This window comes from Zootoca vivipara, chromosome 4, assembly GCF_963506605.1.
Source record: "Zootoca vivipara chromosome 4, rZooViv1.1, whole genome shotgun sequence".
Classification (NCBI taxonomy): Eukaryota; Metazoa; Chordata; class Lepidosauria; order Squamata; family Lacertidae; genus Zootoca; species Zootoca vivipara.
In genome coordinates, this window is record NC_083279.1 from 28,466,159 (window position 1) to 28,567,946 (window position 101,788).

Sequence of the window (101,788 nt, forward strand, 5' to 3'; positions counted from 1 at the left end):
CCAGGGTTGGGATGGAGGAGGAGGAGGCGGTGGTGGCCGCCGATGCTGCTGGCTCCACCTCCGGAGGACAGGGAGTGGGAAGCAAGCCTGGGGGCTGCTATGGGTGCAAAAGGGTCCACGGCTGCTTGCTCTGCGAGGCCGCTCCGCCCCCACAGGTGCCTCACGTGGAGGAGGAGGAGTGATGGTGGGGGAAGGTGCCCATGCCTGCTGCCTTTGGTGCCAGAACCTCTTTGGCTGAGGGGCGCGTGCCTCTTGAGGGGTGCAGAGTGGAGGTGCCCACCATGTGGGCGGTGAGAAATTGCTGCAATTATAGTAGTGGGTGGGATGAAAGGGGCCAGAGGAGCCACTCCACTGCGAGGAAAATTTTGGGGCTCTTTTGGTTTGGGGAAAAGGCGCAGGAAAAGTGACACGATCATGGCAATCATGAGGAAAGTGGGTAGAGGAAAGTGTTTTACTCCCTCTCTCACCTAACACTCGAAGTCGCGGCCATCCCGCGAAGCTGAATATTGGGAGATTCAAGACAGAGATAAGTGGAAAAGGCCCTTCTTCATGCAGCACAAAGGTCAGCAACTCTGGGAAATGGGGGGGGGCACCAGAGGGATCTTTGAACCCGGCGCTGGATAGGCTTAAGACGGCCCTGGATGCAGACAACAGCTGGGCAGCGAGGCAGTCAATGGGAAGCCTCAATCTACATGGCTTGTGGTCAGAGGCACTGGGGGTTGTAGTCTGGTGGCAGACATAGCAAAAAAACAGAAAACTTCTCAACAAGCTTAAGCTGAAATGGGGATTGGCTGGGCTCACATTATGGCCTTCAGTAGCAGCATGAATTTTCTCTAAGGGTAGGAAGTTTTGTTGCTTAAAAACTCCAGTTGAAAGTGGAAGCAATAGCAACGAAGAGCAATTGCTTGGTAATAAAGACATTTCACCCATGTTGTTTTTATTTATAATAATGTTTATTTTTATTACATTGTATTAATTGTTAACGTTGTGTATGTGTACACACCGTTAGTGGTATTTATTCATTTGGGGTTTTATTTTCCCCCTTAGGCTTCCTTAAATGCAAAACAAAAAAATCAAAGATTTCTGTGCTTAAATACCGTACTACAGTTTTGTGTGTTTCCTCTAATAACACTTGTACTTGACTAGGAGAAAATGCTCAAGCAACGATAATGATGGAGAATGGACAGTTCCCATTTTCATATGAGGAATGTTGGAGGAAATGATATCTCCCTCCTAGGACTGTTGTAGCTGGTACACCAACCAAAGTTCGTAATGGTCACCCCAGAGATCACCTGGGCCTCTAATGACAATGATGGATCTTCATACCTTGTCCTTCAAAGAAGGGTGCATAACCTATCCAGAGGTATTACACAGCTCAAACCCCAGAACTGGGAGCTGCCCGTTTATAGTCAAAAACCTTTCATGTCAAAACAAGTTCAATAAACTTCAGGCTTTCCACAGCTATTTGATCTTCCACAGAGATGATGTATCACTCAATATACATAGCAATTTTAAATTCAGATTAACATAAGCAAAGACTGGTCCCTATCCAAAATGGCATAAACTGACTGGGAGAGGCAATATTGGAATGCTTCTAAGCAGTGCTATTATTCTAGAAAAAGAGGTGCCGGAACTCGCACTGAACACCTCCCTTGTTCTCTTATAATGGCGACTGGCCCATCTGAGAGGTCCTGGAGTTCCAGCTGAAAAAAAGTCCTGCTTCCAAACTACCCTGAATCAAACAAAACCATTCAAGGGAGTATCTTACTGCAAGAGATATTACAATTTGTGAAATAAATACTGTACTGCTGTGTCATATTTTTTTATTTTGAAATAAACTGGTGTTTAGAACAGTAGGCTGAGAAAATGAATTATTATTCCAGTTTCCTTTTGAATTGAAGAAGAATGAAGTACGTGTTTCGCAAAATACGCACCAACCGAGTGGCAACAGTGGCAGGGTCGACGAAATAACAAAGTCGTCTTCAGTATCTTTGCTTGCTTTTATTTACAATATACACCACACACCTCTACTCCATTCCTCTCATTTCACAATACATCACCACCACACCCATGAACCATTTGGGTAGCTTAAATACAGAATTCAAAATAGTCAATTGCCCAATCACATGACAGTAAGCAAACTCTACCTTCAATTATTCAAATTAGCAAAAGCTCACAGGTGTTTTAATATTCAGATCAAGGTTACAAACACACATCTCTGTGTAGCACCATTGACCACATCAGGCTTAAAGGAAAAACCTAACAGTACGGTCGATATTATTTTCTTGCTAAAATGGCATCATAGAAGCTCATTTTCTTTTGTTGAATCTCTTTGAATCCAGCTGCACTAAGCAGTACATTGTACTCTGATGAGGTTCGTTCTTGGCCTTCGGTAAGGAGTAGCATCAACACAGAGTGTAGTTGGCACCTTACCGGCCCCTTTCTATCTTCGCTGAGGACCATTTCCACTACTAACACTCCACCACCTGTTTCAAAATACGTTTCACCAAGTTAGTAAAAGATATATATCATTAGCTGAAAATGCCTGACACTGTCCAGGAATTCAAATAAACCAACAAATATTATGATTTTCAAATGGATAGTGTAATTTTTGAATTTCAGGATTGCACACAGACACATGCACACACATACCAAATCAGTGCTTCAACCTGACCTGGACCCGATTCAATGAGGCGGGCCGGGCGGAGAACATGCCAAAGTCATGTTTCAGTCTGCCATCTTGATTCAAAATGGCTCCCATTGGCCAAACATCATCAAAGACCGCTGCCTCGCCTCAGGAACCCCCATGCCAAGTTGGGTGATGATATCTCGAGAGGTGGGTGAAGCTATGCCAACAAATGGGTGGTTTTTCAATTCACCATCTTGATTCAAAATGGCACCAGACACCCAAACATCAGCTAAGTCCGCCAACCTCAGTTCGGTAACCCTTGTGCCACATTTGGCAATGATCTCGAGAGGCAGCTGAACCCATAGAATATAGATGGACAGAAAGACATACCACTTTCCAAAATATGCAGATTACTTATTTCAAAACTGAAATAAGGAAAGAGTTCATCTTAATTCACCCAAGCATTCTGGGATCAGAAGCTATGCAGTTGAACCCGGGTGGCATGGGCAAATGAGGGGCAGTGCAGCAAGGCTTTGAGTAACAAGGGCCCAATTTGCATGGTACCTTTAGCTCTTCTGTCTCCCTGCCTTCTCTGAAGAAAGGCCTGAGCTTCCCATTATTGTAGTGAGCAGGCTAGGATTAGTCCAGTTTTAGAGTCACAGAGCTCGGGTTTATTTTGTATTCCGTTTTGACATTCTGCCTGCTTTCCCTCCACCTTTTCCTCTTAATAAAGTTTCTCAATTTCTCTGCTGAAGTGTGTGTTATTGCCTATAGCCCCACTTGCCATATGTCCGGGTTTTCACAGACACTTTGCCTATTCAGTGAAAAACGGACGCAATTTTGCTACTCGATTCCCAGACTTGTCCGGGAAAACCCGGATATATGGCAGCCCTACACATGCCTAGATGCTTGGCACTTAGGAATGGAGTTGTAAGTGACCAGCAGAGTCTGCAGAGTCAAGAGGGAGTGTTGACTACCTTTACGCTGTAAGTAACATAAGGAGCATTTGAAATGCAGTTACTTTAGTGCAGGCATCCCCAAACCACGGCCCTCTAGATATTTTGGCCTACAACTCCCATGATCCCTAGCTAACAGGGCCAGTGGTCGGGGAGGATGGGAATTGTAGTCCAAAACATCTGGAGGGCCGGAGTTTGGGGGTGCCTACTTTAGTGCATCCCAGGTCCCCTCCCACCTGGGGATGCAGGAGTAAGTGGAAGGGTGGTGGCAGTAACCCACTGGCAGCACTGAGGGGCTGTTGTGTTGCATTTGGGCAACGAAGGGTATGTGAGAGGCTCTCTTGGGCTTCCACCCTTGGTTGCTCCTGCTCCCCCTTTGCGCTGTTCATTGATCTGTTCACTGTATAAATACACATACCAGGTTTGCAGGCCTTGTGCAGTCTGGTTAGTAGCTGCACACACTTCTCATCAGCCCAGTCGTGCAGGACCCTAGCCAAAATATAGAGGTCAGCTTCTGGAATTGGGTCTTTAAAAAAGTCCCCTGTAATAGAATAGGTAGAAAATAAGTATAATTTCTTAAAGGAAGAATAATTCACTGTATCTTTCAGAAATCAACAGTTATTAAGGCCCAGCTGCTGTCTGCTGTTTCTTCTAGTGCAGGCATCCCCAAACTTCGACCCTCCAGATGTTTTGGACTACAATTCCCATCATCCCTGACCACTGGTCCTCTTAGCTAGGGATCATGGGAGTTGTAGGCCAAAATATCTGGAGGGCCGCAGTTTGGGGATGCCTGTTCTAGTGCATGGATAAGGAATCGGTGGACTTCAGATGATGTTGGACTCCAACTCCCATCAGTCCCAATCAGAATGGCCAATTGTCAGGGATGCTGGGAGCCATAGTTCAACAGCCTTTGGAGGAGCACAGATCCCAATTCCTACCCTAGAGTTTTGCTATCTTGCTTGTTAAAAGAAGAGTGATCTAACCAATGTAAGCTCTTGGAAAACCACAGTTTACCTTTATAGAAAGTAATCTGGTGATCTTGCGGGGACACATAATGGTTATTTGCTTGTTCCACCACTTCAGGTAGGTCTAAAATTGTCACTGTAGAATTTGGATAAAATGAAATATATTCCTTGGCACATGCTCCAGTACATCCTTGAAGGGAAAACAAAGAAAAAATGAAAATGTTGTGCATCGCAAAGCTTTATCCAAACAACCCTGTGCAAAAATGTAAGAGTAGCACCATCAGATAGGTGGCTGGCAACTAGGGTTGAATGATGTCTGGTTTTCAACAGCATTATCATCACCAGCTAAACATCACAACATACTGATATATCATGATGTCTGAAATAAGGAAAGAACTATGTAGAAGGCATTTGCTTGTGTGCTTCTCCCACTTTCTAATTTGTCAATTCTATTATGCCAATTAAGTACCAAATTTCCAGGAGGAAAGCATGTAGATTGCTGCTGTTAGAGCATTTCATCTGTTGTTAGACCATTTCATCATGTGGGCTACACAAATTAAATGAGAATGCCGGTATGTGGCCTTGAAGGCAAAACTCTGGCTATGGCTCAAGCTATGCTTTAACCCGGTGGGCATGGCACCCTTGATATTGAGAGATGCTTTCCAATCATCGTGGGAAAAGGAGATCATAAAGGAAGTGCAGGTCTGCGGATTGTCACACCTCTATCTGGAATCTATGACATATAGCCAAGCCAGAGCTGTGATCTCGCAAAGATTGAGTGACATTGCTAGATAAGAGGACATAGCCCTGGTGAAACCAGGGATGTTCTTGGGGAATCAGATCAGATTACACCAGCCCCTTATCTCACAGAAATCCACTACGTGGAATACCATAGACTTCTCACAGCTGCCAGATTAAATGTCCTCGAATTGGCGGTTATGTTGGGAAGGTACAGGAGAGTCCCATATGACCAGAGAACTTGTCATTGTTCCCTGGGAGTGATTGAGTCAACTGAAAATATTCTTTTGACCTGCCCTTTTTGTGCAGACCTTAGACAAAAATTTATAGACCCACTCCTATGCCAACTTAGCCCTGTAGTAGCCAGAGAAAGAAAGGTTTTGTTTTTACTGAATAATGTTACTGGAACAACAGCCTCCTTGGTGGCCAATTTTCTTTTTTTGGCCCTTAAGCGTCGTTAGGTTAAAATTGACAGCGCCGACGTGGGTCTAAATGTATAGCCTAATTTATTGTCGGTTTCAGTTGTAAGTTTTTTAGATGTTTAGATGTTAAATGTCTAGATGTTTTAAATTTTGTATGGATAAATGTTTATTTCTGACTGACGGTCGAATAAAATTGAATTGAATGAGAATGCAAACAGCAGCATATGCACAGTAATCTCCAGTGTGGACAAACCCTGTTTCTCCCATTGCTCTTGATACTGCAGGACTAAACAGAAGTAGCATCAAAGTACTGTAGTTTGAAAGATGTTAATGAGTTTCTATTTGTCTAATTCATTCTCTTGTTTTGCAGCGTTCTTCCTGCTTGGCTTTCTCCATCACTCATAGTCATGGATCCTTTCACTCTGTTATCCACTCTACCCATTTTTGCCTTCCCTTCACAAATCAGAAACACACCTGTAGCACTTTCCTCCTTTTTATTCTTCCTGCTTTACGATTTTGAGCTAGTAGTAAAGGACGATATCGTGGAATTTACAGCACTTACCTCCCACATCACAAACAAGCGGGAAATGCGAAAGATCAAATGCAGCCATCATTTCTCGGCCAAACAGATGCCAGTTTGCATGCATAGCATCCATGAAGGTTTTTTGCAGCCCACTCTTGGATCTAGTAATTCAAAATCGCATTGGCATATAAAAGACACAAAAGTTTCATACAAAAATTGCTTCCAGACTAGAGCGGTATTCCACAAAATGCTCTTGCTTTCCCATTGTTAGCTGCATGTAGACGTTTAGCAACTCTAAAAATGTTCACCCTGTTGGTAGATTTTATTTTCTTTGGTCCGATCCTGTTATTCCCCACTTATACCAAGGGGCAGATTGTAAGCATATCATACTGATCCTGGCCTGACTGCACTGGCTGCCAATTAGTTTCTGGACCCAATTTTAAAGTGCTGATTTTACATATAAAATCTTAACAGCTCAGGACTGCAATACCTCTCCCCATACAAACCAACCCAGACCCTGTGATCATCACCTGAGCCCTTTCTCCAGGAGATGCCTGGAGGGCAGCAACATGAGAACAGGCCTTTTCTGTGTTGGCTCCCTGCTCTCCCTAGGGAAGCTCACCCACTGCCTGCATTACTAAAGCTTTACGCACTGGGCAAAAGCATTTCTCAAACCAGGCGGATTAAACATTCCATGGCATTTTAAATGTGTTTATGGGAAGGGGATTATTGGCTTGTTTTTGTTTTGTTTTATTATGCATTTTGTGTTCTCATTTTGTACTTTTATGTTGTGAACCACTCTGATCTTTGGAAGATCTTTGATTATAGCTCGGCTTTTAATACCATCCTTCCAGACATTCTTATAAAAAAGCTGATGGAACTAGACCTTTCTTCTACCATCTGTGACTGGATTAAAGACTTTGAGGGATCGGACACAAACAGTGAGGATTGGGCCTGTTACATCTACCTCCCTGAAGCTCAGCACTGGCACCCCATAGGGATGTGTGCTGAGTCCCTACCTGTACTCGTTGTATACATATGACTATTTCATGTGATCCATCTACTGCAATTATTAAGTTTGCAGATGATACTACCATAATGGGTCTAATTACAGGTGGAGATGAATCAGCATACAGGTTCAAAAAGTATCTACATGGTGCCTAGAGAATAAAGGTAAAGGTAAAGGAACCCCTGACCATTAGGTCCAGTCGTGACCGACTCTGGGGTTGTGGCGCTCATCTTGCGTTATTGGCCGAGGGAGCTGGCGTACAGCTTCCAGGTCATGTGGCCAGTATGACAAAGCCACTTCTGGCGAACCAGAGCAGTGCAGGGAAATGCTGTTTACCTTCCCGTCGGAGTGGTACCTTTTTATCTACTTGTACTTTGACGTGCTTTCGAACTGCTAGGTTAGCAGGAGCTGGGACCGAGCAACGGGAGCTCACCCCGTCGCGGGGATTCGAACCGTCGACCTTCTGATCGGGAAGCCCTAGGCTCTGTGGTTTAACCCGCGTCCCTATGCCTATAGAATAACTTGCACCTAAATATTAGCAAGACAAAGGAGATGGTGTTGGACTTTCAGAGGAAGAGAGGGGAACTAGCCCCGTTGTATATCGGGGGGGGGGTTATGTGGAGAGAGTCTATTCCTTTAATTTCCTGGGAGTTTACCTTAGTGAAGACCTCACTTGGAAAAAACAATATAATTATGGTTAGGAAGGCCCAACAGAGCCTCCATTTCCTCAGGGTCTTGCGAAAGAACAACGTTAAACAACAATTGATGACATCCTTCTACCAGTCCACAATAGAAAGTGTCCTCTCATATTGTATCACATGTTGGCTTGACAGCCACAGACAGAAAGTCTTTACAGAGGGTGGTGAACACAGCACATGGGCTGTCCCCTGAGCCCGCTAGATGACATCACAAGGGATCGATGCCTTAGGAGAACGAGAAAAATTCTCAGGGATGGTTCACACCCTGGCCAACACCTCTTTAATCTTCTACCCTTGGGCAGAAGATATAGAAGTGTAATCAGTTGTACCAACAGCCTAAAAAAATAGTTTCTATCCGTGGGCTGTTAGGCTGCTGAATGGAAAATAATATAGTTCAACTGACTTTCAGGGTTGGTGTGTTGTGCGACAAGCACACAGAGTGCAATGAGATTGAGTGGGGGGGAGGCTCGGTTAATTAAGGGCAGCATACAAAATTAATTAATGATGTTCCTATAATTCAATGTATCTATACCTCTCATAGACAAACAGAATAGTTTGTTTTCTCAGCATTTGCACAGCTGTTCCATGCACCTAGATCATATATCTGAATGTTTTCCTTTTTATGTTTTATGTGTGTGTGCTGGTCGTTGGTTGGTTGGTTGATTGATTGTTTTCTCAGCATTTGCACAGCTGTTCACAGCTGTTCCATGCACCTCCATAACCTGCTTCTTTGGTTAAACCCCGCTTCCCAATTTAGAGCATGTCAAAACTTCAACATTCTTCTGATTACACTTCGCAATAGTCTCATCTCTCTTTTATTTTTTACAGTCTTTAAAAAACAACAACCACAAAGCAAAGTGAGACAGTCATCGTGTCACATGCAGGTTTACAATGCAAGAGCTGTGAGCTATGGCACAATGAAATGAAAACTTTCACCCATCAGGAAGACACAACTGAAGCTAGTGAATGAAGCGCTTTGTCTCTTGCATTAATGTAACAAATTAAAATCAAAGTTCTGAGAACGTATCTGTATCTGTCTGAATTACCGGCACTTCCCTAAACATGTTGCATCGCTGGTTGCATTCTGCACAATATCTTTGAGTATTTGGCTCCTTAATTATATCTGAATAAATATTGTATGTGCATTTTTAGTCTATATTTTAGTTAAGTTGTATACAAATACCGATAAATGATATTGCCTGTTAAGGATTTAACACAGAGAAAGAGGGAGGAGAGAGGGGGGATATCCTCTCTAATGAATCCTTAACTCTGTCCATTCAGGACCCCTGAACACAACGAAGGGCTGAAATGGAGTCTTTTTATCTTCCTCATCAGCAACCCTTGAATTTTTTTGACACATGCTTTCAGATTCTCTTTCCCAACCAGCCACAACATTCCAACTTCAGGAATTGTTAATTGGCACAGGACCTCCATTCTCCACCAGTAACGAGAGCTTGCAGATCTTATTCCAATGCAGTATCCTGATCCACGTACCCAAAATGAGGTGTAGATGCATCTGGCCTGAGCATAGACTGATCTCTGGATACAGTAATGGCAAACTGCATTGTACCCATGAAAAGACTCTGAAAAAGCCATTTGTGAAGACCAGATGCAATTCTGCTTCAATATTGGAGCATAGTGGAGGCAAACCAGGATATTCTGCACAACTAAGCTGCATAATATAAGCCCTGGTTGCAGACGTCACCCTCACACATGCATAAAACAGGAAGCCAAGTTTGGCATGTGGTAAGAAATTTCCCAATAATCTGATAACATTTGGAGAGGGGAAAGGCAACAATGAATAGAGAAAACACTGGAACTGTGAATACAAGCTAGCAATATGTTTCACACAAATTGCAACGGCAATGGTTACCTCGACAAGAAGCATCCCAGGTTTTCTCCATTCTTCCAAAAGCAAGATGTGGAAAACCTTCTCTTTTTTTACCTGTTAAGAGAGTCAATCCAATCTTTTCCGGAAATGCCATATACTCTATCAGTCTGACTCTTTCCTTCTCTGAAAAAGAATATTCATTTTAATTAAATGAAAATTGAGCGGAACACACACACACACATACAACAAACCCATAATGAATGCAATACATACCATTATCATGTTATCCATCTTTTTAATGAAATATTTATACTATTGTATAAACAGTTGAGGGTTTTTTTCATTAAGCAATATATAAATATTGCCGAATAAAGTACATTTAAAAAAATTATATGTGTTGTCAAGGTTGACTAACAATCACAGCTTTGTTTGTTCATGACAAGTATATACCACCGTATAACCAGAGTTTTCTGAGTAGCTTACACATCTCAGTGATTCCAAATCTATTTTTAAATCTCAAATTAGTCACTAGACAAGAATTGAACCAATTTCTCCTGGATGTATATATTCTTAGACTTCTAAGCACTTTACATAAAACAATATAAATTATTAATTCAAAGCAATAGAAAACCAAACATTAAACAGTGACCTAAATTTATCAATTTACAATTGAAACTAACAGTTTGAATATATACAAAATAAAATAGCTTATATTCGAAAAATATAAAGAAGAATGCTATACTACAAAAGAAAACCCCTTTCACTTCCATTTTAGCAACATGCCTAATTGCAGTGTTGCTCTTTCCAATCGCCGTTTAAAATAAAATCGTAGTATTTTTCGTGATAGGGCACTATATGCCCCATTCACTGGTAAGTGGCTTAGCAGATATTAAGAGATTAATTTTGAGCCAATAAATGAGGGTCCTGAAAAGGCACTACCCATAAGGGCAATCGTGAATGTGCCTTGAGCTTCGAAAGGCTCCACCCACAACAATTATGTCAGGGCAGCTGCTGTAGACAGAAGACAGCAGCATGCAGACAGAGGAAAACCACAATGCTGGCCCAGCAGAGTCAAAAAGCAGTTGCAGTTCTGCCTGTATCTTTCAAGAGATGAGCAACAGAAAGGGAAGCACTAGGAACTGCTCACCTGGAGTCAGCCCTAGTGCGGAAGTGCCAATAGTTGCACCTGGGAAATTGAGCTAACCAGCCTCAGCACTGTGGCACGGCTTTAGGTGGCAGTTTCCTACTTTAGCGATATCCTTCTCCTCACCTCACAGAATCGGCTAAGTACTGCATACCCGGATAGACAAATTCAGAAGTGAACTTCATGGAATGATACTGAGACTTCAAGCTTGATTTGGCAAGGTAGAGATTGGCAATGTCTGTATTTCCATAAAGAGCTTAAAAAGAAAGGGGACAAAAGATTATTTTTTTTGCAATTATCGCCAAAGTCCAATTCCCTTAACCAATTATGCAGGAACAAAATGCATGAAATGGCAGGCATGGTGGCATGAAAAACCCTTCTCCCCCCCCCCCCAGCAAAAAAAAAAAACCACCACCTGTAACCTGTTTATACAACACAGCAGCTGCATAAAAGGGAAACAACTACAGCTCTGTGGGAAAGCTTTTATTTATTAATTATTATTATTATTATTGCTGAAGTGGGCTAAACCACTGAGCCTAGGGCTTGCTGATCAGAAGGTCGGTGGTTCGAATCCCTGTGACGGGGTGAGCTCCCGTTGCTTGGTCCCAGCTCCTGCCAACCTAGCAGTTCGAAAGCACGTCAAAGTGCAAGTAGATAAATAGGAACCGCTATAGCGGGAAGGTAAACGGCGTTTCCATGTGCTGCTCTGGTTTGCCAGAAGCGGCTTTGTCATGCTGGCCACATGACCTGGAAGCTGTACGCCGGCTCCCTCGGCCAATAATGCGAGATGAGCGCACAACCCCAGAGTCGGTCACGACTGGACCTAATGGTCAGGGGTCCCTTTACCTTTACCTTTAGGGTAACAATGCTTTAAATAAACAAGCATTTCCTCTTGAATACTCTCCAAAGTGATTTGGGAAGTTCTGTCTGCTGTGTGCCTCAGATGTGTCCTAAAAACTCATATGTTTCCACAGGCTTATTTGAATGCTACTCTGTTCAGTTTCTGGTTTGCTGGTATAAATTTATTTACTGTATTCCTGATCTCTTTCTTGGATTGTATTCATTAGATTTTGGTTTATACGATTTGGTTTGGTTTGATAATTTGGTTAACTGCTTAGGGATCTCCCCCCAGAGATGCTAAGATGGAAGTAGTAACTACCTTGGTTGTCCTTCCTCTCCATTTGCAGGAACTTCAAGCCCACACAGGCTTCCAGCAGCCTCTCCATCCCAAAGGGACTGGTACCCAGACGTTCAGCAATAGTCACTGAAGTTAACGGTGCCTTGGATTCCATAAGCAGATCAAATACACCAAGATCAGAGGCAGTGAACATAATCTGGATCCAAAAAGGAATGAGGGAGTACAAAAGGAAAGAGTTCAAAATAGTCTATAGTTCTAGAAGGATGCTCTTGAAACAAACAAAATATCACCATAAATTATTGTGGCCCTTCAGATGGCATGGGTTGTGACTCCCATTGTCCCCGATCATTGGCCATGCTGACCAGAGCTGAAGGGAACTGGACTTCAACAACATCTGAAGGGTCACTGGTTCTCCATCCCTGCTGTAGAAAATGCTGGCAAAAAGCACTGGGGGGGGGACAGAGTTCTTCAGATTTTTGTTTATGAGTGGTACAAGAGGTTCGGACAGAGATAGACACTTCCTCTAACAGGGAAGCATCTCCATGGCCTATGCTTACTAAGTGAGCACAGAAAAACTGGATTAGAAAAAGGAGGAATTTGAGAAGGAAGTGTTGAAAAGGTTTTCAGCAAATCCAAGAAAACCTGTTTTAGTTTAGATTTTTTTTAAACTTAAGATTTAAAAAGGCCATGTTCTTTGTAATTTGTTTACCGCATGAAATATACTCCCTGGTGTTGTTGTTTTTATTTTTTTAACTTCCTGGTTTTCAAATGACCGAAGATTATGACAGATTTTTTCTGAGCACTTGGGGTCAAAAGAAAGTAATTTTAAACAACTGTTGCTGATGAAGCCTAGGCGGGTTCCCACAAAACAAGACACAGCGATAACAGCAACTGAACTAACAGAATTGGACAACAGGGGCAAAGCAACTGCTTATATACATTTCTGAAGGCCTGGGCCACTCCCACTCTCATTGTGACGGGCTGTCTAAACTCCCAAGCTGTGAATTGTAACTCATACTTTAAGGGCCAATGGCAGTGGCCCAAATCCGGAAATGTTCTGTGATTGGATATCATGATTCGAATCAGAACACAGTGACTCAGAATCCTTAGTCCAGACTCAAGTTCGGGCAAACAGAGACCACTGAATACTTAACAGTTGAGACATTTCATTCCAAATCTGCTAGACAGAGCCAGGCAGAGGACGAGGACAGGAGTGTGTCCTGCAGCCCTCCCCCCCCCAAAAAAAAACAACAACACATAAATCCTGGCTAAGCCCATCATCCATTAACAAGCAGAAGGTTTGAAAGTCCCTGGAAGTTTTAAACTTTGCAGACTAAACCCACCACAGATCTTACCTTTGAGATCACAAATGCATACTGGTGCTGAAACAAGATCTCCACGGCGTCAGCTTGTTCTGGAGCACTCATTGTTCTTCACTGCGCTGCCCAATACCCGACAGCCTTCGTCCAAAGAAAAAGTTGCTTTTGACAGTACCAAGACCTCTCTGCTTGCAATGTTGCTATCCAGTCTTAACTGAAAGTGACCATAAATATTCAGGAAAAATCAAAGCGGGCTCAAGAGCCTTTGTAAAACGAGTGGTTTATGGGAAAGTCCCAATCTTATAAAAGGGCAGGCGGAGGTGGAAAATTTATTGCCTCCCATGAATACGAAAGGGATCTAATTGAAATGATAAGCAGCTTCCTCTAGAAATGCCTGCAGCTGCATTGGCCACGACGCTGCTAAAAAAAAAGTGAGTATTTGCGACTGGAGGGCAGTTGTTAAATACCAGCAGCTCTGGAGTGCTCCCCCCCCCCCCGGGGCCCAGGAGCAGCCATGCTATCGCCTCCTTCAAGGCTGTAGAGCTGTATTCACCACACTGCCTAAGATTTCAGATTAAAACTGCCACTGCTGAAAGGAAAGGAGAAACTTTTTCTGCCTCCCCACGTCCAGCCACCCTCTAAGGGACCCTCTTAAGAATATTAGGGGAAGTATGGCTTTGTTGTTGTTGTTTCTTGCAGTCTTCAGATGAGGACTAGACCATGTTAAAAAATGAACATAAGGTTTTAGCTGCAGATCATTCATTTTCAGCTTTGTATTCTTGTTATTAAAAAAAAAGTGTGCCTAGATATTCCGTTGCGGCACCCATAGCCTTGGTTTTTAAGGTGCCATTTAGCTCCTAGCTTTCATATCTCAGTTTCTAACACTGCCACACACAATAAAACACATTAATTGTGATATTCAGTAACTCACAGAACCAGAAGCTTCTTGGAATAGGACACAGGACTAGGTTTTTAATTCTCTACCTCTCCCTACTCCTCCAGGCTCACCTGCCTCCCACTCTGCTGCCTCTGACGTCCCCAACTTGTTTGGTTTATATCCTCTCCTTCCCCAGCACTAATGCTGGTTTGCTGGCTTGGGTGTGTCCTGGACTTATCAAGCAGATGGAACACACACAGCCTTAGCAGGGCCAAATCCTGCTATTCAGTGTCTCGCAGGAACTGCCACCTCTTGGCAGGCAGCTGCTTTTGTAAGAGGGTAGGGGGGCTGGGGAACCATTCCCCGCCCCTCCCCACTCCCTGCCTTCTGCTGCCAGAGCAAAAGTGATGCCTTTACCAGGATAGGTAAAGGAGAACATAGGAAGATAGGGAAGGAAAGAAAGACTGAAGTGTGAAAAATGGAGCGGGGGGACGGACGAGGAAGGGGTGAAGGGCATTTGGCTGCTCACCTGCAAAAGTGGAAGAAGCAAAAACAAAGCAGGACAGTAGGATGGTTCTGCACAATTTCAACCCCATTTTTATAGCCTCATCCTATGTGGGCAAAGGAATGTTGTTGTTGTCGTTTAGTCGTTTAGTCGTGTCCGACTCTTCGTGAAAGGAATGTTAGCCCTCCCTAATTCCTTTGCCCTCCCTTAGCTGTGCTGTCTCCTCTATTTTCTTGGCGTTAAAGGCCATAAATCTGAAAGAACCCTTGCTCAACATATAATAATTGTGCAACGATGTCAATCTCTGTCATCCATGTTCTTTATGGGAGTTTATCTTGTCCCAGTCTACAGATAATAAATACTTCATGGTGGATCTGCGTATATCATCCTACTGCTCACATTATCCTATTAAGACGTGCAGTTTTTCAGTTCTTGCAAGTTCCCCTTAGTTTGCAAAATCTATGAGCCAGATCAGGAATGTGGACTTGGGGGTATAAAATGGACCCCCGATTGAGTCTTTCTAGATACTGAAATCCAACTCTCTCATCATCTCCAGACAGCATGGTCATTGGTGGGATGAAAGGAACACTATTATGAAAGCTTTTCAACTAATACACTTTTCTTTAGATGGTCTGATGGGAGTTCCTAGGGAATCATTCTTTTCTCTTGGTGCCCCGGCATGCTCTTAATTAGGGGTCAGCAAACTTTTTCAGCAGGGGGCCAGTCCACTGTCCCTCAGACCTTGGGGGGGGGGGCGGACTATATTTTGGAAAAAAAATATGAACGAATTCCTATGCCCCACAAATAACCCAGAGATGCATTTTATATAAAAGGACATATTCTACTCATGTAAAAACATGCTGATTCTCGGCCCGTCTGCGGGCCAGATTTAGAAGGCTATTGGGCCGCATCCGGCCCCCGGGCCTTAGTTTGGGGACCCCTGCTGTTAATTGATTTTATTAAGTATTACAGATATTCCATTTGTTATTCAAAAAAAACTAAAATACAAAAAAGGGGGGAGGAAAAATCACGAGAAACTGGGCATATGGGTTACTATCCACTTTTCTCCGAAACTGCTTCACCGATTGCGTTCAAATTTGAACACAACGTCCAAAGCGAATGTCCAAAGGCTCTTATAAGGTTTTCAAAGACAGGTGCCACACCTCTGCCAGGGGAACCCCCCAAAAACCCTGTTCCAGAATGCACCACTCAGCCGAAAGCGCATGCTGGAAAAAGAACCAGGTTGCAAACCAGCGCCCTCTAGAGGCGGCTACACTGGTCCTGCACCTATAGAACCTTTCCTCTCAACAGCACCTCGGCTGCTGTTTACATACTAGGCCAAGGCCTTTAGAGACTAGGCCGAATGGAGGTAACTGACTCGCCTGGGTGGGGGTTGGGGGGAGGAGGGGACGGGATAGGTCAGGACACGGTGGGGCCAGTTACAGGGATGAGCCGGGGTGGGGGGAAGAGGGGGCGTGATACATCATGGGTCAGGACAGGGTGGTGGCAGTCACAGGCATTAGCCACAGCAACGCGTGGCAGGGCCAGCTAGTACATAATAAAAAGATTCAACATTATATGTTGCATGTACATTAATCACCAATAAATAACCTTTACTCTTTAAATGTGACTTCCATCTACCTCACTGTGGGTCCTTTCTTCCTTTTTTAACTGCTTCCTTTTCCACCTTGTAGAATCATAGAATCATAGAGTTGGAAGAGACCACAAGGGCCATCCAGTCCAACCCCCTGCCAAGCAGGAAACACCATCAAAGCATTCCTGACAGATGGCTGTCAAGCCTCTGCTTAAAGACCTCCAAAGAAGGAGACTCCACCACACTCCTTGGTAGCAAATTCCACTGCCGAACAGCTCTTACTGTCAGGAAGTTCTTCCTAATGTTTAGGTGGAATCTTCTTTCTTGTAGTTTGAATCCGTTGCTCCGTGTCCGCTTCTCTGGAGCAGCAGAAAACAACCTTTCTCCCTCCTCTATATGACATCCTTTTATATATTTGAACATGGCTATCATATCACCCCTTAACCTTCTCTTCTCCAGGCTAAACATACCCAGCTCCCTAAGCCGTTCCTCATAAGGCATCGTTTCCAGGCCTTTGACCATTTTGGTTGCCCTCCTCTGGACACGTTCCAGCTTGTCAGTATCCTTCTTGAACTGTGGTGCCCAGAACTGGACACAGTACTCCAGGTGAGGTCTGACCAGAGCAGAATACAGTGGTACTATTACTTCCCTTGATCTAGATGCTATACTCCTATTGATGCAGCCCAGACTTGCATTGGCTTTTTTAGCTGCTGCATCACACTGCTGACTCATGTCAAGTTTGTGGTCTACCAAGACTCCTAGATCCTTTTCACATGTACTGCTCTCAAGCCAGGCGTCTCCCATCCTGTATTTGTGCCTTTCATTTTTTTTGCCCAAGTGTAGTACTTTACATTTTTCCTTGTTAAAATTCATCTTGTTTGCTTTGGCCCAGTTGTCTAATCTGTTAAGGTCATTCTGAAGTGTGATCCTGTCCTCTGGGGTGTTAGCCACCCCTCCCAATTTGGTGTCATCTGCAAACTTGCTCAGGATGCCCTCAAGCCCATCATCCAAGTCATTGATAAAGATGTTGAACAAGACTGGGCCCAAGACTGTGGCACCCCACTAGTCACTACTCTCCAGGATGAGGAGGAGCCATTGATGAGCACCCTTTGGCTTCGGTCAGTCAGCCAGTTAGAAATCCACTGAATGGTAGCATTGTCTAGCCCGCATTTTACCAGCTTCTTTACAAGAATATCATGGGGCACCTTGTCAAAGGCCTTGCTGAAATCAAGATAGGCTACATCCACAGCGTTCCCTTCATCTACCAGGCTTGTAATTCTGTCAAAAAAGGAGATCAGATTAGTCTGAGATGACTTATTTTTCAGAAACCCATGCTGACTTTTAGTGATCACAGAGTTTCTTTCTAGGTGCTCACAGACTGCTTGCTTAATGATCTGCTCTAGAATCTTTCCTGGTATTGATGTCAGGCTGACTGGGCGGTAATTGTTTGGGTCCTCTCTTTTCCCCTTTTTGAAAATAGGGACAACATTTGCCCTCCTCCAGTCTGCTGGTACTTCGCCTGTTCTCCAGGAATTTTCAAAGATTATTGCCAGTGGTTCTGAAATCACCTCTGCCAGTTCTTTTAATACTCTTGGATGTAGTTCATCTGGCCCTGGAGACTTGAATACATCTAAACTAGCCAAGTAATCTTGTACTACCTCCTTACTTATTCTGGGCTGTGTTTCCCCTGCTGAATCAGCTGCTCCATATTCTTCAGGTCGGGCATTGTTTTCTTTTTTGGAGAAGACTGAGGCAAAGAAGGCATTGAGGAGTTCTGCCCTTTCTCTGTCCCCTGTTTGCATTTCACCATCTTCTCCTCTAAGTGACCCCACTGTTTCCTTGTTCTTCCTTTTGCTACGGACATACCCATAAAAGCCCTTTTTGTAATTCACCGGTATTGTAGGAAATATCTGTCTGTCATATAATTTGTGAAAATTAATAGAAGCACATCAAGAATTTTACTTGGGAACAATGTTTTTCTAAGTACACTCTGTAACACTCTCACTCTTTTTAAACTTTTTATTTGTTTGATTCCTGATTACTTCTGTCATCTTTGCAAGTTCCAATTACTCAAATAGTTTTATCTGCCATTCCTCCTTCATTGAAATTTTCTTTCCCTTCCAGTTTTTGGCAATCAACATTCTCGCAGCTGTTGTTGCATATAAAAATGCCCTCCTCTTATCACTTGGGATGTCTGTTGACAAAATGCCTAGAAGGAAAGCTTTCTGGGTTTTGTTTTGTTTTGCAAATGTTTGTTTGAACATTTTTTAAAGCTCCTCATAGATGGTATCCGAAAAGTTTTTAATTTTTTTACAGCCCCACCACATGTGGTACATTGTTAACCCTCAGCTTGTTTGCACCTCCAGCATAGATTTGAATTTGTTTTGTACATTTTTGCCAATTTGCTGGGGGTCATGTACCACCTATAAAACATCTTCATGAAATTTTCCTTTAATGTATAACAAGCAGTGAACTTTAGATCTTTATTCCATAATTTTCCCCAAGCTGCCGTCTGAATGGTGTTACCTGTCATTTAAGATGGCTATTACTGTTAATCTTTTTGTCCCTTGAAAAGACTAAATGGAAAGATTAGCAAACATTCTGGAATTAAACAACGGCACTTCAAAAGAGTATCTTGATATTCAAACCCTACTGCAAGGGACCTTGGAGTTTGTGAAATAAAAAGTGTCATTTTTTGGTGTTTTGAAATAAACTGGTGTCTACAGCTGAAAGATAAATGGATGATATAACAACAAGTTTTATTGTTCTAGCATTCTCTGGACAATGGACATGAATGATGCAGGGAAAACATTATTTTCTTCCTAAAATGGCATCATAGAGTTGGCATTTCTTTAGCTGAATCTCCTTGAAGCCAGCAGCACTGAGGAGCACATTGTACTCTGAAGGGGTTCGCTCCTTTCCTTCAGTAAGAAGCAGCATCAGCATGGATTGTAGGTGTGCTTCCAATGGCCCACTTCTGTCCTCGTTGAGAACTATTTCCACCACTAACACTCCACCACCTGTTTCAAAATATATTTCATTAAGTTAGGGAAATGAAAGATATACCATTATTTCTTTCAAGACGGCGTGTTCAAAGAGCTCAGCTTCATCTTTCCAAGCATCCTGGAATCAGAAGCTCAAGTCAAACGAAAAGTAGTTTAACCTGAGTTCCTACTGTATAAAAATGGAAGATCTATGTGGCAACCAAAACAGGCTGCAAATTATAATTCATAAAATGTTCTTCTCCCCACCGCTTTCGCTCCAGTAGTCTGCCTGAAATGTGCTCAGCATGCAGCAATTTCCATAGTCCCTGAATTTTGATAATGCAAATTGCTACAACTATTCACCTTGAATGGGCAGGGGTGGCACAAACGAAACAGGAACTTTGTTACCGTGAGAAAAACCAACAACAATAGAACCTTAACAGCACAAACTTCATTCCCTGATACAGAAGTGACATTCTAGTCAGATCTCGGTGGAAGTGCTCTTTTATAAGAGAAAGAATGCACTTATGCAGGAAATGCTAAGATTTGTAGTTCGAGCTACAGAGGGAGACATGATGCCTTTCTATGGTCTATAATGACACTCTCTCCAGAGTGGCTGGGGAAACCTAGCCAGATGGGCAGGGTATAAATAATAAAATCATCATCATCATCATCATCGTCATCGTCATCGTCATCGTCATCAACTACAAGTCCCAGATCTTCTTATTGGTACTGTATTTTCTTATCCTGAGCAGGAGCAGCCAATGGACTATAGTTGCAGACTGGAAGCAGGATGGAGCGTCAAGCACCAGAAAATAATCAGAAGCATTGAGATCTCACTGTAGGTGCCAATGTGTCTGCTAGAATTTACAGACCCAGAACAGATGAGTTAATGATTGAGTCCTCTGGACTGCTTAGAACAGGGGTAGGCAACCTCAGGCCCGTGGGCCGGATGCGGCTCAATCGCCTTCTAAATCCGGCCCACGGACGGTCCAGGAATCAGCATGTTTTTACATGAGTAGAATGTGTCCTTTTATTTAAAATGCTTCTCTGGGTTATTTTTGGGTCTGGCCTGGTGTTTTTACATGAATAGAATGTGTGCTTTTATTTAAAATGCATCTCTGGGTTATTTCTGGGGCATAGGAATTCGTTCTTTTCCCCAAAAATATAGTCCGGCCCACCACATGGTCTGAGGGAGGGTGGACCAGCCCACGGCTGAAAAAGGTTGCTGACCCCTGGCTTAGAATAACTAGCACTTGAACGTGGCTATCTGTTCCAAGGTCCAAGCCATGATTGCGCACATACACGTTTCCCAACTTTGGGCCAAACTCTACATTTATTTTTGAAAACATTTTGGTCCCACTTTTTCTGTTCACCCAGGACACTCAAAGTACCTACAAATGAAACCCCAGCCTTGCCCCAACCCAAGATGTGTTTTAAAACCTTTCTGTAGGCAATGCATACAGTGAGCTCTGGTTCACTTACAGACCCTCCAAGTGTCCCTATTTTCCAGGAACGACCCTTATTTAGAGAAGCTGTCCCGGTTTCTGATTTAATCCTGGAATGTCCCACTTTTCCTTAGGATGCCCCTATTTTCATTGGAGAAATGTTGGCGGGTATGGAGTTATCCGACCCCTGAACCATTGGAAGGCAATCCTGTATAGGGAAGGGTTTTTTTTAATGTTGAATGTTTTATTATGTTATTATATATGTTGGAAGCTGTCCAGAGTGGCTGGGGCAAGCCAGTAAGATGTGTGGGGTATATATAGTAGAACTATCCTTATGCAATGGGACGTTCCTATTTCCATTGGAGAAATCTTGGAGGGTATGCACTTATTGCCCACCACAGCTGCAATTTTGGCCAGTCCTGCCTTATAAGCACACATACCAGGCTTGCAGGCCTTGTGGAGTTTGGTTAGCAGCTGCACACAATTTTCATCATCCCAGTCATGCAGGACCCTAGCCAAAATATAGAGGTCAGCTTCTGGAATTGGGTCTTTAAAGAAATCCCCTGTAATAAAATGGGTAGATGGTAAATTAAAGCAAGTGGTTCAATTAACTAGCTGAGCTGGTTATAAAGCTGGTGCTAGCAGAATATGTCATTCTTGATTTCTAAGGCTTTTTACACACCATAACTTCAAGGCACATTCAAAGGACATTCTTCCCCTCAAAGAGTTCTGGGTGCCATAGTTTGCTAAGAGTGCTGGGAACTGTAGTTATATAAGGTCATAGAACAAACTACAACTCCCAGGACTCTTTGACTGTTAGAGTGGTAAAAGAGAGATTTAAATGTAAGGCGTGGATATGGCTAGTTATTATCTAACACAAAGGAATTAGCAGAATTCACAGCTCAAAGCACAATCACACTTGGATTTTGTTCTGAATCCATTTTACTCTCTATAGTAGGTGAATAATAAGGTATGGGATGTTTTATGTCTAACCATACCTCCTTTCCTTTCCAAAATGATCTAATGATCAGGGGTGCCAACTTTTGAGGGAACAGGAGTGCCGGCTTGGCCCCAGTGGTGGAGCTTCATGCTCCGGCACCGGGGGTGGAGAGCAGGCGGGGCGGGGCGGGGCAGGGCTGGTGCACGTGTGGCATGCATACTGGGGGTGTGGCGTGCCACCTGCAGGGGCGTGGCGCGCATTCTGGGGGCGTCTCACGCGTTCTGGGGGCAAGGACAGCTGCGATGGCACCCTACCAGGATTGCACTGCCTGGGGCGGCGCACTCCCATCGCCCCCTCTTCCTACGCGCCTGCTTGGCCCCGTGACTGTGGGTGCCCGGGGCTGCGGGTGCCATGCAGCGTGCATGGCCCTGGCACTGAAATTTGTGGGTGCCCAGCCCCTTCATGGGTCATTTTGTGGGTGCTTGGGCACCCAAGGTCCCAGGGAGTTGGCACCTACGCGAGCGAGAATGGAGGGGGCAATATCCGAACATCGCACGTGTGATGTCAAGACATTGGGAGGAGCCGGGGGGGCAGAGCCAAACATGGTGGCAGTGCAGCTTCAATGTCTGGGGGGGGGCTCCTCCTCCTCCTACCACCACGACTGGTTCTCCGCTCCTTCCTCTGGTAGAGGAGGAGAAGGAACTAGTCACTGAATCTCTGCTGTGCTTAGCCGCCTCCTCCTCCTTTGAACATGGGAGAATCCCGGCCCCCTCCCCAAAAATATGGGGGGGGAGGCAAAAGGGCTCAGCCCCTAGGACGTGGCACCCCTGGTAATGACACATCAGAACAAACCACATTTACCCCCATGGAAAGTAATCCGGTGTTCTTCTGGGGATACGAAATGCTTCTTTGCCATTTCCACTATCTTGGGTAAGTCTAAAATGGTCACCGTAGAGTTTGGATACAACGCAATGCATTCTTTAGCCAAGCCGCCGCCACTTCCTTCAAGGGAGAACAAGGAAAAACGAAAATGAAAACTTCTGTGCATCTCAAAGCTTCTTTCAAACACTCCTGTGCAAAATATCAGGGCATCACCTCAGGTAAGTGCCTCTCCAACCATTTAATGGGCAGGGACACATGACGCCACCAGGGATTTGACAGAATTGAACTTGTGCCACAGATTATTCGGGATATAAGCAGATCAAAACATGGAGCGATATTTTGTTATTTATTTATGGCATACATATCCTCCCCTCCATAACACAATATCTTGGAGTAGCATAGAATAGAACATTTCAAAATAGAAACTTAGAAAACTTAGAATCATAGAGTTGGAAGAGACCACAAGGGCCACCCAGTCCAACCCCCTGCCAAGCAGGAAACACCATCAAAGCGTTCTTGACATATGCCTGTCAAGCCTCTGCTTAAAGACCTCCAAGGAAGGAGACTCTACCACACTCCTTGGTAGCAAATTCCACTGCCGAACAGCTCTTACTGTCAGGAAGTTCTTCCTAATGGATAGGTGGAATCTTCTTTCTTGTAGTTTGAATCCAATCTTGTAGTTTGAAAGCAACCCCCCAATTTCTCCTTTGAAATCAATTGATTGGCACTACTAGGGATGTCTCACAGGGATCAGCTTCACTAGGGATTTCCCCATTGACAGCAAAGGGGAGAAGCTCAATTTTAGCAAGCAGTTTTAACGCAAACTGCTCTGTGCTAAATAGAACTACAAGATTAGGATATTGCCATGAGAAAGCAACCACAATTCATTGCATACAAGGAGGGTGGGGAAAAAAGACTGCAGGTAGAATAAGGATAGGCAGAAATGACTAGCAAGGATAACCCTCGATGTCAAGCTTGGGGAGGAGACAGAGCCAGTGTTTCTCAAACTTTGGTCTCCAGCTGTTTTTGGACTACAATTCCCATTATCCCTGACCACTGGTCTTGCTAGCTAGGGATGATGGGAGTTGTAGTCCAAAACCAGCTGAGGGCCCAAGTTTGCGAAATGCTACGTTAGAGTGAACAGATCCAAAACAGATAGAGACAGGTCAAGGAGAAGAACACTGCAAGACAAGAGGATGAACTTGACCAAAAAAATTACAGTGGTATATCGGGTTAAGAACTTAATTCATTCTGGAGGTCCGTTCTTAATCTGAAACTGTTCTTAATCTGAGGTATCACTTTAGCTAAGGGGCCTCCCGCTGCCGCCGTGCCACCGCCGCACGATTTCTGTTCTCATCCTGAAGGAAAGTTATTAACCCAAGGTACTATTTCTGGGTTAGCGGAGTCTGTAACCTGAAGCATCTGTAACCTGAAGCGTCTGTAACCCGAGGTATCACTGTACTCAACATGTCCGGACATATGAAAACAGCTGGGAGGCAAATAGAGTAATATTACCGAACGATGTTTTCAACAGGAGAGCAGAAACAATATGTTCCTTCTTGTTATCACCAATCTTTAGAATTTTTGTGGTCTTGTTTTGAATCTTTTTGCTGTTAATGACTAAACTGTACCAGAATAGGGCACACAATAGGCACCCACTTGATGTTGACAGGCAGAAAAAGAAAAACAGCTGAGGCCTTTTCAACTTGCTCCTGTCTGGAACTCACCTCCCAAATCACAAATGAGTGGGAAGTGAGAAAGATCGAAGGCGGCCATCACATCTCTGCCGCACAGATGCCACTTGGAATTCATGCTGTGCGAGAACATTTTCATCTTGTCCTCTGACCTATTGATTCAAAATGACATTGGCAGGTAAGCAGAAACAATACCCACATGCAGCCTGATTTGCAATTTAGGACTTGACTCTCAATCACACAATCACGCTCTGGGCAAACACCACAAAGCCCCAGTTACTCTGTCAACTGCTGTGCTGGAAGGAATGATTTCAGGAAATTCTTGGCCTGCAGCTATATATGACTTATTGCCACCTTTAGACTGTCATTGTTTTACAGGAGGGACTGAAGAGCGTACTGGGAGATTCAGTTTTATGGAATTAAAATAAAATAAAATGCTCCAGTGCAATAGACCCACTTTAAAAAAGAAACTGATTTTTTTGGGAAATGATGGGGAAATCAGCTGAAATGTGTGGAAGGAATGACCTGATTATCTGGAAGGTGTATGAACAGCCTGCAAGAAAATCAGGAAGGGTGCAGAAAGAATGTTCATTGTCAAACAATATCCCCACAACCAGATTAACAGGAATGCTCCTAACAACCAAAGTGCTCAATAAACGGGTCATCTGCAAGAGCCCCATGGCACCCAGTCCCGTGGTGTCTGGGTCACTGAAGTGCTCTAACCAGTTGCAATTGAAATCCAACCAGAATTGGCCCAGGATGTGCAAATCCCAGGCAAAGGCCACTGAAAACATTATTCCCAGCATTGCTGGAGAAATACTAGAAATGGGGGCAACGGGGGACGTCCAGACTGTATTCACGTTCCCAGACATGTTTCCTACCATTGCACAATTGTTCCATTTGACAAGAAACACCCATTCCCTCAAAGGTAAGAACTCCCACCTCTAAAAAAACAAACCTCCTTTTACCTATAAAGGACATCAAATACATTGTCAGATGGATTGCCAGATATTTTCCCAACTGGGCTTTTTCCTTGCCTGAAACAGAACATTTGTTTTAATTGAGTGAAAATTAGGTAGCATGATGACCAAAGTAATTTCCAGATGTTTCCCACCACCACCTGAAAACAGAATACATTGCACATACAATTACATGTATTGTTTTAAACCAGCTTGGGTTGCCAGCTGTATTTCGACTTTAGTACCCATCATCCCTGACCACTGGTCTTGCAAGAAAGGAAAGGTGGAAATTTTAGTCCAAAACCACAGGGGTGTAGCCAGGATCAAAACTCGGGCCGGGGGGGGGGAGCCATGGTCGTTCAGGGGCGGGGCCACAAAGTGGGAAAGGGATACAGGGCCAGCTGGTCTGACGACATCGTGGCGGCAGCAGCGGCCACTTTGTGCTTCTGGGGCTGGCAGCGTCGGCAGCCACCCTGCTTGGCTGGAGAGGACGGGAGGGTCGGGCAGGCGAGAGGGGGTGGCAGGGCAGGCGAGGGCGAGGCAAGGCACGGCCGCAGTCACGACGGCTCCGAGGCGTTGCTGCATATCAGCATAATATTTCAACCATGTCGTGGGTTCAAGCCCCACCTTGGGGGAAAATTCCTGCATTGCAGGGGGTTGGACTAGATGACCCTTGTGGTACCTTCCGACTACAATTCCATGATTCTATTGATATATTACCATAGTATATGCATCATTCTGCTTTCTTGAATTGTCCTAGGCATAACAGCCAACTCCTAGAGGCCTAGAGGCCTCCCCCCCCCCATTACTGGTAAATACTGTATTTGAAAGAGTCATCCCCCCCCATGTTGATGGGCTTTCTATGTGGGGGCTTTTCTGCCCCCCCCCGTATTTTATTAAGGATGGAAGAGGGAGGGAGGGAAGGAAGAAATAGAGAGAGGGATAACTCACATTTTTGGGTGCCTCTGGGTGACGCTGTGATGCTGGAACTCTGCAGCAAGAGGAAGATACCGGTACGCCTGTACAGGAGCCTTGTAAGCAGCTTTCTCTCTGCTTGATTTACAGCAGGCACGTCCAACAGGTAGATTGTGATCTACCAGTAGATCACTGGATGTCTGCAGGGCTAGCACGTTCACTTAGGCAAGCTAGGCGATGGCCTAGGGCGCTAGAATGTTGGGGGCGCTGCTCAGCCTGCCCCCCCCAACCCCCGCTGCCGCCCGCCGCCCTCCCACGGCGCGCCTGTGGTGGCTTTCTTTTGTTTTGTTTTCCCTGAGCGTATGGCGCGCCTGTGGCTTCCTTTTGTTTTCTTTCTGAGGCTGCTGGGCTGGGGGCCTGGGAGGAGGTGAGGGGCGGGCTAGGCTAGCAAGGCGACGCATTATTGGCTGGCTGGCGTGATGCTGACGCCCCTCCCTCCTAACTGGCCCGCCCCTCGCCTCCATGCTCCAGCCCTGGAAAACTTTAGCATGTGTGCCGTGCCATCGCCGAACCGGGTCCCCACCGCCACCCGGCCACCACCAGCCCTGGCGCGACTGCGCGGGGGCGCTCGTCGGCTCTCGGTGGCGGGATAATGTGCCGCCTTCGCCGCTGCGCCTGCTGGTCACCCACCCGAGAGGCCCCTAGTCGCCACTATGTGTCCCCCCCCCAGCCTCGGCGGCCGCGGCTAATAACAGCGAGAGAGGCAGCAGTGCCTCGGTGCCTCTGGAAGAGGGGGAGGGCGCCCGAGAGGAGGTGAGGCTCCGCTCCGCTCCAGCACAGGGCTTGGCTTGCACCCCGGCTCTAAGCGGGCCAGGGCACTTTGCATACACAGGTACACAATCTTTCTCTCACACCGTCGCCCTCCCTGTCCGCTGCCACACTCGGGGGTCCCTGGGAGCAGAGCAGGATGGTTCCCGTCGCCTTCCTTGCAAAACCGTAACGCCTGGGAGCGGGTGGGGTGTGGGGATGTGGGGCGGGCGGGTGTATTTCTTCTCGCCTTGGCTCATTTGACTGTTTAGGATGAACTCATTTGGAACACTGTGCCCCTTCGGTCCTGCGCTGGCAGTTGCTAACAGTTCAGAATATACACTTTGTATGTTCCCTCCAACCTTTAGGAATCTCTGGGAGCAGATTTATATATTGCCTCTTGACACACTTTTATTTTTTTCTATTTTCTATTTTTATTTATGTATTTATTTTATATTTTATTTTTTATTAATTGGGGGGGGCGCCAGAAGGTGATCTCGCCTAGGGCACAAAAAAACCTTAGCACCGGTCCTGGATGTCTGTGGTAGATGACTGCTAGATCACTGGCACCCCTAAAAAAAGCTCACCCAAAATTTTTCCACCTCCCTAAAAAAAGCTGAACTATGACCTGAAGCCCTAAACAAAAATGGGCCTCCCTCCCTCCTAAAAGAAGCTCAACAAGTTTGACCTAAACCCAAAAAACAGGGCTTCCCTTTCTTAAAAAAAACTCAACAGCTTTGACCTGAACCCCCTAAAAGGGGGTAGATCACTCCCAGTTTTTAACTCTGTGAGTAGATCAGAGTCTCTTGGGAGGTGGCCACTCCTGATTTACAGTATACAGATGCAGGAGGAGGTGCAGACTGGAACACCACTGCTTTTTATAAACATCACTGTGTCTATCAAAGCTACAGCCCTCCCTTTTTCTTATTCACTTCCTTTTAGCCTTGCAGAGCCACCTCAGTCAAATTAAATCCTCTGCACCCTCATTAAATCGCCAATAGAACTCTTAATGCGATCCCTGAATGCTCATTAACAACTCCCACTGAAGAACAATAGGGTGAAGTGGTGAGCTATCAAATCTTGCCTGAAGGGGTATTCTGCTCCATTGTCTTAACTGCTTAAGGACTGGTAGCCACTTTGCTTTATTTATTTGATGTGTTTTTGTTACAGCTGTGTTCCCGCCCCGCCCCCAGCAAGCGGAGACCGAGGTGCTCTCGCTAAAGCAAAGCCCTTTCCACTTCAGTTTTTGGAGGGGAAAAGTGCTGGTTATGGTCTGTAAAACACATTAATCTTTTGCTTCTGGGGGGGCAGCTGCCCCCCTGCCCCCCTGCCTACGCCCATGCAAAACCAGCCAGAGACCCAAGTCTGGGTAACACTATTAAACTGTAGCTCTAAAAGTCACAGGGTTTTCCTCCAAACCAGCTTGGATCATAATTGAGAAAAAGAACAACTTAGATGCATTTTAAGCTAACAATGTCTACACCAGGCATCCCCAAACTGCGGCCCTCCAGATGTTTTGGCCTACAACTCCCATGATCCCTAGCTAACAGGACCAGTGGTCGGGGAAGATGGGAATTGTAGTCCAAAACATCTGGAGGGCCGAAGTTTGGGGGTGCCTGGTCTACACAGTCTTAGCTTTATCAAAAAAAAAAATCCTTCCAGTAGCACCTTAGAGACCAACTAAGTTTGTCATGGGTATGAGCTTTCGTGGTATCTGAAGAAGTGTGCATGCACACGAAAGCTCATACCTATGACAAACTTAGTTGGTCTCTAAGGTGCTACTGGAAGGATTTTTTTTTATTTTTTGTTTTGACTACGTCAGACCAACATGGCTACCTACCTGAAATTAGCTTTATCAGTTTCCAGTTGACATCTTGACTTTCCTCATGGCAATCACCTTCCAAAGGAGTTCAGCATTTCATTGCAAAGAGCCATTTTCTACATGAGTAGACAGAGCTAGATACACACACCCTCTTACCTCACTGCATCTGTCAAGTAGTGCAAATTCCGAAATATGATTTCAGAGTAGAACATCATATGATGATACTGAGACTTTGGGCTCGATTCAGCAAGGTAGAGATTGGTAAAATCTGTGCTTCCATAAAGGGCTGGTGGAAGGGAACAAAGAAATCAATGTTTTCACACCCTTGTAGAAGGCAAGTTTTTCTCCCTAACTGTAACTGTGTGAACAAAATGTCTGAAGCAACAACTCACATACAAATAAATTATCTAAAGCCCTGAAAGTAGAAAGATGAAGCCAAGTGAACATCCCTTTCCTCTCCTACACAAACTAATAATTCTTCAGAAAAGAGCAAATCATCAAGTTCATTAGCTATAATTGTGATGACATTTATTTCCATTTCATTTCCTAATGGGTGAGCTCAAAAGCTTATTATTTAAGACTTAGATTTTAGCCAGAGAGTGCTTTGTGATTCAAGGTGCTTCCAGGAAGACCTTTAACAAACATCCTCCTGCATGCTCCTCCATCTTCTGCTATTCTAGAAGAGTCCCAGGTGAAGGGTGCTCAACATTCCTGCCTCTGATCATAACAGTGATTAAGTAATCAAGTGTCATCAGCAATGGTGTTGCCTGCCAAGTGCTGAAGCATTGAGCTACCTCTGCATTTTGTGCTCTAACTTCCTTCAGAAATGTCTGGTTTTCCTTTTTTTTAAAGTCTGGGGGCCCTGCTGGCATGTGTACCCCCTGTGCACCACTTTCATGAGCTCTCCTGGGAAAGACTCCATCTAAAACCCTGAAGTGCCACTGCCGGTCAGAGTTGAGACAATACTGAGCTAGATAGACCAATGGTAGCTTCCCACGTCTCTCGGTTCTTAGGTGTCTCCCTTATTTAGATGGCAATGTGCATGACTTCATTTGCTTCCAGTTATGGTAGACCTGCTCCATTTGGGCATCTGTCCTGAATTTGTGTCCTGATGGCACCATTGTGCACTTTAGCAGATAAGATGGCTGAAAACAGTCGTCTTCAGCTACAAGGGAGTCAGAATTTTGAAACAACTCGAGTTGCTTCCTCCTTCCAATGTGGTTACCTTGGCCGGCTGTCCTCTCCGCTCGCAGGAGCTTTAAGCCCACACAGGCATTCAACAGCCTCTCCATCCCAGTGAAGCTGGTGCCCAGGCGTTCAGCAATAGTTGTAGATGTCATGAGTTTGCCTGATTCCAAAAGCAGGTCAAATACTCCCAACTCAGCAGCAGTAAACATAATCTGGAAATAAATGGGGGGGGGGTTTACAAAAGCGAATCCAGGTCATTTACAACAAAGATAAGGAACATGTGGCCATCTACATAGAGTTGGTTAACCCATGGACCTCTGGAAGCTGTTGGGTTCCCCATCAGCCACAGTCTGTATGTAGTCCAATATCTAGAGGGTGTTTGGGTGAAGCCCAATTTGTGGTAGCCATAGGCTGCAATGTGTTTTATCTAGCCCAGGGGTCCCTAAATCCGGCCTGCGGACAGTCCAGGGAATCAGCATGTTTTTAGATGAGTAGAATGTGTCCTTTTATTTAAAATGCATCTCTGGGTTATTTGTGGGACTGCCTGGTGTTTTTAAATGAGTAGAATGTGTCCTTTTATTTAAAATGCATCTCTGGGTTATTTGTGGGGCCTGCCTGGTGTTTTTACATGAGTAGAATGTGTCCTTTTATTTAAAATGCATCTCTGGGTTATTTGTGGGACTGCCTGGTGTTTTTACATGAGTAGAATGTGTCCTTTTATTTAAAATGCATCTCTGGGTTATTTGTGGGGCCTGCCTGGTGTTTTTACATGAGTAGAATGTGTCTTTTTATTTAAAATGCATCTCTGGGTTATTTGTGGGGCATAGGAATTCATTCATTTTTCCGCCTCCAAAATATAGTCTGGCCCCCTACAAGGTCTGAGGGACAGTGGACCGACCCCCTGCTGAAAAAGTTTGCTGACACCTGATCTGGCCTCTCCAAGTCTCATGCATTCCAACATGCATTCCTATTTCTATTTCCCATGTTCAAATCATGCAATAAGAGCAGGAAAATATGTATATATTAATTGCTTCAGTGCTTTGTATACTGGAAGCAGATAATTAACATTGCATCCTTTAAACTGCGATTAAATGGCATTGCAGAAAAAACAAAAATATTGAAATGTGGAATGGAGTTGACCAGGCAGTTGCCCCTCAACTAAATCAAGTGAAATAAAATAAAATAAAATACTTAGCTAACTAAGGTTCTTCTCCCCCCCCCTAACATTAAGCCTGCCTCCCCCCAACATAACTATGCCCATGGAAAAACAGTCTTTTCAAACGTTCCCTCAGATAGTATTACTTAGTTGGAATGCACATTTAATGAAACCTTTAAAAAATGTATTAAATTTTGCTATAATGAACGTGTTCTATCCACACCAACGTTTTCTCAGGGTGCTTCCAGGTGACGTGTTCATTGAACATCCATTCCAATTGTTTTCAGAGAGATTAGGTGGTAGTATGTCAAATAAAATGTTATCACTTTACTTATTGCAAAAAGTCCATCCTTGGGGGGGGGGAGTGGGATTGTTGTGCAAAACCTCCCAATGAGTCAGCTGTAATTGTGTAACCTGCATTTGCTGGTATTTTACTTGAACCCCACCCCAAAATAGTAATAGTCTGGAAGTGCCTTCACTTTATGTTACCAGAAAGAGAAACATCAAAACTGGGCCAAGTTTCAAAACGGGAAGCAAACATGTTCAGAAAAGACAGGAATTTTAATTACACCACATATCCATACATATGTAGAAAATCCTTGAAAGTTTCATTATTCATAGACGTTACCCGCAGATCATACCTTTGAGACTAGGCATCCATACTTGTATTGAAGCAGGGGCCTATTAGATTCAATATCTTCTGTAGAGTCCATTGGTCTTCAATGCTCTTGTCAGACCCACAGAAGTCTTCCTCTGCTGTTTAGACCACTCAGTGCCACACCAAGGCTTGCAATATTGCTGTGCTGTATTCGCTGAACGTATCAACAGATCCTTAGCTGGAATCAAAGCAGACTCTTTGGTTACTTGATTAGCTTCCTTGGCTGGATCATAAATACCAAAATTTATTTTATGTGGAACTGAATTTGTTTCTTTATTTAGTTATTTTTATACCACCCTTGAATCATATTTCCAGGGTGGTTTACAAAAGAAAAGAGTAGCACAACAGAAATGTTAACACAAACGCTACACCCACATATTGACAACATATGCCCTCGCTAACGCTAAAATATATGCTTGCACCAGCCTCCAGGGAGTACAAAAAATATTATGCTTCCCACAGAGCGATGCCTCTATGATGCTTAAGATATTGGCATTATTATTACTATTTAAAGAAACATAACACTTCTGTTGAGCAGCAAACATTTATAAGTACATGGATGGTATTCCCAGGGGCAGGGAGAAGGGGGAACACAATAAAAATCACCCCTCTTAACAGTATCAAAACTAATATATTTAAAAAGCAGCATATTTCGGTGCATGCATATTGCAACATATATGCAAGCTAAATGAAACAGCTCAGTTAATAACCTCCCATAAACTTTGGTCTGCAACAGGTAAGTCAGCCTTCACCTACCTGGAGACTACAACTTGCATTAGCTCCAGTCACCATTGCTGCAATGATTGGGGTTGATGGGAGTTAGAGTCCAAAATACCTGGAGGGCACTAGGTTAGCAAAGACTGCCTGTAAATTGCATGCAATATGCTAGCAAGGGATTACCTTTCCTCTGTGCCCTTTAATTTCTTCCCATTGCATTTCCATACTACCATTTTGCTGCTTTGCTACTATCACTATCCCATTTTACCTGTGTTGGGACTCCAGTGAAGAAGTGGCAAAGCCTACATACATCGCGGAGAGCAAGGCTTATAACCTCTACACAGAGCAAAGTTCAATTACATATCTAAACTCTTCATCTTCACGTGAGAGCAAGTGGCCTTCCTTTCTGCTTTCCTTTTGATAATTTGACAGCAAGGGATTTTCTTTTGTTTGAAATCCTTTTCGCAAACTGTTTTATTGCTTGTTCTTAAACCCCTTCTCCATCCCCAAGCAATCCATTATTTTGCAATAAGCAAAATACCCTCTCATTATGATGGCTCTGTGTGTGTACAGTACTCGATTGTGGGAGCTGGCCCTACTATATGCAAGCCCATTTTGACGCTATTGAAAGGAGAAGCAGTTAGCAAATTTATTATTATTATTATTATTATTATTATTATTATTATTATTATTTATACCCCGCCCATCTGGCTGGGTTTACCCCGCCACTCTGGGCGACTTCCAACAAATACCAAAATACATTAAAATATCACAGATTAAAAACTTCCCTAAACAGGGCTGCCTTTAGATGTTTTCTAAATGTCAGGTAGTTGTTTATCTCCTTGACCTCCGATGAAAGGGCGTTCCACAGGGTGGGCACCACTACTGAGAAGGCCCTCTGCCTGGTTCCCTGTAGCTTTGCTTCTCGCAGTGAGGGAACCGCCAGAAGGCCCTTGGCGCTGGATCTCAGTGTCTCTCTGGATCTCAGGGCTGAACAATGGGGGTGGAGACGCTCCTTCAGGTATATAGGACTAAGGCCGTTTAGGGCTTTAAAGGTCAGCACCAACACTTTGAATTGTGCTCGGAAATGTACTGGGAGCCAATCTTAGGACCGGTGTTATGTGGTCTCGCCAGCCGCTCCCAGTCACCAGTCTAGCTGCCGCATTCTGGATTAATTGCAGTTTCCCGGTCACCTTCAAAGGTAGCCCCATGTTTAATTTAATTATTATTCATAGTGGTTTTAACTGCTAAGGAGAGGAAGTCTTTGGCTTCTGATGCCAAAATAGTTTGGATAGTCTGGGGTAGCATCACCTTAACTGGGGTGAAGGGAGACACACCATTTGCTGCTTCAGGCATTGAAATGTCTTGTCTGGTCCTGCACGTTATTCTTGCCATGGAGACTTCAGAAACACCCCCTGGTGAAAAAATCCTACGTGAGCTAGTCTTAATATGGAAAGTGGATTGCCATTAGTGATACAGTTGGAAGGGGAATGAAACCTGTCCTGTTACCTAGACATTCAAGGGCGTAGCCAGGATTTTGTTGGTGGGGCAGGACTTTTTTGGGGGGGGCAGGGCAGAACCAACATAATTGGTCAGTTAGTTAAGTATTTCTTTTGTTTTACTTTATTGGGAGGGAGCTGCCCCCCTCTGCCCCCCCTTGGCTATGCCCATGTAGACATTGTAATTCTAGGTCGCATTTATGCAAAAGTAAGAGAAAATCCAGAATTTTTATTTTATTTTTTATTAGATATGTATGTATGTATGGCACAGCAGTGGGTTGCCACGGCACTTCAGCATTCGGCACATATCCATATGTTGCATTCTTCAATCCCTGTTCAGAAAATTCTCCTCCAAAATGCCAACATATATACTCAGAATGCAATTGAACTGTATGCCTCCCGAGGTGGAAAGCAAATTACAATGGCAACTGGTGATCCTGTCTGAAAGCAGTAGCCCAGCCCTCTGCAGAGCCTAGTATGATTCCTTAATTCCCATAGTGTATTTCCATAACTGAAGTAACAAAATCCACCTTCCTCTCAAGTAATTGTACTGAGGAGACATGAAACCTGGCCCTATGCACATAACCACCCAACCCTATACATATACCGTACCTTTAGAAGTAAGCCCCAAGGAATTCAACCCAGCTCACTCCCAGGTAAGTGCTAATATTGGATTGCAGTGCTTTTTTCTGGGGGTACACATACTTACTTCTAAACATTTTGTGAATCTTTGTACTTTTGTCCATTTACTGTATTTATTTCCCCCGATTTTAACTATAAAATGGTGGTTTGCTTGAGTCAAAATTAAAGTACCCCTAAACATTTTTTGGGGGGGGGGAGCACTGAGTATACCATGGGATCAGGCTGTTATTTATCCCCCAGTGGGATTTAGTTCTGAGTACCTCTGCATCGGATCAACCAATAAGTTTATTCAAGTTGGCACCCCTGCCTCCATTAGATTTTAACTTTTTGGTTCCACAACTCCGGGGATTAGAAGGTACTCAGGCATCATTATAGAGTAACCCTACCCAACTCACAATAATATTTTCCCAAGGGACAGGCCCCATAACGCAACCCTATACAAGCCCACTCAGAAGTCAGTCCTATTGAGCTCAGTGGAATTTACTACCCCACAAACGGCGGCTGCTTTATTTATGAGCCACACAGCGGGTGGGAGCGAACGCAGCTGCCACTTCGGGTGAATGCTGCGGCAACAGACGCGAACAGAAGCGGCAGCCGCCCGCCCCCGCCAGCTCGAGCGGACCAATCAGCCCGCGCAGCGGTCGATGGAAGGTTGCAACGCGCGGCTGCCGTCCAATCAGCGAGCGGCGCGGCTTTCCAAAGGTGGGCGCGGGCGGGGCTTAGCCCCTAAGCGAACTGGCGCGCCGTCTAGAGCCCGGCTTCTAAAATAAACAGCGAAGGAACCAGCAGCGCGCGCGGAGCCGTCGACGGGGCAGCTCGGGACGCCTGTGTGCGCAGCGGGATGGCCGAGCATTTCCCCGGCAGCTGTAGTAACATATACCAGCCCATTACTCAGTGGTAGGTGTCCTCAGCACCACCACGACCTCGTTTCCTGGAGGTGGAGGCGTCTCTTTATAAGCAGTCCTGCCTGCTGCTTTTCTACGCAAGCCCCGCGAGCTGCGAGTGCTGAAGGGAAAGTCGAGCTGCTGGGCTCTCGGGATGGGACTGGGGTGGGCGGACAGAAAGCGAGCGAGCTGATGGATGACGTGACAGGAGGAGGAAATCGGTGAATAAGTTTGTCCCTCACCCAGTGCCGGATTTACATATAAACTAAACAAGCTACAGCTTAGGGCCCCACTTCCTTGGGGGCTCCAAAAAGATTTAAAGAAATAACAAACTGGACGTACATTTCCAAAATATAAGATAAATAAAATAAAACCTACATACAGCAACAGTGTTTTGTGTTGTGTAGGCTCCTATAATGGAAGTAATGGGCCCCGCCTGCTAGCCTGCTCCCAGCCTAAAACATCTCTGGTTTGCTCATTTCTATATATATAGGGTGGACCCAGGTGGCGCTGTGGGTGCGGCAGCGGGCGCGGAGGGAAGCCCGCTTTGGCTTGGCGGCGGCGGGAAGAAGGGGAGGAATTCCTCCCCTTTTTCCCGCCGCCGCCAAGCCAGTCCCGGAGCCGAATTGCGGCGCGGCGGGGTTTTTCGCCGTTTGCCTCCCCCTCGGGGGAAGGCAAACGGCGAAAAGCCCCCGCTGCGGACTGGCTTGGCGGTGGCGGGAAGACCCGCCACCGCCAAGCCAGTCCCGGAGCCGAATTGCGGCGCGGCGGGGTTTTTCGCCGTTTGCCTCCCCCAGGGGAAGGCAAACGGCGAAAAGCCCCCGCTGCGGACTGGCTTGGCGGTGGCGGGAAGACCCGCCACCGCCAAGCCAGTCCGCAGCGGGGGCTTTTCCCCCCCTGGGGGAGGCAAGCGGCGAGGTTTTTCGCCGTTTGCCTCCCCCAGGGGGGGAAAAGCCCCCGCTGCGGACTGGCTTGGCGGTGGCGGGAAGACCCGCCACCGCCAAGCCAGTCCCAGAGCCGAATTGCGGCGCGGCGGGGTTTTTCGCCGTTTGCCTCCCCCTCAGGGGAAGGCAAACGGCGAAAAGCCCCCGCTGCGGACTGGCTTGGCGGTGGCGGGAAGACCCGCCACCGCCAAGCCAGTCCCGGCAGGCCGCTTCCTCTAGCGCCCGTTTTTAAACGGGCTAAAATCCACTAGTTTCTATATATATAGGGTGGACCCAGGTGGCGCTGTGGGTTAAACCACAGAGCCTAAGGCCTGCCAATCAGAAGGTCGGTGGTTCGAATCCCTGCAACGGGGTGAGCTCCCGTTGCCCGGTCCCAGCTCCTGCCCACCTAGCAGTTCAAATGCATGTCAAAGTCCAAGTAGATAAATAGGGACCGCTCCGGCGGGAAGGTAGACGGCGTTTCCGTGCACTGCTCTGGTTCGCCAGAAGCAGCTTTGTCATGCTGGCCACATGACCTGGAAGCTGTCTGCGGACAAACGCCGGCTCCCTCGGCCTATAGAGCGAGATGAGCGCCGCAACCCCAGAGTTGGCCACGACTGGACCTGATGGTCAGGGGGTCCTTTACCTTTACCTTTACCTATATATAGGGTGCCTACATTCTGCATGGACTGGTTGCATGCATAAATTACCACATCGCATATATTCAACACAAGAAACAGCAATAATTTGTTGTTGACAGGACAGCTGGACATATAAAGGGCCATGTTACCTTCAGTAGCTTAGGGCCTCATCAAACCTAAATCCAACCCTGCCCCCACCCCACCAAAACAATAAGTTTCAAGAGACTTTGTGCAGTGCAGTATTACAGCTGCCTCCAGACCATTGTATTGTGCAGCTCAGAATTTGCATGCTTTGATGAGGGTTAGCATCTCTCCAAGGTGCTGGGCAATAGTCTCTCTCCCAGCCCAACCTTGAGATGCTGTGCTCTGCCAATGAGCTTGTGACCCTTCCTTCACAATTAATACATTTGCAAACATGGATTTCATCACAGTGTTTCCTGAAGGGGCATTCCGCTGCATTATTTTTTTAAAAAAAAAAACCTCTAACATGATTTGCCATGCGGTTCAGTGTTGCCACCAGCTTCGGAAGTGGAAAATAATTGTGCTATTTGTTTCGGTTGTTGAGTAGATAGCCCTCAAATGGCATCCTTCAAACCTGCTTTTAATGACACAAATGCATAGCATGGGTGTCATTGTGTAATACCTTTGAATTGGGCATAAACTGAGAGCAAAAGTATGTCTGAGGAAGCCAGCTTGTTAAACCAAAGTAGGTTTTGGTCTGGTCAGTGTCTGAATGGAGGATGCCACAAGTTCCATGATGAGGAAAAGGTGGGCTATATATATAATCACTTATTAAAGAGTGTGTGTGTGTGTGTGTGTGTGTGTGTGTGTGTGTGTGTGTGTTGTATCAGGTTTGGTTAGTCTTAATTGTGTGCAGATTAAATAATAAAATACAAAAGCATTAAAATAGCTGCAGAATATAACCAAAGTGAAACCAACAACTATGAGATATGGAGACACTGTATTCAAGCAATTAACAATTTTCTGGAATTCATAATATCCAATTTTATGGAATTCAATTTTGTTTCACAAAACTCTTTGTAAACCCAGAAATTCTAGGTTATAATTTCATTTTACCTACTGTGAACCTTCTGTCCTTCAAAGTAAACATGGCAACCTACACCTTCAGAACATAAATAGGCATAACTTTTGTTTCCTCTTGGTTCTTTTCCCATTTCCAAGGATAGCAGACAATTTCTTTGTATGTGAAGGATGCAGTGTGCCACGTTGTCTGCTGTATGACATGTATGTGGAGAACTGCAGACAGGAGGCCCAGACTCAAGTAAATCCAGCTACATTTGGAAAGGTATACACAGTGTGCTTCTGCTGCTATGTTAAAATGTTGTTGGTTTCGGATGGCACTCTACCAGTTTCTGCTCCACTAGAAGCTGTGGGCTCTGGGAGCTGATTTTAGTAGAACTACATTCATTTCTTATAGAGATGCAGTGGTGTTAAATTTGTACATACTTATCAAACAAGTCTTCCCCTTCTGTTCAGTAATCACTTGGTATTGTATATTGTGTTGAGACTTGTGCAGGACACTCCTATTCATAATTGCTCAATACAGCTCGTTTCAATGGGAGTTAACTCCCTATTAAATCTACATACAAGGGAACCTTAGGTTCTAATTAGACCCAGTGGGAGATTCAGTATGGTGGTTTAAATACTGTATGTGTTCCACTCACAACTGCTGTGAGACATACACAGTGTGTACTTGAGTAAACATTTCGTAGTTCTGGATATAAACTTTCAAGTGAAAAACGGCATGAGGCTGCTGTCCTAAAACACATTCCTGGGAGGGCTTAATGTGGCTTATTTCTGAGTAGATGATGTTTACTGAGGAATGCACTGTAAAACATGTAAAATATTCTAGATACAGTAGATTGACAGAATGTGGGGAAAATACTAGCTATTCAGTTCAGGAAATACCAGGTGAGTGCATCACCTGGTGATAACTAGAAAATGGGTTAGAAATGTTCTGAGATGATATTGGAAGCACACAAATATTTTACCAGTGTGACTAACTCAAAAAAACCTGTTCTTTTTCTGTGCATTTCTTTTAAGCTTGTTCGGTTAGTGTTCCCCGACTTAGGAACCAGAAGACTGGGCACAAGGGGAAGTGCAAGGTACATTATCATTTAATTTGTATTAATTTAAGATTTAGAGGCTATTAGAAAAGTCTGTAGTCAGCTGCTTATTTGTGCAATTAAGAGTTAATGGGTACTGTAATATGGCAGGTGAACTTTCATGCAAAACCATCTGTAAACAGTGAAATACATTCACAGAGAAATCTTCAACTCCTTCCCTCTTCTGTATCTATTTCCTTTAAATGTTCTGTGGGTGTTACATCATTTCCCCTTTCAATCCCCAAGTCTCTCTCTGCCCAGTTTATTGTACTCTTTTCTTCAGTCTCTTCGCATCTAAGATCCCTATCTCTGTTCTTCGCTTCCCCAGCTGTTCTCATAGTCCTTAACCTCCTGGCATCTTTTCCTTTCTGAAAACAGCACACCTGTTCTCTTCCCCTCCAGGCAATGTGTGTGCATTCACACTAAATTCAATTTTTACTTTCCTTATAGTAACTGCAGTTTGTTAATATTCTGCCGGTGGCAGTTGACCGCTGAATGGTGCTAATGTTCATAAATATTCTAAGATGGAACAGAAGGATCAGTCACTGCTTGTGGTTTTTAACCCACCCACCCCTCATGTGACATTAGTCTATAGACAGAATTAAATTTACCACTAATCTGGCAAATCTTGAAATAGTGGGGCAGAGCTTCACATTGGAAAACATGGTGATCTTTAGAGCAGTTTCCATATGATTCTCGGAGAGAAACCATTTGTTTTAAGCCAAATTGCAGCATATAAAAATCTGGCCTGTAGCTTAGTGCTTCTCAAGCATTTTGAAGTGGGACCCATCTTTAACTTTACTTTCCCTCCCTCTTCAAAACACATTGAAGAATATCTCATCAGTAGTCAACACTGCACAAGTTTATATTTTATATCCATTTTTAATGGACGGCATAGGTATATAGCCAATGTAGTGTCTTTCAGTTGCTGTTGGTTAAAACTCCTATTATCACTGACCATTGGACATGCTTCCTGGGGCTGTTTTGTTTATTTATTTCCGCTTGTTATTTGCTTCCTTTGAGACATCACAAAGTCATTTAATACTGGAAACATCAACAGTGAAAACATATATAAAACATTTGACACAGTTCTGTATATAAAAACACTTGCAAATCCAAGACAGATGGGAACAAAACTTCCCCTTAAAAGGCTTGTTGAAAGAGGAAGGCATCAAAACGACAATACAGTGGGTGGGAGGGTGGCTGTTTGGTACAAAACCGAAGAATAGATTACAACACTCTAGAAGCCCAGTTACACCACTCTAGAAGCCCTCCTGATGAGATGGTATCTGCAGTTGGTGTTCTCCTGCAGAGCACAGTGATCAGTTGGGTTACATAAGGACGGATAGGGTCTTTTAGGTTTCCGGGTCCCAAACTGCATAGGGAATTGTGCACCAGTACCAGCACTTTGAACTTAGCCCAGTAGGCAGTTAGCACCCAGTGTAATTATTTCAGCAGCAGTGTAACATAATGGTGATTGTTTGCCCCAGTGAGCAGCCACATCCATGCATTTCAAAGCTGTAGCTTCTGGGTCAACATCAGGAGCTGCTCTGCAATTGATGGGAGTTGCATTCTAAAACATCAGAGTACATACGTTGGCCATCCACATTCTAGGCAGTACGTATTGGAATAGAATTTAGGCTGTGACACAGAACAACAATGGGGAAACTGTGCCCTCCAGATGTTGTTGGAATTCATCCCTCATCAACCCCAACCAGCATTGGCCAGCAGCCAGGGAGGTTCACAGTTGTAGTCCAATAACATATGAAACGCCACAGGTTCCCCACTCTTGTCATGAACGGAAGGAGCTTATTTCTTAATGTGGTTGCCCAGTAGGAAGGGTGTGCTGTCTGCCTGATGAAGGAAGGAAGGAAGAACCTAAGATTTGTGGAAATGGGGCAAGGGAGCTTGTCATTCGTTGTGCAAACCAGGCATAGGCAAACTCTGGCCCTCCAGATGTTTGGGACTAAAATTCCCATCATCCCTAGCTAACAGGACCAGTGGTCAGGGATGATGGGAATTGTAGTCCCAAACATCTGGAGGGCCAGAGTTTGCCTGTGCCTGGTGCAACCCAGCAGGACCACATCAGGACCCACAGTTTTGGCTGCACTGGCTTAGTTGATTATCAACAATGTTGTACATAGCATATTAGGTGGTTAAAGGTGTCGCAGGAAGTATCCCATTTATTTATATATTTTAAATCTCTGACAGATATTTAGAGATCATGGCTGAGAGTTCGCCATGCAACTGGCCTCTTCATTAATCTCTCAAATTTGTCTGCTATTCTTCAGGTATCATTATGATGGAATACAGATAAAGAAGAGCTCACCCTTCTATGCCTACTATTGCTATCTTTTGGCTGAGAAAGGGGAGAACAGGTTTGGTTCTTAAATATGTTTCAAGACAAAATGTGGGTACGGATAGTTGAAATTGTATTTCCAGTGAATTTACACCAGTTGGTTAGATAATGGTAACCCTGGCACTTTGAGGACTGGGGGTCCCAGTTTGCTGCGTACGTAGTTGCAACAGAAGCTGTAAAACAGTTTCCCATCAAAGTATGGGATTAAGAGTCTCATGCTCTACCAACTGAGCTATCCCAGTGTCAGCTTGTTAATCACCTCAGACAGTAAAATGTCTTGGTCCAATCCCAGGTCTAATGGGTGAAATTTAGTTTTATGGTCAACAAATAAGAAGAACCAAGCATGCAAAGGTCAGATGGTTTAACTGAGACCGTTTAACAAACTCCCAGGCAAGAGGACTTCAGATAGCTTTCCAGTTACTGATTCAGCTATTTGAGCAGCTGAGGGATCAGAGTGGGACCCTCTTTGCAAATTAGCTCAAATTATGGATTCCCATTGTTAAGCAAACAGAATATATTTGCAAGCTCTGGTTGTCAGTTATAACCTGTTTGAGCAGGATTCGGTTCGGCAGATTTTATTCTTAAATGTCAAAACTACTGCTGCCAAGTTCTGATTAAACTTAAAATCAGATTTGCCATACATTGATCATATATATATATATATATATATATATATATATATATATATATATATATATGGTTATATCTTCAGCAATGAGATCACGGTAGAAGGATGCTGGTGCCTGCAATAGTATATATGGAGGAATTATAGGTTTAAAAAATTGCTTCAAAACGATCTGCTTATCTGAGTTGTGTAAGCAGCATGGAGATTCTGTCTGGAGACTAAATCATATATTCTGCATTGATATTAAACAAGTGGGAGGTTGGGGGGGGGAGACAAGTTACTTATGGAAATTCGCATGGTTGAATCTAAATGTGTGTTTCCACTAGCAAAAAGCAATTTCTGCTCTTGGAATGACTGTGCTTGAAGAGGTAGTGGATGAAAAAGGTGACCCCAAATCTGGAGGGTGAGCAATGAATTTGGGGGAAATTGAACCTGGGACATACTGGGTATGGTTTTAAATTGGGGAAATGAACTAATTTAAGATGACTTTGTCCAGATGATTTGGAGGTAATGAATGGGGGATAATTTAAGGGGAGTTTAATTGCTTTGGAGGCTAATCTACTGAGAAATTAATGGGGGATAAACGAATTGAAGAGAAATTAGTTTGGTGTGAACTGCAGTGGAGTGCAAATTCATTGGAAAAATTTACCTGGGCTGATTAGGGTGGGAAATTAGTTTTCTTGCCTACTGTGGTGTTTCTACTTATAAATTAGAATAAATTAGCATAGGCAGATTTGTTCGTGTGGCCCTATGCAGTTTTAAGTACTATGTAGCCAGGCACCTGCAAGGTGTTTTACGAAAGTCAGCAAACGTATTAAAATACCAGTCTTAAGAATTTAATTTCATTTATTCATTAATTAAATTTCTATCTCGCCCTTCCTCTCAAAGAAGCCACAAAAACAGACAACTTCCATCACAATTAAATAATACCATTACAACGTAGCAAAATTAAAAATGAGCATATAGCCTCAGATGGCCTGTGGAAAAATAACTTTAACCATGATGGGGATGTGCAGGGTAACCTGACATGACTCACAGCTGGTTACTGGCTCCATCCATTTTCCTTGTTGGGGTAGGCATCGCAATATAGCATCCACTCAATTTAGGGCCCCTCCATATGTTGTTTTTATTGGGAATTCATGATGAATCATGCCCATGGTGCTATTGGGGTGGTTATAAATGAGTCCACTTTCAGACGTGTTTGTGCCTGCAAACATCTTGGGGTTCAGTTGACAGACTGCTTTGTCTCCAGTCCAGTGCACATCCCATACTTGCTACTGAAATCATGAATCTTTTAATGCCACAAATGTCTCAATTTATTTTTTTGTCCCACTCTTGTTGTGCTATAGTGCAAGAGGCCCTTTCCATATGGCAGCAATCGCAGTGCAGTTACAGGCCGAAGCCATTCCTGCCTCACCACAGGCCACACCCCCAGTTTGGAGAAAGAAATCCGGAAAGGATTTTATTGGGAAGACACAAATATGCATTGGGAAGCATCACAGGGCAACTAACAAAGGGTCCCTCCAGGCTGGTGATTTATTGTGGCTGTATTCTGCAAGCTGTTCTTGACAAAATAATAAGCAGAGCAAGGCATGCCATGTAACATAAGCAGCTCTGTCCAACAGAGAGGAACAGCAAGAAATGTGGGTGACAGAAGGAATCACGGAGTCCACTACTGGCACATGCCCTCACAGTTACTTCGGAGGTGAAGTGTGGTGTGAGCATGCTCCTCTAAGTTTCTAGCCTGAAAGGCACCTCACCTCCTCAGACTCAGGAGGCAAACAAACAAACAAACATGTCAGAGAAATTTCCTCACACGAGGCAGCAGCGAGAGGCCATTGCAAGGTGATCACTGGGCTCAGAGGGCATGCCTTCTGTGAGCACTGCTCCCTCATCCCTGCTTGTAAAAGCGTGGCCCTTTTTCCATCTCTTTAGTTCCCTCATGCTGCTCAGTCTGTAAGCACTTTGAGGGGGGGAAGTGGTTTGTTTTGTTCAGTTCTCTAGGATATTCTGAGCACCGTCAGGATGGATGTTTGCTAGTAATCTGTGACTACTTATGGCAAGCTTCAAGCAGGTGCTCATTTTAGGGTGCTGACATCACCAAACAGAGGGATGAGCTCTCCTGCTTCCCTGTTTCTAGGCAGCAGCTGCAGCCACGAGGCCATGCATACAGCTCGATTGGCTCTTGAGGAGGAATAGGGATGAGCAGGATGGTGGCCCGAGAGCTGACAAGCTATGCCAGCCAGCCTATTGAGAGAGAGACCACCATCCGTGTGTGTTGCTATAGTAGCAACAGTCAATTGGCTGGAGTGCTCCTCTCAGAGAAGCAGGGGCTGGGAATTCTTAGGAAATGTATTACATACTACACTCCTGGCAGTTTATCCTAGAATTCAAGTCAAGCTGCTCCAAGGCCTTATTAAAAAGAAAGAAAGCGAAGTCCCAGTCTTGAAAACCTTTGTGGTTTTTCAAGAAGTGTTGCCCGCAAAGCAACTTATACCTAGCTTGCCAGTTGTGCCAACTTGAATAAAATATGGGGGGGGGCAGGTAAGCGGCACATGCAACACCATTTGAATGGCAGTGCCCATCAACGTGGGGGGGGGTCCTCAAATATTTTATTGAGGGGTTCCGAAGGAACCTTTGCTCCTAGGTGTTGGCTCCTATGGACTTTGTACAACCTATTATCCAGCACTATTTTTCTAGAAAAAGAGGTGCCAGAACTCACCATGAACAATTCCCTTGTTCTCGTATAATGGCAATGGCGCCCACCTGAGAGGTGCCAGAACTGAATTCTGGTGAGCTCCGGCTGCAAAAAAAAAAAAGCCGTGCTATTATCCACCAAGCTGAATACAGCCTGCTGGTTATAATATATAATAATAATAATTTATTATTTATACCCCGCCCATCTGGCCGGGTTCCCCCAGCCACTCTGGGCGGCTTCCAACAAAACACTAAAATACAGAAATCCATCAAACATTAAAAGCTTTCCAAAACAGGGCTGCTTTGAGATGCCTTCTAAACGTCTGGTAATTGTTGTTCTCTTTGACCTCTAGTGGGAGGGCATTCCACAGGGTGGGTGCCACTACCGAGAAGGCCCTCTGCCTGGTTCCCTGTAACTTGGCTTCTCGTAGTGAGGGAATCGCCAGAAGGCCCTCGGAGCTGGACCTCAGTGTCCGGGCAGAACACTGTATGTATGGCAGCCCAATGGAAGCTGCTGTTTGCTGGCACTGCAAAAATAGGATGGTGGTTAAAAAGTTGGCAGGCTGTAATAGAGGAGTACTGGAGTGCCTTTGTCGGCAGTCATGCGGGCCTTCTTTAAGGCTGATTGATTACGGCCAAATTTGTTTTCTTTTTCGTTTTTTGCTTAAATAATTCTTGCTGCATCGAAAACTACTTGTGTCAGTAGACACCCGGGGCCAAGATTGACCTGGCAAAAACCATGCATGAAGCTCAGATGGTAGGTGCCACCACTTCTGTGGTGCTTTTTAGATGCTTTAAATTGTTTTAAAGTATTTTAAAATACGTCTTTGTTTCATTTTTAATTGCCTTGTTTTATCAGGGATAATAATAATAACTTATTACTTATACCCCACCATCTGGCTGGGTTTCCCCAGGGATGTGTTTGCCATGTGAGGAAGAACAGCAAAGCATAAATTTAATGGATAATAAATAAAATAATGTCAGCAGCAAGCTCTTGAATCTGGTGAGCTAGCAAAGAGGCAGCCAGTGCAGTTCTTTCAGCATGGATGAAATAGCTACAATAGATGCTCTTCTCAGCATCCTAGCTGCCAGATTCAGCCCTAGTTGCAGCTTCTGGACCAGGTGCAAAGGCAGCCCCACAGACAGTACATGCCAGCCATCTAACTGTAAGGTTGCCAGTGGCCAAGCTACACATGTTAAGGAAAGAGCATAGCTGTCATACCAGCTGAAGATGGTAATAGGCACTCCTTGCCACTGAGATCTCCTTGGCCTCTAGTGGCAAAGATGAATCCAGGAGCACCCTCTGAATTTTGTACCTGTTCCTTCAGAAGGAGTGCAACCCTGCCCAAAACAGGCAAACAACCTAATTCCTGAACCCAGGAACCACTTGCTCCCAAGGATTCAGAGAGATTGTTAGCCCATCACAACACCCAGGCATTGGTTCATACACCCGCAACCTCTCCTGATTCAGACACTGTAGAGAAATAGTTAACCAAACAGAGCTATTTCAAAGTAGGTTTTGTTGTTGTCTGTCCTACCACAGTGGGGAGGTTTGCAGTTTTGAGAATGCGGCAAGTTATCAGAGCAGTGGCTGCAGAAAAGAGACAGTGAGTATTTGTTCAAAGCAGATTTAATATGAGGTGGCTACGGGCCAATGACTCTTAAAACATCCGTCTGTGATGGATTGGTGAAATGCAACCTGCCGAGAATGCTTTTTTAAAAGCGTTTTTCTTCCTGGCTATGATTCTGCTGTAGGAAGTCTGCAGGAGCCATGACACTGAATCACAGTAAGCACATAATTAAATCCTGTATGTGAGAGACTTTAAGTGTGGTGACCCATTTCTTTGCTTGCTTCCTGGTAGGAAGAGAATCATAGAATCATAGAACCAAATACAAGAGTGTTACTTGCTGCTCACACCTTTTTAAAGGTGAAGTCAGGCGTAACAATTTTAGAGCTGTAGGTTCACTCTGAAACTGCCTCTTCTGTGTTCAGCCCAGTTGTCTCTTTTCCACTCCATGATGGAATTTGGGGTGGGGGGGGATAGATTTGCAAGTTTGAAACAGAAGCTGGCTATGTGCAGTGCTGATTGACTGCCCCACATCATGTTCCCAAGAAACCTTTCTGTTCGAGCCCTGGAGCAGTTTAGCAAAGGAACAAGCACGAGCTCTGTATAGGCAAGCCATACGTGGGTGTGCACTTCGCAACTGACAGTGATGCCCGTGTATTTTGTGTAAGAGTATCAAACCAAGTGTGAGAATCCTTTGATCAGGCTAATGGGAATGTGAGTTGGATTACTGGATAGGAGTGGCTCTGGAAACACTGTGTAAAAGCACACTGAGAGTCCAATCCACCCAAGAAATCCTTCATGTCAAGGTTGCCCCAGATCGATGTGGCTGTTGCAAATACACACCAATGCCAATCAATAAAATACTCCACTCTGTTGTTTCCCAATGTTGTCCCACCCAGCAGTAATAAACATAGTTGTAAGTGTTTGTTGTAAACTTAATAAACTGTTATCGTTTTGCAGAAGGACCAAGAAGCAGTTGGATATCCACTTCCTGAATTCAGGAGATTTTCTTCATGGGAGCAGGAGCTAGAAAAGAAATATTCCTGTAAAATGGTATGTTTGATAGCATAAAAACCCTTCCAGAGTTGAGATCAAATCAAGTGATGAGACCCTGTTGTGGCTACTACCACCAAGGACAGCAAGATTGTAAGAAGCAGTGACTTCTTGGTGGTGGCCCCCATGTTGTGGAAATTATCCCAAAGGGAAACCTACTTCCCTTGTCCCTTTAAGGTTGACAAGTAAGATCTTCTATTTTTATTATCCCAAACTTCTGAGTTACAATAGTCCGCTTCTGATTATTGAATAGATTTTTGTATGATATTGTTGACCTGTTTGGGCCTGTTTTGGTTGTAGATTGTTGCATGGTGCTTTGAGGACTGAATAAATGGAGCCATTATGAATTCTTGACCATGGTGCTTTCATGTTGCCTCGTTCTGTATATATTCCAGGTTTCTTTATTTGCTGATGCATATTGCACCCACTGCCAGGAAGTGTTGCAGAACGTAAAAAACAAGGATCTCGACCAGGTAGGTATGATGTTTGTGTTAGGTCTCTGCGTAAGCTCACAGCTCTGCCTTCCTTCAGATCAGCCCATTCCATGTTTATTTGATAGGAAGTTCCACATAATTTCTCTGGCTGTATTTAGGCCAAAGGTGATGTGAGGTTAAATATGTCCTTGCCTTTGCCATATAGGTTTGTTTTAGTTTTTAAAATGCAAATATCAGATGATGAGAGAGGCTGATAATTATCAGGATTGCAGCAGGCAGGGAGGAGAAATTCAACTCTTTCTTTCCGTGCTGTGGTCCTGAAGAAAACACCTCCTCTGAAAGAGGCTTGGGCCACTCTGACTACTGCTGGAATAGGTGGGCCTTTGGTCTGATCCAGTAGGGCTCTCATGTTCTTAAGATGCTATTTGCTTTGAGGGGGGGGAATGCCTTTGCTCCCAAGGAAACGTGCATATATATAAGATTGTAGCCGTTAATGGAATTTCCTCCTTCCCATAAATCTCATTACTCCAACTACTTTATCCTGAATCTGTGCTTGATTATGATGATATACAGGCAGGCAAAATGAACAGTCCTGTAAACTTTTTTTTCTAGATTTCATTGCTAATATATGATTTATACTCCTGAGAGTTTTATTTTGCCTCCTTTTTGGAAACAATGGGGATCACTACCGATATTTTACTTCCCTCTTCTAGGCCAGTTGCATCGTGACATTTATTTTTTTAAAGCCAAACATGAGTAGAGCAAGTCTTCCTCTACCCCCACACACACACACACGAGCCAACCACCATTATGTGCAGATGCATGTTCAAGAGCAATGTAACTGTTGCATTAGGGGAAGGAAACATTCCAGGGGATTCCCAACATCTGGGAAGGCGGCAGAGGCCCAGGGTGGGTTATGGGCTGAGCGAATGTCCTTAAGCTTCTTTTCCTGACAATAAATGACTTCAGTGTTGCAATGAAAATTCATTAAGTATGTGCTCCTTTAGGTAGAAGAGCTCTTCACTGTTTTCTGGAAGTCTCTGAAGCCTGACGCAATAATGTTCATGTCCCAGGCAGATGTTTGCCAGCTATTTCAGTGCTACGACAGGCAGCTCTTCCAGGTACCACTTTTCATATATTAGGCCAGAGGGTCCCAGACTTCGAGTCAGACCTTCTTTGGGAGAAGTGGGGCATAAGTGTGCAGGTAAAAACCAAGGTGGGTACTTCCTTGCTTCTGCAGATAATACATGTATGGCTTGAATGGCCCTTGGTTGACAGAGAAACCTTGTATATTCATACAGGATTTGTGGGGGGTGTTCTGCATTCCTAGTCCTTCATCATCTCAACCTCACCTGGGGAGAAGGAAACCCCAGAATAATTGTATTCCAATTATTGATGCTCATTTGTGATTCTCAGAAGGTGGTGTACATGGTTCTCCTCCCCAGTTCACCCTCACAACAACCTAGTGAGGTAGGTTAGGCTAAGAAGAACAGTGAGTGGCTTGCGGTCACCCAGTGAGCTTCATGGGTGAGTGGAAATTTGAATCCTGGCCTCCCAGGACCTAGTCCAGCACCCTAACCATGGCGCCACACTGGCATTGAGATTTTCTGAGGAGATCTTATGAGGAGACCTTATTATGAGTCCCTCCTGCTGCTTAGTGTGGCCATGTGTCCTACTTTACAGTGGAGAGTCCTCTGTTTGAAGGAGTCCTCTACTTGAAAGCCCCTGCAGGCAGTTTCAGGTTTAACATCAAGGGCTCTGTAGTTGCCCATAATCAGTTAGCACCAAGACAGCAGACTATACAGGGACACAGGTTACCTAATCACAGTCTTCTCCATCATGGTGAAATATGTTACTTGTATTTCTATTTAAATTGTAGTCATCATTTCTAATTTTGCATCTGCACATATAAATTTGTAAGTGCAAACTTTATCCAGCTGCTTGTTGCCTTCTATATCCTCATGAAAATTCATAATAATAATAATAATAATAATAATAATAATAATAATTTGTTATTTATTCCCCAGCCACTCTGGGCAGCTTCCAACAGAAATATTAGAATACACTAATTTTTTAAAGATTAAAAGCTTCCCTAAACAGGGCTGCCTTCAGATGTCTTTTAAAAGTCTGGTAGTTGTTTATCTCTCTGACCTCTGATGGGAGGGCGTTCCACAGGGCGGGTGCCACTCCCTAGAAGGCCCTCTGCCTGGTTCCCTGTAACTTGACTTCTCGCAGTGAGGGAACCGCCAAAAGGCCCTCGGCCCTGGACCTCAGTGTCCGGGCAGAGCGATGGAGGTGGAGACTCCTTCAGGTATACTGGACCAAGCATTTTAGAGAGAATTTCTCCTAATGACTAACACACATATTTTTATATGCTATTGACCACTATGCATTTTGTAGGTTATTTTCACTAACATCTTTATTTATAACACATGCATTTTTTATTTTTTGGTAAACATTGTGTGGTTGGAGAACTTCATTGCAAAATTCAGATAAGTGCAGATTTCTAAGGAAAGGTGTGTTTTGGTTTGCATATTGTTTCAGGTGCTGATTTGATAGATTCAGCTTTAAATGCAAAATGGATTCTCATCCAACCCTAGTTACTGCAAGAAACAATACTTCTCCAAGTTTGTAATGCAAGACTGTTTGTAATGTAATGCAGAACTGCTGCTTGCTCTAAAGTTAAAGTTTTTCTCTTGCACATTAAAAGGGGGAGGGGGAGAAGAGTTGGGGGGTCACTGTGGTCATTCCTAATCATGTAAGCCTAAACCAGGCATGTCAAACCTGCGGCCCTCCAGATGTTTTGGCCTACAACTCCCATGATCACTAGCTAGCAGGACCAGTGGTTGGGGAAGATGGGAATTGTAGTCCAAAACATCTGGAGGGCCGCAGGTTTGACATGCCTGGCCTAAACCATGGTTTAAGTAATTGTCTGAACTGGGTCGCTTCAGTGGTTTGGAACAATCTGTTGGGAAATAATCTGTTTTCATGTTGTGTTCATTGCATTTGCCTTTGGGTAACTATCCAATACTGTTTAGGAAATGGAGAAGATTCTGCTTCATGATTTTCTGGAAGATGTCTCTATACAGTACCTCAAACTGGTCAGATTATTCAGCAAAAATATTAAAAGCTGGCTGCTCGCAACTATGGAAGACTTCCCACCGTTGTTGGGCGCCTCTAAAATCAAAGGTATGTTCAAGTAATGTGGACTTGAAAAGCACGGTTGATATTGAAAAATGTGAACTTGAAAAGCAGGGTCAATATTCATAGATACGAGCTGTTCAAACTGTTTAGTAATGCAGGCTGTAACACAAGTCGTTTAGAATTAAGTGGTGGTGAATCGTGATCATTTGTTTCTTCCTTTCCTCTCAGAGGTGACTTTGTTTATAAAAAGACTTCGGAGGAAGACTTACCTTGCTAACATGGCAAAGGTATGTACCCCAAAGGTAAAAGCTGGAGTCTGTTGCAATGAATTAACTGACAAAAACATTCTGTAGGATGGATTAGTCACAGGCCTATGTTTGAAGTTGTGTTGTGTTGCTGGACGTGATGCAGTTACGAGATGCTGCCTCCTTCTGGACAGAATGTGGGATGGGTGGAGGTCGGTAAGGAAAGTAAGCTGTAATACAGAGGTTTGGAGCACTGCGAAAATCATTTCTCCTGTGTTAATTGCTGAGTACCAAGCATCATCATCGCCACCACTGTAGAACCCCTTCCAAGCCCCAATTCTGGTTTGATGCTAATTATAATAGCGACTGTATTACCAGTTATTAATTGATCGTGATAATGGTGATGGATATTGTGTGTTATGAGGAGGTGAGAGAGATCATCAGCAATCTGATAAACCTGGGTTGTACCCAATGTTAGTTATACTGAGATTAAACCCATTGAAAGTGAGTGGGGTTATTGGTTTTGTTTTTGTTTTTCCCAAGACATAAATGACATGCATTTTCTCTCTCTTTATTTTACAGACCATGAGAATAGTATTGAACAACAGCAGGAGAGTCAGTGTTTTGAAATCGGACATGAACGCAGTCATTACTCAGGGGTTTTCGGACATTCCTGGAAGCTCGCTGCAAATGGCGTTTAGAAATGTGGATGAAATTGAAAGTGGCACAGAGCTGAAATGTAGCAGCACAGGCTCCTACTATTTTTCTATTTAATGGAATGCTTTGTTCACTTTTTTCTGCTAGAATTTGATAGAGAACCTCTCCCTCTTTCCTTGATACAAAATGTTTTTCTTATGTGGATATCACATGAGGATTATTTCACAGGTTGTTCTTAGTTTCAAATGTGGATGTCCTTCCAAATTCTTTTGTGACATTTGGTTCGGTTTGGACCTCTTGTTGAAGTTTTATATTACTAATAAGGATTCTCTGCATATTACCGTAATTACAGTGGGCATGGCTGTGATGAAAGGAAGTTAGCACTTGGGAGAACTTCCTGTGCAAATTAGGGTAATTTGCATCAGAAAGTTTTCAGTTTGCTCTGGAAAGTTTTCTCATGCCCTAGAAAGTGCTCATGTTCATTTTACCTGTATTTAGTGAATTTTTTTGAAGCTGACAAGCTTTCCTAATACTGTGTTTGCGTTTGGCATTGTTACTAAGGAACTTATGAAATAGGAAAACGTTCATGCCACATCACTATTGAAATTACATGTTGCTACTTGAACTAACACCCTTTGTTGTACACTAATATCAGACCTAATTGATCAAAGTAGATAATATTCATGGCAAAGCCTCTTGCTTGTATGTGAAAGTCATAATTTTATCAACGGACACAAGGCATGTGTGTCTTGAACAACTGTAACCTTAGTACAGAGACGCAGTCCTTCACATCAAAGAATAACATTTTCATTGATTAAGCTTTCATGGTTTCCGTGCCTTACATTTTCATGTGACAACAACAGTTGACATGGTCCAGCCCAAGCTGGATGCAGTAGGAACACTTGATTCTTAATCTCATTAAAATGAATTGAACATAAAAAATGTTGAATTTCGGCTGCTCTGTGCACAGTATTTTTCACATATAAGAACAAACACACATTGATTGACTAAAGCCCTAGCTCTCCGTAGAGGCTGCAGTGAAGTCTGGAATCAACAGGCTGTAGAAGAAAGATCCTACTTAACTAGAAGTGAATATGAAAAGATATTGTCTTCATATTAATACAGTAGTTGTTTTTAACATGTTTTGTCTCTGTTAAGTATAAAGAGATTTAAACTCGGGAGCAGCCTTGAGCCATCTACGAGCCAATGCATATTCACTTGTTTTATAGGCTTGAATAATCTGATGTCTTCACTGGACACTTCAACAGATATTAGGGTTTTGCTAAATTGTTTGTCCTCGGACCTTGAGGCTTTCGTGATTCAGGTACAAAATTAGGCAGTCTTAGAGATACTGTGTTTATTTCACACAGAGACGGTGATGCTCCTAAAATGAAGCTGGTGTGTGTGCATTCATATGAGAGAAAGTTGAAGGAGTGGGATTAGGGTGACCCTGCTCACTACCAGCTCTGGACTTGCCCACTTTGCCCTCCTCCCAGTGTCAATTTGGCTCCGCCCACTGCTGGCATGAGGTCCCTGGCAAGTTGATTAGCAGAAATATAGCCCTTGGCCTGGAGAAGGACACACACACACACACACACACACACACACACACGAGGTTTCTACACTAGTTGAAAGTAGTTGAACTGAAATATTTGTGTGCTTGGACTGTGGGTGAAGATCAATAAAATGCATACTAAAATAGAGGGACCTTTCAGTATGATCTCAAACACAAATGCAGGTATACGTTCAACCCTGTTCCCAAAGTCTCACTCACTAAAGCAGCTCCTATTGCTTTATAAGCACATCCTGATGGTATGCCAGAAACCACTTGACAACTGACCTATGTCTGAAGAAATTTATGTGCAGAGTGGAAGAAAAGTCCTACATTTATATCCTAACTTCCTTCCACTGTGGATCTTGGGGGCAGAGTTCCCAAACTGCTAATCATATCAAAAATGAGCTCACTGGTTTTTAGTAGGAATTATTCTCAGGGAGGCTGGTATAGGTTTGAAGCATTGGTCAATGCAGTCTTTGGGGCCATGTTACAATGAAATGTCTTTGTGTGACTCATTGCAGCCAAGCAAGAATCAAGAAGAGTTCAGAAAGCTCGCTGCTAATTTCCAGCTGAGGTGGAACTTCCTCTTGACATCTGTCAGCAAGGCAATGACCCTCTGCCACACTGAGAGCTTTGGTCAGTGATGTCCTGCAATGGTCTTTTGTAGGTCTTCTGCTGTAAAACATATTTGATGGTCAAGAACTTGGGATCTTGAACAAGGTGCCTTACGCCGTGAGGGCGGGACCTGCCTTAGTGTGTGCTTATGACTTGTGTCCTTGAGGCCCACAATGGAAGAGGAGTCTGCTTTCAGGTGGGGAGGGGGGCTTCATATTGCAAAAGGGCTGTGGAGATATTGCAAACAGATTGTTGAAGGGGGCTTTTTTTTTGGCCGATCGGATTTCCCCCAGAAAGTGTAAATCCAGATTAAATGAGGGTGGCAGCCATGTCACGTGGAGGCTTCAAAAAAAAAAAAAAGCTTGCATGCGCCATGAGCACTGATCCCACAACAAATACCCCCTCTTTATGCCATGCAATTAAGAACAATATGGATTGCTCAGAGTCAGGCATAGCATAAACCAGCCTGACATACTTAGAACTTCAATTTTTGCCCTTAATGCTGGCCCTACCATTAGGCGAGCAGATGTGAGGAGGGCAGTAGTTGTCCCTCCCATCCTTCTCAGACATTGTGTTGGCAGCAGGGAAGGGATGCTTCCTTGTTGCTGGCCTGGGCAGGCTTCTTGGCTGTCCTGCCTAACCATGTTTCCCCAAAGTAAAATAGATGCATTGCTGGGAAAGTCTACTAACTGAACAAAGAGAGGCACACAACCCAGGCCATTCAATCCGGCAGGCATTGTACTGCTCTGTGCACATGACGGATGGTGCACATACTGTAAATGCCTGAAAGACCACCTGCTTCCCTACCGACCCTCTTGGGTGCTAAGACTGGCAGAGGGGGTAGATCCTTTGCCCTCTGAAGCTTGGGGTGGCAGCCTCTAAGTTGTGGAAATTCTTCCCCACAGAGGTGTGTCTGGCATCTTCATTATGCAACTTCCTGTGAAGGCTGAAGATGCACCTCTTGTGAACCTCTAGATGTTATTGGACTCCAAGCCCCATCCCTGGCTATTAGCCATGCTGATGGGGGCTGCTGAGAGTTGACGTTCAACTACGTACATCTACGTACACATTTTTGTTGTAAACAGTAAGGTGAGAGGGAAATGAAATGCAGGAAGTACAGACAGTGATAACTGTGTTGCAGACAGGGACCACAAAACAGCTTTGATGGTAACGCATTCTGGCACTGGTAAGCTGATTGACACATGCAGTGTGATTAAAAAGCAAAACAAAACACTTGATAAAAGATACAGATTTAGAATATTTTAAAGAAGACTGGAAACCATTCCTAGTCTATATGTGAAGTTATTTCCCGTATGCAAAGACCACAGGGGAGTTTGAAGTGTAAGAAAACAGCAGAATACATTAAGAAACATGTTAGAGAGTATGAAATTAGATAAGACGGAAACCTTGAAATGCAATTGTTCGTGATTTGAGTTATAAACATTGATGTTGGGTGAGTAGGAAGTCGCTAGTTTTGTTGAATTGGAATGTAATTGTTGAGCAACAAATTACTTTCTCTATGGGAAAAAGAATAAAATATTATTACAAAAACAAACAAACCCCCAAAACCAACCACTTTGTCCTGGTGCAAACTTGTGCAGTCTTCATTTGAAGTTCCTTTGCTCCAGGATGACCACTTTAAAACCAGTTAAAGTCAGTCTTGGTGCTTCCAGACAGATATGTTTGTAGGTGTTGGGGCACTTCAAATCCATACAACAATCACCTGCAAAACAAAGGGAGGTTTGTTTCCAGTTCCTTTACTGTTACAATAGTGCTGATCAGGAGGTTTTCCAAGATGTACTTCCTCTCTAACTACATCTTGATTTCATTCAGAGCTCTGGGACTCACCCAGGGAGCAGCTAAGAGGGGAAAACCCCTGTTGTGCAACCCACGCGGTTGTCACTCCTTTCTTTGCAAGACCTGCTTGGGGAAGTTCAAAGCAGTGGGAGAAATGGCTCTGTAGTTCTGTTCTTTGCAACTATTCAAAAGTGTCCATGTACTTTTGCAAGTAAAGGACAGCACAATTACCCTCCGAGGGTGAGGTCACAGGTTGAATTTTAGAGTTGAGTGCCATCTCCCCATTCCTATCTGGATGCTAGCCAATGCACCGCCTTTGCCTTTTCATCTGACTAGGAAGGTTAATAGATGGCTCCACAATCTATCCCTTCTTTTTTCATTTTTAAAAAACCTAGGCTCCTGGCATTTGTTCAATTTGCTTCTGCTTGAATATGTCATTCACATACTTCAAACCCATGTGGAGGAGGAAGGAGATGGGGCTCTGTTGATGATGCCGCAGGATACCTTGGTTCTTCAACCAGTCTGTCTTCTGGACGATTTTGCTGTTGAACAGACTGATGCCGGGCAGGCAGCACCAACTCGAATCATTCTGACCCAAAGTCAAAGCGACATTAACCTAAGTCGCATTATTCTGAAGGTCCTCAGCTACCTAGTAGATGCTGACACAGGCAACAAGGTAAAACCCAGTTCTTCACATTTGCTTCTGAATGAGAAGTGGGAAATCAGATTGTTGGAAATAGATGCATGCTTGAGGCATGTTCACAGGGCTCTATTTGTGCTTGTGATATCTGTGAACAACATCTAATTATTTATTTATTTATACCCCGCCCATCTGGCTTGCTGGTAGTTGTTTTTCTCTTTGACATCTGATGGGAGGGTGTTTCACAGGGCGGGCGCCACTACCGAGAAGGCCCTCTGCCTGGTTCTCTGCAACTTGGCTTTTTGCAACGAGGGGACCGCCAGAAGGCCCTCAGCGCTGGACCTCAGTGTCCGGGCAGAACGATGGGGGTGGAGACGCTCCTTCAGGTATACTGGACCAAGGCCATTTAGGGCTTTAAAGGTCAGCACCAACACTTTGAATTGTGCCCGGAAGCGTACTGGGAGCCAATGTAGGTCTTTCAAGACCAGTGTTATGTGGTCTCGGCGGCCGCTCCCAGTCACCAGTCTAACTGCCGCATTCTGGATTAGTTGTAGTTTCCGGGTCACCTTCAAAGGTAGCCCCACGTAGAGTGCATTGCAGTACTCCAAGCGGGAGATAACTAGAGCATGCACCACTCTGGTGAGACAGTCTGCAGGCAGGTAGGGTCTCAGCCTGTGTACCAGATGGAGCTGATAGACAGCTGCCCCGGACACAGAATTGACCTGTGCCTCCATAGACAGCTGTGAGTCCAAAAGGACTCCCAGGCTGCGCACCTGGTCCTTCAGGGGCACAGTTACCCCATTCAGGACCAGGGAGTCCTCCACACCTGCCCGCCTCCTGTACCCCACAAACAGTATTTCTGTCTTGTCAGGATTCAACTTCAATCTGTTAGCCGCCATCCATCCTCCCAACTGCCTCCAGGCACTCACACAGGACCTTCACCACCTTCACTGGTTCTGATTTGAAAGAGAGGTAGAGCTGGGTATCGTCCGCATACTGATGAACACCCAGCCCAAACCCCCTGATGATCTCTCCCAGCGGCTGCATGTAGATATTAAAAAGCATGGGGGAGAGGACAGAACCCTGAGGCACCCCACAGGTGAGAGCCCAGGGGTCTGAACACTCATCCCCCACCACCACTTTCTGAACATGGCCCTGGAGGAAGGAGCGGAACCACTGTATGGCAGTGCCCCCAGCTCCCAGCCCCTCTAGACGGTCCAGAAGAATGTTATGGTCGATGGTGTCAAAAGCTGCTGAGAGATCCAGCAGAACTAGTAAACAGCTCTCACCTTTGCCCCTAGCCCGCCAGAGACCATCAACCAGTGCGACCAAGGCACTTTCAGTTCTGAAATATACTCGGAGTCGAGAGTGAATTTCATGCTCTTTATTCAGCTCATATTCATCAAGGAGAAGAAGAGAAGACGAATGGCTCTTTTCCCAAAACCCTCTGCTTATATACATTATTTACACAATGGGCCTTGCGTGATTGGCTACTTCAGGGCTACACCTGTGGGCCAATTATATTGTGGATTGACTTCTGCCTGCAGCCTGATTGGCTGCTCCTACAGGCCAATCAGGTAGCAGATTCACTTCTGCCAGCCGCCTGATTGGCTGCTCCAGCAGGCCAATCAGGTTGCGGATTCACTTCCACCTGGAGTTGGATTGGGTAGCTCCCGCTGATTCTGAATCCTATTGTTCTGATTGACTTCTGCCTGCAGCCTGATTGGCTGCTCCTACAGGCCAATCAGGTAGCAGATTCACTTCTGCCAGCCGCCTGATTGGCTGCTCCAGCAGGCCAATCAGGTTGCGGATTCACTTCCACCTGGAGTTGGATTGGGTAGCTCCCGCTGATTCTGAATCCTATTGTTCTAGGATTCAGCTCAGTACATAACACCCCTCCCCTCTAAGTTCCAGTCCTGCCCGGGAAGTTGCATTCGTAGTCCCCAAGGTCTGCTGGCCGCCTCCGTGTGCGTTGTGGCCTGGGGTGTTCCTTGGTCAGGGGTTCTGGTTCTGGCTCGTGTTCCGAGGCTGCTGGCTGTGCCGGGGCTGTCTGGTCTGGCGCCACTGAACCACTAGGTTGTGACTCTGGTTCCGGTGTCCTTCCAGCCTCGGGGCGCCCCTCTGTGCCTACTGCTTCTGCTTCCCCTGCCCACCCCTCTCGCTCTACAGGCCTCACTGCCCTGCTGTCCCCTTGGGACCCCTCTGTCCCGCTCTCCTCCCGGGTTCCTCCTGGGAATCGTCGCCGTAGCTGGTCGCAGTGGCGGCGCCAACATTGCCCCCCTTCCGTTAGTACCTCGTACGACACGGGACCGGTCACCTTGGTGACTGTGGCGGGTACCCATGCTGGGCCTGCCCCAAAATTCTTTGCATACACTGGGTCCTGGGCCACAAATGTCCGGGGGTTCCTGCCTTTCCCCACCACTACCTCATCCTGAGCTCTGTCGGGGTGAAGTCGGTCCAGTCTAGTTGCAAGGCGCCGGCCCATGAGTAGTTCAGCTGGGCTCCGGCCCGTCGTTGTGCTTGGGGTGCTGTGCTGTGCTAGAAGAAATGCGGCAAGGCGGTATTCCCAGTCCCCTTGTGTTATGCGGCGGAGGCTGTCCTTGGTGGTCCGCACCATGCGCTCCGCTTGGCCATTGGTGGCAGGGTGGAATGGTGCTGAGCGGATGTGGCGGATGGCGTTCTGCGCTGTGAAGGTCTGGAACTCCTCTGACGTGAATGCGGTTCCATTGTCCGAGACGAGGGTGTCAGGGAGCCCGTGGGTTGCAAACAGCTTACGTAGTACCCGGATGGCTGCCGCCGTAGAAGTGGACGGTACCAGTGCGACCTCCAGCCATTTGGTGTAGGAATCCACCACTATGAAGAATGTTTTTCCCTGGAAGGGGCCAGCGAAGTCCACGTGCAAGCGTGACCATGGATGTCGGGCGGACTCCCAGGGCTGGACTGGGGCCCTTGGGGGATCCGGGCGGGATTCTTGGCAGGTCTGGCAGTGTTGGACCCAGGCCTCTATCTCTCTGTCAATCCCCGGCCACCACACATAACTCCTGGCAAGGGCCTTCATCCTCACTACCCCTGGGTGTGTCTCGTGTAGGGCTGTGAGGACCCTTTTGCGGAGGGGCTGGGGAACAACAACCCTGCTTCCCCATAACAGGCACCCCTTGTGGGCCGACAGTTCATGTTTGCGGTTTGTGTAGCCAGCGAATTCTGGCCCGGGGCTGCTGCTGGGCCATCCTCGCCACACCCAGTCCAGGACCCGGGAGATGACCCTATCTTTTGTGGAATGGTGCGCAACTTCTTGTGCCTGAATGGGTCGGTCGGGAAGCAGCTCCAGGGTCATAACCTCTTGCGCAGGTGCTGGGTCGGGGCCTGTTTCTGGTAGTGGTAGCCTGCTGAGTGCGTCTGCGTGGCCCATCGCCTTCCCAGGGCGGTGGATTAGTGCATACTGGTAGCCGGCAAGGAAAATTGACCACCTGAGGACACGTGGAGACAACACTTGGGGGGTCTGCTTCTCGGGGGCAAACAGGCCAAGCAACGGCTTGTGGTCAGTCACTATGGTAAAGGGCCGCCCGTACAAGAAATCATGGAATTTTTTTACGCCCTTCACGATTGCCAGACCCTCCTTGTCAATCTGTGAGTAGTTTCGTTCGGCTGCAGCAAGCGTCTGGGAGAAGTATGCCACCGGCACCTCTCTTCCATCCGGGAGTTGGTGTCCCAGGACAGCGCCGATGCCATAGGGAGAGGCGTCGCATGCCAGCACCACTGGCAGCCTCTCGTCGAAGTGTGCCAAGACCGAGTTCGAGACGAGCAAGTCCTTGACTGCCTGGAATGCGGCCCTTTGTCGCTGGCCCCACACCCAAGGGGCCCTTTTATCTAGGAGTCTGTGTAGGGGCTCCGCTACCGCTGCCTTATGGGGAAGGAAGGCATGGTAAAAGTTCAATAGTCCCAAGAATGACTGAAGTTCGGGCTTGCTCTTGGGCGCTGGGGCCTCACAAATGGCCCGTACCTTGTCACCGGTTGGATGGACCCCTTCTGCGTCCACCTTAAATCCCAGAAAGTCCACCTGCGGCACTCCCAGTAAACACTTTTCCCGCTTCACCTTGAGGCCCGCCGTCTGGAAACGGTGCAGGACGGAGCGGAGGCGGTCCTCAAATTCCTCTGGTGTGGGCCCGGCGATCAGTACATCATCGAAGAAGGGGGTGACGCCAGGAATCCCTTTAAGGAGAGAGTCCATTAGATTCTGGAATATGCCTGGTGCCACGCTAACGCCAAATTGCAGCCGCTTTACTCTGAATGCCCCTCTGTGCGTCACAATCGTCTGAGCCTCTGCTGTGGCTTCGTCCACAGGCAACTGTTGATACGCTTGGGCCAAGTCCAGTTTGCCAAAGATTTTTGACCCAGCCAGGGTGGCGAGGACATGGCTGACCACTGGCACTGGGTATGCATGGGCCGTGAGAGCCTTGTTTATGGTGCATTTGTAGTCTGCACAGATGCGGACCGAACCGTTAGGCTTGACGGGTGTGACAATTGGAGTTTCCCAGGGGGCGTTGGGCACCGGCTCCAGCACTCCTTGCTCCACGAGCCGGTCCAATTCCTCGTCTATGCGGGGTTTCAGGGCGAACGGGACCCGGCGGGCCTTGTGCCTGATGGGTCGTACAGCGGGGTCTAGCTGTAGGGCAATGGGGGGTCCTGTATATCGTCCCAATGCCCCATCGAAAACCCCTGGAAACTCTTTGCATATGGCGTCCACGTCCACTTGTAAGCTAGTGCGGTTCACCCCAGTAACGGCTAGCCCCAGAGGTCCAAACCATGCCAGTCCCAGTAAGCTAACGTAGGGGCCCTTAACTACCAGCAAGTCCAATTGTTGCTTTCGCCCTCGATATTGCACCCTGAAGGTCCCCACCCCCATTGTAGGGACCTTACGTTTCTGGAAGTCCCGGAGGGTGAATGGGGCCGGCCTTAGTTTGGGACCCCCATTAGGGCACAGTTCCCTTAATGTTCGGGCCGAGATTATGGATAGAGTTGAACCCGTGTCCAGCTCCATGCGGCATGGGGCTCCCTCTATCTGTACCTCTATATAAATTTTCTCTGTGCTGGGATGGGGCAACTGGAATACCTGGTAGTCCGTGATCTCCGTCGAGTTGCCTTGGTGCATGGTGCCGTGTGACCTGGGGCTCCTGGGTCGGTCATCTGATGCTTGTCGACGGGTGAGTCGAGCCCGACACACCCGGGCGATGTGTCCCAATTTTCTGCACTGCCTGCACTCTGCGTTGCGGAAACGACAGGTCCTCCTCTCGTGGTTCTCCCCGCAGCTTGCACAGTTCCCTCCTTCTCGTCGAGGCTGCTGTGGTGTGTGTGCTGCTTGAGTGCGCCGCTGTACTCGGTGTACTTCCTCCCTGTCAGATTCGGATTCGTCGGTGAGGTCTTCGTGGTAGACCCTCGGTTGGGATGGCGGGGCCGGTCGTGCCTCTTGCGTTGACCTCTCGGCGGCTTCGGTTGCCAGGGCTTCCTCCAGAGCAATCTGGAACGTGAGGTCTTTTTTGGCGTAGAGGCGTCGTTGCAACATCTCATCCCTCAGGCCACCGACGAGGCGGTCACGAAGCATGTTCTCCAACTCTGAGAAGTTGCATAACCGGGCGGCTTGGCGGAGGGAGGTCACAAACCCAGTTATGGTTTCCCCCGGGGCTTGCCGCTTTGCGTAGAAGGCATTTCGGCAAGCTACCACCGAGGGCTGTGGTGAAAAGTGCTCCTTCAGCCGTTCCATTATTGTTTTGTAAGAGACGGTAGCGACATCTCTAGGTGCAAGGAGAGCCCGGGCGATTTCAAACGTCTCCTCTCCACAGACGCTGAAGAATGTCGCCCTCTTCATGGCATCGTTGGTGACTTCTTTCGCTTGCAGGAGGAAGTTGAAACGGGCGGCGTACCCTTCCCAGTCTCCTGATGCTGGTTTGAATGGCAAGAAGCTGCTGTCGGTTGCCATTCTGGGTTCCTTGGGTCCTGGAGCTGAAGCCTGGATGCACGGTGCGATGCAGCGGTGCTGCGGTGCAGTGCGTGGTGGCGGTCAGCTCATCAGGATCCCACCTTCGTCGCCAGTGAAATATACTCGGAGTCGAGAGTGAATTTCATGCTCTTTATTCAGCTCATATTCATCAAGGAGAAGAAGAGAAGACGAATGGCTCTTTTCCCAAAACCCTCTGCTTATATACATTATTTACACAATGGGCCTTGCGTGATTGGCTACTTCAGGGCTACACCTGTGGGCCAATTATATTGTGGATTGACTTCTGCCTGCAGCCTGATTGGCTGCTCCTACAGGCCAATCAGGTAGCAGATTCACTTCTGCCAGCCGCCTGATTGGCTGCTCCAGCAGGCCAATCAGGTTGCGGATTCACTTCCACCTGGAGTTGGATTGGGTAGCTCCCGCTGATTCTGAATCCTATTGTTCTAGGATTCAGCTCAGTACATAACAAGTTCCATGATGAGGCCTGAATCCTGACTGGAAGGGATCCAAATGGTCTGCTTCTTCCAGGCGTGCCTGGAGATGTTCTGCAACCACTCACTCAATCACCTTGCCCAAGAATGGAAGATTTGAGATTGGGCGATAGCCATATAGGCCGCATCTAAAGATGGTTTTTTAAGAAGCAGTTTAATAACCGCCTCTTTCAGTGGGTCTGGGAAGGCTCCCTCGTAGAGAGAAGCATTCACCAACCCGTGAAGCCCATCGCCTAGCCCTTCCCGGCTACCTTTTATAAGCCAGGATGGGCAAGGATCAAGGAGACAGGTGGTTGGTTTCACTCGTCCAAGCAGCCTGTCCACATCCTTGGAGGTAACAGATTGGAATTGATCCCACGCAACTTGACTAGACAGAACTCTAGCACTCCCCCGCCCTGGCTCTGCTCCCATGGTGGAGTCTACCTCTTCCCGAATCTGAGCGACTTTATCTGCAAAAAAAACTTTGCAAAATTGTTGCAGGAGATCTTGGGGTCTTTACAAGGCCCCGATGGTAAAGGTGGTTCCGTTAAATTGCAAGCTGCAAATCTCCTGCTACTATTTTCTGCAGATGCAATAGAGGCAGTGAAGAAAGTCTTCTTCGCCATCGCTAATGCCACTTGGCAGGCTCAACATTGAGCTCTAACCCGTGTCCGGTCAGCTTCAGAATGAGTTATCCGCCACCGGCGCTCTAGCCGTCTCAGTGATTGTTTCATTGCCCTCAGATCCGTGGAAAACCCTCCATGCAATCGGAGAGGGCGCTTCGGAGCCAAATAGTCAATATCCCTGGTTAACTCCACATTCCAGCGGGCCACCAGGGAATTGGCTGAAAGGCCATCAACATGGGATGAAGCATCCCCTACCACTCTCTGGAAACCAAAAGGTATTCCCAGCAGCTATGATCAAGAGTAGGTGAATTTCATTTCAGCTTTGAAGTAGGCCACCCTGGTAGGCTTTATACCAGACCATGAGGAACTTCTGGGGTTCCATCATCCCTGGTCATTGACCATGCTGGCTGGGGATGTTGGGAGTTGATGTCCAAAAAACATCTGGCATGCCACAGGTTTCCCTGGATTCAAGTATTCAGATTACTACTTTCAGCCAAGAAATCATTCTATCTGCTACAGTCCTTTGGAGGCTTCTGACTATGTTGAAAGTTCTGAAAGTTCCCCAGCTTTTATAAGCAGCCAAAAGGCTGGTTTCAGGAGGACTAAGACATACTGCCCCACTGCTCTTGGGTGTTATCTGCCTTGCTTTTGCTCTGGACACTTCCATTTCAAAGTTTTTCAGAGGAGAAAGAGAGAGAATAAACAGAATTGTGTTTATGGGTTCGTCCAGACTTCCTTTCGTGCTGCGACAGGTCTGTGTTTTAAAGCTCAGTGTCTAAGCCGTAGAAAACCAGAAATGCCTTTTTTTCTGATTCAGCATTAATGAATGGAAAGTGCCACTGGGGAAAGCGGCAGAGCGAAAAAAGGCGCACTTGGACGCAGAGCTTTAAAACAGTGACCTGTGCCTACTGTGAGCACAGGAGAAAGGTAAGTGATGGTAAGCCCCGAGTCAAAGGAAGACCACAATCCTGTCTTCCCACAGCAATGATAGTGATATTGCATCTTCCTTCCTTCCTTCCTTCCTTTCTTTTTTAATGTGCAGCTTATCCAGGTAGTTCTGGAAGACAAAGCATCTAAATGTTCGATTAAAGTGAATCTTCCTGTTGGACAGGAAGCACTTGTTACTCTAAAAGATGGGCAGAAATTTATCATTCATACCTCTGACCTCCAAGAAGACTGCAGCAGTGCTTGGGAGGAAATGAAACAGATCTGAAAGACTGTTTGACGACCATCTGAACACACAAAAAAGTGTTTTGTACATAGTTGATTTGAACATAGATTTCGCACAGCCTCGGTGTATATTCTGTGGAAGTAAGTAGTTTTTGTGAAGAGCATGCATGCATTTTTAAAATTGTGCTATTTTTCTGATGTATTTTAGCTGCCTAGCATGCATACCGGTAGTTCATGAAATTTCCCCCTCCTTGATGTCTTGCATTCTATAGCTGTCATAGGAAGTAACACTAACAATTTTGTTAAATGTGGTAAATAAATTTCAGGTGACATTTCCACTTCAGTTGCAACTGTAATGCTGAAGGATGCAAACCAGTGACAATATGTATTGGTTGAGCCCGATAATGTTAATACATACAGCACCATGACTGTACATGGCATTTGACAGTATAAACGATTCCTCCCACCCACTCTCACAAGAAACCCTGTTCCATGGAGCTTGCAATCTAAAGTTTAATAGCAAGGAAAGGCATTCCGCCAATACAAATAGTCCCAGAATTATGCCTTCTGTACCTAAGGCTACCAAGTGTGGTTCATGTTCCTGCAGGTGTCTGAATTTTGAAAAGTCTCTTAGAATTTTGAAGTGTCAGGCATAGCTCTAGTGGCTTTAGCCCAAACGTAGCAGAGTTTTCCTGCACAGCGCAGAAGCTAGTTGAGGTGGAAATGACTACTCGGCTAGACGCAGAATAACTATTTACAGGATTTATTAAAAGAAAATAAAACCAGCAGAGTTTCTGCATACAAAGCAAAGCAAAATAAATCCTTACTCACTCTCTCTCTCTCTCTCGAACCATACGCAGCACTCCTAACACCCACAAGAAACAACTGTGCTAGCATTCCTAGATAACAGAGTTCAGTGCTGGTCATTAACCAATGAGAGAGTTGTTGCCAAGCCAGGCAAACCTTGGCTTTCTGCCAAGAGTAAATTGACACTGCCTTGAGTTAATTGTGTGAAGCAAGAATCTGTAAGGTTCCCATGAGAACCAATTATTAGAAACCAAACAAAGTCCTACTACAAATCCTGTTTATGTAGAATGTTCCAAAGCCCAGCAGTTTAGGGACAGCGTTTTAATCTGAGAGAACTGTCTTTCCAAGGTGGCAGTCAGGACTTAATTTGAACCAGAAAGCCCTGGTACTTTTTAAAGTCCTGGAGCAGGTAAAGAAGTAATAAAATAGATGTCTGTGCACAGTTCACTGCAGAGTAGCCACACATCAGGGATTAAAAAACAGGGGTCCCAAAATCAAAGCATGTGTGGCTTCCAAGCAGACTCAAGTCCTGGTATTATTATTTTTTCTTAGATGTCAACTGCTACCTGCAGCCCTCAGATAGGGTTGAAGGGTAGTTCCTTTGACACCAGTGATGCCATTCCAAAGTGAATACTGTAGAAATTGGAGTTCTTGGTGCAATCAGAAAATCAAATGAAAAGGTTCCAAGAACTCGGGCCAGGAAGGTGATTAATTATGAATTCTTCAAACTGTTTTTTGCTTAAGGTAATGAAACAAATTCCAGTTGAAATGATTTTCAAATCCAGGACAACGCCCTGTTTCTTTATGAGCTATAGTTTCATGGTCAAAGTGTACCAATTGTGTTTGCCTCAATTGGTACACTTTGACCATGAAACTATAGCTGATGAAGAATAAATGAAACAGGGCCTTGTCCTGGATTTGAAAATCATTTCAACTGGAATTTGTTACATTCCAAAGTGAATGGTAAGCCCTGAGTCTTAAAAATGTAAGAAATAGTAACGCGGAGGATGCTTAAGGGCGGGATGCGGAGTCTCTCACCACACAGCAAACAAGAGAATTCCGATTATCCCCTGCTGCTGGCGATTTGCCAGCTGAGGCATTTTTCTCAGGCCAGCCGCTCTCCTCCGCCTCAAGGGGCCGCTGCTCTCGCAGCCAAAAGCTCCCTCTAGACGGCGGGGCTTCTGCGCGTTCGGGGCCGCGGAGCTGGGCGCACGCAGCTCGGGAGGCTCGGCTCCAAAATGCCCGCGTGCTGCTGCTGCCGCCGGACTCCGCCGGTGTCCAGGGCCGCCGCGTGCCCCTGCTGGCTCTCGTGGGTGCTGCTGTGGTGCAGCTTGGCCTTGGCCCCGGCCGGCGGCTACGTGATCGTGAACTCGGTGTCGTGGTCCGTCACCAACGAGGTGGAGGAAGAGCTGCACAGCTCCTCGAACGAGGAGGTTCTCCCCGCGCTCCTGGAAGACACCACGGCCATCTGGAAGCAGAGCTACCCGGCCTCGGTGTACAAAGAGGAGGAGGAGGAGGACATGAGGTCCAGGCTGGGGGAGGCGAGGCCGAAGCAGAACTCGTCCCCTTCCCGCATGTTTTCCTACAGGAGAGCGAGCCCCAAAGGGGGAACGGAGAGCCTCGCGCCCCACGAGCAAGCGGCCAGGGCGGCCCGGTCCCTGATCCATTCCAGCAACTGGGGATTCCTGGCCACGAGATCCGCTCATGAAAAGGTACCACGCCTCTGCTAGAAACCTTATATATATAAAAAGCTTGCAATGCATAGCCACTGTGGCTTACGAAAAAGGGAGGGTTGTTGTTAGCCTCATTTTATGATGCTGCAGTTTTGTATTTCGTTGTGAATGTCCTCCACCATCCTAAGAACTCTTGTTGAAGGATGGTCTGCTAAACGGGAATAATGATGATGATTGCACAGGAATGCTGTTTGGGAAGGGCTGTTTCAATCCAGGCTTCTGTGCACACCCTCCCTCCCAACAGCATCTTGTCACTGCGATAGGCGATTATTCTTGCTCCGTGACAAACCTTTATTATACAGTACTAGTTATATAAATGCTTTTAATGGATTGTTGCTGTCTCACTGGAGTAACTGCAGAGTGGGTGTTGTTGTTGTTGTTGTTGTTGTTGTTGTTTTGTTTTACATCTTTAGGAGCCATTTGCAAGGGGCATCATCTGATTGTTAAAGTAGAGGAGAAGTTTGTATATTTTAACTAAGGATATACAACAGAGGAATTCTGGTGTTGCAAGTCGAGTATTTTTAAAACGATGTAAAAGGTAGTTGAAATGTGGACCAAATTACTAAAAGGTGTATGCTGTGCAAGATTTGTTTACTACAGTGACACTACAGTCTAGTGTAGTGATAAATTTTGAAGCGCAGGAGCTCATCTCCACAGTCCCCACAGCCACACCCCAATGAATACCCAAAAAATGCAAATAACTGTCGATCTATCATTACAACAGCATACATAGCATAAATTTATCAGAATGCCTGCAATCCAATGCATATTTTCCTGGAAGTAAGCACCTATGTTTTACTGCATGGATTTAATTTGTAAAACACCCTGAGCCTAAACAAAAGATCTCCAGTCATCTTAAATGCATCCTTTATTTTTCAGTTAGGCACACACAACCTTACAAAGAAGTGCTAACATATAAACTGCTAGCATGACTCTTCTTGATTGTTTTCCTCATTCTCTGATCCCTCCTCCATGCAAACAAACTTGAAAGCCTCATGATCACTTCAGTCACATCACCCTGATGCTCCAGCAATGCTCCGTTGCATACTGCCTTTTACTGTACCATCATAGGCTTGGCTGGGGGGAGGGGGCAGCTGCTCTCCCCATGATCCACAAATATTACTGAAAAGCATTATAAGTACTCAATTATCTGAGTACAAGTCATCTGTCAGGAGAGTTATTCGCCAGCCTGGCCAGGACACCACCCTGTTATACCTTCTGGGCTTGGCGTGGATTGTGACCCTCACCTTTCCTGAGCCTGCTCCAGCTGAGGAATCACACACCTCCTCCCTGAGGTAACCAGCCCCACCTGGGCTGTGGGTCCTTGCCTGCCTTCCCTCAGAACTGACAGCTGTACGGTAAGTTCTGGAATCCTGAGTTCAGGGGTGGTACATCCCATTTTGCTACTTGAGGCAAAACAGGAATTGCCACCCTGCTCTGCCACACCACCACAACCCATGGGGCACTCCCCACCACTGTGCCACCTGCCGGTGGCACAGCAGCTGTGTCACCACCACCGCTTGTGGAGCAGCATGGGTGCCGATGCCCCGAAAGAGCTTGCCAAGATCTCACCCAGATCTCGTGAGATCCTTTGCTCTCCTTGACATCTTGCAAGACTTTGATGAGATCTCGCAAGATCTTGCAGGAAATCAGCAGCTATCCTGGCACCGCTTCTCTGGCAGAGGTGAGGGCATGGCTCATGAGGTTGCTGCCTCGGGGGCATCCGCTGTCTGAGATAGATACTTCATGCCACTTCATGGGTGGGGTGGCCTTACCTGAGGTCATTATGGGCATGCACACTTGAATCTGTTTACCTGTAAGCACACACTATTTATTTTAATACAAGTTTCTCAATCTCCCAGATTTGCACAAAACAGCAGCCGTCTGTGTGTGCGTTTGTGTGTTGCTCCAAGCCAGGAAACCTGAGATCCATGGGTATTAGTTTACATGTGCATGTATACCTTTTGTGACCTACCATGCTTGCACGAAAGAGTAGTCCAAAAATAAGTGATGCCTCACTCCAAAGTAGGTAAGGATTTGGAGCTGTTTACCTGAAAAGCTGGCTGACGCTTCATTTCCTCCCCCTTTCCTCCCCATCTCCTGTTCCCAAGGGTGTAATATTCTCAATATTACTGAAAACCATTGAAAGTACTCAATTATCTGAGGTTCTGCCTCCCCCAGCTGAAGCCTGCCCCCCCCCAATGCCTGTGATGCCCCAAGGAAAGCTCAACAACTTTGATTTCCTAAAAAGAACTCAACGTTGCATGAAGGACGCAGATTTTCCTATTGAGCTGTGATCTTTCAGGTAGTCTGTGGAACATCTGTAAGAATACAAGTAAACATCGTATGGCATTTAGCACGGAGCACTGCAATTTGCCACAGTAGGCAGAAAAATATTTGAGTGATCCAACAAGACCATCAGCAATTTTCAAGTAGTCTATGAAGGGGAAAGTTTGGGAACCACTGTTCTAAACCACTGGGCCTTTGTGGATAGCAATGGTGGACCGTTTCTAGCAGTGCACTAAATGCGGTTGCAAAAAATAGAAAACGCATGTGGACCACGTTGCACTGAGGATTCTCTATCAAATTTAAAAGCATTTAAAACAGATATTTGTGGAATGCTGCTTCAGTTATGATAGATGTGACTTCCAATATAGCATTCTTCCTAAACTTGGGTGTGAGGAAAGGTTCCCCACAGCACCTAAAAATTGAACTCTTCCTACTGAACTAGGGGTGGTTAACCTATGACAGGCTTCCTCAACCTCGGCCCTCCAGATGTTTTAAGACTACAATTCCCATCATCCCTGACCACTGGCCCTGCTAGCTAGGGATCATGGGAGTTGTAGGCCAAAAACATCTGGAGGGCCGAGGTTGGGGAAGCCTGACCCATGACCTTCCAGACGTTGTTGGAGACCAGCCCACATCAGCCCCAGATGCATGGTCAATATTCAGGGATGATGGGAGTTGTCATACAGCAATATTTGGAAGGCTGCCAGTTAGCCACCCTATGATAATACATTAAGTGCAAACATTATTTGTAACAGCGGGACATCCTTGTTTTACTTTCATGGGATATATTTTAAAGCTCTTGCTTTTGAAATACATTGGTTTATATAAGTAGTTAATGTGAATATTTTCAGTGTCACCGCAGAGAAGGATTTTATATGTAAAAAACAAAATATGCTATTTTCTATCTCCTATTGGGGTCCTCTTCTTATTTTTCTCCCCCTGCATCCCAGTTTTATTCTCCCAGATGAAATTAAACACTTCTAGATTATGTTGGACGCAGTTTAGTGCGTGCTTTAAATATCCCCATTGAAGTCAGTGGCATTTAATTTGCTTAACTTTGGCTCCATCATGCTGGTGTTTTCTTTTTTAACGGGAAACGTGTATATAAGCACCAGCCTTTGCGGTCTCTAGAAGGCGCTGTTAAAGCAACCTTCTCTCTGTGTGACAGTGAAATGCAGCGGGTTAGTTGGTAACAAAAGGTCATTAATGAAATATTAATAAAATATTCCCCATTGTACAATAAGAAGACTGTGCAGCAAAGGTTTGTAATACCATCTTAGGTCTCCGGTAACATGTATTGGACTATAAAGCCTCAGGGATTATAATTTGTTTTCTTGCAAGGTCTTTCGGTAGAAGCGCAGACTTGATGTAGATGAACGGTTGCCTGCAATTATAATACATAGCTCACGATAAATAAATAAAAAGAACAGAAAAAACTTTGGACTTCTGCCCTTTAAAACTGGAGATTTTCTTGCCTCAGAGTGAACTTTAAAGCAGTTCTTTGAAACCTTGATGTAAGTTACAAACAAGCATAATTTGCCATCAGATTTCGAAATAATGGGTTAACCCATTTGCTATGAATTGCATTTTTTTTAATGAACATTGGCAATGTAAGGTTATTATTAATGTATCTCTGAGCAACTGTCAGATTTTTAAAATTATTGATTGCAGTGCATTTTTAATATGAAACGTTTCCTCTTCATTGCTTATGTGGAAGACAAATTGCATTTAGAGATATAAGAAGTAGCACGTTATGTATGAGATGCACACACAAAGGAGTAATTGTTTGCACTGCAAATTTCTATTTTATACCAAATTGTTTTGAAGTATTTGGGGGGGGGGTTGTGAGCTGCCTTAGGCATTGCACAGTGGAAAAGCAGGATAAAAATCTTCTCTATTTATTTATTAAAACTGACATTCATTACTTTCCCAAGTGAAGCATGTGAGATATAGTTAGGTGAGAATGCTCAGAATTCTCTGTTAGAAATCTCTAGGCAATCTTCACAGACTGACAGTCCTCAAAGCAATATGAATCTTTACAGTATAAATATTCAATTTTAGAAAATCACCGCAAGCCTTACTGATTCATGGAGAAACATCATTTTTTAGTATTAAAGAGGGGGTATTATTATTTGCAGTACAAACACACATTATTTCTGTAAAGTGCCTGGTTTTTATTATTATTATTATTAAATCTGGTTTAACCTGAAAAGGTGAGAAAGCAGCTGAACGATCTACCTGAGGGGTGTGTGTGTGTGTGTGTGTGTGTGTGTGTGTGTTGTCAGTTCTGATCAACAAGACATTTGCAACGCTTTCTAAGCACAACTTGCTTGGAATTTTTCAGATCCGGGGAGCACCGTTTGGGAGTTGCTTATCTATTAGCGATGGCCCCACAGACAATAGCACTGGAATTCCTTTTTTTTATGTGACTCCAAAGGACAACACAGTAGCTGATCTCATGAAAAATTCCGTTGCTTCCCTGACATTGCCAGAGGCAGAAGGAGAGATCTGCAGGTACAATGATGATTCTGAGAGCATTAGGTGGTTGTGTTACATAACATGAAGGCTCTTTTCAGCTTAAATCACAACAAATATGGTGCTGTTTACTCGTTTGCTGAGGGAGATTTACCGTACATTTTCTTGTAGCATGCAGATGTTGGGCTTTCCCAGTGCTCAAGTTGAAATGAGTTGTATTGCTGTTATTTGCTGAGGAAAGGTGTTTTCCAACTCCGGAGTTTGTATATTCTAAGTGTAACCTATCAGATGGTGTCTGGGACATCACTGATGTTAAGTACCAAGACATGTACATCCATACTTATGCCATTTTGTTAACATTTAAGAAATTTGTATGTGTTTGAAGCAGAGCACTTCACTGCTGTCATATTTAAGTGAAGACGTTCTGGTGTAGCCCCAGAGGGACTATATGTTTGATCTCAGAGCAGAGGCTGTTTGTGACATAAAATATACACACGGAGCACCCCGGGGTTGTGTGTGCTGTCATTGGCACAAATTGGGTCCATGCACCCACCTGTCTGGTTTTGGGGCCTGGAGGCAAAGCAAGCTCTGACAAGTACCCAGAAACAGAAGGCAAGAAGCCAAACACATTCTGAGAGCAGCTTGACCATGACCAATTGCTCAGCCTGGGTTTTATAGGACCAGGGCCCTAACTCGCCCATTCCTTCATGTGACAAGTGCTGAGCAGCTTGGGGGACGAGTGACCGTAAAGGGAAGGACTGTCTTGACCCTTTCTCCAGCTGCAGTTTTCCTTCCCCAAGTCATTTCCTCAGCTGCTCTCACCAGACAGTGTGCCAAAGGCATGCTTTCAAGAGCAAACGCACATCTAGAATGCTGTGAGGGAAAAGTGAAAAAGTAGTTGGGAGCGTCAACAGCAGCCAATGGGAAAGTAATGAAGCCCTCCCTTCTCTGCTCAAACACCTCATTTCCCAAAGCTAGATTTCTTTAGAAAAGGCATCCAGGTTATAGTTTGTTCCATGTGCCTGGATCTAGTTGTCATGCCGCCTGATTAGAAACCCAACCTTTTACATATGTATGCATATATATAAAATTTTATTTTTCAATGCACATCTGAAATTGTGTTTATTTATGCCTGGAAACATACAAAGACTCTTTATATCACTAACACGCCGGCTTCTTTGATCTTCTCTTCTGCCTTTCTGCTGAAAAAAAATTGCTTTCACATTTACAGGCTGTTTGGGCAGTTCCTCATGCAAGGACTTCGTAGTAACCCAAGCATACAACATCAATAACTGGAGCTAATCCCTCCTGATTTTGTTGGCATAGTTGAGCCTCGTCTGCTCACTAACAGGTTTCCAGAGCTTATTCAGATTCCACCGTAGGACAGAGGTGCTGGTTTTTCTTCAAGTGGTAATGTCTCACACCAACTTTTTCGACATAACCAGGATGATATAGTTTGTCGAAATTAATTATGTGGTGGTGCCTACCCCCAGCATCACCACGGCCTCCAGGATACTCTGTTTCCTGGTCTTCCTCAGCCTGGAAGGCATCCTTCTGGGCCAGAGTCAAGAGGAAAGAGGAAGTATCTCCCGTGAGTAACCCAACCTGATGGTAGTTGTGGTCAGCTTTGAAAGTGCACATCATGCAACAAGGAGAAATTAGCAGATGAAGAAACAAGCAGATTCAAAACTCTTTAACAATTCCATCTGCAGCATGCAAGTGGATGTGAACTCAGCTAGAAAAGGGAATTCAATCAAGTACAGGCATCACATTTTTAGAAGCCATTGGAATTTTAACTCAGAGCTTTGAAGTGGGGTGTGTGTGTGTGTGTGTGTGTGTGTGTGTGTGTGTGTGTGAAAGAGAAAGCTCTTTATCGCAAAAGCTGCAGCAGCAAGGAAGTTAACAGTGCCCAGAAGCATATAGCCAAAGATCAAGAGAAGCTTTTCAGATTATGAATTTTGCTTTCAAGTGAGATTTAGTTTGATATCCGTACCACACAGATTAGTAAAGCTAAGACATGCTTACTAGCTCATATCCTTTAAGGGTGTGTTACGATTTATGGGCCACAGAGGATGCATGTAAGGTATGCAGTTGTGCTTTTCAAAACATAAAATGAATGTGATGTGGGTTTCTGATAAATTAGCTGCAGTATTTATCTGTTAATATAGCTTTGCCTTCTGTACTGCTGTGGGTGGTGGAGGGGATTCAAAATATTTGGGATCCTGGTTTGCATCAAGCTGAGTCATGTTTGAAGACAACCATATCATGCCAGCCATTGTTTGTCCACATATGCTGAACTATTTGACAAGGCCTTTGACAAGGAGCCCCATGATATTCTTGTAAAGAAGCTGGTAAAATGCGGGCTAGACAATGCTACTATTCAGTGGATTTGTAACTGGCTGACTGACCAAACCCAAAGGGTGCTCATCAATGGCTCCTCCTCATCCTGGAGAGTAGTGACTAGTGGGGTGCCACAGGGTTCTGTCTTGGGCCCAGTCTTATTCAACATTTTTATCAATGACTTGGATGATGTGCTTGAGGGCATCCTGAGCAAGTTTGCAGACGACACCAAATTGGGAGGGGTGGCCAATACCCCAGAGGACAGGATCACACTTCAAAATGCAGCCCACAGGCTTCAAAAGCAAACAAGATGAATTTTAACAAGGAGAAATGTAAAGTACTACACTTGGGCAAAAAAAATGAAAGGCACAAATACAGGATGGAAGACACCTGGCCTGAGAGCAGTACATGTGAAAAGGATCTAGGAGTCTTGGTAGACCACAAACTTGACGTGAGTCAACAGTGTGATGCAGCAGCTAAAAAAGCCAATGCAATTCTGGGCTGCATCAATAGGAGTATAGCATCTAGATCAAGGGAAGTAATAGTACCACTGTATTCTGCTCTGGTCAGACCTCACCTGGAGTACTGTGTCCAGTTCTGGGCACCACAGTTCAAGAAGGATACAGACAAGCTGGAACGTGTCCAGAAGAGGGCAACCAAAATGGTCAAAGGCTTGGAAACGATGCCTTATGAGGAACGGCTTAGGGAGCTGGGTATGTTTAGCCTGGAGAAGAGAAGGTTAAGGGGGTGATATGATAGCCATGTTCAAATATGTAAAAGGATGTCATATAGAGGAGGGAGAAATATTGTTTTCTGCTGCTCCAGAGAAGCGGACACGGAGCAATGGATTCAAACTCCAAGAAAGAAGATTCCACCTAAACATTAGGAAGAACTTCCTGACAGTAAGAGCTGTTCAGCAGTGGAATTTGCTACCAAGGAGTGTGGTGGAGTCTCCTTCTTTGGAGGTCTTTAAGCAGAGGCTTGACAGGCATATGTCAGGAATGCTTTGATGGTGTTTCCTGCTTGGCAGGGGGTTGGACTGGATGGCTGTTGTGGTCTCTTCCAACTCTATGATTCCATGATTCTATTTCGGAGTGAAGATTGCTTAGCACTTGGTCTGAACCCATAAGAGGCTAAATGGGAAAATAAAAATTGTAGGACAAAAAATTCCACAGAAGTGTTTCAAAAGGCTCAAACTAGGAGCTAATTTCCTATGCTATCAGCATACCTTCCAACATTTCTCTGATGACAATAAGGACGCCCTGTTCAACAACAACAACAATTTTACTATTTCTACCCCGCCCATCTGACTGGCTTGCCCCAGCCACTCTGGGCAGCTTCCAACATATATAAAAACATCACAAAACATTAAACATTAAAAAAGCTTCCCTGTACAGGGCTGCCATCAGATGGCTTGGGTGTCAGTCTGCTGACGAGGGAAATTTGAGCTAGGATACTGAACTAATACACCGTTCTTTAGCCCTACTGTCTTGGGGACTCGTATATAATTATTTGATATAACACTCCAATATTTGATCCTTTTCCTAATCTCTCTGACTGAGCCATTTGTTGGTGACCATGTTTTCCTTTTGCATTGCCAGACTGCTGGTTTTCGACCTGCCTCAAGTCTATGCAAAAGTGGTGTAGAAGAAGGAATTTCAGGTTGTAGCTTGCATGACAATCCATGCCCATCCATTTGCTTGCCTTGTCTATTCCAGGACATCAGTGCAAATTTTGAAACTGAGCTATCATGGCTTCTCCCCCAAAATCCTGGGAATGTCAGCCTTGAGAAGAACCTAATTGTGGGGAGTAGAAGAACATGGCCTAGAAAGGAATGCAGCCCACAGGCTTCAAAAGGCTCCCCACCCTCACATTTTTTAGTACAGATACTATGATATATCCTCGAGTTCGATCCTAGTTCAGAGAAAGAGATTCATGGACCACTTTTATTGGTGCAGCCATCCATGCTGAGGTCTGTTATAGTACACCAGCATAAATAATCTTAGAACGGTTTCATGACAGCTATGAATGATCAGGTGAAACATTCAGTGAAACTCCAGCAGACACTAATAAATTTGATGTTGACAGTACTCTCATGGAGGCACAGACTTTAATAAGCAGGTTGACAGGCTCCTTTCCTGAGTCATTCTCTTTTTTTTTTTTTTTTCATTAGACAGATCTTTATTGAAAAATAATGTTTTACAAAAAGTTTACAGAAAAAGAGAAAAAAAGAAACATTATCTTTTCATCACCTAAGTAATTAAATACATCAAAGTACTGCCGTTGACTTCCCGTCACCATCTGCAACTTGTCTCTTTTATATTCTTCATGTACTGACATTCCTCATCAAGCTCTTGTTATTCTTTTTGTACATAATAAAGCTTATCCTACCAAATTGTCTGAGTATTTATTGCATGACTCATTCCTGAGTCATTCTCAAACTGGGAATTTGGATGAGTGGAAGAATAGGAATAAGTAGGTGGAAAAGAAACACTGCTTTTCAACACGTCCTCCACCTAGAATTGCACAACTGCTTTGTTTGCGTTTCTTCACAATCTGGAATTTATCCAGATGTTTAGGCTGCCGTTTTGTAACCTGAGAGTTAGCCCCCCTGGGACTGAGCAGGACTTACTTCTGAGAAGATACATCTAGGATTACGCTTGGAAACTGGGGGCACTTCCAGACTGTTGCCATTTCAGGTGCAGATTCACAGTTGCATCCCAGCTGCATTCAGGTTGGCAATTAAAGCTGATTTGAAGAGTGTGCACAACAAACCCCCCCCCCCCCGTTGTGATAAGGACAGAGTTGGGGGAAGGCATTGCAAAATGTGGGATAACACTTGCTTGAAGCAATGCTGCGTAACTCCCTCCACCCACCACCTCTGCAAATTCAGAATGCATGCTCAATAAATGGCTAATGTAATCTAACCTCCCTGCAATCAAACTAGGGTGGAAGCACCCTAGTTTAAGCATAAGGACTGTTGTTGTTTTGTTGTTGTTGTTGTTAATTAAATTTCTATACTGCCCTTCATCCGACAATCACAGGGCGGTTTACAATAAAAGCACAAAAATACATAACATAGTAACAAGCAAAAACAATGTCCCCCCGCCCCTCAATGTTCATAAGACCACAGACTGTTGAATTAGCCAAAGACCTGGATAAGATACTCAAACACCTCTTGCATTGCTCCGTGACAGTAGTATCCAACCTGGTGACTCTAGATGCTTTTGGACTACAATCAACCTAAGCCATCAAGGTGATGGAAGATCCAACATCTTTTCAAGGGCACTACAATGGGTTCTAGTGATCTATGAGAATTTAGTACAAGCTTATTTCTCTCCACTGCGCTAAACTAAATGCCGTTCATAAAACAGGCACATTTACAGCTGCCTAAAGAGGTAGAACATAGGAGAAAAACCAGCTATTCTAGACAGACGGAAGCAGTACACTATTATACTTTCTTGTAGGTACGATATGCTAATAGTGAAGTGCTGCGGGAGGTTGAACCTACAGTTTTGGGATGCAGTGCACAAAGCATTTGATCTGGAGAATTTCAGCTGGATGGTACAATAGAGAAACTACTCCAGAATATATGGTTTGTGAATGACAGCTTTTATTGCACACTGACTGCAGCTCCCTAAATCAGATTTGCTAGAGTCATCTTCTTATATGATATAGCGAATACAGTGCAACATGCTTTCAGCGGGGCTTACTCGCAAGAAAGTGTGCCTAGAATGGCAGCCCAAACCAAATATAGTTCAAGTGAGGGGAAATTAATTCCAGTTTCTTATTACTCAGAAATATATTGCTACAAGCAGCTTTTCAAATCTGTAAAGTTAAGGTTGCAGACCTATGCAATTATTCATGTGTAAGTATTATTATTTATTGAATTTATATACCACCTTATACCCGGAGGTCTCAGGGCGGTTTGCAGAATAAAAGCAAAATATAAACACTTTGATTTATGCCTGCATAATAGGCAATAACCTTCCAATACATGTGGGATAAAGGTAAAGGTAAAGGGACCGCTGACCATTAGGTCCAGTCGTGACTGACTCTGGGGTTGCGGCGCTCATCTCGCTTTATTGGCCGAGGTAGCCGGCGTACAGCTTCCAGGTCATGTGGCCAGCATGATTAAGCAGCTTCTGGTGAACCAGAGCAGCGCATGGAAACACTGTTTACCTTCCCACCGGAGGGGGTACTATTTATCTACTTGCACTTTGACGTGCATTCGAACTGCTAGGTTGGCAGGAGCAGGGACCAAACAACGTCGCGGAGATTCGAACTGCCGACCTTCTGATCAGCAAGCCCTAGGCTCTGTGGTTTAACCCACAGCGCCACCCGCGTCCCACAACAATAAATAGAAACTGGTATTAGTTCTACTGAACCTTTTGTAACTTCCTTTGCTTGTATTGCTATATGTTACCCAGTCGTTGATGTTGTTCTTACATAAAGAGCAACAAAAAGTTTAGTATAAATTTGTTATAGTAAGACAGATAACCTGAATCTTTAGGGGATCAACATAGCAATACCTCTTTGTAACAAACATTAATAAAACTATTTTATTTCAGCAAGGGTTCTAATAGTGTTAAAAACAAATGGTTTGTATCCATGCCTTTTTTTTTTTAGAATACAATGCTGGTTATTTTGACATGGGCATCTGTTTGTGTGTCTCAGTGGTTCCCTAATTTTTTTATATAACAGATAATGGATTTTTGTTGAGAATCATTGTCTTCTGTGAGACAGGATATAGACATCTTCATTCGCCCTTATATTATTGCCTCCAACACCCATATCTATATCACTCATATCAGAAATGTGTAATATCTGCCCTTCACAATAAACTGGTACAGCCTGATCCATATTTTGAAGACTGCTTAAGTTTACATATGAAGTTAACATATGTAGATCTGCAGGTACAAATTCTGAAGTGCAGTAACACAACTTTTGAACAAATGGACTGTAGTCCACTAAAGCATATACCAGCCTTCGCCAACCAGGGTGCCCTCCAGAATTTCTGGACTACAATTCCCATCAGCTCTAGGCAGTACAAGCTACTCCTGGCTGGGATTGATGGGAATTGCAGTCCACAAGGAAGGTGCCATGTTAGCAAAGACTGGTTTACGCCATAATAAATTGGTTAATCTTTAAGGTGCCATATAACATAAACACTTTTTTTTGCTTACAGAAAAACAGTCGTTGACCCTGATGATCCACGGTGTGTCAGACTTATTCTTACAGGGCAGGTGGTGATGGTGCCTCTGGAAGAAGTGGAATTTGCCAAGCAAGCATTGTTTTCTAGGTCTGTGTGAATCTAATGTTACTGTGCTAACAGGAGGGGTGGTGGGGTGAAATGTAAAATACAGTCATACCTCGGTTTACGTACGCCTCGGTTTGGGTATTTTCAGTTTAAGTACTCCACGGACCTGTCTGGAACGGATTAATCCACTTTCCATTACTTTCAATGGGAAAGTTTGCTTCAGGTTAAGTACGCTTCAGGTTAAGTACGGACTTCTGGAACCAATTACACTCATACCTCGGGTTAAGTACGCTTCAGGTTGAGTACTCCGCGGACCCGTCTGGAACGGATTAATCCACTTTCCATTACTTTCAATGGGAAAGTTCGCTTCAGGTTAAGTATGCTTCAGGTTAAGTACAGACTTCCGGAACCAATTGTGTTTGTAAACCGAGGTACCACTGTAAGGCAATTGGACCAAGAACTGGAGGAATAATACATGAGCATTGTCTCCCATCCCCAGAATGGAACTTCTCCCAAACGCACCTGCTGGCAAGAGCCGAATGTTCATTGAAAACCTGGGTTCCTCCCAGGGACTTTTTAAGCACTTGTAAATCCTTGTCGTCAGTGCTTAACTCTCGTATTTGAAATCCATGGGTTTTAAAGATGCTTTAGCATTGATTGAATAATGTCCAAGGTTAATGTGAGGGAATGCTCGGCAGTACACTAGCTGGCACAACAACACAATCCTACTACACATGTCTGGACACAGAACTAAGTCCTATTGAATTTAGTGGCGCTTACTCCCGGGTAAGTGTAGCTAGTATTGCAGCCCAACAGAGCAACCCAAACACCAGGAAGCCACGGTAATTTATGCCAGGGTAATTTGTGTCCTGTGTAATTTACCCCTATGGCATACTCAGTTCAAGAGTGGGGCTACCGCTAGCTTGAGTCGGTCTGAGCCTGTAAGGAAAAACAATAGAGTTTTACACCACCCTTTTTTACCACTGTAGTTTCCATTGGGTTGCTGGGTCCCATGACTGAGCTGAAAGAGTTTGGAACAGGAGTAAGTCTCCTCCTGCCTTCCCATGACCCACACCACTCCTTTTTCAGGACGCACCCTGGCCTTGGTTCAGCTGAGCGAGGACTTGCGGCATATCTACAGCTGATTAGGGACATTAGCCAGAGAGCCACCTCTTCCAAACGCCACTCATCCTGGCAAACCTTGGGTTTGGATTGTTCCCTTAGTCATACAGTACTTAGTGCTTCCACCTGTCCTGTGCATTAAAAGAATGGGTCTGTGAGGTTTTCTGCTTGTCCCACTGCTTTCCCCAGGCAAACCCACTGTTTGCCGCTGAATTGGAACAAACGCCAGTCCACAGAAAACTTGATTGACATTTGCTCCAATTCAGCAGTAAACAGCAGGTTTTCCCCGGGGCAAAGTAGCAGGAAGGACAAGCGGAAATGCGGGAAGATAAACACACTCCTACATCTCACATTTTTCAGCGGGACTACTCTTAAACATTACAAAGTCTGGATTCATCCCTGAACGTTTAGGGTTTATTGTTGCTTGTGCCATGCACATGTTTGGGCTTAAGTATTTGCTGTCCTAAAGCATAGTACCCGTATATACTCGAGTATAAGCCGACCCGAATATAAGCCGAGGCACCTAATTTTACCTCAAAAAAACTGGGAAAACTTATTGACTCGAGTATAAGCTGAGGGTGGGAAATGAAGCAGCTACTGGTAAATTTCAAAAATAAAAATAAATACCATCCTATGCCTTTCCCAGCTGTCGGCGGCAGGGTGGGGGGAGAAGTGGCGAGGAAGGATTCCTTCCTCGCCGCTTCTCCCTCCCCGCCGCCTTGCACAAAGCAGGCACAGGACGGGGGTTCGGAGAGTCGCAGCACAGCGCTTCTCCACACCCCCCCCCCCGGTCCTGTGCCTTTCTCTACTGCCGCCCACCTCACTCGAGTATAAGCCGAGGGTGGCTTTTTCAGCACATTTTGGTGCTGAAAAAGTAGGCTTATACTCGAGTATATACAGTAATTACTGTTAGTGTTGAAACTCACATTATTTCAAAAGAATTCTACGGACCATTGGCTGGAAGAAGCCTTCTGGACCTGCCTTATTCTAACCTGTTTGGCTACCTTTTGTTCTTCCAGGCACCCAGCAATGAGAAAATGGCCTCGCAATTATGAATGGTTCTTTATGAAAATGATCATTGAACATGTCTGGCTTCAGAACTGGTATGGAGGAATTGCCGCCATTGCAGTGGAGGAGTATTTCAAAGCAGTTCCCAGTAAAGCTTGATCAAAATTCCAAATAAGAGGATTCAGTGTTTCATATTTACTTTGGGGGTGGGTGGGGGTGCAACTGTTTTATATTCCATGGTACCGGTTATTTATTTAACAGTATTTTTGTGCAAAGTACTTAAAATGGCTCATTTTCTCTTAAGTGGAATAGGTTGACACAGTATGGGCCTTTGAAATGAAAATGAATGTTAAGGCTGGAGACAGATGATACTAGACTCTTCTTTAAGGTGTTTAAATATTCCTGGATTTTTAAGAACATGTATACCACAGGATGTGCTCATTATAATTTTTGAAACTGGACAAGAATCGCAACCCAAAATGAAATGGCCGGTATGTATAATATGGTGGTTGTATTTCTGCACCTAGTTGTTCACACGAAACTCTAAAGAGCTGCTTAAAGTATGTACAGAATTTTAATTAAGTTGACATTATAGATTCCACCTTCCCTTAGGCACCCATTTGTCTTTAATTATCTTACAAAATGCTATACTCTTAATATGCTTTCAATATGGTTTGGGGACAATTCCGTTTCCTAACATGCTTTTCTGGAAGACTAAAGAAGAAGTCAAGTCTTTAACTTTGCTTTAACCATTCTGATTTTGGCTGCATTCAGATTTAACTGTTGCCTGGTATTGTGAGCATTAGTGTTGGGCTCATGGACACCCCCCTCCCTTCTCTTTCTGCAGTATGAGATTATTAGAAGCTTTTGCTTTGATTTTCAGTGGACAACGATTTGTTGTGTCCGGACCTGGACGTGCTGTGTGCTTAGTGTAGCTATGGTCTATTGAAGCAAGCCAACTGCAAACCATGGTTAATGAACTTGAGTTGTTTCAGTACATCATAGTAACCATGGCTCATAGTTCAGTGGACAGTGCACTGTTTTATTGTTTGGCAGTGACCAGACACTGCTGGTCTTCCCGCTTCCAGGCTGCTTGACATAATAGGATTTTCAAAATGTCCATGTGTTGGGATAAAGCCAAAATGTACTCGTAATTGTAACTTTTGCCCAATAGCTGAAGGGGGAGGATATAGATTTTATTCTTCTCAAGGTGCCATAGAAATGTGGTCAAGCAGATGCCCACAGGAAGCCCACAAGCACAACAGCAGTCTCACAACTTATGCTCCCCAGCAACTTTCTACATTGTGAAGAAGATGGAGTGAACTAGCTGCAACAGCTGAAGTTTTTGAACATTTCCAGAGGCAGGCCATGCCTAACACATTGCCATAATCTTACCTAGAGACACTAATTTCTAGCATATTCCCTTCCCCCATTAAATGTTACGGATACATCCACACCATACATTTAAAGTACATGATGTCACCGAAAGTCCTGGAAAACAGTTATCACCTCACAGTTAACAAATCCCAGCACCCTTAAAGGACAGTCGCCAGGAACCAAGTGCCACATAACAGAAGAACGTCTCCCCCCACCCCCACCCCACCCACAAAGAAGAAGAATCCTGAGAACTGTAGTTTGGAAAGGTTGGGATTTGTAGCTCAGATAGATAAACTACAGTCCAAACATACTTGAGAAAGGGGGAATTGATTTATTATTTAAACATATATCATGTATACAGCCCAAGGGACAACTTGAGAAGTATTTAATGTTTGATTTTTTTGTCTTTTTAATAGGGAGCCACCCAGAATGGCTGGGGAAACCCAGCCGGATCATGGGTGGGGTATATAAATCATAAATTATTATTATAACCCTGATCACACCTACCCGGAAGAGAGTCCTATTGAATTCAACGAGGCTTACTCCCAGGTGTGTGGGGACTGCAGTTTTAGGCTGCGATCCTACACACTTGGGCGCGAGCCGGACTGAATTCATGGACTACTCCTGAGTAGACAGGGCTGGGGTTGCCTGCGCGCAGCCCTTTGCTTTCTCCCCTGGGGAAGAAAAGAAAAGGGTAGGGGGCGGTTCCCAAACGAGCGCGCGCGCCAGGCTGCATTTATGAGGGAAGGAAAGAGGGCGGCTTTGCTTGGGCGCAGGAAGGAGGCCTGGTCGCAGAGTCCCCGCCTCTCTGCCTTTCTCCTGGCCGGGAAGGAAGGAAGGGGCGGGAACCCGGAGGTTGCCGCTTGCGCCGGCGCTGCCGCCTTTCGGTGCAGGCGGGCTGGGCGCTCCGCATTCGCCAAGCGCGCGCGTGTGTGTCGGGTTTGCCATGGTGCTGTTGCGCCGCGTGGCGCTGCCTCTGCTGCTGGCGCTGGCGGCGGTGGGGTGCCCGCGGGTGGCCTGGTCCCTGGTGTGGTACACGGCCTGGGTGACCACCATGTACACCGACCCCGGCACCAACCGCACGGTGCAGGAGAGTACCGAGAGCGGCCGCTACGGCGACGGCTCGCCCAAGGACAACGCGCAAGGCCTGGTCGGCATCCCCCGCGGCGGCGGAGGGGGGAGCGGCCGCCACATGGAAGGCTGCGCGCCGGGGATCGACTACGAGATCCCCAGGCCGCCCGGAGGAGCGCACGCCGCGGGGACGCCTCCGTCGTGGATCGCTCTGGTGGCGCACGGGGGCTGCAGCTTGAAGGACAAAATCGCCAACGCCGTGAGGAAGCGGGCGGCTGCCGTGGTGATCTACAACGAGCCCAGGTTCGGCAACTCCACCCTGACCATGTCCTATAATTACGGTGAGTGATGGTGAAAGGGAAGAAGAGTTTGGGAAGTGGCAACTCCGGTAAGTGGAGGGACCTTTGGGGTTTGGCGCAACATCACATCAGAAGTGGAACAAGGCTGCAGAAAACTTCACTGGAAGCAAGTGCCGTTGGAACTTAGGGCTGGTGTGGTGTGTCTTGCCGTGTGGCAGGCAGCGCCACAGGCTGTGTGCGCAGGTGACAGATGCTGCTTTTGAGTCCCATGTGAAAGCACACACTCCTCTGGCCCAGTCTGCCCAGTTTGTATTGTGCTTGTTTTCAGAGAACATCTTCAAAAAGTTCTCCTCCCCCACCTGTAGGGATGGTCTGTTTTACTGCCTTTTTTTGTGTAGGCAAGGCCTTAGTTTGGACCAAGCATCCCTCACATATATGGCTGAACATGTGGAGCAGCAAAAGTTGACTTGAGTAAGAACGAATTAGCCCTGTTGCATCAAACCAAAGGCAGCCCAGCACCTTGGTTTGTGTTCATTTGTTTCTTTTCTATCCTTTTCTTTCCTCCAAGAAGCTCAAGGTGGAATGATTGCCCCCCCCCTTTATTTTGTCTTTAACATTTCCCTGTGATGTAGGTTTTGGTGATACAGTGACTGGCCCAAGATCTACCGTGTTTCTCATATTATAAGACATGTCTTATATTTATTTTTTCCTCAAAAAAAACCACTATGGCTTATTTTCAAGGGATGTCTTATTTTTTTCCTCCTCCTCCTGCCACGGCTGGCATTGCTGCTGCGCCTATCACTATGTCTTATTTTCGGGGTATGGCTTATATTCCTTGAATGCTTAAAATCCTGCTATGGCTTATTTTATGGGTATGTCTTAAAATATGAGAAACAGGGTACCAGTGAGGTTTAAAGGGTGGGGATGTGGACCTGGTCCTCTCATCATGCTCCTCACAGTGCCACACAGTTGTCCACTGAATGACTCCCAAGAAGTTCACAAATAAGGATGAAGCCTTTGCCAGTTGCTGATCTTAGCAACTGGTTTTCAGTGGCACACTGCTGTGGACATACTATATCTTTAAAGCACTTTTGAGGCACATCTCCAAAAGAATTCTGGGCACTATAGTTTTTCCTGCATAAAGTTACAATTCCCAGCAAATCTTAACCAGCTACAGTGCCCAGAATTCTTTGTGGGAGGAAAAGTCAGTGTGTACACAGTATTGCCTTTGAATATGGAAGTTCTGTGTAGCTATCGTTTCTTACAGCCATTATTCGACTTATCCACCAAAAATTTGTTTAGCATTCTTTTAAAACCACCTAAACATGAGTGTGGGCTGTTGCTGCATCTTGTGACAAAGAATCCCATAAATTAATTACGCACTGTGTGAAGAAATACTTCCTTTTGTCTGTCCTGAATCCAGGTCCTTGTTATTGTGCAAGAATAAAAAAAATATTTCTGTACACTGTGCATAATTCCCCACCCCACCCCCATTAACTTCTTAGCATGGAAATGGAAGCCTTAAAAGCCTCAAACTAGAAAGTACTTTACTACTGAGCTACATAATCAGGAGTGCATATTGTGAACCACCCTGAGACCTCCAGGTATAGGACAGTATTCAAATAATAATAATAATAATAATAATAATAATAATAATACTGCTTGGCAGTGAACCAAGAGGAGCAATGGAAGCTGTGCAAAAGTTACGCCAGGTTTAAGGGAAGGTAAACTCCTTACTCACGGATCATTTGCCAAGTCTCTGGAAATAGGAACGGGGCTGAGCTTGTGCAGCAGGTTTGTTTGGAGATGTGATTTGGTTTAGCAGGTTTGACACAGAAACAAGAGCAGCTGTGGGGAGGAGCAAGGAAATGAAGATGCTGAACAGGAGGCCTACAAAGTTGTATTGTTCCCTTTTATGACAATGTGACATAGGACTTTTCAAATACAGTGGTACCTCAGTTTACGAACTTAATCCGTTCCGGAAGTCCGTTCTTAAACCAAAACTGTTCTTGAACCGAGGTGTGCTTTCCCTAATGAGACCTCCCGCCACCGGTGCCCTTCCACTGTTCTGATTCCATTCCTAGACCGAGGTAAAGTTCGCAAACCGGGACAATACTTCCGGTTTTGCAGAGTTCATAAACCGAATCGTTCTTAAACAGGACTGTTCTTAAACCGTAGCTGAAAGAGAAAATGGTCAGTGCGTCTGTATAAAACACTGAATAAACAGAAAGGCAAGTTGTTTGGACCTATTTAGTTCAAAACACAGTAGCTTCCTGGATCCACATCCTGTATGCCTGTTACCTGTTTGCAAGTTCCTCTAAATATTTTTTTGGCTTTGTAGCTTGTGCAATTATACAAGAGGAGCAGGAAAGAAGCCTTAGCAGGCAGATACTATGTGCGCTTTTATAGGACACAGCATTCCATCAGCATTCAGAAATAAATGTTCTGTACTCAAAACGACCTGCATAAAGATGCTGAGCATGATTTTATAACTAACATTTTTTTTGTGAGGACAAGTATAAAACCTCTTCTTGGGTGCATTTTGGTGTAATGGAGTGGAAAGTACCATATGAAGTGATTGCAAGAATCGTTTGGGGAAAACAGCCTCAAGGAGACTGCATATGTATGATTCATCGCAGCAATATTTCAGGTTTCCTAAGCATTTTAAAAACTCTGTGGCTTGTTGAAAGCAAGACATAATGGAGCCAGATTGCATGAGCAGATGGGGGCATCACGTACGATAGAAGCCTGGTAACATACAAGTGCACTTTTGATCCATATTGGGTTGAAGGAGGACACAGGAAAACCAGCTTGGGTGCCATTCAGAAAATATAGAAAATGACACAGCAATAATAGAATAAAAACACAACAAACAAAGCCAAGGACAGCTGAGTTAAAACATTAAATATAAGATCAAGCACCAAGAGAAGTAAGAAAATGTTTTCACTTCCAGTCTAAAAGTTATGGGGCAGTATAGCATTCCTAGTGGGGATTTCATAGCCAAGGTGCTTGCCCTGATCTGTATTATTCCCAAGTGAAATTTTGATGGTAGGCTGACATATAACAGGGCTTTCAAAGATTATCGGCCACGGGCAGATCTCTATGGGAGGAGGTGGTCCAGATTCTGGTAATGTGGCTCTAAGGGATGCGGGTGGCGCTGTAGTCCAAACCACTGAGCCTCTTGGGCTTGCCGATCGGAAGGTTGGTGGTTCAAATCCCCGTGACGGGGTGAGCTCCTGTTGCTCTGTCTCAGCTCCTGCCAACCTAGCAGTTCAAAAGCACACCAGTGTCAGTAGATAAATCTGTACCTCTGCAGTGGGAAGGTAAACGGCATTTCCGTGCGCACTGGCACTTTTCACGGTCCTCCGTGCACCAGTAGCAGTTTAGTCATGCTGGCCACATGCCCCGGAAAACTGTCTGTAGACAAATGCCGGCTACCTCGGCCTGAAAGCGTCGCAACCCCATAGTCGCCTTTGACTGGACTTAACTGTCCAGGGGTCCTTTACCTTTACCAATGCGGCTCTAAGCAGTTTGTGTACTAGTCGCCAGCACTTTGAATTGGACCCAGAAGCAAAACTGGAGACTATGTCTACACATTGATTGTTTCCCATGGCCTTTTTGTGTGGGACCTCTTCTTCTGTCCTGGCTTTTGTGGGGTGGGGGAATTGCCCGTGGTTGGTTGATGGCTAGCTTGTAGCCCTGAGGCCAGAGTTTCATGAGCAGAGAAGTACAGTATTAAGTTCTCTTCCCCAAGCCCCGAATGCTACATATATGGAAATTAGAGATGAGGAAGGCTGATAAATGGAGGACCTGGTTGAAGGAAGCGGTGGTTGAATCATGCATGGCCTGTTTCTTCTTTGATTAAAAACAAACATGTAGCATCTCTGGATTGCAACATTTGAGCAGCTATGATTGACATCCTGATAACTTAAGAGGCCAGGATACAAAACTGCTTCTTAAAACTAGGTCAGTGGAACTGTTTATATGCACTATATATTTTTCTTTTCTCGAACGCAGCCCTTCTCTGTGTTGTGAAATTAGTTATTGCAGCTGCAATGTCTGCAGTCACTTTAAGTCAGTGTGGAAGCATTTGCAAAATCAGAATATTGTCAGTTACGAACTTAATGTGGAGGAGGGATGTTTTTCTTATTGGCTTACTTATAGCAAAACAATGCTGTGATCTTATTCCTTCTCTTCTTGGTTTTAAGCATACATATAGGAAGCACAGTTAAAGTTGAGCCCAAGTGCATGCTATTTAAAGTTTGGGAACAGGTGGGTGGCAAGTAAACATAGTTACATTGCAGGTCTATTCACCATCATTCATTGTATTTATATTTTCAAAACTACCGGTAATCTTAATCTCAAGCTAAATTTATGCATGACATGGCCTCTCATCCTTATGTGTAATCTTGCTTGGGCTGTCGGGTATGGCAATCTCAAGAAGCCAATAATCCCAAACAACAAAGGTTTAGTAGAGAGGAAAACTCAAATATCAAGACACTCTTACGGTCCAAATGTGTCTTGATTGCAGATTTATAAACCATTTCACAACAAGAAGTTACCAAAGTGGCATAGAATGAAATAAGATGAAATACAAAATATTACAAACAGAAGACCATACCCTCCCCCTGCCAAAAAAACAACAACCCCATATTGGCATGTGGGAATCTTGGTAGCCCTCAAATAGGAGGAGGACATGTCAGGAGATGAACGTCACAGAATGTATAGAGTGAAAAGATTCCTGTATTCTAAGGTTTTACTATAATTTAAGACTGTTTTCTCGATTATAAGGGTGTTTTAGCCGGTGAAGAATGACGCAATGAGACAGGATGATTTTCCCAGGAAGGCGACCTTGATCCTTTAGCGCTTCCTTTTATTGACAGTTCTACTTGACAGCTAATGATTAACCCCTTAGCACATCTTTTAGCCAATGGTGGTAACGGGTCCATACAAGGTGGTGTTCCTGTGCACGTCACTTCCAGGCAACACCCTGAAACTCCCCCAAATGACCACCATTACCTACGAGCTGTTTCTCATGCACTTTGTTCATGCTCCTAGCACATGTCACTCTCCAAACACCCCCTCCCTGTATCCCATTGTTTTCCCCAACTTCTCCTGACCCATCTGGCTCATCCCGTTCTATCTAGTTCTGTCTAGATCTAGCATGTTTCTCCTAGTACTGCCATGACCTGTTGCCTGCAATGCCTCCCAACGTGTCCTGCTACACGTGTTTTCCTTTCTGACATAGCTGGTTTGCCGTGCTTTTCCTTCTACCTTAGAGGATCGACGTGGTGTGCCAGCGCCGATCCAATTATGATCCCTACATAAGGGGGAGAGCATGGCAGTTGTAAGACTTGGTCTTGCATCATATCCAACAACATGCTGGTGGGATCTTGAAGGAAAAACTACAGCAAAATTACTTCTTGTGTACTTAACTTTATGTAAGGTTGCCTGGATTTCATACAGAGAATAAAAAAGTTGCGCAAGAGCCCACATGACTCCTGCTTTTCTTTCCCCTCGACAGGTACTGGCAATGCAGTTGTAATCATGGTTGGATATCCCAAAGGGATGGAGATCTTGGAACTGGTGCAAAGAGGGATACCAGTGAGGATGTCTATTGGTGTTGGCAAGCAACACGTGCAAGAATATATCAGTGGACAGTCTGTTGTATTTGTATCAATTGCATTTATCACCATGATGATCATATCGTTGGCATGGCTTATATTTTTTTACATACAGCGCTTCCTCTATAGTGGATCGCATTTTAGGAACCAGGTAATTACATGGGTGATTTTTCTTCTTCAGTTTCTTTAGTGAAAAACGTTTGCTTGTAATTAGGGCTCTGAATCCTGTACTTGGTATAGAGAGAAGCACTGTTGCAATGGTTATGATTTGAGTCTTTCCTTCATGTGCATCTTGCACATTTACCAATATCCTGTGCACGTTCCCATTTCGTGTGTTAACACTGGGCCAGCATAGGTGCTTTTGTGCCTTTCAGTTAAAGGAACCCTTAGATCTTAGATAAGTGGAGTTGTTAGATTACTCAGCGTCTCAGGTGGTTTCCCATATAATCTCATTTAAATATGCACTACTGATTGAATTGGTTGTGTGTGTGGTTTGTTTTTTTAGGGCCATAGAGAAGAAACCATAAAAGCAATTGGCCAGCTTCCACTGCATATTGTAAAGCATGAAGATAAGGTAATGTAAACGGACTAATGTAGATGGAAATGTCTTTCATTAGCACAGTTTCTTTAAAATGAAATGAAAGATAGCTTGGTCAGAAGAGCATGAGACTCTTATTCTCAGGGCCATAGGTTTGAGCCCCACATTGGGCAGAATATTCCTGCTTTTCAGGGGGTTGGACTAAATGACCCCCGCGGTCCCTTCCAACTCCTCAATTCTGTGATACTATGAACTTCCATTGCCTGGTTAAATACACAGGTAGGTGTATGTAGAATCTGATTGGTTGCTCCACACACCCAAGGGAACTTCATCAATAGCAGCTTGTCATGACACATGGTAAGCTGCTTCTGAAACCAATGAGCTTTAAAAAAAAAAGTCTGTGATATGGCAAAAACAGAACAACAATAATAGAACAAGCATTCCAGAATGCAAACCCAAGGTCTTAGGAATGCCAAAAGTATCTTTAAAAAACAAAACAAAACCATGCTGTTTCTGAGAAAGGGAGTTTCATGTTCTTGTTTGCTCTAAAACCCTAGGTCACGAGTCTATAATTTGTTCAGTGCACCACATAATTGTACAAGAAGACACACAAGTACAAAATTATACACAATTGTTCTTAGTTATGGCAACTGCTCTGAATTTCTGGCACTAATAATATCAGTTGGACTTTGCAATAAGTACATTTGTGAAGATGATCTAACTGATACCAAATGCTAATATGACTGAGCCACGCCTGGATACTTCCTACAGCAGAGTATTCATAATTACCCAAACAGAGTTAATAGGTTTCTCTGGGCAGAGTCAATAGCAGCAAAAGTCTTGCTGTTGCTACTTGGCCGAGTTAAACCATTTTATAGCTATGTATTTTAGCATCAAGTGTCCTGATCATCACGTGAACCGTATATGAGTGGCTTAAGAGATTGCGTAAGATAAATGCAGATATATATAGATATATATAGATATATGTAGATATATATATATAATAGCTAAATTGGCCAAATCTGCTTCTGCCAAGCAACATATATTGGTTGTGGCTGAACTTTATATTCCAGCATTCTGAATAATTCGGTTTACTTGATTTCTGCTCCTGACTTAGAAACTACAAATATTCTAACATAATTCTCACTCTATTTGAGTACCAATGGGAATTTCAGGTAAGACCTGTATGGAATGCCCCCTGTAGCTTGCTGTACTTCCACTTGGCTTGAAATTGATCAGCTCACTACTTTCCAGCCAATTTTGTAATCTGTTATGGTATTTCAACATTTAGATTTTGAGTTGGCCGCTTTGCAGATGACAAGATATTTGCTGTCCATTCTTAACATGGTATTTCAGATTAAGTTAGTCTTTTGTATCATTTGTGTGCTCTGTAACTTTGCATTTCTTTAAAAATTCTTGTCCTGCTATCTGAAGCACTTCCCTGCAGTTAATTCCCTGAAGAATTAACTGCAGAAGACTTATAGTACCTGCATAGCTGCCAAGTTTTCCCTTTTCTCGTGAGGAGGCCTATTCAGCATAAGGGAAAATCCCTTAAAATAAGGGATAACTTGGCAGCTATGAGTACCTGTATTTTACAAAGTTGTGCAAGGCTTAACTTCAACATCAACTATACTTTTGTTCTTCTACAGGGCTTGAATGTCGATGCTGAAAATTGTGCTGTATGCATTGAAAACTATAAACCAAAGGATATCGTTCGAATCCTGCCTTGCAAGTAAGCTTATTAAAATTTGCTATCATTGCTTGGGAACTATTTAACAAAACTCATTTAAAAAATCGAGTCCCCAGTGTTTTTCAGATTGGAGAAAGATTAGTGCACAGTAGCTTTTTGATTTACAATGCTGGAGATAGGGAGGCATTCGTTCAGTTCTTCCAACTTCTGTGCCCTAAAAACAGGGATGAGGAACTTGTGGCTGTTGGACTGCTTCCTGTCAAGTTGTCCAGAGTGGGTTCCATGAAGTGGGTGCCACCACGTTGAAATGCCCTGTTACGAGTAGATTGTCAAAACCAACCTCAGGGCATGTGCTGCCAGCAGAAGGGTCTTTCCCAGTTTGGGGGCTGAATAGGGCACTATGGGAGATGGCAGCTTCTCAAATTACCAGGTCCTAAGTTTATGGGACGCAGGTGGCGCTGTGGGTTAAACCACAGAGCCTAGGGCTTGCCAATCAGAAGGCCGGTGGTTCGAATCCCCGCAACGGGAGGAGCTCCCGTTGCTCAGTCCCAGCTCCTGCCAACCTAGCAGTTCGAAAGCACGTCAAAGTACAAGTAGATAAATAGGTACCGCTACAGCGGGAAGGTAAACGGCATTTCCGTGTGCTGCTTTGGTTCGCCAGAAGCGGCTTAGTCATGCTGGGCACATGACCTGGAAGCTGTACACCGGCTCCCTCGGCCAATAACGCGAGATGAGCATCGCAACCCCAGAGTCGGTCAGGGGTCCCTTTACCTTAAGTTTTTAAGGGATATATCTCTCTATCAATATCTATCTTGATTTGCTACCAAATTAGCAGCCAGAGCAGATCCTTCAAAGGGGGGCATTATACGGTGATGATACAGGGCCTCATCCAGCCACTGAGCCACAGCATTCTGTGCTAGCTGAAATTTCCAGACCATCCCCCAGGCGCAGCCCCATACAGTCATTCAGTGGTCCGTGTGCCGCTGTTTACTACAGATTTAATTTCTGCAGGAGTTTGAATTGCATAGTTACCCTGGATCTTGTAAAGGTAGGGATTGTTTTCGGCCTGCTCAGCAAACGCTGCAATGCTGCCTTATCAAAGTTTTGCTTTAGATAAGCTTTTTGTTCCTTTAATTTTGCCAAATTTCATTCCATGAAAGAACAGTCCTTATATTTGATTTCAAAACTGTGATGTTTCTTCAGGCACGTCTTTCACAGGCATTGCCTCGATCCCTGGCTGCTGGAACACAGAACGTGTCCAATGTGCAAACTAGATGTCATCAAAGCTCTCGGATATTGGGTAGGTTGGAAATGTGTAACTAAATCTGTAAGAAAGCTCTAGGCATCCTGTTTGGGGCCACGTGATACCTGCGCCAGCCAAGCATCCAGCCAGCCACGGTATATTACTTTTTGCAGGGAGGAGCCCAAGCTGGTTTTACCTAGAGAAGGTGCCTGGGGTGGGCTGTCGTTATGGTGAATTCCATTCTGCATAATCAGAAGCTGGAAATATGTCTCATTAAACTTCACCGGTGAAAACTAGGTACATGTTGATGAAACTAGCAAGAACAACCAAACCAAGATCAAAACTCAATACTGCTGACTGCAAAGTACCAGCTTTCCTCCCCCTGCCCCCGTCATATGTTTTCCTTGTGTAGGACCAAGCCTTTTTAGAAAGACTCAGGCTCCTTCTTGTCCCGGTGGCTCATTTCCTAAATCACTGTAGTTTGGCAGACTTTCAGCTCCTCGGTGAGAAGACTCATTGAGTTTGGTCCACCGCGCTACCATCTGTTCCAGCCATCCAGGATGTGAGCCTGAGTTTTGTAGCAGAATCCACATTTGTTCTGAAGAGGTCTTCAGGCTCATTCCGTAGCATCTCATTCAGTAGGCCTGGGGAAGTTTTTTCTCCCTGATTGATAACCCTGGGAAGTTTCACCAGCCTGGGTATCTGAAATGGAATGTGTGTGTTGTGATTGCTGAGCTTGGCTCGGCTCAGTTGCTAATTTCATATATGTCCCCTGAAAACGGATGTGTTTCTATAAATGAGTGGCTGCCACTGTTGAGATGTGTATGAAGCTGCATTTATTTGGCGAAGCAGTTTTGCGGATTTCAGAATTAAGTGTGGGGGCGGTCATACCTACGGTGTGCCAACATGTGGGGTGGGAGAGCAGTTTGACCTCACCCCCAAAGGCACACGCCCCGATTTTCTCCCGAGACAGGCAAATACCAACCGAAATACCTGTGTTGTGCCCCATCCTGCCTCCTGGCTATGAAAGGAGTTGGGAAATTGGCTTATAAGTTTTGGTTTAAAAGAATGTGTGTGTTCCTGGTACATTAGCTTGACCTCTTTTCCCTTCTCCCCCACCCCTTTTCAATAACAGTCTTGCTGGTTAACACTTCTCCCCCCCCCCCTTTCAACTTCAAAGGGAGGGCCTACAGATGAACAAGAAGTTGCAATGCCTGAATCAACAAGTGGCAGCATATTGGCCGAGAGCTGGAGTATTGCTGTGCCAGAAGAGAACAGAAATGAAACAAGTGACTTATCAGCATCTTCTGCTAACGGATCTGCATTAAGTAGTAACGGTTTAAAAGAGGATGCAGGTGAAAGAACAGCCTTACTTGGTATGTAACCTTATGTCATGTTTCTTTTTTTTGTAGGAACTGAAATCCTAGAAACCAGATGTCAGATTCAGCATCTCAGTTGAACTGTGGATATACTTAAAAACCTTGATTTATCTCACTCAGCTGGGCAAATCAAAGGAGGTTCCCATGCCTTTTTTTTTTGTAAATCAGAGCACTAATCCCAAACTCTTTTGCATACTTTATGAAGGTTTTTGCTGTGGTCATTCTGCAGGAAGAGCATAACACAATTGTAAACATGGGTCAACAGAAATGATACTAAAGGGGGGGGGTATATGTTTCACTCTTTGAGGACAGAAACTCAAGCTGAACTGGGATGAGGAGAGGCTGACTTGAAAGAACAATATGTTCTTCTAGGAAACTGCCCATAACCCTGAATAGTGTTTGTTTATTGTGAGAATAAATGTTTTGGGAAAAATTAATTTGCCTTCAAGACTAAACCATGATGCTTTTGTTAACGCAAATTGTTTTTAGCTTAGATGACTTGGTTCCCAATTAAATGATGCACCTTAGGCATGTGTTATAATTTCTATAATATAGGCAGTGGAACTCAAAGAGTATTAAACATGTTATGTATTTTCTAGAAACGGATGGCAGAGATAATCGACATGAAGAACACCTGTCTATTGGAAACACTGTATGAAAGCTTGACAGCTTGAACTGGGAGAGAAATGTCTATTTTGTTTTGTTTAAATGCTGTGGACTTGTGATCTAGCTTAAATGTGTTACTTTTCTAATTCATGTTTCAAAAGGGCTAATAACTAGAGGCTTTGCTTTGTAAGAAGAGTAATACCTGATACAAAATGCAATAACTCTAGTATGAGTTCCTTCTTTTGACCAAAAATGAGAGTTGATAAATGAGACAAATTTATGAGCTTGGGAGGGTTGGTGAGAACCAGAAGGAAAAAAATATCTGTTGCTACTTAGAAAACTGGCCTATTTTAAAAAAAAAGCTCGTTTGGCACTTGTTGAGATTGCTGCTCTTTTTCCATGGAGATTTCCCTTTGCAACTTCTTTTGTAAGAAACAGGTTCTCTTTCTTTGCTTGGTTTCCTCGCCCCTTGGTTTGTAGAGACACAAATCGAGTTAAGGAAGGAAGCTCCCAAGTGAAAACTCCCCCTGGAAAAAGAGTAACAAGTTCAGAAGTAATCTCTGTGCTAGAACAGCTATCGCAAGATCAATACTAGGAGTACAAATTGCACAGGTTAACAGATAGATGTCGGTGATTTATGATAAATGTACATATAGCACATATGCAACACTGAGGTTTACTTTTTTAAAACTGTTTTGAGTGCATAGTATGGACCTGCAAAGTATTCCAATAGTTGTGAGAATTTCTGCCGCGTGCTTGCCGAAAAACCTGATGACTTTTTCATTTGCCTGTTAGGTCAATAACTTTAAGTTGTGCCACACAGTTATTGTAGCTGGCAGGCAACCTATTAGTGCCTCGGGCAATGCAAACAAGCTACCTTTGACTGTGAAACACAGTGGTGCAGCAGTCGTTCATGTTGCGCATGGAGAGTAATTTAACTTAAACTCTTCTCCACTCTTTCTCTTCACTGTTGTTGTTTTTTTGGAAGGTGTTTTTGGATTTTTCTCTACCGTAATTCAGTCCTGAGATGTTCGTAAAGTTGTTCGTAAATTGTTTCTGTTATGCAAAGGATTGTTAGAGGTTTGCACAATATAGTTACTGGTTTTTTTACTGTGCTGAATTAGCAGTATTGTGCCTTAGAGTAGTTGAAAAGCACTAAGCCTGAAGTGTATAAAATAGATACCACTGCACTGTTTAATTTTTACCTCTGCTTCAGGTAAATATATATACAATAAGCTCTAGAGGAAAATGGTGAATTGTGTATTTATAGTTCTCTTAAGCATTGGATGAACATTTAAGAATTCTAATAGTTATAAATGAATGTACGGAATTATACCGCCAAGTCTGTAAGAAACGTTTTACACTGTGTTTAAACTTAGATATTTGGTAAGGTGCTTTTTAAAATATGCAACCTAGTACTTAAATTGGATCAGTATTTAATTTCAGTGTTTTCAAGTTTGGGGAAGAGGAATTCAAACATGGGTGGGGGCAGATGCAGGAAGAAACAGGGTGAAGATTCTGATAGAAATCCTACCAAAATATTATGGGGACCTTGCCACCTTCTCTGATGAGAGTAACCCAGCCATATGTCATGGATTAAAATTGGCCTCTGCAAGACCTGCCTGCATCTTACAGCCAGCACTTAATGGAGTGGACCATGCCATGACTACTCCCTGCGTCTTCAATCAATCAATCAATCAAAACCTTTATTGGCATCATTTACAAACATTTAAAATAAATAGTCCAGTACGATCACATCACCAACCCATCAGTAAAGTCACTTGCCAAAAGGGAGGAGAGGCCAGCAATCTATTTTACCTCTGTGGGTCTCCCACAGGGGCAGGATCCTGTAATGTACTTCGGCGGCAAAAGATCAAATTGAGGAACTCAGCTACAGTCCTGGTACGCTCCTGGTCTCTCCCCTGTAATAGGAAGCGTGTAACCTGTATCTCCGGTTTCCAGTTTGGAATACATAGTTGGTCCAAGTATTGCTGGTGGATATCAGCATACATTTTGCATTCAAGGACCATGCGAGCCAGAGTTTCAACTGGGGGCCCTCAATATTGATGCTGCTTTCAAAAAGGAACTGCCTTTGAACTATTCAGCCACTCATCTTTCCCTACATCCTTAGCACAAAACAGATGTGATACTTGGTTAGTTGTTTTCAGCACATCACAACTCTGGCTTAGCATCAAGGAAAAGGCAGGACGTTGTTTTTTGTGTGCCTTGAAAGTCTCCAGATCCTTCCTAACATTTACAGTGCAGCACCTGCTTGGAGAAAGCAGTATGGTGAGTACCAACTTCATTTCCCCCCTGTAAAAAGGTCTGGGAAAGCAGCCATTAATAGTCCTATTAAAACTTAATGGAGCATGCGAACCAGAATTTTTGAGTCCACATCTAGCTGCTAGGCCTTACATGTGCTTTACCTGTCCCTCTCTGAATATAGCATCTTGGAAACTTGGCTGGAGGTAGATGTGTAGAAACATGCAGGTGGTGTCTGGTGGGAAGGGAAGAGTTTCCCATGGAAAAAGGGGATGATTTCTGTGTTATGTGCAATTTAGTTCCTATCCTAGAGCTGTTCTGTAAACCTTTTTGCTCTCCATGTCTTTATCCATCCCCACCCCAAAGCAATATTGGAGGGCAGGAAACATGGAAGCAGACTCAGTTATGCAAATTATATAGGTCAATTATATAAAGTAAATTATAAGTAAGCAAATTATATAATTTGAACACGGCAGCTGACCTTGGAGAATTAGAATTGTTTGTTTTTCTGAGATGGGCTGCCAATTGTTCAATTTCTGTATAGCTTTGTGTGCTGCTGAGGAGTGATGACAAAAAAGGCCGAATTGCAGTGCCTGCTAACAGTTCTCTCTCTAAAAGGCACGATGACAAAACTTCCTGAAGCGACCTTTTCGTCTGACCTCAGTAACTTCACACAAAGTAAAATGACAGAGCTATGTGAACCCTAAAATTAGACGGTCCCTTGCCTGCAAATGGTCAAAACTGCCTAAGTACGGATAGATGCTGCATTCAGATGTATCTGCAACTGACCTTGTGCTTCTACATTCCCTCCTTCCCTTTCACTAAATGGGAGAAGTCTGAAGTCAGCAAGCCAACAATGAAACATGGTTTCGGGGTTTTAGTTTAGGGAAACCCAATAATGAAAACTAACAAATCTTCCCTCCTTGCATGTGGGATGGTGCCATTATATTTGAGCAGCATCTTTAGGCCTACAACTGATTGAAGCCAAGGATTAGCCTGCCTTGACTAATGTTCTAAAATACCCCTGCCTAGGCACTCTTTGTAGGCATCTCTTCCTAGAGCAATTCCTTAATTGTCGCTGGCAATATACTACTTTAAGACAAGGGTGGGGAGAACCTGTGACCTTCCAAAAGGTGCTGGATTCCAACTTCTATCAGTCCCCGCTTGCATGACAGATGGCCAGAGGTTAGAACAGTGGACTTAGCTGTGTTAAATTCCTTTCTTGCAGTGTATTGGTGGTAGTGGTGACGGGAAACATCCTCGAATAGGATGGGCTTCCAACTTGCTCCTAATCTCCAGGCTATGCAAACCAAACTTGAAACTGCCATCTTGTGTGAGAGAGTCTCTCACAGGTGCATGTCAGAAGCAAGCAGGACCTGAATGCCATTGATTCCCAGCAAAAAGGGAGTTCAGAGGCATACTACCTCCATTGGTGGAGGCAGACAATAGCCCTTGTGGCCTGTAGCCATTGATAGCATTGTTGGGAGTTGTAGTCCTGGAACATTTTGATGGGCAACAGGTTTCCCTGTCCCCTTCTTCAGGTACTGAGTTGAAAAACCTTGTAGCTTGTTCTGTGAATGGAAGAGGTCTGTGATCTAGCAGAGGTTCCTACTAGCAGAAGTTGAGGAAGTGATTTCCCCCTCTTTCTTGCAAAATTTTCAGGGAGCTGGGGGGGGGCGTTGAAAATCACTCATTCTCCTTTCTGTGTGTTGAGCACAGCTCCCTGGATTATAGTTTAACCCCGACTGTGGACAAACTATGGGCTTGAACAATTGTTCCTGCTAACTTGAGGTACAGAAATTGTTTCAACAACTCGTTTCTTTTCTCTTCTAGGTGTTTTTTCCCCGACAAACTCTTCTGGAACTTGCTCACACGGGGTCGGCGCTGACTGTTCTGCTACATTCTTAATTTTTATCAGTGAGACATACCTTCTTTCAACTATTTTAAGGCAGAAAGATTCCATGTGTGGTCTGAAAAAGATTGCCTTGCCTGCAGGTGTTTTCTCATGTGACGGACATGGACATTTTGTATATAGGGCACTGGGTTTAATTTAAAACGTGTGTGTGAAAATGCACCTTAAAAAAAGGCTTGAAGTACAGTAGTAGGTAAACTGCCTTAAACCAAAATAAGCCAGTTGGAAATAACGTGAGCTGACTTTGCTCCTTTTGAATGTCCAGTTTTTTAAGACAGTTGGCAGCAAAAGAAACCAGACATGTTTCTGACTGGCCCTGTTTCAAGTGGGCCCTTCTGGTATAGTGGTGTCCTGTCAGCTGAAAAGGCCTGTGTGTCCATTTATTGGAACGTAGTTTAATATTAATCCTGAACAGAAAGCTACTGATAACAGCTTGACTTGTTGCTGTACAAAACTCTGCACAAACGGTGTAACTTTTTAGAATACTTCTATTGCGGAGGGTTGCTGTTACAGACTAAAATTGAGCATGGCACCCTTCGTTACCAAAAATCTTGCCAGGGTACAATGTGCTTAATCCCTTTTTTGAGCTGAACATTCTAATGGTGGGGTGAGGGGCACATTGAAGCTTTCGCTTGAACTGAAATAAAAATAGTAGTTCCTTCAGATGACAACAAAGGGAGGACAGGAGCAGGACAACTTAGTGAAGGAATTGCCAGCTTCCTCTCTTGTCAGCTGCTTCCTGGTAAGCATTCACTCCATCAGTTCTCCTTGAAATTTCCAATGAATAACTGGTTATCATTGTTTATTACCTCTACCACCCTAGTCGACTTTTTTGGTTCTTGTTTGGACATGTCTTTTAAGGTTGTGCACCTGAGGGCAGGGACTGTCTTCATCGATCTTTAAGCTTTGTGGGGAGCTCTTTTTGGCTAAAGAGCAGGATAAAGCAGTTCTATAAATAAATAAAAATGCAGAAAGTACTTCGCTCATTCTGTATTTGTATCATTAGCCTGTTCCCCTTCCTGATTTTTAAGCTTGCATCTAAAAGCCACTTGTAGATCAGCATTTGCCTGGTAAGTGAAATCATGAGAATTATCCCAAGCATATATGTTAAGCAGCCTCACTTCTAAATCCTTCCCTTTGCTGCTGCCAGCATAATTTCAGCTATTGAGTGTTGCAACTGGATTTTTCTAGATGAGACTGCTCAAGTTTTCCCTCTGGTCAGGAAAAAATGAACTAGAATGGCAAAGCAGACATAGGAATCCTCTGGCTCATGAATCAAACTAGGCCTTATTTTACCTAAAAGGCTTTGCCCCAAGCTGTGTCCACCTAACACCAGGTGTTAAGATGACACAGCTACAAAGGAACACATTGAATCCTTCAAATGTGCTCTCATTTTGTCCTGGGCCAAGGGGCTTGCATGCTATACCTTTAAAATTGACACCCAATGTAAGCCTTGCTGGGATTAGTTAGTGGTGGGTGCTGCCAATGCAGACGTGGACTTTGAAGTTGGCAAACTCCTTTCCTTGGGGATCTTGAGTTCAAACTCAAATTTGACATCAGGCAGGTGACAGGTGGGGCCCCCTGCCCATCTCTCAAGTCAGTCCATGGATGCCTTGTGGGAGTTGAGGGTATGCTGCAAGCCATCAGTTCAGACACTGGATGTAACTGTAAAGTCAACTTCTGAATGCTTATAATGTGACTAGTCTGTTCTTTATTAAGGTGAAGGTAATGGGACTTTTCACTTCATTGTGCTTTGGAAATGTTTACTTCTATAGATTTAAGGAGAACAAGGTACCTGGCTCAGTGAAGCACTTTGTTGCCTTGGTGGGGCTACAATGAAAGTAGCTCTCATGCCCTATTTGAGTTTACC

The 101,788-nt window shown here is 44.7% G+C and overlaps 5 protein-coding genes and 1 non-coding gene across 8 annotated transcripts; 4 read left to right on the top strand and 2 right to left on the bottom strand.

Moving 5' to 3' along the window:
* Positions 1-2,030: 2,030 nt before the first annotated feature.
* LOC118085698 (acetylserotonin O-methyltransferase-like) lies at positions 2,031-14,876 on the bottom strand. The gene is made up of 9 exons (XM_035116638.2): positions 14,779-14,876; positions 13,409-13,586; positions 12,075-12,249; positions 11,042-11,171; positions 9,886-9,954; positions 6,273-6,394; positions 4,600-4,740; positions 4,004-4,126; positions 2,031-2,486 (listed from the first exon to the last, which is right to left on the bottom strand). The coding sequence occupies exons 2-9, from the start codon at positions 13,478-13,480 to the stop codon at positions 2,278-2,280; spliced, it is 1,041 nt and encodes a 346-aa protein (XP_034972529.1). The 5' UTR covers positions 13,481-13,586; positions 14,779-14,876; the 3' UTR covers positions 2,031-2,277.
* A 4,212-nt stretch (positions 14,877-19,088) lies between these two features.
* On the bottom strand, positions 19,089-26,564 carry LOC118085695 (acetylserotonin O-methyltransferase-like). Of its 3 annotated transcripts, XM_060273419.1 has the most exons (6): positions 26,207-26,564; positions 25,265-25,333; positions 24,330-24,448; positions 22,582-22,722; positions 21,221-21,343; positions 19,089-19,368 (listed from the first exon to the last, which is right to left on the bottom strand). In XM_060273419.1, coding segments are annotated over exons 1-6 (663 nt in total). In that variant the 5' UTR covers positions 26,209-26,564; the 3' UTR covers positions 19,089-19,159. The 3 variants fall into 3 exon arrangements, with proteins under 3 accessions (XP_060129402.1, XP_060129403.1, XP_060129401.1); XM_060273420.1 differs by lacking the exon at positions 25,265-25,333; XM_060273418.1 differs by lacking the exon at positions 26,207-26,564 and having other exon boundaries at positions 25,265-25,964.
* Positions 26,565-26,822: 258 nt separating this feature from the next.
* Positions 26,823-64,926, top strand: RFX8 (regulatory factor X8). The gene is made up of 15 exons (XM_060273459.1): positions 26,823-26,983; positions 38,290-38,413; positions 39,172-39,233; positions 41,525-41,611; positions 43,567-43,651; positions 47,443-47,535; positions 47,931-48,008; positions 48,977-49,090; positions 51,008-51,158; positions 51,342-51,400; positions 51,941-52,097; positions 53,245-53,339; positions 54,092-54,206; positions 56,378-56,658; positions 64,756-64,926. The coding sequence occupies exons 1-15, from the start codon at positions 26,823-26,825 to the stop codon at positions 64,924-64,926; spliced, it is 1,833 nt and encodes a 610-aa protein (XP_060129442.1).
* A 1,961-nt stretch (positions 64,927-66,887) lies between these two features.
* CREG2 (cellular repressor of E1A stimulated genes 2) lies at positions 66,888-83,397 on the top strand. The gene is made up of 4 exons (XM_035116702.2): positions 66,888-67,402; positions 72,057-72,226; positions 79,716-79,829; positions 81,929-83,397. The coding sequence occupies exons 1-4, from the start codon at positions 66,929-66,931 to the stop codon at positions 82,074-82,076; spliced, it is 906 nt and encodes a 301-aa protein (XP_034972593.1). The 5' UTR covers positions 66,888-66,928; the 3' UTR covers positions 82,077-83,397.
* Positions 83,398-84,124: 727 nt separating this feature from the next.
* On the top strand, positions 84,125-100,899 carry RNF149 (ring finger protein 149). The gene is made up of 8 exons (XM_035116613.2): positions 84,125-84,706; positions 90,189-90,439; positions 90,794-90,862; positions 92,476-92,558; positions 93,720-93,816; positions 94,940-95,135; positions 95,738-98,033; positions 99,840-100,899. Exons 1-7 carry the CDS (start codon positions 84,241-84,243, stop codon positions 95,794-95,796), a joined length of 1,221 nt encoding a protein of 406 aa, XP_034972504.1. The 5' UTR covers positions 84,125-84,240; the 3' UTR covers positions 95,797-98,033; positions 99,840-100,899.
* Positions 98,562-98,671, top strand: LOC118085831 (small nucleolar RNA SNORD89). Its single transcript, XR_004692705.1, has one exon. It is a non-coding gene; the product is annotated as a small nucleolar RNA SNORD89 (small nucleolar RNA).
* Positions 100,900-101,788: the final 889 nt, after the last annotated feature.

Excerpts from the sequence above, each read along its gene's own strand:
- LOC118085698 (XM_035116638.2), bottom strand. The coding sequence starts at position 13,480 with ATGAGTGCTCCAGAACAAGCTGACGCCGTGGAGATCTTGTTTCAGCAC. Across the intron at positions 12,250-13,408 it reads ATGCATTTGTGATCTCAAAG|ATTATGTTCACTGCCTCTGA; the intron begins GTAAGATCTGTG and ends TTTTGGATCCAG. Across the intron at positions 6,395-9,885 it reads TGGATTGACTCTCTTAACAG|ATCCAAGAGTGGGCTGCAAA; the intron begins GTAAAAAAAGAG and ends TTGAATTACTAG.
- LOC118085695 (XM_060273418.1), bottom strand. The coding sequence starts at position 25,440 with ATGTGCAATGTATTCTGTTTTCAGGTGGTGGTGGGAAACATCTGGAAA. Across the intron at positions 22,723-24,329 it reads ACTCATTTGTGATTTGGGAG|GAAGTGGCGGCGGCTTGGCT; the intron begins GTGAGTTCCAGA and ends TCTCCCTTGAAG. Across the intron at positions 19,369-21,220 it reads CCACAAGGCCTGCAAGCCTG|GTGGTGGAGTGTTAGTGGTG; the intron begins GTATGTGTGCTT and ends ATTTTGAAACAG.
- RFX8 (XM_060273459.1), top strand. The coding sequence starts at position 26,823 with ATGTGCCGCCTTCGCCGCTGCGCCTGCTGGTCACCCACCCGAGAGGCC. Across the intron at positions 26,984-38,289 it reads GGGAGGGCGCCCGAGAGGAG|GATAGCAGACAATTTCTTTG; the intron begins GTGAGGCTCCGC and ends CCCATTTCCAAG. Across the intron at positions 54,207-56,377 it reads CTGCCACACTGAGAGCTTTG|GCTCCTGGCATTTGTTCAAT; the intron begins GTCAGTGATGTC and ends TAAAAAACCTAG.
- CREG2 (XM_035116702.2), top strand. The coding sequence starts at position 66,929 with ATGCCCGCGTGCTGCTGCTGCCGCCGGACTCCGCCGGTGTCCAGGGCC. Across the intron at positions 72,227-79,715 it reads GCAGAAGGAGAGATCTGCAG|AAAAACAGTCGTTGACCCTG; the intron begins GTACAATGATGA and ends TTTTGCTTACAG. Across the intron at positions 79,830-81,928 it reads AAGCAAGCATTGTTTTCTAG|GCACCCAGCAATGAGAAAAT; the intron begins GTCTGTGTGAAT and ends TTGTTCTTCCAG.
- RNF149 (XM_035116613.2), top strand. The coding sequence starts at position 84,241 with ATGGTGCTGTTGCGCCGCGTGGCGCTGCCTCTGCTGCTGGCGCTGGCG. Across the intron at positions 90,440-90,793 it reads GATCGCATTTTAGGAACCAG|GGCCATAGAGAAGAAACCAT; the intron begins GTAATTACATGG and ends TTGTTTTTTTAG. Across the intron at positions 90,863-92,475 it reads TTGTAAAGCATGAAGATAAG|GGCTTGAATGTCGATGCTGA; the intron begins GTAATGTAAACG and ends GTTCTTCTACAG.